The sequence below is a fragment of the Apteryx rowi genome, unplaced genomic scaffold (assembly GCF_003343035.1).
Source record: "Apteryx rowi isolate R43461 unplaced genomic scaffold, aptRow1 scaffold_481, whole genome shotgun sequence".
In the NCBI taxonomy this organism is placed as follows: Eukaryota; Metazoa; Chordata; class Aves; order Apterygiformes; family Apterygidae; genus Apteryx; species Apteryx rowi.
This window is the reverse complement of record NW_020450740.1, coordinates 130,958-251,779: the sequence shown is the minus strand read 5'-3', so window position 1 is coordinate 251,779 and position 120,822 is coordinate 130,958. Positions and strand designations below refer to the sequence as shown.

The 120,822-nt window shown below is 39.8% G+C and overlaps 3 protein-coding genes and 1 long non-coding RNA gene across 9 annotated transcripts; 3 read left to right on the top strand and 1 right to left on the bottom strand.

Annotated features, from left to right (window-relative positions):
* The first annotated feature begins 84 nt into the window (after positions 1 to 84).
* LOC112972298 lies at positions 85 to 2,747 on the top strand. The gene is made up of 2 exons (XR_003255631.1): positions 85 to 377; positions 2,538 to 2,747. It is a non-coding gene; the product is annotated as an uncharacterized LOC112972298 (long non-coding RNA).
* Positions 2,748 to 24,863: 22,116 nt separating this feature from the next.
* On the top strand, positions 24,864 to 80,517 carry TEC (tec protein tyrosine kinase). 4 transcript variants are annotated; one of them, XM_026078642.1, is made up of 19 exons: positions 24,864 to 25,866; positions 46,068 to 46,250; positions 63,865 to 63,966; positions 64,336 to 64,417; positions 65,526 to 65,654; positions 66,380 to 66,487; positions 66,700 to 66,740; positions 67,209 to 67,390; positions 68,354 to 68,419; positions 70,231 to 70,285; positions 70,450 to 70,529; positions 71,432 to 71,565; positions 73,216 to 73,290; positions 73,881 to 74,052; positions 74,216 to 74,432; positions 74,985 to 75,049; positions 76,197 to 76,315; positions 76,651 to 76,808; positions 79,386 to 80,517. In XM_026078642.1, exons 1-19 carry the CDS (start codon positions 25,855 to 25,857, stop codon positions 79,461 to 79,463), a joined length of 2,058 nt encoding a protein of 685 aa, XP_025934427.1. In that variant the 5' UTR covers positions 24,864 to 25,854; the 3' UTR covers positions 79,464 to 80,517. The 4 variants fall into 4 exon arrangements, with proteins under 4 accessions (XP_025934427.1, XP_025934428.1, XP_025934429.1 ...); XM_026078643.1 differs by lacking the exon at positions 24,864 to 25,866 and adding an exon at positions 26,256 to 26,376; XM_026078644.1 differs by lacking the exon at positions 24,864 to 25,866 and adding an exon at positions 26,532 to 26,781.
* A 331-nt stretch (positions 80,518 to 80,848) lies between these two features.
* TXK (TXK tyrosine kinase) lies at positions 80,849 to 103,092 on the top strand. 3 transcript variants are annotated; one of them, XM_026078646.1, is made up of 15 exons: positions 80,849 to 81,741; positions 88,289 to 88,346; positions 88,610 to 88,706; positions 89,594 to 89,805; positions 90,768 to 90,833; positions 91,553 to 91,607; positions 92,387 to 92,466; positions 93,179 to 93,306; positions 94,959 to 95,033; positions 96,016 to 96,187; positions 96,876 to 97,092; positions 98,078 to 98,142; positions 99,835 to 99,953; positions 100,632 to 100,789; positions 102,181 to 103,092. In XM_026078646.1, the coding sequence occupies exons 1-15, from the start codon at positions 81,726 to 81,728 to the stop codon at positions 102,247 to 102,249; spliced, it is 1,587 nt and encodes a 528-aa protein (XP_025934431.1). In that variant the 5' UTR covers positions 80,849 to 81,725; the 3' UTR covers positions 102,250 to 103,092. The 3 variants fall into 3 exon arrangements, with proteins under 3 accessions (XP_025934431.1, XP_025934433.1, XP_025934432.1); XM_026078647.1 differs by lacking the exon at positions 80,849 to 81,741 and having other exon boundaries at positions 88,332 to 88,346; positions 88,612 to 88,706; XM_026078648.1 differs by lacking the exons at positions 99,835 to 99,953; positions 100,632 to 100,789; positions 102,181 to 103,092 and adding an exon at positions 99,017 to 99,821.
* Positions 103,093 to 104,147: 1,055 nt separating this feature from the next.
* On the bottom strand, positions 104,148 to 116,243 carry NIPAL1 (NIPA like domain containing 1). The gene is made up of 5 exons (XM_026078636.1): positions 115,781 to 116,243; positions 114,756 to 114,812; positions 114,077 to 114,167; positions 112,121 to 112,281; positions 104,148 to 109,681 (listed from the first exon to the last, which is right to left on the bottom strand). Exons 1-5 carry the CDS (start codon positions 116,241 to 116,243, stop codon positions 109,050 to 109,052), a joined length of 1,404 nt encoding a protein of 467 aa, XP_025934421.1. The 3' UTR covers positions 104,148 to 109,049.
* Between the last annotated feature and the right edge of the window lie 4,579 nt (positions 116,244 to 120,822).

The window sequence follows — 120,822 nt, the reverse complement described above, 5'->3', positions numbered from 1 at the left end:
CGCTCCCCGGCGCGGGGACAACCGGCCGACGAGGTGGCCGCGGGGTTGGCGTCATGGGGCGGGGCGCCGCCAGCGAGGCAGCGCCCCGCGGCCGTTGGCGGCGGCCGTTGGCGGCGGCCGGCCTCGGGCCTCTCGGCTTCGTGGCCCCGCCGAAAGCCGGCCCTGGCGGCTCCTGCCCTGGGGCCCCTTCGCCTCCCGGCGCCGTGTCCGGCGCCCTCCGTCAGTGACTGCCTGCCAGCCAGCGTCACCCGCGAGGGAACGACTGGGCCGCTGCTGTGGCCTCCTGTCTCTCAGGGGCTACGAAGTCCCTTCTGGGAGTTCTGCGTGAAGCGCCGGAATAGCTGAATAAAGCGCTTAAATCCGCTAAAGGATACAAGGTGAGCCCCTAGCAAGGAGTGCCGCCTGTCCAGGGCCCTGGTGATAGACTCGAGCCCTGGCTGTGTGACACGCAGCTGAACCGTTCCCCGATACCACTTAAGCCTTTCATATTAGTGATATAAAAGGTGACCTGAAATTCCCACTTACAGTAATGCTCTTGTGCCTTTTGGTATAAGGGATTATTGGGGGTTGGGAGCTTGTTTCTCCTTTCACTAAACTCCTGTTCTCCAAACCATTTGCCTCCAAGCTTCAACTGCTGGAGTCACTGGGGTGCTCCAGCTCCCCTTCCATCTATCTGCACGTGAGACGTGGATGGGTGCTCAGTACCATCCCTACATGCATCTTTTCTCTTCCCAAGCTCCATCTACACAACAGCTTAATTCGGGGTCAGCACTTGCTGTGTAGAGGTAGGAACACCAGCTGGCAGGCTGAAGGAGGGGTGCAGTCTGCAGGGATGACATGACAGATGGGTAGTATTTTTCAGGCTCAGAGAGGGAAGCAAGGTTGAGGTGGTCAAATCTGGGGGATGCAGCTCACAGAAGGCTGTGCAGAGGGGGTGCAAGGCTTGGATTCAATCAGTGCAAGCTTCACGTATGGATTGTGTTAGGTGTGGTGCCTGGACTGCTGTGCTGTTGGGGCAGCCAGGCACAACTCTGCAGCAGCCTTACTGATATGGGGGCAGGAGTAGGGTCACTTCTTTGCCTTATGCAATACTTCCCTTTTATACCTTCAAAGATTACATTATCTCTTTAAACGTAGCATTGTTTCAAAGTTAGTGCTGGGGTGGTTATTCACTATTACTGTTAGATCCTTCCCAGAATCCTTCAATCCCTGAGTACAATTTATGTCATTGGTTCCTCAGAAGCAATATTACTTTGTATTTAACTGTATTAAGATCTATCTTATTTGGCTGGGATCTTCTAATCTAGCAATTCTAATTACTCTAATGGTAATCTGTCCTTATTATTTGCTAACAAAACAATCTTTATCAGCAGAAAACTTAACCAGAATTTGTATAATTGTCACATTTATATAACCATTAAATAGTTTTGGCCCGTGAGTTGAGACTTTTGAGTCTCTGCTAGATATAGCTATGCTCACTGATACCACATTAATAACATTAACAGCTACCCATGGAAGTTTGTAAATCCAGTTCATTCTCTGCTAATTCTGTATGATTTGGTACCAAGTCAAATGCCTTAAGGAAATCCAGATATATTCTATGAGCACAGTTACTTTATTAACAAAGCCTGCAGTCCTTTAAAAAGCAAGAAAAACAAAAATTTTTTTGACAATACAGCCTTTCTGTGAAATGTTGCTGACACTTCAGTGGTTAGTGGGTGTAATAGTAGACTTAAATCTATACAGGGAAGTTTATTCTAACTTAGCATATTTATAGAAGGAGCTTAGAGTAAAGCTTTCTTATTCTTCTTTAACCACTCTCAGTCCAAAGGTTGGTGGCATGATCAACCTTTAGTCACTTCCATTAATCATGCTTTTATAGTAGCAGTAGAAGTTGTTCAGCTGCTGTCCTGGAGCAACTGGGATGAGGGTGGGACTGGTCGCTGGGGCTTGGACGGGGACAAAGTGTGAAGAGGAGTTGTGAAGGAGAGCTCTGCTGGAGGGAGTAGGCAGGCAGCATGGAGAAGGACCAGAAGGAGCCCCTGGCTGCTGGGAGCTGCTGAGTCAAACTGCAGCAGTTCGTTGTGATTATGTCATGTTCAGGGGCCTCCTCTGTGAGGTAATGGCACGGCTGAAAGCCACGGAGCTGGGTGCTGCCTACATCCTGCTGCTTCTTTCCTTCTGTCTTCCTTCTCCCTCCCCTCAATCCCTTTTATGGTCTGCCTGTCGCCCAGGTTCGCCACCCTAACTTTCTCCGCTGCTGACTCCATTACTTTGCTGCCAGGAGCTCACTAGCAATTACTTCTCCCTACAAGATACACTGCACAAAGATGCATGGATGGGGGAGAGAAAAGTGAGGAAAAAAAAGTGTGAGAACTGCTGAATCCTCTGCTGTTTTTACAAAGAGTAAAGGCAAATGGGATGAACAAAGAAAAGTCACTGGTTAATAGTTACTATAGTCTGTGATTGAACAACAAGGACTGTAATCATGCTTTTTCATTCACTCTTTTGCTGAGAGTGCCCTTCTTGCTTTTCAGGAACTGAGAAAAGCAAGGCTTGGACCAGAAGTCTCCCATTAAATATCAGACAATAATGGCTTCTATAAGCATCTCAGTCATCAGATTCCAAGCTTGTGCTGGCCAGATGGGAAAGACCACACCCAGGCAGAGGCTCCTGAGTGATTATACACAAGTAGCTGTAATTGATAGTAATGCCACAAAAATGAAATCTTCCACGGTGTCACAAGAGCACGAGAAATTTGTTTGCATGTTAAAGTAGACCTTTTGCAGAGTTTCCGAACAATTTCAGTTTGAATCAGTGCTGTCTTTTTMACACATGCACAGAAGGAAGGGAGAAGCAGCATTTCTTCAGTAGTATTTTCTAGAGTCTCAGAAATTCTGAAAGCCCCTCAGTGCAAAAATAGCATGGCCAGGGTTCTGTGGTATTAAAATGGGCAATAGCAAAGCTGTGGAGCAGCAGTTCTCTGTGCCTGCATGGGTGCTTCTCTTTTCTGACTCAGTGCACACGATAACTCACGTGATAGGAGGAAATGAGGAGCACTCCCTCCAAAACAAAAGAAAGCTGGGCAAAGCTCCTGTGTCACTCCTGTAATTCAGCACATACCCCTCTAACAAGTGGTACTGGGAAAAAGGCCACCAGGAGCCGCATTCTGATGGCCTTTGGGCTCTTAGCCTGCACAGCTCTGTAGTTAGTGTTTTATGGCTGTTATTCAATGCATTGCTGGGTTTGTATCTGTTGAAACTGTTAGAATCTGACTCAGAAACCTTTATTTCAGTTGTCACCTGGGAGAACAAAAGGTTCCTCAGAGGAAGGGGTGCATGAAGATGGGCAGATGCATGGTGGGAAGTTAATATTTGTAGCAGTGTTTAACTTCAGGCTAGGAAAACTGGACAGTTTTACAGGCAGCTTTGTTTAGTCTCCTGGGGAAGATTGTTGCCTGCCAGACCTTTAAAAGGAGGTATTCAACAGGCCCACACATGTTCTTGTCAGGCTATGTTTGTTTAAACATTTGACAAAATAGAAATTGTCATTTGTCATTACAATATATCATATGCACAAATGTTGAATATGTAGTGAAATAAGTATATATCCCTTTCAAAATTAATTTCAAAACTGTTAAATTGGTTCAAATGAACGAATCAACGCTGTAGCTTTAATTTTTTATAAAAGATTTCTCTGAGTATATCTGACCTCATCAGTGGTGAGAAGACACATTTAGTCCATTAGGCTAGACCTAGGTTATTTGGAAACTCAAAATATACGGTCAGTGTCTTTGCACGTGTTTTCAGTAACTGTCTTTTAGAAACTGTTAAAGGCAGTGAGCTTTGTAAAGGCAACCATGGGCAAAATATACTCAAAAAGCTTTATAAATCTTTCTAGAAGTTGGATAAAGGCCTACTGTGTTTACTACTGACCCTATCATGTGAAAGAGACCCACATTCAATACACTGCTCTTCTTACCAAGTTACAATCTTGTCTGAAGGGCAGACAAGATTCTAACTGAGTTCTGCCATTGAAGTACACCTATCTTCGGTTTCTATCAAGTACAAAATACAGCTCTTCAACATGAATTAACATACCTCTTTTTTCTGCACAGAAAAAAAAGATGATAACAGTTTGACCACAACCGTGTTTAAATGTGTTCTTTGCGCTCCAGATCTGGAGCAAAAGCAATTTTAGGATACAGCACAAGCAGATTTCTAATGAGGCTGGTATTCATGGCATACCATGTGGCTAGAAAAACTGTGAATAAATATGTAGTTCAGCCTTTATAATTTGTATAGTTAATTTAGACTGATGACTCTTTTAAAAAAATGATTATCATCAGAGTTGAGTATGGTAATAAATCTTCCATATCACTGCAGACACCCCACATAAAGTCTGACTGTTCTCGCTAGGTTCATCATCATGGTATCTGAATACCTTCCACAGGTTTTAGAGATTTTGCTTCTTGAAGAATTTTTTTGCATAGCTGCATGTAAAATTCAGTAACAAATGCAAGTTCAATTTTGTCATGGGGTTAACTACCAGTATTTCATGTTTATCAATCATTTGGAAATATCCTAATTACTATTTAGAAATCTGCTGAGCTCAACATATTCAAAATGTGTGATCAGACTAAAGTGACTCAGAGCACTGGGAAAGAATTTTCTGTTGTCAAGAAGATTCAGGACTTATATTTGTTTACAGACTACAGTGATTTCATTTGCTTGAGTAATACTGAGTGAAACCTTATATGACGCCACCCATATGAAGCAATCTTCTGTTATACCACTCCTAAAAGTTTTTAAATATCCTGAGAACCCTCCTGCCACACCTTTATTAGCAAGCCAGCTCTGTTAGGAAAACTATTTCATTGTGCTCAAGAGATTCTTAAAACAGTTTTCCCTCTGTGCTTTTTAGCAGGAAAAATCGTGTTCAAAATGTAAAATAATTGGAAAGAGGGTAATTTTCAAACATGCTGAAAGTTTTAAATGCTACATTTACATATATACAGACAAAGCTAGTATGTTTTAAAAATCCTCTTGTTTGATTTTCATGAAAATTTGTAACTGCAGGGGGGAGAGACAGATAATACATAGCACAGACCAAACTTTGCAATTAAATTAGCTTCATGCTTGATTCATTCATCATTTGTATTTAACAAAGCTATGCTTCTGATTGAAAATAATATATTGATGCTGACAAAACTAATCAGGATTTACAGTCAAGAAGGGAAGATATTGTGTGACCAGTTTTATACATTGTTGTAATAATGAAAATACTTTATGCAAATAAAAGAATTACCACTAACATCCTGAGATATTACCCATGTACTTAAGCCTGGAGAGAAAAATATATTATTTGAGAAATGGTATTATACTACATTATAATGAAACTTCAACTTTTGCCTTCTTTTCCTGTTCTGAGAAATCATTTTGATAGTTTGCACAGTACAGAAGGAATCAGTCGCCATCTAGTGACAACACATTGTAACACTAGCTGAGTCAGAATCAGCAACCTAGTTTTCATAGTGGGACATTGGGAAGAAATGGACATGAATGCCAAACTTGCTTTCTTAGTCTTTGATTTTAAGTTTGCCTGTGAGATATTTCTGGCATAAAGTTAACCACTGGCTGATGCCAATTGCATTGTGCAAGATAATCATGTTCCTAAACCATGTATGTGCTTCCACTGTATACTAATGGTGTTGAGGCTGGCTGAACAGCTGCTTCCCAAGTTCTCCTCCACCACCTGTGATCCCAGCCTCGGAAATGTCCAGGTGCTTTCCTGCCACACGCTGGCAGCCTCATACATCCACAGGCAGGTCTGTTTGTTTAGGAGAGTCGCCTGTGAGCTGGCATTCCAACAGGGTGGGACTAAGAGACCTAGGGACATGAACACACTTTTCCTGCATAGTTTGTTCCCCACCAGAGTGAGAGAAACTGTCAGAGCAACAGCTCTAGCAGTCCGTAAGCGTTGTTCCTTTGTCCACTGGAGCAGCAGAGGGACATTTGCCAGCAGCTGATAAGCCATGCTGTTTGGTGCTCTTCTCTCAAAAGTCCTGTTTGGTCATAGTTTGCCAAGGGAGAACAGAGCTCACACAGAGCTACAATTTTTGGTTCTGAAATGCAAATGCTTGTGGGGGAACTAGCAGCAGTGTAGTCTTTCTCTAGAGATGACTCAGGACTGACTCACTTGCATTTTTCTCTCCACAGAGATAGCTGAAGGATAGAGAAGGACCACAGCCATCTCTGGACTGCTCAAGTTGGACCAGGATGGCTAGGAAGAGGATTCTGAGAAGATACCACAGCTGGTATAAAAATCCCAGAAGGTTCTTACACTGCAGGCCCTTGCTGTCTCAGAGGAACAAGACCTAAGCTAGTCACCACCATTTTAGTAGCCAGTTTGCTATGGCAGGGCCAGGTAAGCATCTTGTGCCTTTTTTATTTTGGCCACAGTGACTTATTTGGGGGAGAGAAGGGATCTGTGTAGGCCTTATTTTCTGTTACAACCAGGTTGACCAATGCATCGTTCTGTGGCTGGATTAGGCCTTAATCTTACAGTGTAACCAGTTGCAACTTGTTGATTCTCTTCAGCATCTGTGTTGTCATTTATCATAGAATCATGTCTTCTTTCTTCTTAATTCTTGTATGGTGATTTTTTTCTGTGTTGGATGAAGGCAGATTTTATCCTACAGTGGTAAAACAACAAATAACACATAGGAATGAGCAAAACATTCCTGCTTACATTATTGCTTTTTCTAGTGCTGTTCACTCCCCTGTTGCTCAGCTACACTAGCTGGTGCCCCACGGGGGAGTGGAGTTGGCCACTGCTGCTTCTGTCAACAAGGGTGAGCAAAAGGGAAAAGTCCTGCAGGGAGGAAAAGAGAAACTTCTAATTCATTTGTTTCCCAGAGCATGTTTCTCAGTGCATAATTAAGTGCATACCTTCTTGTTGAAGCCACAAGAAAAGCTGTCATTAGATTTCTCATTACAGGAATATTATGTTATTTGTGAATGAAAGGTGAATTAGGACAATATTGTTTGGAAACCACAACAAATTAAGAGAGCAGGCTGTGTAGGAGAGAGTTTGTAAGGATTTGCTAGATTGCAGGCACATGGCCCTCTCGTGGTGGCTCAGGAGAACAACACAAAAATCATCTGGTCTTGAAATTGCAGGTCAGACTTTCATTGTACATTAGTAAGGTTGATACACTGAGTGTCCCCTCCCCCCCCATCTGTAGTTGGACCTTGATGAATGATTTGATGTAAAAAATTCATTACATTTTTTTCTATTATATTGCTATGGAATTATTTGCTTTTCTTTCAATATTATCTTGACACTCACTGAACAGACTGGATGACTGAATTTTTTTATTTTCAGTAGTGACTACTGACTGCAACAGCCAGATGAGCCTCCAGATTATACAGTAAAAATAAGCTTATTTCTTTTCCTGTGTTTATACTTAAGATTACAGAAATTTTAAAAACTCTTAAGCATTAAGTAAAATGTGCTGTTTCATTGCCCATCCTCATACTTTGTATTTCCTCCTTTTCTGTAATTATTCCCTGTAGATGTTAAGATCTTTGGTCTAGGGAATCATTGCCCATTTATTTACTAAGTGCTTAGTTTGTTTCTGGTGCTGCACAAGTAAAAGTATTGTTCAAGGAGAAGCCAAGCTCTGCTGAAGAAAAGTGGTTAAAATATTAATTTTAAAATATTGGTACTTGTCACGAAAGGAGTGATGCACTTCACTCGTAAGAGGGAAGCAGCACTACGTTTATTGCAGTAAGACAGCAACTTAACAAAGCTCAATCGTGAAGAAGAACTATTTAATGAGGTTCGATTGGCAAGGTTCACTCAGTTATTTACTGCATGAAGGACAGGGTCAGATGCATGTGCAACAGAGACCCTCCTGTTGAGTCACAGGGTTCAGACTGGACCCCCTTGCTTTCTAAACTCCTTCGGAGAGGAGCCTAGGTGCAGCTGGATCCGATCCTAGTCTCAGACTTGGTCAAYGGTTTATGACTAAGGGATTATGTGCGCAATTAGTCAGAGATATAACTCAGCAAAGGTTCATGAAGTTCGCAAAAGTTCAGCATGCTATTAATCACTTACTGAGGATCTCTTGCAGGTAAGGAATCTCTCAACCTCGAGGAGTAACCTTGAGAGGCATCCCTGCTCAAGGGGAGATTCTGCAGTGCAGCCTGCTGCCATGCAGGAGAGCTCAAGGGGCCTCTGGGCTGCCCCCTATTTATGGGGGGGAGATGATYGACTCATAGTCATATTTGCATACTAGATGGGCCTTAGTTGGCGCATGCTCAACCAGCCTCTACATATGTGCTGTTTACAGGGAGGTCAGGTTGAGGGGGAGAGAGCACATCAGCGGGGGGGAAGGAGCACACTGTCACAGTGCTATTCAGTTGATTTGAATTATGAACACATACTGTGCTTGAATATTTGAGTGAGTTAATTGTGCAAGGCAATTGGAGTTTCTTTAAGCCAGTGCTGCAGAAATTGTCTGAAATATTCATCCCAAGCAAAGGGAAAATTTGTAGGAAATATCTTCATTCACAATTAACAGAGAAACCCTTAATATTATGTGTAAACAAAGTACCTACAGAGAATAGAAAAGGAGAAAATATTTTGACAGGCAGAAAGCATAGGGGAAAGGTGAAAATGTCAAAAGTGAAGCTGAGTTAGACCCTGCAAAGGAAATTCAAGCAAATAGTAAAAAGGTATGTTGGCCACATCCACACTAAGAAAGAAGTGGATACCTTATATAGTATAGAAGTGGTTGTGATTAAAGATAATCTAGATATCACCCCAAACTACCTCACTGAGTATTTGCTTCAGCTTCAGCAAAGATAATGATGTAGTACATGGAGGCAGAATCAAGATGATTAATGAGAATGAGTATGGAAACAGAATTTGGCACATGCAAGATGAAAGCAAAGTGAAAGAACTCAGCTCTCAAGTAAGAAGAATACTGAGAGATCCAGTAACTGAAATCATAAAGCCAGTGATAAGAGTTTTAATGCATTTATCAATTCAGATGGCATTGCCATATGACTAAAGAACAGAAAATGAAGTAGCTATCTTTAAGGAGAAAAGTGATCCACAAAGGTATATTAGCCTGATCTCAATTGCCTACAAGGATGCAGCATTTTTTTGGAAAGAAATAGAAGTTAGAGATATAAAAGTATATAAAAACAGAAGAAATATTTACCAAAGATAGATTGTGCCAAATGAACATGGTATTTTTCTTTGTTAAAATATGTGATTTTCTAGAGAAGAGAATTGCAGTAAAGCAGATCCATATGGATTTCAGTAAAGTGCTTGACATGTTGTTATATGGGAAATTATTAATTTGAAAAAAGTGCGATGATACAGGAAAAACATAGAAGAAACTAAAGAGCAACAGAAGTGGTTGTACTTACAGTAGAATGCTCAGGCTGCAGGAAATTAATTGTATGATTGTGGACTGCATTAGGGATTGACTGCATTTATCATTTTTATTAATGGTTATGTGCAAAAATACAAGTGATTAATGAAATACACTGATGACAAGGTATCTTTAATGCACTGTAGGGCTGGGCTGCCATAAAGCAAGAGCTCAATTAACAGAAGACTAAAGTAATAGACATAGGATGAAGATTAACAACACAAAGAGCAAAGGACTTAGAGACTAGCAAGAATTTCTTCAGTAAGTACAGGCCCATCAGCTGCTGACAAGAGATGAAGGGAAAGATCTAGCTGTTTTAGTCAATTGTCAATCACAGGATATCTAAGGACCGCTACTATATCATCATGAAAACAAAAATACTTCTGATGGGCTGTAGGTGAAATCTTTCAAGTAGGTTAAAGGGAAATATGCATGCAACTGTATAAGGCAGTGCTGAGACCTTATTTGGAGTACTGAGAACAACTCTGTCATGGTGAAGAAAGATTAATACACACTGGAAGAAGTTCAGAAAAGAGGATCTTTAAATGATCAAGGAGATATTAAGACCATGAGTATAGACCAGAAAGTTTCTTGCTTAGATCAATCAGATGTGGTTTCAGAGAATGTATCATAGCTCACTGTAAATGAGGGTAAAAATGAGGGAGGAAGAACTATGTAAGTTAAAGGAGACTGCCCCAAGGGCAAATGAGTATAAGCTAGCTACCACTAAATTTATGCTGATAATAGACTTGTGATGACCAGATAATCTAGCATTGTTCTTTTTGAGAGTAGTGGAGGCAAACAACTTAGCTATCTTTATTCTAGAGTTTGCTGCTTTTGTTAGTGGCCCTTTCTTGTGGGGTTGCCCATGATAACAGGGGTGGGAATCAGTGATCCAGGAAGTATTCTAGGTCTGTGTTCCATGTCCTTTTTCCTGGTTTGTCCCCATTGCAGCTGCAGTTCTATGCAGATTGAACATTTGTCTTTAAGAAGCAACACATTGATGTACATGCTTAACTTTAAGCACAAGTTGGGTCCCATCAAGTCTTCAGGTTTCATGAGAAAACTTGAACCATGAGAAAACAGGGGTGTATAATGGATCCCCTCATTTAAATGCAAGCAAGCCAACCCATACAAGGTTAATAGAAGAAAAACATTTTGCTGTAGTTTATAAACCAAATTTAACTCACTATAATCTAATCCATCAGTGCATAAAGATGAGCAATATAAATACTATAAATAATGAAAACCTGTCTTTATTTGACTCCCTATTAAGTCAGTAGGAGTTAAAAATATTTTGCTGAATCCAGCATCATGGTCCATCAGGTCCTTTTGTAATTCAGGTAAGCTGCAAACTTGGCATACCAGATTCACTGTTGGTTAAACAACGGAGTTGTTTTTGTTCATGCAAGTGGTGAGTATGGCCGTACCAGTAAATATAACATGTTCCAGATGTCCACTGACATKTATTTCACATCTATTAAAACACTTGCTGATAAATTCAGACATTATAGCATGGTAAGTAACATAGCAATAAAAGTATTCTACCTTGCTGCTAGGCAGAATATCATATATATAATCCTTTTAAACAATGAAATTTTTCTACCAAAATTAAAATCAAGAAATAATTCTGAACATGCAGTTGCCATCAAGCAAACATCCCTTTATTAAGTGATAATAACATGCTGGACACAACATGTACATTTTATTAGAAGCAGAAGGAACCTTCTGCAGAAATCCTYCTCTGTAAATATCCTTATCCCCTTGCAGTATTGTAGGGTTCTTTGTGCAAACACAGTTTAAATGATTTTATCATTCCCAGTGTGAAAGAATCTTTAGAGTGTGCCAGTGAACTGCATCCTTTTAAATGTCTGTTGCTTGGTGGAAAGGCTGAGTCACTAATTGTGAGGGATTTGTGGAGGATACAGTATTGAAATAAAAGAAGGGACAGATTCAGCCCAGGTGTAAGGTACTGCAGTCAGTGGTACTCCAGAGTTAAATAAGAACCAAGATAAAGATTCCTTCCAGAGACACCTTGGGTGGAAGCAATTGTGGTGATACTGTCTTCCCTCCATCGCAACCAAGGCCCTGTGCTGGGGCATGGTTAGATGCTAGTATCTGATGCAGTAAGACAAACTTTGTACTTCATTTATTAACTGGTCTAAGCCAGTCCCAGTGCTGTACAACTCTTTAAGTATGAAAAGTACTACATAAGGCCTAAGCTATATTCAGACCTCAAAAGATGTGCCAAAATGACAAAAGTCAACCCCTGGTGGAAAGTTCAGAGAKAGAAAATTCAAAGGCCTCTTATTTTTAACCAAGAATGTAGCAGTTTATCTTGATTTCCCAGCTCAAACAATGTGGCAGGCTTGCAAGAATGACATATTTTCTATGGACTCAGTTCCTACTATTGTTTACAAGCCAAATGTCAGGCTAGATAGTAATGGGTCAGCCCATTTGTAGTCATGGCACAGGCATCTATTACCAATGATATGTCTGTATATTAGAACAAAGAAACACATGAAGGCAAGGGACATGCAATCTTCTTCCTTTCTCATAAGCATTTTGGCAAGACAAGTTTGAGAAAAATGTTAGGGTTTTTCCAGACAGTTTTATTATTATTTTAGAAACGTCTGTTTTCTCATCACAATTAATTTTCCTAAGAGTCAAGAATCTGAGCTAGCTAAATAGATTGTTGATTCTGTTTTATTTCTTGTTCTCTGAAAATACTGGATTTATGACAGAATCATAGCACAGGGGGTACTAATTTGACAAGACAATAGGGTCATTGTCTGTTGTTAGTATTGTCACAGTTACGCAGTTTGAAGTGATGAGGCAAATTCTGTTTGTTTCGACTTGGCTCTTAATATGTATTTAACAAATTGTGTGTGTGTGTATCTCTATACCTATATATGCACACACACATCTGTTAAGCACTGTAGTTGCAGACTATGTCAGATCTGTTAAACCTGTTAGAAAGTTGGACTTTAAATAAAGAACATTTGCTAAGATCAGACTTAGCTGTGAATTAAAGGAGGTTACAAGGTAGCAGAAATGAAGCATGCAGTGGAAAGCCAGTTATGCACTCTTTATACCACCTGCAGGCTCCCTAGCTACCCCTATACCTCAACTTTAAGAGCTTTTCAGAACAGTGAAGTAGCAGATATAGAACTGTCTTCAGCAAGACTATAGCTATGGACACAACACTGCAAAGGATGCAACATTTATCCCCACTTAGTTTTGTCCACAGCAATGGAATTCATCGGGGATGAATTAGACAAAAATCTTACGTTTTCTATCCTCACTTTATAGCCATATTTAACTGGTAAATATTATTTGAAAAGAAAAGTAAACAGCAGTTAAATAAAATATTTTAATATGAACTTACTAATCCTTTAATAACAAAGACGATATTATTTCTTTCAACCCTTTTGAAAATATTTAAGATTAATGGCCGTCAGTGAAGAATGCGAAAAGGTTATTAGGATGAGTGCAAGATGTTCACTATAGAGTAAATTCAAGTAGGCAGTTATTACAGTGGATTTATTCTGAACTGTCATTACTGGGTGTCAAGGACTGGCCTGATAAGGGCAGAAATTAAGGTCATGTGGCAAAATGCTTGAAGTGAAGACTACTGTCATACTAGTGATTGTGTTCTTTGAAGTGGATTTACAAAGTCAACCAGATGCATGATGTATTTTATTCTCCAGCTTGCAACTGTGTTAGAGAATCCCAAATACAATGAAGATCCATAAACAGAGCCGGTCTGACCTGTTCTGTGAGTTTAAATTCATGACAATTTCACTAGGAAGGTATCTACAACAATGTCACCAAGATCAGAATCTGAACTTCTCTTGGGGCTTAGGGTTTTGGCTAGATAGCCTTCTAATTGAAGTGGCTCAGCTAATTCTTCTAAGTAAATCAGTGTAACGTTTATATAACACACCGATACCAAACTCTTGCAAATGGAAAAATATTTTTGCCTCCTGAGGAAGAAAAGTTATATTCATTTTAACATTTTTTGTTTTGTGTTGTGAGCCTATGCAGAGTTTCACATCAGACTATATGTACTAGCTAAAATTATACTTTGACCACCTACATTTCAATAGTAGATTCTAGCTAAACAAACCACATCCTGAAACAAAATCTCCTTTCAGCTTTTTTTGCTATAAATTTGGTGTAATTCCACCAAAGTCAGCTGTGAAATTCCAGTTTTGCTGAGCTCGGAATCTGTTCTCTGGAACATCCATATCTGTTTGTTAGATTTTGCCCTGTCAGCACATATCTAAAGACTAATTCATTAAACTTGCTTTTGAATACTAAGAGTTATCTCTTCAAAGAAGCCTACTGTGTTTCCTCAGCAGACATGTGGCCTCTAAACCACATGCAGTACTATGAAAGCATTTGAGACTGCACTGCAGTGTGACTTAGCCCAAATTCTTGCTAGAGGCTCCTGGTAACTGCATGCTGCAGACAAGTCCAAGACATGTCCAGAGATACACTCCACACAGCACCCATGCTGCTGTAACCTGCATCATGCAGCATAGCCAGCTGTTAAGCTAAGGCAGGGCAGTGGTTTGCAAACAGTTTTGATTTAAGGATCCTTACAGTATCTTCAGAGTAGCCTTAGAGAGAGGATCCTACTGAATTGAAGGACTGCCTTTTTTGGTTACCTCCTGTTTGTCCCCTGAGAAGTAGTTGCTCATTATCTATAGGCCCAGGAACCACAAGTTGAAAAACACCAGTGCAGAGCAACCCAACRCCATAGTAAACAGCCTTTCCTTTTTAGGTAGCTATTCCTTCTAGTGGCACTAGCAAGAAACTTTAATATGCTCCCCAATACTACTGTGCTGACTTTATATGTGGGTTAAATGTGCAAGTAAGTAAAGACTCTGCACATTCTCTTCCATTTTATGTACATGCTTGTTATTTCCTATTATTTGATTGGATTAGCATCTCAAGTCACCACTCAGATCAGACTGCACTGTACTGACCTGTTTTAATGACAAACTACCTAAGTTATGGCAAGTTGGACTACAGTGTTGTAAAGTAGCAGAGAGAAAGGGGAAAGGAAGATGTGGCAGATATGTGTGGTGACATGATTTACCAGTCTTTGTGGTCAAACAGGCCCACCACCTAAGTAAAGAAGTCTAGCAAAGCCTTGTGTAAGTTTATGGATCCAGTTTAACTCAAGTGCATGAACACAAATCCTGTAGCTTTAGGGAGACCTGTGTGTATGTATTTGAAGGTTAATGCAGTCCGATGTATATTTATTTTACCTTTTGATCCTTAAATCAATAATTAATGTTCCTTGCAGCAGAGTCTTGTCAATTTTACCTCTAATATATAAATAACACCTAAATGTTTTATAATGTATCTCCCCTGTTTCTTTTCCTGGATAGAGTTAGCATTCATTGCTTTATCACTCCTGGCTAGACTGTGGATATAAAAATCCCAAATTCTCAGGTGGCATAACTCTGCATGCCAAAGGAAAATCTGGCATCAATTAACAGTTAAAGCCAAAAGGCTAAAAAGTCATCATGGTAAAGAAGGAAGATGTCTGGAATCTGCAGAAAGGTTAATCCCAGCTAGATCAGCGAGAGTTACTGTCTCAATAGGTAATGGTGAGTGTCATGACACTGCCCTCCCCCTTCCCAACAGCCCAGTGGAGGCAGCCAGGACCTCTCACTCAGTGAAGCTGGCCATTTAGTCCAGAAAAAAAAGCCTTTAGAGGGGACTTCTCAGAGGAGAAGGTGATCAGAGAAGGCAGCAGGGAATGTCAGGAAGGGAAAGGACAAGTGATGTGTACAGATAATTGCTGCTGCAAAAGTCTAGATTATAATCATCGCTCTGACATAGAGGCCCTGTGTTATGCTGGGCAATTTTTACAACCAGAAATACTATCCTAAGCACTGGCTGAACTCCCAAATCACCTGCATTTGCAGTGTGCATCTAAAACTTCTCACTAATTTGACCATACTCTCTTGTTACAGTAACCTGTAAAAGCACCTCCTGTAGTAGTTTCAGGGCTCAGTTTCTCACCCTCCAGAATAACCTAAGACAGATCCTGCTAGTATATTTGTGGTTGATACTTTATGAGCATCCTCACAGGCAGGCTGGATGACCTGTACTTAGGAGCATCTTTCCTTGGTATGGTATTTGCCTGTAACAGTGATCTTGCCAGACACATCACATGGGTTATAGCACCAAGCACTGATGTCCCAGCCTGTTGCTAGGATGCTTTTGCTTCTTCACACATGGCCTGTCTCTTCAAAACCTGTGGTACGGACAGGATGCGACATCCTCTCATTTGCGGTGCTAAAACACAACCCCAGCACCTGGGTAGATAATCGAGTTGGTAACAGTGGGCTGACAGGTAGGAAGGAGGTGAAAGTTGCTAGGCATGGGGCCTCTGGACACTCCCCAAGGATGACTGAAGGACACAGGATTTCTTCTTATTCTGATTATGCCTTTTGCTAGTCTGTTGTTTGGCTATCCTATTTATGTTTAGTTATAGCCTGTGAAGATGGACAGTATTTAACTAGCAAATGGGCAAATATCCCATGAACTGGGCTAGATGTCCACATTTTTATTTATTCTACTCCTTCGGATGCATGTTAGTGGACAGGGATGCTCTTTGTTTCTTAGATGGTGGTGCCAGAACATGGCCTATGTTTACATTCTCTTTTTTTTCTGAGTTATCTCTCATGAGCCATTAAACAGAGAGACCTTAATCTGCAAGGATTCAGAAAGACTCCAGAATAAATAAGCAGTAGTGGCAGGGCAGCCTGTCTGTCCATGGTCAGGGACAGACCTATGTTTAATCTGATCTGGCCAGAGCAGGGAAGGGATGCATGCCTGAAGATACACTGAATACCATGTGCTCACCCCAGGAATAAGGGCTAATCAGACTACTAGTGTTTTCTCTTCCGTCTTTCTTTTTTTGAGTCTTCCAGTAGGGCATGCTGTCCCCAGACTACAGTTAAGTGAGGCCTCTCTTTTAGGGCTACCAGTCAGCAATCTTCCTATGCATTTGCTTGCTTGCTTGCCTTTTACAACATAGAAAAAATTCTGATGACAATAGGTACTTCTGTATGTATTTTAAATGTGTGATCTGTTCTCTGAAGTAAGAGCTCACAGGGCTCTCATGCAGAGTATTATCCAGCATATAGCCAACCATCATTGCTGTCCACCCTACAATGTGCTTGGAGAATCTGGTTTTTGAGTCAGTGGAAGAAGAATATCCAGACCTAAAGTTGAAAGCAAGTCTTCTCCCTACTATAACCAGTTGGCAATGTGTCCAAAAGATAGATTTTTTCCAGATAAGAATATGTTTTTAATAAAAGAGGGCAGGGAATGTCTTTGTGGTCTAGCCACTGTGGCCAGAATGCTGCCTGCTGTTCTGGCAGTAGCAGAAATATGCCATCTGCAAAGAATAAGCAGAGGAATAGGGGTTGTTCCACTGTTCAAAATAAAGTAGGTAAGAGTAGGTAAATCTAGCGTTCATTAGCAGAAAGTTGGTGTTGGCTTGTTCTTAGAGCTAGGTGGGAGATTTCCTGAACACATGGTCATCAGGCAGACATCTGGCATGTTTGCTGTTGCTGTGCACGTATCGCTTCATGACCACTGGTCCTCAGAGTATGATGGGATGATAACAATTGTAGTTATAACCTAACCATATATTGAAAACATCGGGTTCCCTCAACTCCCTCAAGAGGCAATTTAGTGCCTCTTAAATATCTCAGCTAAGTAGGCCACCTGGCATACATCCTTGTAGACCTTTTTGACGATCACAAGGATGGGACTTGACAATAACAAATTACGTTACCCCTTGTGTAACTGTCAGTTTTCAGTTTTCATTTCTGGACCATGCTGGGGGGCCAGACACTGGGGTTACTCCACAGTTGCTGTCAGCTCATGGCACAGAATCCCATATCCTGAAGCACAGCTACATTGGAGACTCATGCATGGACTCACTGAGACACAGCAGGCATGAGGTTTGTTCTTGGCACTGGTAAACACATCCTTCCCTGTACTGACATTAGTGGAAGATCCAGCTGCCTCTGTCTCACTCCCTATTTATCATTAATCTCCACATATTGCAGCAGTGAAGACTTCATGGAAACACAGAAGATTGCCCTTTATTTAGAACTGAGAAGTAGGTTGTGGGCTGTGCAAACTGCAGATTAGTTAGTGGTAGGGGCAGTGCTAAAAAGACCTTACTGAGTTACTGTGAGGGCTTGTGGTATAGGGAATAAACATTTCCCCATAACTCACAGGTCTGTTGTAAAAATACATTTATATCTGTGAAACATAAAATCCACCCAGCCCAGCATCCTGCCTATGGTGACCAAAGATGGATGCCCAGGGAAGAGTAAGAACAGGGCAAGTTTATATGATACCTTTGTACAAGTATTCCTTATGGCACTCTCTCAGGACACTTCCCAAATCTGAGGTGTTGTGTTTATCTAGTGATTCTCAATAGATCGCTGTTCCAAGTGTCTGTCCAGTCTCTTCTGAAACCCGTCTGATCTGCTCCATCCACAGCATCCTTTGAAAAACAAGGAGTTCAACACATCTGGCTGCTGCATGATGAACCACCTCTTTTCATTAGCTTTCATTCTAGCTCTTATTGGCTTCATTTGAGAACCTCTAGCTCTTGAATCAGAAGAGACAGTGAAAAGCAGATTCCTATTCACCCTTTTCATCCCATTCAAGATTTTGTAGACCTTTATCATACTCCTCTTAAGCTATCTCTTTAAAGGCTGGAGATGTTCCATTCCACTCATCTATAGTGATGAATACCACAGAAAATCCCATGAATATATTGAACGTGTCTTCAGAGTAAACTTTAAATAGTGCACAGGAGAACAAAGAATAGGGTCACATATGAGACGGCTAAGGGAAAACAACAACAAAAAACCCTGAAGAACTGATTTTCTGAATATCATCCATCCTGAATGTGGATGCAGATGAGTGGAGAAAGCAGCAGATGAGTAGAGAAAACAATATATGGTTGTTTAATTGAATATTGCATGATGGTGCACAGGTACAAGGATTCTGAAGTAAAATTAAAGAGATTTTGACATTTCTGACTTTGAAACTTTAGTACATATGGTTTTCTTGGGAGAAATGGGAGAAGGGATTTGGGAGGTAATAGCCTATTTTCTTCCTCTTTGTCAGGGCCCTGAGGGCACTGCCAGGCCTTACTGCCCAGGCGCAGGTGCCCGTTTCAGCCCAGCCTGAGGCCGTCAGTCTCTGTCCTGTGACACCACAGCGGTGCCCGGCTCCAGCCCTGCTACGACCAAGCCACTGCCCAGCCATGGGCCCCCAGGACCCTGACCTGCAGTTGACCACCTGGCCCAGCCTTGGCCAGTCCCCACAGCAGTGCCTGATGCCCAGGGCTGCGGCTGCCCCTGGCCATCCCCGGCTGCCCTGCTCCCTCATGGGGAGATGGGACGGGCTGTGGCTGCCAGGCCCTGCCCTGCTGCAAACTGGGAGTCCCTGCAGCCTCCAGGGAGCCTGTGGCGCCCTGACTGTCTTTCCATTAGCACTGGCTGATGCCAAGCACGCACTCAGTCTCTGCATAGCAGAAGCTCGGTGGATTCATTGTTCCCTCTATCTACATTGTGGCTGGATCGACCCACACTTGATATTTTTCCCCTCATTTAGCTAGGTAGAAAAGGAAGATTAAGATCTTTCTCTCTGTTTCTCAGATAGGAGCACATAGATACAAAACGACATGAAAGACTGGAAGGGAAATAGTTTTCATAAAATGCACAGTTAGACTGTGGAACAAATTGCCATGAGTATCAGCAAGTTTGGCAGGATTAAAAAGGAAGGTTGTTACATGGATAACAAGAATATCAAAAGTTCAAATAGTCTAAACTAAACATATTTTGCAAGGAATGTTAAAACTTATGCTTTAGAGTTTAAGGAACTGTCTCTCTGTTAAAGACTCCTTACCTGAGGACCTGTTTACGTCTTGTTTTTAGGTGTCAAGTGCTAGTCACTAGTGGAGACTCTTGGCCTGAGCCATTGTGGAAATTCTGAGGGACTTTTTATTGCTATTGGTTTTCTATTAGGAAGCTATAGAAGACACTACTACAATGGGTTGCAGTACAGAATTCCATGGGTGTGCTTAAACTGAAAGGCATATTAAAAAGAAGTTAATCTTATCTAGCTTCAAAAGTCTGCAGTGAAGATACAATGAATATCTGAGAAAGCTGTCTTGCCTTTAACAATTAGCTGAGAGAGAGACCTACCCACAGGCAATTCCTCTCATCCTACAATAAATACATTAGATGAAGTGGCTGTAAAAGTGCTGATTTCATTCTGTAAAAGGAGTCTAGATGATTGTCTCAGGTACAGACATCTCTATTAAATGTATAAAGTTAGGTAAAATTAATGTAGTTCCTCTAAACATATGAGTTAGCTGTAAACTAGTTAACTTTAGTATTATTAGCAGTGAAAGTTAGATAAAAGTTCATAAGGAAGAAAAGTCTATTTGCTTCCCTTTCAAGGTTTATTCACATGTTTATTCTCTCCCTCCTCTTCCTAGTATTCTTGTAGTATTTGTTTTGTCCAGCTATCCCATGCACGTACATATTGCAAGGTATCAATAATTACAAGTGCACAATTGTTGGATAACTCCTCCTTTCTTTTTTTGACACCTTTTAGTTAAGTCTCTGTTCCTCTTCTATTTTTTCCAAAATCTTAAAAGCCCTTTCCTCTCTCTTGTGTTTAAATGGTAGACTTTATACCATACTGGTCAAAATTTGATGCAGATCTTGTAGATGTGTATCTACAAGATGCATTCATCACTGTGAAGCAACTAGGGGATTATTCTGGCACATTCATTCCTATCTAGTTCCTTAAAAAACTTTTGCAATAAGTTCCACTGCAGTAATATTTGTGTTGGTCATGATATCTCTGTACAGACTTCTTCTGATACTCCTTCAGATACTTTCCTAAGCTGCTCTCTTCTGTGCCTATACCCCTGGGGTCTACTCTCTTTTGCTCTGTGCTGTCTGATAATGAGATGTCCCACCCCTTCTTTAGTTGCTTGTATACAATCAGGTTTGTTGCTGCACTCCTTGAAAGTTGTCATAGCTAGCATTTTGTTCTATCCCGATGTTAAGCCTTCTGGTCTCATGAGCTACTTGAGTCACGCCAAGATATTGGACCTCTGTTCTCTGGGGATACCTGAAGATCCAAGAAACTTTGGAGCCCAGATGTCAAAACACAGATTTTTGTTTAAACTCTGAGTTAAAACTTTCTTTTAGTTTTAAAGGTGTAGTATAGTGGTGCTTTAAAACTGAGGGCATGCAGCTGGCTTACAAAGAAGTAAGAGGCAAAACATGGACCTCTGGAGTTGGGCAGGATTTTGGCAGAGGATTATAGTATTGATCTACACATCATTGTGAACATGACTGATGTGCCCAATGTCACCAAGTATGGTGGGACCAAAAATCAAAGAGGTACTTGACAGGGCACTGGCATACTGGAGCTGATTATGAAGCCACCACAGAGGCAGATTTGAATACTTAGCACTCCCTGCCCCACTGACCTGCCTTTACTTCCATCAGCACTTCAGAATAGATGGCTAAGCTTAGTGATTTGTCTTTATTACATTTATTGAATGGCACGTAGTGATATATTCCTATATCATTTACTGTAAGACCTGCAGATGGGCATCTTCAGCAGATATGAACTTGCAGCTTTTCTGAGTTCTGCTCTCCAACCTTCAGTTAAAATCTCCCCAAACATGCTTAAAGTGGCTGTCAGCAATTCCATAACCTACCTTGCAAGCTGGCCTGCCAGACAGAGCCCTTGGCTCCTCTGCCTCCTGGTTTCCTTGTTCTTTTCCTGACTAGGGTTTATCCCAATACTATGCCTGTCGTATTCAGCTATTTTGCTGGTCTCTCCATCCATCTTCAAGACCTCCTCATATGCAATGCTGTGAATCCGTGTGACAACAATATTGCCCGTAAGAAAGTATACTTTATAATAGAACTGTATTATGCTCTGCTGTTTAGAATTACTTTCTATGATGAGGAATGACTTTCTGTGATGCAATGGAATGGAATTACTGCCTCCAAAGTCTCTCCAAACTGGGAAGAAGCTCTGGGGAAAGGATCTCAGTATAGGCAGAAAAATCAGCACATTTGCTGATATGGAAACCAGACAGTGAACAATAACAGTAATTTTTCTCTCCTTCGCAGGGTTCACTCTTGAGATGTTATGTCATCTCTGTCCACAGCAAGTAAGAGAAGAGGAATAAACAAAGGAAATGGTCACTGACTGACTTCACAGAAGCCTCTGAGAAATGAAGAAGGGCTGACTAAGGCAAAGAGGATTTGACAGGCACAAAAAAGAAAAAGAGGAGGAGCCTCTCTGTGACCAAGGGACTGGCAGAGATGCTTCTCTCTGAGCAGAAGGATTGCAAAGATGGGGCTTTCTGGACAGAAGAGCTAGCCAGACCACGCTGGGTCCAAGGACAGAACTGATATGGATCACAGGACGGTGAAGCATAATCAGATGAACAACTGTTGTTGGAAAGGATATTCTGTCAAATACCCCTTGGTCCTCTATACCACATGAACCTTAAATTTCATAAGCCTCAGTTCTTCCCAGTGGAGACTTCCTCCTAGAGAGGTGCAGTTTGGCACAAGAAGTCTTCACTGCTGTTCCTTCCTTTGCAGTAGAGCAGCAAAATGAATCACACTGAGAGCTGAGTGCTTTTTATCTGAAATGGACCATGGTCACTACACCATTTCAGTCCACAGGGTCCCCTGGGGTTTACCAAAGAAAAGGCTCAGAAACAAGTGCTCTGATCCTTTCAAACCAGAAGTGGGATTGGTGCTATGCCAATCCAGTCCACAGGATTCTGGAAATTTTACAAAGAGAAAAGATTGAAACAGTGAGTAACACCAAGCTCTTTTGGAACTAGAACTGACCAAAAACCCTGAAATGCCACCTCCTTTTCTCTTTCCCCTGCTACTGCACTGTTTGCATAACTTTTAAGTATGTGAAATTTTAGGGAAATGAAATCATTTCTGGTTCAGACTTTCTGTTTTTTCTGCAAAGCAGACTTTTTTTAAAACCAGAAGCCAGCACATTCCCCTAGATGGAAAGTTCAGCCCCCTCCTTGTTTTAAAATTTATACAAATATATAAAGCAAACATCATATTTGAAAGGTATCTTTATTCTTTAAATACATTAGACCAAGGCAGAGCCCTGGCAATGAGAACTTGTAGAAATTTATGAAGTGCAGAAAGAAAACAAAACACTCCTTACAAAATGAGAAAAAATGCTTATCTGACACTGCCACCCCCCATCACGTTGCCACTCATTTAACCCTGGGGCCGTTATCGTCTTATTAACGGCTGTGAAATTCAGGGTTGTCTCGTTATTAACATATGCCTTGAATTCCTCCGCTCTCCAGGTGGAGACACCAATTAAACATGTCCTGAAAGGGTCGCCCACCTTGCCCATAGACAGGCAGAACGATGTCTGGCCGGTCCTGTTCGCGATCGTAAGCCACATATTTTTCCTTGGATTGTTAAGTGTGTGTATTGCCGCGCTCAGGCTGCTCAAACTGATTATGCTGCCTATAAGAATGGCTAGGGCCGCCCTTCCACCAACCCCCCCAATACTCTTTTGTTCGTGCCCAGTCATGGCAGCACGATTAGAATCACAATCCCGTTCATTCCGGGTAAGGATGGTGCTTCAGAGGCGGGCACCGCGTACGCCCCCTCCTCATCCTCATTCCCCGGCGAGGGTGCCGCCGCTGGGGGCTCCTCATGCAGCGCCCTCCGTATCGCGGCGACTGTCTGTGCCTCCCCGTGCAGCTGCTCGATCATGAGCCGCACCTCTCGATACGTTTTGGCCAGGTGCCTGGCTTCCTTTCCCCCATTTTGGATAGATTCCCACAGTTCCTTTCCAACCTCCTTCCAGGCTTCCACACTGAAGACCTGGCTGGACTCCCGTAACAAACCGCGCCGCCTTCCCCACCACAGTAAGTCCACCAGCGCTTGGCGCTCCACTTTTCGCTCTGTTTTTGCCGCCACYTGTAACAGTTTCTCTATCGTGGCCTGTTCCACCGCTGATACAGCGTTCCCCATACCGCCCGCCGCCTCACAAGGGCGCCTGACTCACCCGTCAGATGGGATGCGTATACGACTTTTCCTTTTTTCTTCCCGTCTTTCTTYGGACGGCCAGGCTCRTTTTCTTCTCCYGGGGACGAGCCTGCCRGGCGGTTCCTACTCCYGTCACTCRGACTCTCTGCAAAGCTGGCTTCTCCTTTCTGGCATCACGTCGGGGTCACCAGATGTCGCGGTCGGCGGGAGTAGCGGGAAAGAATCGTACGCAGTCACAGAATGCAGATTCAATTCCAACTTTATTCAGCAATGTGCCCATCTTATATATGTTTGTGCAGTCATGGCATGCAGGCACGCRGCATCTTGGCCACTTTGATCGGTTAGCGCTACACTTTGATCGGTTAACGGTTAGCTGCTATGAAGCACGTGGCATTCGCTACACTTTGATCGGTGGCTCTTAAGGAGCAACCTTTATATTTCTTCATACAGATTGTTATTCTGAAGCACTGCAAGAGCCCCAACAAATGATAATGAAGGCATACCAACCACAAGAAACCAAAACTGCACAGCAGAAATCCAAATGCACAGTGCTGTCCTGCTCACCAGGCCAAAACAAGGCACACAAAATGATGCGCACTGCTTTTTCCCAAGCTTTCTTCAATGCATGTGCTCATTGGGCATTTAAGAGGGAGTTTCCCAAAGGCTGCTCAGAACATCCTCAGATTATCACACCTTTGCCTCCCAGCCTTTGCCAGGCTCTCTCCTTGCTCTCACAGCTGCTGTTCAGCCCAGAGCAGTTATGACTGAAGCAAGCACAGGTAATCAGAGCCTAGCCGTCAGTGAGCAACCAACCTGCCTCTTCAGCCCCTTGGAGACACATCCATGTCCTAAGAGCTAGTGTCCTCTTTTCCTTGCTTTGTCCCACCAAAAGCTTTATCAACCACTGTGGTAGAATGAGGTGGGAAGGAAGGGAGAGTGCATCTCCAGCACTAGCTGCAGCAGAGAAGCTAGCAAATCTGAGAATTGGAAAGCCTTATAAAACATGAAATGAAAACTTGTTAATTGTGATCTATACCTCCACTACAAATCTTCCATTAGCTGATCTGTCAACATCAAATTGGCTAACTCCAGGTCAGCAGTGATCGAGGAGGACAACTTCAACATGGCAAAGGACCACAGAAATTCTTTCTTCTGTCCTTATGCTGCCACTGCAGCCGAGGAGTAAAGTCCCAGAAATGATGTATTTGGTCCTGATCATATCCATTGTAGCATAATCCTTTTCCACTAGATGATACTTCTTTTTTGGAGCTCAGAAATGGCACTGTAGTGGGTAAAGCTACTCCAGCTCCCTCCTTAAGCAACTGTTCAGTCTTACTGTCCTTTCCTCCTGCCACAGCAGCACTCAGGGTGGGGGAAGCTATAGCTGCTGTTGCTCCAAAAATGCAGCTGAAGTTGCCAGTGGTAGTGCTCACTTTGCAAAACTGATGACATTGGTGGCAGCCGGTAAGGAGGTGTGCATGGGCACCTGAGTGTGTGCTACTATGAGCGTGCAGGGACCGCACGGAGGGTGGTGAGAGAGGACTGGTGAGATGGGGCCCCATGAGGTGGCTGCATGGCAACCATCATTTGCATGTAGCTGAGGTGCCCCATGGCTCCCTGGGCTCAGCAGCAGTGACAGGCATGGGAGACATGGCAATGCCAAATGCGCACTTCAGAGGAAATCCCCCAAGTGAAAACAAAGACTCTGCAAGTCATTTCCTCCAGGCTGAACAGAAAGACATCTGTGTTGATCCAGCTATTACATACTAGTCACAACAAAACAATTTGCTTCCAAGCAGCATAGGCCCCAAGTTCTCTTTCTGCTTGACTGATGCTTAAAAATATTTGAGATGTATTTTAACAGATCTTTACAAGCTCTTTTTTCCTTTGATGGGATTTTGCAGGCTGACAGTTTCTGCAAGTGAAATTGGGCTAAGATAAGGAGGTCTGGAAGGGGGCTGGGTGACATCTCACTATAGACCTTGAAGCTTGAATTGAACATCAGCTCCTGACTGGGATGAAAAGCTGCCTTCAGTTACGTCTTCCGTAAATGGGTGCCTGAACTCTGGGGGTGGCTGGATGTGACAGTTACACACAGTTAGTACCAAGGGAGGAATTGTAACCCCAGTGGCTGTCTACACTTGGGGCAGATTTGACCCACAGAAGCCAGGAGCCGTGACTGAACATACAACCCACTCGGTTCGGAGAGGAGCTGCACCCCACCACTTCCCCGGCCCCACCTGTGCCTGCTCTTTCTTCACTGCGATGTCGTTCAGAGTAAGCAGCACCTGAGCCAAAACACTTCTCACTTGCATTTTAATTCCAGATGGTGCGAGCAGCTGTGTGCACACAGATTTGGGGGAGAGTTTGCATCCTCCTCCGAGTTTTATAACTTGCAACCCCCACCTTTTTATTTTAATTGTCTTTACTAGCTGGAAACATGGCTGAAACGGGCCTTCTTGATGTGGGTCACCTTTTTTATTTTGATTTCTCGCTGCCTCGCACTTGCCGCAAGCCAAGAGGGCGATTAGGGCAACGCCGGCAGCAGCCGCGGCGCGCAGCCCCGCGGGGGGGGGGGGAGGCCGGGGACCGCCCCCGCGCAGCGCACACCGCCCCCAGCGCAGCGCAGCGGCAGCGCGGCTTCCTCCGCCGCCTTGCAGGGTGTTGCTCTCCGCGGCGGCGGGCGACTTCCCGGGAAGGGTGAGGGCGGCGGCTCCCGCTCCCCGCACCTGCCCCGGAGCCGCTGGGGCCCTTCCGCGGCGCCGCGCTGCGCTCGGCCGACTCCCGGTAAGGCAGCCGCGGGCCGCCGGTTCGCGCCCCGTCCCCCGGGGCGGGGAGAGGGTTTTCTGTGCTTCCCCGCGTGCCGGGCGGGAGCGGTTGCCGCCGGGGCGGCCGGCGCGGGCAGCCGAGTTCCTGCCCCTCGGAAGCGCCCGCTCCCGGTAGCGCGCCCGGGCGGCTCGCCCGCCTCGCACTCGCCGTGACCCCGCTGGGACGCCCGCTAGGCAGCTGACAGCGCGCTGTGCTGCAGCAGCCCTTCGCAATTTAGAGCGTGTACGATACAACAAGCATAAAACTATACCTTTCTCAAAACAAATAGCGTCCGAATGCAATATAGTTATGGAAATGGGAGGCTATAACAAAAGCCACGCTCTAAAGGTCTGCTTAAACTTACTACAATTTGTGTAATATAAGGTAATGTAATCTGGACTATCAAATCCATTTTAAAGCTAACATTTGCTTTGTATTTCTTTGTTTACATCACTTTCTGCTGCGGGTCTTTCCTTGTATCTGTGTAGCTGCTGTGCTAAGGTAGACTAGTCTGCCGTGTCTCAAGGCACCATGAGACTTGTATGAGTTCAGTAATCTTAGCAGTTCTCTTTACTTTCTGTCTTACAATGTGACTGTCCTTTCACTGTGGTTAATGCTCAAATTCAGCGTACTTGCAACCAGCACAATAGGTGATTGCATTCACGATTTTTTCTTAGTCCCTGCATCCCTCTAAGTTGGAACTGGTAACCATCTGAACCTTAAACTGAGCTTTTAGAGTAGACACAGCTGTGAATTTTCTGCTTGGAAAGATAAAGGTATACCTTACTTGAACAAAACAACCAAAAAGCTGACCGTAGCAGAAATGTGACTATAAATGTGTCTTGGGAGTACCTGCTTCTTGACCGTTTGTTTTTATTTTAGAGTAAATGTCGCAGGCACTTTATCTGCCTGTCTTACCTTTGACACAGCATGGCTACAGAGTCGAGTGCTGCTCTTTAACTTCTCTCAGAATTGTCGAGTGAGTGGAAGATGAGTTGTTAGTTATGGTTGGTATATAAAAAGTTTAGAGTATTTTTGGCCCAAAGAGGTCATGGGCCGTGTGAATAGACTCCCAGCTACATTTGAGTGAGTACTCAGAGTGATTTTGAGCGTGCCCTTTTTCTCAGCAYGCCAGCTGTGCTGCTCAGCTTGTGCAACCCTTTGCACCAAAGGGGGCTGTCCCCCTTCCCTGGACAGGAGTGCTGGTGCTTTCTTGTCTTGCATGGCTGCCCATCTCCTCCCTGCCTTTTCCTCACGAAGTCTCCCTTTCTTGCTTTCTCTTTGCTAGAGACTTTTCCATGTTTCACCTCCCACAAAGCTTTTCCCATTGAGCCGAGTGGTCTGCTGGAATGCGCAGAAGAGGACCCAACAGTGCGGTGTCCTCATTTTGTTTCATGGGTGCTGTCCTTGCAGGTGGGGAAGCGCCTTCCTGTGCAAGGTGCTGTAGCGGGCAGCACTGCAAAAGGCTGGGGAAGGGGAACTGGCCTGTGGAGCAGAAGTTGCAGGCCACCTCCTTTTGAAGCAGCATCCAAGTGATGGGGAGTAGTCAGTAGCCTGCTGTACCCAGCTTCAGGGCTTCATCGCTCTCTGCTGCTGTTTCTTTTAGTCTTTTGGTGATCGCAGTTTGTAGGGGGACTGTAGCAGGAGAGGCCATTTACTGTCAGGCTCCCCTATGATAGTCTTTCTTTTCATATTTTTTTCAGGTTTTATTTTCCATAATTTATTTTTTAAGAAATTAGGGCTTATGGTGAAATTACTACATTTGTAGGAAGGGATGCTTTACATGCTCTGCTAACTCTTAAAATGAATATTATGAATGCTTTGAACCAAATGATTTCTACATGAGTTTGCCTGCTGAAGTCACTAAAAACATAGCAATGCAGTTAGGTTTAGCACCTGGTTACTTCTGTCTGTGTCTCTTTTTTTTTTTTTTTCTTTGCACAGCTGTGAAAACCAAGGACGAAGGTTTGGAGTTCTCATAGTCAAATATAATTCTTCATATAGTGACTCTAGTTCTTATATGCTAGAGATGACTTTTATTAGCTCCTTGAGATGCATAGAAGGAGCACCCCTTGTTTTGAAAGTTAAAGTAAATTTAATGCTTTAAAACAGTTGATTAACCTAACTAAAATTATGTCCTTAGTTATCTGACGGACTTTAATTCTTAGCTGTGTGTTCAGTATTGTGAATTTGGCATTGTAATGTATCCAAAAACCTGGCTGACTGCCTACAGTGGCTAAAAATGGAGATAAAATAGAGCTGATAAAACAATATACAACTGATATTGTTTTATCTTTCCCTGAAACACATTGTATTCAGAAATGCTGTGATGCTGTGGTATCCTGTAATTAATGATAAAATAACTGGCATGTGGTTAACTTTACAAAACTGCTTGACAGCATCAAGAAAAATTTTTGTGCCCCCGCCATGTAGATGAAACCTCTTCTGGATTAGTTCTCTGTATATTGTGTTAGTTTATAAACTGAGTACACAAGAYAAGGTGCAGAATGGTCTAATTTTCATACAAATGTATATCAATATGTAAAATGTTTTCTGCTTATTAGATAATGTATCTCTGTGATTCCTACTGTCTACACAAAGATCATGGAAAAAATGTCTTTAACCTCCCTTAACCATTGACCTCTAACATGTTTTGCTTGTTTTGACTTTTTTCTGTAACCTATTGCATTCTCACTGCTGACGTTGGAACTGTGCTTTAAAAAAACACAAGTTTGTGTGTGCCAAAATATCAGTTATAATGGTCTACAATGGCTTTCCTGCAGAAATAGGATAAGAAAATAACAGTATTAAAATCAAACAAGATAGAAAGCAATACCCTGACAAAGCAGGGTAAAGACTGGTGTGGGAAAGAAGGCTGAAAGACAGCAATCATATGGTTTAGATTTGTGCTACAGGTATTTTTATTATGTTGATGCATATATTTGTAGCCAAGGTATTGGTAATTCTGCTCAAAGTGACAGCAGTGGTCAGTTATTGTACCATAAAAGCTGTGGAACAATAGTGTTTCTTTAGATGGCCTGCTGGTACCCGTAACTTCCTATGTTATGCAAAGCACAAGGGCCAAGACTGTCGTTCTGCTAATTTCAATGTGACAGACCTGCTTACTGCCATGGGATCAGCCTGATTTACCTTAACTCGCATAGCCAGGATGTAATTCTAGTGTTAAGCCTTATTTGTATCACTAATGTAACTTGGCACAACTCCCCAGGAACCAATGAAATTGCACCTGCTTTTAACAAATGCTCGGCCGGGTCTCAAGAAGTTTATTTTTGCTAATGAACAGAGGGTGTTATTTCTCAGGGCAAATCCCTGGTTTGCTATACTCTTCTCACACAGAGATAGCACCCTGCTCCTCTGGTTCTGGTCTGGTTTTCTAAGCGTATTTTGTGAAGGAAAACACAGTAGCAAAGAATGGTGYGTATAGGTGAGGGAAGCTGGCCACAGGTGGAGGGCACGTGCCCTGTCTGTCCTGCTTGGCGAAGCAGGAACCGGGGAGGGGTGACTTGTGACTGACCACTGCCCCGTGGTGATTACAGCTCTGGCAGCTCTCAGTCATCCTCTGCCTCAGGCTCAGCTGCACAGGCAGTGATTCAGAGTCAGGATACAGAAGCAGGAAAAATACCATGTGAGGTAAAACTTTGAAAAACAAATGGACTTTTTCATGGGGGGGGGGAAGAGGGTCGTCATAACAGATGCTTTGAGGGGAAAAAACGTGTTTTTACGGTTTCTTAGAAGTGGAGGTATGATGGAATATGACAGAGAGGTCAGTTCCTTGCAAACACAGTAAAGTGACTGCTGTGTTCAGATAGGATCATGAAATCTCTCAGAGTAACAAAGTCTCCTGGGAATAGGTCTGTCCCTTATGGACAGGGTTTGCCTTCCTTAGCAAGAATGACATTGCCTAACAGAAGTATTTTGTTTCAACAATACCCTACATTTAAGATTAAAAACACATTGCTGAAAAGACTCTTATTTGGATGAATGTTGTGTATTCGGGAGGCTCAGTGAAGCCCGCATCTACCTCAGCTTGTCCAGCCTCGATAACTGTGGGTGGGAGAGCTGGGGTTCTGAGCCTGCCCCAGAGAGCCAAGCTGCTGTGACAGCCCAGGGGAGCGTGGGCCTGGCTGGCTGCTGAGGTAGGAGAGTTGCTCCCTGTCCATTGAGGGCAGCCGCAGGAGGCAACTCTTGGTGCTTGGCAGGAAGTGTTTTGGGCTGTTTGAGGCTGCATTTGCAGTCACAGCCCCTGTTCCAAGGAAAAGCAGCAGGCTGCCAGCTGGGCTGCACAGTTTCAATTCTTAAGGTGAAAAATTCTATGCAATATTAAACAAACACAGGAAAAAAAGTTGCAGGGTACTGGTGGGTATGTGGAGGCTGGAGTTAATACTTTCTTGGCACTTCCACTTTTCCTCATTCATATTTCTGTTATCAGCGAGCTGTATGAATGGGTATCACTTTGCTACATTATGGTATAACTCAATGTATGCTCAACTAGGTCATAGAATAGTTTCCTGTCAGGAGGGGTTTTGCTCAACTCTGTGCCTATTATGACATGTGATCTGACTAAATCATAAAAACACTTTAGATCTAGGTCTTATTTGCACTTGAATATAGGGCAGAAGAGAAACTGGCTTTGAGTGCTGCAGGAAGTGGGGCTCTTCCTCATGACCCGTGGTCCAGGCAGAACACACAGGGACTCAGTGCTGCTGGGAAATGTGCTGCTCCCTTCCAGATTGGAGTGGGATCAATACCCGACCATTTATATTTACTAAAAAAAAGAGAACTTTTTTTCCCTTCTCCCAGGTAACCACATAACTAACTGGAGATTGTTATGAGATCCAAATGATAACTGGCCCTTCAGTTTTAGCTGAATGTAATATTCTTTTTAACTCTAGACAGTCTTGTGCTAAAATCTTTTCATCAGCTTCTCTGTACTAATCTAAAAGGTAGATGAGATAACTAGAATACAAGTTCGTAATGTGTTCAGGGTTGCCACTTGACCTGTGAATTATAGGATGCCCTGTATTACAGGAACAAGCTCCATATCCTGACAGAAAGGTAGTTGTTGTATCTTTCCAATAATTACTAGAATCTCTCTATCTGAAGTTGCAGATCAGTCATTCCCAGTCCTACAGTGGGAGAATAAGAGAGAGGGTCTGTCCTATGTCACGTTGTGTGACCCCATACAGGGGACATGCTCTTAACATACAGAACTGAGCTGAATGGACTATTTTCTGTCGCGTACAGACACTTTAAAACCAGTAATCTTAAATAAACTTTTGGGATCTTTTGGAAGTCAAATTGCTATCTAGGCATACTTGGCAAGGGTGATTAAAAGAACGTTTTCAGAATGGAAAAATCCAGCACTTGAGTATTAAGAGGTTTCCAGTTTCAAAATTGCCTGTGCAACTTCAATTCAACTTGCTTATGCATAAAGTATAACAAAATGCTGCTTAGTTATGTCATCAAACACTTTTTTCTTTGCCCATCAGACCTCTGTTTCATTCAGAGCACTGCTCTCCTGGACTGTGTCAGTTTGCTCCTCACCAGGACCCTGTATGTGGACCTCCAATGAGCAGCTCTAGAGCCTGGTGCCAGCCTTACAGTTTAGGTGACCTCCCGTTCATCCTCACTTGCACTTGAATGAGGCAGGTGCAGTTCCTTGGTGGAGGGTGGCATATTGACAATTCCCGCGTGTCAAATGCACTGTGACTTGTGAGGGTCTGTTTTATCCAAATGGAGTCTTCACAGAAATAAATAGTGAAACACTGTGTAGTGTAAAAGAGCAGAGAGATCCCAGAGGCTTATGGTTCTGGGTGAAGAGTCACAAACAGCTCTGTCTTGCCATCAGAGCAGTTCTCTCTTGCTGTCAGAGTTCTCTCTCAAAGCATGAAGGAGATTACAGCTGCCCGATTACAAAATAAAGTAATAGGCAAGCAGCAAATTTCCCTCAGTTCTGTTCAGTTACTTCTCTGGATCTGTTGAACCGAAACTAACTCTGAAAGGCAGTCTGAAGCAGGTAGTCCCCATGAAAAACTTAGCCATAAAGAACTACAAACCTCATCTTATCTTTACCCCTTGTAATTTTGACCATGATGGGCCTGAATTGTGGTAGCCTTACTTGTGGTGATGCCCTTACTGTAGTATCCTTATGCATTACCATAAATAGTCACAGTAGATTAAATGGAGTAAGACTCTATCGAGCTTTGCTGAAGGTATCATGCTGTGTCTGAAAGAGAAGTTAAGCTAGGTACAGTCCTGTAAGACGCTGAATGCCTTGTGATGCCTGATGAGCACTCTCATTCCCTATTTAGCTCCCAAAAGTTGAAATGCCCTGGCCCCTGAGAACAGGTGCCAAGGGGAGTGGAAGTAAAAAGCTGCTCTGCTAGAGACGCTTGTATGTTGCAGGAGTGAGAGTTTGAGTGAGGAAAGGGAAATCACAAGATGTCAACACTACCTCAGTTGTGCTTATCTTCTCCTTAAGAGAGAAATTCTTTCCCTGAATTAATATGTCAACTCTTACACCAGTTAAACTGAAGTCCTTTGGTGTTCATTGTTGCTTATGCTACATTGTATGTGAAGAAGAAATTCTTCAAGGTCACAGCCTGGATTTTCAGTCCTGAATCTGGAGATTTTATTGGTAAAAGGCTGAAATGCAAGTAAAAGTTTAACAATTTAACAGAACTCTACAGATAATTTTAGGGTAGAACTCTGTGGGATCTGCCTCAATACCTTCAAGAAAATAGGTCTCGCTCTTCCAAGTATTTCTCCAGGAAGGGTGGGTTTTACTTTTCTTCTTTAGTTTCTAATCCTTATCAGCACATGCACATAGCTCAAATACAGTGTAAAGCAGAAACTGAAAGGCTTTGCTAACTGATTAAAGATAATGAAAGTTACTGTAAGGATAATTTTTTAAGTCCTTAAAATAGTGTGTCAAGTAAGCATGTGCAAAGCACAACAACGTGAAATTCGGCCTAGTAGCATTACTTCTACAATCTTGAGTGTAATCAAGTTGCAGTGCTAGTAGTGTGGGCCTCGATGTCCCATTTCAGGGAAGAGAGGGTGTGGCATCGTGGTGAGAGAATTTTGAATTTCGTTTATATGACATTTTCCTTGTAATCCATCCAACATAACAGGGTAAGAGAGGCTGGAATCAGAAGATAAGAATGCTGACCTTACTAGCATTACTTTTCTGGCATGTTTAGCAAAAATCGCACAGTTTGGAAATCCATGAGTTGCCAGCTGTGGGAACAGTAGTGCAAGATCTCAGCTGACATGTAAATAGTCATTCGTTTAGTGTCCAATCTTTTGTACTGGTTTTGTATAGCAGAGAAGACCTATCCTGATGAAAATGATGAAGGGGAAACTTGACGAACAGGAACTTGCAGTATTTCCTGTCCCCCCACTTGTTCGGTTTTTATCTCGCACACAGATGACAGTTTTGCGCTATAACTTAAGACATATCACCAATGTCTGTATGAGAGAAGTTTTGGGGCTAGTCAACTACTCAGTAGGTGCAAAAAAACCCACCAGTTTGTGTTGCATTACAGTACTACTTCAAGTTAATAAAGACTTTTAAGGGAAGTAGACCTGCTAGCCAACATGGACTCCAACACGTGAGTTCACGCCAGTAGCTCTTCTGCTGAGTTAACTTCAGAGTTTTGTCTTCAGCTGAATTTCCCCTGTTTGTTGAAGCAGTTCTTACTATTGTAGCTTCTGTATAGTCTAGTGGGAATTTGTTTTTGTCTTTAAGCTATTCCTGTGTATGTTCATTTTTCCATATTAATAACCCTATTAATGTATTTAAACATAGTATAATGTTTCTAGTATATCGTTTCAATTGAACAGTCATTATAGTGAAGTATGTTATGTAAATTTCTAGTATCTGTTTCTAGCATCTTAACACATAGCAGACTGTTACCTCAGTAATGTCTTTTTTATGTTGAATTTTATTAAAAATATAATGCTGGTATAGAGACTTTGGAATTACTCCAGGTGGAATGCACAGGGTGTGTAGGAGCCATGCTTAATTGCTTGTTGATAAACCTGTTTGAATCTTGTATTAGACAACCTACCTATTCAGTGCAGTGCATAGATTTCAGCATTACAGCTTGCTGTTAAGATGTGCTTCATAGGATATTTAAAAAACAAATAAAAAGAAGATACTTAAAGTTTCTTCCCTTTTTAGAGAGAGAATGGTGGGTTTTGTGACTACACCATGGCTGTTAATGACTATTGTTACTGGGTAGGCATGAATTTGGCTCACACTTAATCTACATGAACAACTTAGAATGGTGGATACTTGGTAAAAGATATAAAGAAGATCATAATTTTAGCAATATGGAGTGTAGATTCTGGTCTTCAACAACCCAGGAAAAATGAACATCACGCCCTGGAGCTGGTTCAGGGCCTTCTTTCATATTAAAGCAAATTTAACTGAACCAGAAGAGAAGAACAATATGGTAATCATCGCTTCCCTCTAACCCAGTGCTTATCTGGAGGTGGACTTCTCTTTTACAAACCACATGCCTAACAGTTCTCCAAAATTTCCTAAAAATCCAAACAGTTGTTTGAAAACTTGCCCTGGCTTAAGGACTTCCTTGCGGCTCTTCCCAGATGAGCCATATACTTACTTTTACGATCATGTGGTCCTTTATCTGGGAAATAGTAAATTTATTACAGATGAGTCTGAGTCTGTTTTCCCGTAAGATCCAGCTGTCATTATGCATTGAGACTAAACGATGGGCGCATAGCTGATATTCTGTAGCACTCAAGCTGTCTTTTATGTTGCATGTGCTACAAGCTTTTACCCATTTTTGTAAATACAGTTTCTATATAACTGTAAGGGGGGGAGAGTATCTTACTTAAGGAGCATTGCAGAAATAAAAGGATTTACTACCAAATTATGAGACACTTTCATCTAGCTAAAGAAAATCAGATGATTCAAATGATAGAAATAATTTTAAGACATACAGATAAAGAGTTATAGCTTGCTATCGATTTGGGAAAGAGTGATACCTCTCCTGAGTAGTAAAAAGTTCCTTTACATTTCTGGTATATAAAATACAAGTGCAAAAAGAGAGCAATAGTTTGCTTCTGTGGCAATAAAGCAGCAAGCATTAGTTGATGTGCCCTAAAACCAAATGCTGTTTTGATTCAATGAAAGAAAATCTTTAATTTTATTTGGAGCGAAAGTTTCTGAAACTCATTTCATATGACTTGAACTGCTGGCTGGCCATGGTGTAAAGATGAATTGCTACCTTTTTGACTACAGCCAGATCTGTTATATCTGGGTCTAACGTGGCTCCGATGAACTACGTAATCAAAGCTTCTATAACTAAAGGCAGGCCTTGAAGGTGGATTTCAAAACCTGTGCATCCTTATCACTGGATTTGCTACAGGCATTTGAGGAAATTATAGGTGCTCCAGACCCAATGTGCTTCCCCTTATGTGTGACTAGATATCAGATCATTTGAGGGTAGCCTGGGAAAGAGAGTGGTAGAGAAGAAATAATAGTTGATGCCCACTTCCACTTAACATGCACACAGACCACTTCTGTGTACTCCTCATGAGAAATATAGTTTATAAAGCTTTTATCAGACTTGGAGCCAGTCCCGTTCATGGCAGTTACTGAAAACTGTACATCAGCCTAAGTATGAATGACTCAAAGATGTTCATCCTTAGGCTTGTCTGCGTTTCTCAAGGGAGTGCAGATCAGAGAAGTTAGCAACAACCTTACTAGGATCAAAAGCAGGCGCAGCATTATCTGCACCTGAATGGATAACTCCAGAGAAGTAGGGGTTAGTAGTGCAGGTGTAGGATAGTGTTGACTTTTTTTTTTCCTTTTTCTTTTCTGCTGTCCAGAGGAAGACCAGGATTTTTACAGCTTCAGCTGTACCTTGTAGATGTGCTAGTGGCTCTTTGCCACAGCAGTCCTTCGTTGTAGAGAACAGGCAGGCTCTTCAAAGTATTTCAGGTTTGCTTATTGCTGGCAAAGTATATTCAAGACAGGAATGTTTTCTTGAGCTACTAATTTAGTTTTCTTGGTAGCTTTTAAGATGATCAGAAATGGTGATTCTGAAGATTCAGTATTGTTTTAACCTGTTGAAACATTATTGCAGATTAGTTCTGGCTCCAGAATTGGTCAGTTTTGGACCAGAGGAGAAATGGAGCCAGAAATTGGTTTAATAAGTGGCTCTCTTTACATTCCTCTGTGCTGAGATGGTGCAATCCAATGGTACAAAATGAGACTGTGATCCTGTTAAAAATTAGTGCAAATTCAGATGCACTCTACTACTCAGTTACTTGGCAGTACTGGCAGAACAGAAAGAATTAACAACATCATCTGAAAACAAACAGTTGTTTAGGGAAAAAAGTTCATCATAGCGTCTGGAAGGAGGAACTACTTAGGAAATGTTAGACATTCCCTGTATCAAGCAAATTGCAAATATTACAGTATATTAGACCATGTTAAGTGTCTCAAGCTTTTTTTTAATATTTATTTGTGGTCTGTCACATGATCACCTGATATTCTGTAATATTTGTAAAACAAATACAGATTGTGAAGAAACTGAATTAAAATGACTCCTTAACTGTAATTTAAAAAGATGAAGACAGCCTCAGGCACATTGAGGGTCCCGGTGTCCCCCCCCTCCGCAGATTTGACTTGCTTTTCTTAGATTTGCAGTTTTATGTACAATAGCAATTAACCTGCTACTTAAGGGTGAGCTTTGGGATTCCCAAACACAATTAGGTTCAACCTCTGGTTTAGCAGAACACTTGTTTTTTCATCCTTCTTAATCACCAGATTTCCTCCTTCTAGAAGGAGGAAAAGCTTTTCCCAAAGCATAACCCTTTTCCTTTGCCAATCTCATCTTTGCCTGTTTCTTTAGCAAGCTGCTTAGTTATTGTTCCTCCTCCCTCCTTATCGCAGGAGGCTTTTAGGAGACRGGCGGAGGCAGCAGTTGTGTTTTGCCAGATGTACAGCCAGAGCTGCACAGCCAATGGCAGGCTGCCAGAGTAGCCAGTATCTGTGTAGAAGTAAAGTTAATACTGCTCCTCCAAATCAATGCCAAGCTGGTTTTTTGTTTGTTTGTTTTTTCCCTTTAACCTGGCATGAAAATACTTGTCAGAACAAAAAGGACATGCTCTCCCTTTGTAGGTACATTTAAAAAAAAAAAAAATGCAAAAAAGACCAATGTACTGCAGACCGTGACCTTTCCCTTCTAGTCATGCTTTTTCTTCTCTTAGGTCTGTCAGCTGAGGGCCAGTTCCATTTGTGCAAGCATACCAAACTAATATTCGTTACTTGACTTCTTTGCCCTGTACACATGAAAAGGCAAATCTTTTTGGTGCCTGCCTTATCTGGCTACCTGCAGCTGAACTGCTAACCCCATCCTGAAGTCCTGCTGATGGCACCACAGCTGCTAAGAGCTGTTACGTGTCAACAGAAAATTAAGTTTACCATTTGTGCTGCACTTCATACATGGTATTTAGAAATAGAACTGAGCAACAAAGTTTTCACCTGGGAAGATCTACTGTATCTTCAAGGGTTGAATATTAAACATTGGTACATAAAGGTAGGACTCGGGCTTGGATTTGGTCCTTCTCTGAACATACTGGATTAGGCATCATGGAAATGGCAACGTGTGCCACACCAGGCAGTTGTGTAGTTGGCTACAGCATCCTCAGTCCACTGTTTCAATTCATTGCTGTCATAGCATTGCTTCCCTCATTTAAAATTGGAAATCTACCTCCAAAAAGAAATCTTTTAAAAGAAAGGGAACTTGTTTTTTACTGCCTCCTCCAATTTATCTTTGCCTGGATCAAATGTGTGATAATCAAAATGTTGCTAATTTTCTAACATGTGATTTTGCTGGCTGTTGCAGGAGCTTTTGTCAGAAGACCCAATTGGGGATAAATTTATGTTTTTTGACAGGGTTAGTCTATTTGTGCTCTGAAGCAACCAAATATGAAAGGCTGTGATCTGAAAGCCGTGCGAATGCAGTAACTATGGCCAAGCCTGAGTCAGCAAACCCTGCTGCCAGGCAGGGTATCCTCTGCAGTCTAACACAAACTAGGGCTTCTGCTCAGCCCAAGACCACACGGATTCCCACGAGAGGTTGTCGTCTCTGAGAAGACACAAGTTTGGTTTTCATCTGTGGGAGGCGTGTAATTATAGTGCATTCCCTCAAAAGCTTGTCATGATCTATAACAAAAATAAGGTGGTAATTTTGGAAGCTAGAAGGAAACTTAACAATAGTAGCTAATAGTATTAGCTACTGCTATTAGTAGCTAATAATAGCATTATTATGGAAATAGTAGTAACCATTAACTTCTGTTTGCAGGTTGAGCAGACAGTGACACAGAGCCACCTTATGTATATGGTTAGAGTAATCCAATTTTCTCAAGTGTAAAAAGACCAGGAATGGCAGAGTATTTGAGACTATTACTGTTAGATATTTGCTAGATATGGCTTTGTGTACATCTTTAACTACCTTTCCTATGAATATGGTGACTTACAACTACCCTGTGTATCTGTGTATGTACATAGGTGCACACACTGCTTCCCCSCTCCCCAATCAAGCCACCAGCTTTTCCTGTCATATTATTATTACTTTGTGTGATGAAAGGGGCTGGATGAATTGATGGGTTAAACTTTAATCAGCTGTATAGCTGATTACAATTTTTGCTGCTCTTCAGCAAGCATTGAAAGAGTGGCAAAAACACAGGCTTGGAGAGGTTACAGCCTTCTCAAAGTCACTTGGCATGCAATAAGTAAGGTAGGGGAACAAGTTCATATTCAAAAAGACCTGGAACTCTTAGGTAGTGGGTTTTGCTCATCTTTAGTTCAGAAATGAAACTGGCTTTGTTTCTAGTCTTTGATTAAATCGCAAGACAAACTTGATACCTTCTGATTAATGAGACAGATATGGTAAGTTGGGGATGGAGTATAATGCAAAAGCTGAATACCTGTTCTATAGTTAATACTATTTTTTGAGGCAGTGACACATTCAAAGGCTTTTTATCTTTAAAAAGAACAGATGATTGAGCATGCAAAAGGTTAGTAGGCTGAGAAAACCTTTGGATTTTGCTTCTTAGACAGATGTTTCAGAAGCCTTCCCCCCCCCCCCCTTTTCCTGCATCCCAAACTACTAAGTTTGAGCTCTATTTTCTTCTAGCAAAGAACTTTACAAATGCAAAAGAGGTTTCGATCAGAATAAGCTGTAGGCAAAATAGTCAGTGTAAGTTTACAGATATTGCAGAACTTTTAGTTGGAGCAATAGCAAAAACTACAAATGTTTCGCTCTAGAGGAGTGAGTAAAAACACAATAAATTACGAGAACAGTGAAAACTGCTCAGTGAATCCTTTGTGTGGTATCCTGTAGTGCTGCTAACTCAAAACTAGTAGTAGGTAATTTAAACTTAGGTTTACATAGGCTTTTTTTTTTTATTTGCTACATCATAGCTCTTAAGAATGTAATTGTTGAGCACAAGTTCCTTTCCCAAACAGCTTACTCATGAGTAAATTGAAGAAGGTGCTCTATAAAGCTGCAAAAAGATGCTTAGTTATGGGAATGTGCTATTTATAGGAGGCCATGATCACAAGCAATAGCTGGATTTACAGATGATTTGGAGATTTGTACGCTTCATTCTCCTAAATGCAATCTTATCATTGTAAGGGGAAAGAAACCCTTTTGCTGCTCTTACCAGTTTCCATAAGTTGCTGTGTGTGCTTTGGATCTATTTCTCTTTTTCAGTAGTGGCTCAGAAAACAGCGAATTGGGGTCGAGTTTGCTGTGCTGAACCACCTTGGTGCCAGCTGAGCCCATTTAAGAGGCACTGTCTCTTTTCCAGCATTGTTTTGATCGTTTACCTACCCTCAGCTACCAAAATCTCTCTGGCGCTGGATAAGGACTTGAGCAATTTCATGCCATTTGTCTACTATGTAGGACAGTTACTCCCAAATTTACACTGGAGTACCAAATGGACTGTAGTGAAAGATAAAAGCGCATATCTTTGTTTATCTACCCGTGTGTATCAATATTGGCAAGTGCGACTGACATCTTGCATTAAATTTCTACTTTAAATTATAATACTGAAAGGAAACAAATGCTGTTATTTTATAAAATGTAGTAACCCTGTTCCCAAGGAATTTCAGAAAACCTGTGCTGCTTGCAGTGCAGTACTCTTCCCGTGTGTGTACGGGAGTAGCTTTCAGCTGGACAAAGGGTATTTTACAGCATGGTGTGCTTATCTTGGGGGATCTCAAGTCAAAGAGCTGTCACTGAGTTACCCCCTTAACCTGTTTACTTTTAACTTAAATATAGTGCATGCAAATACTTATAAATAACTGTGCCATGAGACAATAAAATTAAATTAGCTAATTGATACTTCGGCAGACTCTTAAACAGAGATTAAAGGCTCTGCAAACTTTTGGGTATAATTTTGAAATTTGTTTGAAAATTAGCCCCCAAATTGTATTTCTGACTGTTTAAAAAAAATAGTCTACAGTTAGTAGAAGTGGTTTCTGAGGGTCTGCTGTTAAGAGACAAGAAAAAAAGTGAATCCAAATGTGTTTGACTTCTTTTTCTGGCATATGATATAATGCAGATAGCATTATAATATTTTTCCCCAAATTTCTATTTTAGTTATGTGACAGATGATGTTAAAGTATATTTTTCTGTATTTCTACTTATATGAAATCTACCATTTGAAAAGAGGTTAATAATGGTTATCTCTTATTTGTTGGAGTTTGAATCCACAACATTAGATGTGGGGCAAAAAGACTTTCCTACCACTTGAAACACAAGGACAGTATCTGCAATCCTTACTTACATTGAATAGTAATTACTCAAACAAGCCTGTGCTGGATATTCATGTAAATAACTATTTGCATTCAGGTAACTTGGTCTGTAGTTTCATGATAAAGCAATTCTGGCTTCAGCAGAAAAAACAGGGCAAGGAGTTCTCCTTTTCTTCTTCCTTCTGCCCTGGTTCTGCTCTTCACCCAGAACTGCAGTGTGCTGCCTGTTGAGTGTTGCCGCTGTGGCTGTTTGCAGGGACACATTATGAACTCAGTCACTGAATTGGTCTGAATTGATTTAAAAAAAAAAAAAACTGCCAAAAAAGAATTATTCTGGAACAGTTACAGACTGGAATCAGAATTACAAGGTACCACCTCTATGTGCTTAGAACTGATGGTTTGATTTTTTTCTTTTTTTTCCCCTCCCGACTGAAGTACTGAATATTACATTTTAATTGATGTATTAGACTAGGTGATATGTTTTCARTATTAAATTGACAGTGCTGGAATTACTACCAGTAATTGATGAGCCCAAAATCTGAAAAAACAATTGTGCAGAATATGTGAAAGAAGCATGAAACCCAAGTCAGAAGCTGAAGTTGCCTAATACAGCGGTTCTCTGCAAGACTGATCATCTTTTGGATGGCAGCATATCATCTTAGCAGTAGGACTTTGTGGGAGAACCCAAATCACTAGGTGAATGTTACCATTAAGGAGGGAGTTGAAACTCGGAAAACAGAGTTCCAGCTTGATTTTTTTGTTTGTTTTTCAAACTCATACTGTTACAAAGACAAATATTTTCTATTGTCATTTGTTTTCTGACTGTCATGATAAGTATGTTTTCAGAATGCCTTTATTTTTCTGAATGACTCCATTGCTTGTGTGATGCAAAGATTTGTGCCAGAAAGAGTGACAAATACTACATTTGGACCAGCGAAGCTCTAGCCAGATCAGGATAGACTTTCATCTATTTGTTGAATTGTTTGACTGTTACATGTGCTTACCAACAATGACTAATTGTTTTAATAAGCAAACACAATCCAAGGCTTGTGAGTGGGAACCAGGAGATATATGGGTAATGTTGCAACTGCTCGGGTTACTTAATTAATTTAATAAATTAACCTGACTTAAGTCTCAGTTTCCCCAGTGAGAAATGGGAAGGGTGGTGTATGTTTTTTATAAGAAGCTCTGAGATTTGCAAGTAAAAACTTACTTTGTACATCTTGCCCAATATTGACTTAACGAATTTAAGAGCTATCTTAACCACTTTTTTGTTTTGAGGAAAACATGTTGTGATTCTGTGGCCATGCTGTTGAATATTTGTAGAACATGAAGGCTGATTAGTGGATGTTGATGCAGACTTCTGTTGCCTAAAGTAACCTTTGGTGTGTGGTTTTTTTTTTTTTTCTTCCCCCCCAAATGCTGAGCATCTGTAACGCTTCCTTATTTCAGTCATAGTTATGAGTACTTAGCATCTCTGAAGATTAGATCATATTTGTTATCATGGAGCTAAGATTCACACAGGGCAATACCTGAGGTATTGTGAAAAGTTTAGGGTGGCACCATGAAACTCCCGCAGCTGTTTAGAACAGGATGAATAACCTGTCATACAAACAGCTTTATGCCCTGAAAAATGGCTTGGGAATAATGGAATATTTAGAAAATATTGCAGGAAAGTGCTAAAAACTGCGCTGAAGAAAAAGAACTAACATACGAGTTCTCTAAGAAGTAAGTGTGACTGTTAGCAGTTCTTTTCAAGGAACTATAGAAGCTTGGAAAGGAAACTTTCAGAGTAGCAGCTGAGGGTTTGCTTGTACTGACTGCTATTTATGGAAGTAGAAAGGTGGCTAAAGCCACTAGTTGGGAGGAGAGGAGAAAGGGGGGAAACGGACTTCTGTAACCAAATACAGATTCAAAGACTGATCTTCTGACCTGGGAAACTGGTTCTGATCTGCAGAGGTCTGCATATAGGTGACAATTCAATGTAAATAAATACCCATAGCAATCAGGTACAGACACTGATCAATTTTATTGTCAATGTGTTGATTTCTTAAAACTGATTTTTGTCAAAAGGATTTGGTTTGCTTCTTGTATAATATTAATTTGACTGAAGAGGGTTGGCAGGAAAATATTTTAGCATTATCAATTCACAGTTTCTAGGACAAATAATAATCACATTTTTTTCATAAGCTACCAATGGAAGTCTTGTGCTGTAGAGAACACAAGGACCGTTTTGAGTGGTAAAGCCTGCAATGGGAGCCCCTATAGTTTGGCATGCCTTAAGCTGGTCTGAAAATTAATACTGACTTTTAATTATTTAAATAATGTTATCCAATTACCTCTAAGATTGCCAATTTATTTGTAGAAGGAAAATAACACTGAATTTGGCAGCTTGAGTAATAAAGAATGCACTCAGGAGAATTATTAATTAAGAAAGCTCTGTCATCTTCCCAGGAATGCAGTGTGACAGATCACCATCAAAATACGTATGTGTACATGCATCGGATTGTAAGTGGGGAAGAAAAAAAAAGATCGTTCATAATAATCACCATTTCCAATTTCATTATAGTCTTTTACATATGATTTCTAAACTGTTCTTTTTTTGTAGTTCCATGTAAAGCACAGACTAATCTTTAGCATGCACACTGATGTAGCATACCTTAAAAAGAAGGGGGTGTTTCTAGAAGTGAACAAACAAATCCAGCTGGGTGAAGTGGTAGGAATATGGGATATAAGAGATTAATTGGCCAAGGCAGTGATTGAAACTCAGGGTCAGGATTCGACTGGAAGATGAAGGGTGTCATTTCATATCCTGTCACAAGAAATAATGAAGTGGTTGGGCCTAAAGCAAAAGGGGAGGAACTAAAGCAATTGCATCTGTATTTCACTTTATTTAAACTTTACCTTTGCAAGGCAATATTGTGAGGAGGCCTGGGGCTTTTAAACCTTTTCTGTACAATACTGTCAAATGTATTATTTTGTCCATGCTAGAGTTGTGTTGTCCACAGAGATAAGTGTACATGCATTGCCCAAGAGAATTTTGAAATAACTCCATGCAGTAAATAGCGTAAATCAAATCATCAATCAATCAGCAGCATAAATCTCTTGTGAGAACTGAAAAAACTTTTTTTAGGTCAGAAAAAACTTTTTATAGGTCAGAGGGAAGTTTCCTATTGATACAGAGACCTGCAGCATTTACTTAGGGCTTTGATTTGAGTCAGCCCTCCTTCTTCCCCCTGCTTTGGAAGATTCATAGTCGCTGATGCACCTGAGGATGGGCTCTTCCTCCTTGGAGATGCCTTCCCCCACAGCCATGGGCTGGCACCACAGCTGCAGCCAAAACAGGGGTCCCTGTGCCGGGTGCACGCTGTGCGGGAGCTGCATCTTGCTTCAGAGCTCGCGTGGGGGCCACAGCACGAGCCCCTGCCACTGGCAGGTCTGGCACAAAACCAGGAGAGCAAGAGGTAACAAACACCAGGTTTCTGGAAGGGCTTTTCTGCAGCTTCTGCCGCACCTCTCCTTCCTGCCTCTGTGCCACCTCGTGCATTACACCTGCACAGATGACTGTCTGCACTGGCTGATGAAATGTTATTTTTGGTTGGATCCATTCCCTAGTCCACTTCGGTGCACAGCTGCAGAAACATTTGCACCAACACAATACAGGGTGGTGCAGAGTAGCAGGAATGAGCAGACAAGGGAGGAGGTCAGCTGCGCTTAAGTTGGCAGCATTGCCAAAAAATTGCGTGCTGTTTTCTGTCTTGCAAGGCACTGGAGCCAGATTTGCAAACAAAGTAGCTGTGGGTGCATTTGTTTTGATGGACCCCTAAGCCCTTCCTACAGGTATCAGTTATTGTGCAAACTTTAAAGCAGCCTGACCTTACTGCCCAACGAGAGCTGTCAAAAGTAAGTGATGTAGCTTTCTGGTGGTCAATATGAAGCCTTTTTAAATAGAACGTGGAAGGCACGTATTTAGCACTTCCAGAAAAAAGGGCTTCTTTAATTCTTGCTTCTCAAATAGATATCTGCCTAAATCACCTTTTGCTTCTGAAAATTTTCATTAGTGTAATTGGGGTGAATTTTCAAAATGACTTCTACCAATCCCTGTTCAATTCTGTATATCAAAGTTCTGCAAATAACACTTACATATGCACAGACCTTAGCAATTAAAATCTTGTTGCTTCCAAATATTTTAAGTGTCACCTTTCTATCCCTTTCCCTTACTGCCTATCCCCCAGATCTATAGTTAGATGTCGTACTGAGGTTTCTCTCTTAATCTGGGACTCCACGTGCCAAATGCAGGCTGTGCTCTGCCTGCCCACACAGGCTGGCCCATGGGGTCTGGAAGTGAAATAAAAATTATGGCATTGAACCATCAGTACATGGCAAGGGACAGAGTTTCACCCAGAATTTCTAGGACAGAAATTGGCAGAGTCAAGTTTTAGAATAATTTTTGTTTTACAAAATGTTGTGTTATAATAGGTGATGTAGTGGAAATCTGTTTGCCTTTGGGGTGAAGAGTAGTTGTACACTACTATTTTCATGTAGTATGTCCCAGACTACTCATCCATGTTGCCCGTGATGTAGGATGCAACGTCCTTTCACACTGGTCAGGTACAGCTTCGGGCTTCCTGGGAATGTGTCAGTGCAGCCCTCAGTTGAGCAATGCCTGAGCTTTCTTGTCTAATAATTAACTCTTGTAAACTTCCAAGTGCTTAGGATGAGCTCCAGCTTTCTGTATTTTCAGGTAGCTTCATTTACCAGCAAAGGTCTCTCTACTACAGAAATCTCCAGATCTGTGATCCTCTTAAAAAAATACAACAATGATTTATTTCTCTCATCTTCACAGGAGCTGATATTCAATGGCTGGAAACAGAGGTGCCAAGAGGCTGAGATGAATATGACTACTATCCTACAAGAGATTTTGATTAAAAGATCACAGCAGAAGAAGAGGACTTCTCCCTTAAACTACAAAGAGAGGCTTTTTGTACTTACAAAGTCCATGCTAACATATTATGAAGGTCGAGCAGAGGTAGGAAATACAGATTTATGCTATGCTGTCTTTATTCCTTCTTGCTTTGCTATGCTATTAGCTTTTTTGTGACAGTATATCATACCTGTCAGGAACTGATAGAGGGGCAGTGAACATGAGTGGCAATGAACATGACTTGCCATTTCCCTTTTCTCTTATTTATAATGCAGATTTTCATAGGTGCAGGTAACTTACATATCTGGTAGTCAAAGTAAACTAGTTGTGATCAGGGCAGTAGTATAGCCAGGATGCCAGGAATAAGATAAAACAGCTTTTATAGCTGGTCATCAGTGCTGATTTCTTTCTCTCCCCTCTTCTATAATTTTATTCTTGAGCATTTCTGGCTGAAGGGCCTTGGCATAATTTTACTGCTGGTATATATCAAGGCTTTGTCAATCACTTCTAATAATTAATTCCTAACTGATTTTGGCATCATTCTTTCTGAAGTTTTAAACTAATGTGGCTTTTTGCAGCCTTTTGAATGCTGTGCTAGAAAGGCTTTGGCAAGAAGTTTACACATTCCCCTTCTAACTGGACTCCCTTTAGTGCCACTGTAGGTTCTCACAGGGTATCTCAGGTAGGGTCTGTCCTCATGAAAGAGTTTGCTACCAAATACCAAAGTTCCAGCAATCTCCCATCAGTGCATAAGCTTCTTTTCTGCAAGTTCCGTGGGAATTTCAAAACGGGCTTGCTGACTTTGCTAGAGGTAAAGCTTAGGAGTGGGTTTTGCGGCGTGGAGAGGGAAGGAGTTGGCCAGCCCCACATAAAATGTGGTAGTGAGAATGCTAACTCACGGGTTGATAGGTCTCTGGTGTCTGCCTTTATTAGCATGTGGGGAAAATAAGGGAAGACACTTTTCTCAGACTTCACTGCAAAGGCTGCTCATGTTACTGTATTGCAAAAGGCAGTGGCTTCCTCCTGCAGACATCCTAGCACTGTGCACAAGGGCATGCAGCAGCAACATGCCACGTGTTTAGGTGTGGCCTTCAAGCTTGACCAGGTGCAATAGTGGCTGCAGCCTTCCCAGCAGAAGGGTGGGACCTCACTGCAGAAGCTGGGGCAGAGTGCAGCCAGCCTGTGTTTCAGCAGGACCTCTGCTGAGGTTGCTACTGCAAACAGTAAAAGATCAATGCTATCACAAGGTGACAAAAAGGTAGAAAATCCTACAGTTATAATTGATTTTGTCAGTGTTCACTGTAAAGGTCATTACTTTCACACCTGGAATGTAATTGGCTTTTAAATTAAAGAAGTTAAATATAAAGAGAAACAGCATTTGATAGGAACAGTTCATTGCAGACCAATTTCTGCTTTTATTTGCACTAGAATGAACCATTTTGATTGAAATGAAGCTCAGTGATTTTTCTTTGACAGCACTAACAGCCCATTATTGTTCCTCCTTTCTGTGTAAATTAAGTTACACCAGGAATCAATAGTGTAAATTAGGCAAATCTGTAGACCAGCATTTTTCAAATGAGCACCAGACTCAATTTCATCAAGATCACCTGCCCCTGAAGTGCTCCATCATATCCTCAGATTTTCCACTTAACTGAGCCTGCTTTCCAGATTTATTGCAATGATAAAGGACATTAAAATGGCAGCAATAGGTAGTGGAGAACTCTCTGCTCTGGAAAGCCATTCAACAAATAAAAATTAATGGAGGCCACTCTGCAACCTGTTGTCACATGTCTTAGCTCTGGTGAAAGAAGGAGGTATAGAAGAGCTAAGGCTTGCTAAGTGTGTTTCTCTGCCAGAGTGAAGCATATTACAGAGCTTGCACTTGCAGCAGAATTGAGCGTGAGCTTGCTCACCATGCTCCAAGACCACAGCAGATTATCATAGTCACCATTCTCTGAATGTAGCTTGGACACAGTTGAGGATTAAGAATGAGATGTGTATTTTTACTGACTTTGGTGTTTGAATATCTACTTGGTTTGAGGCGCAGGTAGTATGCGCTCTTGTTCTTGCGCTCTCTCTCAAGGGGGCAAGAAGCCTTCTCAAACTTCTTATGAGCTTATCTTGTGTTAGCTTAACAGGTTTTGCAGGTCTAGTCGGTGTCCTTTAAGAAGTTACCATCACCTTTTTCCTGCAGCTTAATACCCCTTCAGCTAAAATACCCTTCCAGGAGATTGAATGATGGATCCATCTGAGAGAAGGTTTAAACTATCAATTTTGTTTGTACTGAAATGGAGTAGGATTGCTGACTGAGTGCCCTCAGCTGTGGAGGTACTAACTTAAAACTTTCCAGCTTGAGAGCAGGACTGTTGGGATAAAACTATACATTACACCTATATCAGCCCAGTAATTTGCTGCTGAAAGAGATAGGTCCATCTCTGCCCCATTCTAGCCTTGCAGTGCTGCCTTCCCTCCCCCCACCCCCCCCAAGCTAGCCTGGTACTTTTTTGGACTCCACAGTKGTCTGAATTAACCTACTAATCAGCAGAAAACTTTTTGTTTTGTTTTGTATGTTTTTCCCCTCTGGATTAGCATTCTGCTGGGATGGCAAGCTGAATTAGCTCTGTTCAGGATCCAACAAGCACCAGAGGTGGTGCCAGGTGGTGGAGGAGGACAGGAGGCCTCCAACTGTTGACATCAGCAACTTGTTAAGACTGGCTCAGCTGTTAACATGTAGCTTTACAACCAGTGCCTCAAGACCTCTCCATTTTCACTGGTCCTTGCACTTTAGAGTCTTTTAAATGTTAATCAGTTTGCCATTTATTTGATTAAGAATATTGTCTGAAAATAATGAGCTCTAATTTTACAGAGAAGCACTGTGAATATCTCATTTCAGCAATACTTGGGCTCTACATTTAAAAAAAAAAAAAGCAAACTTACTGGTGACTTAAGTTCTCTGTCACATAGTGGTAGTTATTTCTTTGTGTCACTGTGCAACTGAAACAAAAAAATTTAGGTCTTTTATTAGTGTTTTTTTTTTCCTCAGTGATGGTGGTTGTAAATCTTTATTTACAGTAAGGCACTTTTATATTCTGGCTGAAGTACTTTTTGCAATATAAAGTCATTACAGCATAACATAATTCTGGTGCCTCTGAATACTTGGATATTTATTGCTGAAATCTAACATGACTGCGGTATACTGATTGAATTCGAAGATAAATCAGTCTGTACCTATTCTTTATCTGTTGTAATTTCAGGGTTGATAATGTTGACAGTTTAGATTGGTGAGATTGACCTGGGATTTCCAAACTAAGAGGATCCCACAGTCACATTTTAGTCATGTAACTACAGTGGCAGCAGTCTGGCGAGAGTGGCTGAATTCTGCTCCTCTAGGCAAATATGATTCCCAATGTGGTCATTGGCCAAACTGAAGTTGTCGTCTTTTTTTTTTTTTAATTATTAACTTCTATCGGAACTTGACAGAGAAGTAACTTATCAAAGAGTTCAAGAAGAGCCCAGGATCTGTGTTCACATGAATAATCACACCAATTTATTTTAATAAGATTAAACTAAATCTTGTTAACCAGATTAGTCACTGCTCATAAAAAGTGTGGGCAGCTCAGCACTGTAAATAAGGCAACAGAATTAGGTACTTGGTGTGTCTGGTGACAGAAGTGGAACATTTATAACAAAAAAAAAAAAAGGCAGTCAACCATGGAAAATGTTGTTCTTGTAGATGCTTCTGAGTGTTCTGACTGGCTGTATGCTGTGCAGTTGGGGTTGGGGGGAGTTCAGCCGGTTTATTTGACCAGAAAATGCATAGGATATAAGAAAAACCTGTTCTTTACTTTTTCTGTCTTATTGCATGACAACGTGCCATATAGCTACTTGAGCAATAAGCAATTATCTAATAAACATGACTGTTAGCAGCAGGGTAAAATCTTGTTTAAACATGTTCATGACCTATTAAATTTTTCTTTATATGTACTTTCAAGCAGCTCAGGCACTCCATCTCTTTTGCAAGATGGTACGAAATGCCTATGATGAAACTAGAACTGCACAACAGTCATGAAAGGGAGAAATGTAGCTTCTGCACTTAGAAATACTGTTGGAACATTAGTCATACTTTCTTGGTATGACCTCAGAATCAGGAAAGAGGCAGGATTTCAAGATTGGTTTCAAAGCATGGAAACCTGCGGAGGGAGAATCCTGTTTAAGGTCACCTGTGTAAAGCTCTACAATTACAAGTAATGCCATGAAAAACTTATTGTGTATAGAAGCCAATAGGACCTTTTACAGCTTAATTTCTTCAGGGCATTACATTTTTTAGTAAGGTACAAAAAATGGGAGATGTATCATCTTAAAGTTGGTGGAAAGAGGTGGACATTATAAAACTTCAAATTAAAGATACACCAGGAACTGACTTCCCTTACATATCATGGAGATGAATTTAATACAATATCAGAAAAGAAGAATATTCTGTTTAAATTGCAGATGGCTTCTATTTGGGGCTTTTTGGCATAAATTCTGTGAATTAGGAAGTGTAAATGTTGGGGAAATACCACTTTTGTGTTACGGAATTGTGCTAACAAGAATCACAAGCATATAAATGGCTGAGTTAGCATTATGCTTCATGAAGCCATTAAGATTTATCGGCTGGCATTGTTGGAAAGAATATTTTCTGTTCCCCCCTCCTTTTTTATTTACATTGCAGAAATGACTAATGAGATCTGAATGTGATTGATTCCATTTGTAATGAAGACAAAAATTCATCACTATCTGAATTGGCTTCCAAGTGCAAGCTACTGATCACAACTACATAAAAATAGGGAAGAAGTAAAACATCTTCCTTTTGAGTGTTAAGGATGTAATCTAAAAACTCTTATGCTACAGTAAGACTTAAGATATGTACAATGTTCTCAGATTGTCACTGTAGACTTATCACGCCAGTTTTAAATTTACATAGATGGTGGTAGCTACATCAATTTTGGGAGTGAGAAGCAATAGGCAGAATGCTGTAGAAATGTGAAGATGGCTTGGGTGTTGAGATGGAGGAAGTAGGTTAGCTAGCCACACTAAGAATACGTGGGCAATAAAACCTGTGGAGCTAAAATGCCTACCCTGGCTGTAGGCAGGTCGTCTTGCTAGTTTCTCGATCGCCTTTGCTGATCTTGCTCCATTCCTCTGTGACATATTAGCTCTGTCTCTATTTTACCAGGGCTGACTGGTCTTAAAAAAAAAAAAAAAAAAAAAAAAAAAAAAAAAAGGGGGGGGGGGGGGGGAGAAGTAAAAGTTGAAAAAAAAAAAAAAAAAAAAAAAAAAAAAAAAAAAAAAAAAAAAAAAAAAAAAAAAAAAAAAAGATTGAAGGCTGGGGCACTTCTGGAAAGATGAATCTGTCTTGTTTTAGGTAGCCCAAATTAAATTAGTGTTCAGGTTGCTGTCATTACTTTGTGGTAAATTCAGCTCTGGCAAATGAAGGAACTCTGCTTCAGTGGAGCTGCACCTTCATGTATTCAGGCTAAATTGGGCATTTTTCCATTGTCAGACCTTATTTCATATGGAGTGCAGCCTTCCCTGCATAAACAGGCTTTCCCTGTTGAGAATTCCTGCATTATGCTGTATGATAACAGCTGACAACACTGATTGCAGTGTAACTTCCGCAGATAATCTGATTATATAGAAAAGCCATGTAGCGTTCTAGTGAGGAAACAAGGATAAGTGTGATACTTCTAATGTGAAATATTTTGTTAGGAAGTATCTTCTGGATTTTCTGTGTGTGTGATTTGAAAGCTCAGTATACTACTTCAGGTATACTTCTGTTCATTTTGTTAAACTATTTTCTTTTTAAAAAATCAAAAGATTAATTTTGTATGAAATTAATAAGCAGTTAAATGTCAAAGCCAAATATTTAATGCATCATTAAAATAAATATCAGGGKTTTTTTTGTATTTTTGATAAACAAATTAAAACCTTAGTTAATATGACTTTCTTCAAATAGATCATTTCATCTTTACGGGAGTGCAGGTTTGAAATCCAAGGAGACATCTGTGGAAATAACTTGGCATATACATGGACCTCGATACATTTGGCTGTTTTTGTCAACAATGGCCTCATATTTTGTATATTCAATTTAAAGTGGTCTGGAGTTTATTTTCAAAGGTGCAGTACATCCATACTTCAGCTGACTATGTTTGGAAAAACCAAACTCGAGTGTTTATCTAGGAGTCCACCTTAACATCAAATTTGGAAAACTTCTGTAAATATCAGCTAAGCAGTTTTAACTGGAAAAGAAACTCTGTTTTACAGCTCTACCAGTATCTCTGATGGCTGGTGTCTGCTGGTGCAAAGTGGTAGCGTGTTCTCCTTCGCAGGGTGTCTTAGCTGCTGTTGAAACTGTCTTTATTCCTCAAGTTAGCCAAGGCCACCAAGACAGACTGCAGAGAAATACCAGTCAAGCTACCATGGCCGCTGGAGCACTGCATACACACTTGGTTTATCCTGTTCTTCCTTGTGTCGCAATAAGTCATCCTATTGTATGTTCTTTCTCAGTGAATTTTCAGAAGACTTATCTGAATTTATCCTTGTTTGAGCAAGGTGAACTGTATGAAGACATTAGGGAAATCTGATGGCCCCGACTGGAGTTGGCTTATTTCTTTGTTACAGAATGGTCGTGATGGCAGGTAATATGTATTTCTTGCGAACTTTAATTAGGTTCTGCTGACAGATAGCTAACTTGAATTCAAAGTGCCACCGGACTTGCGGTTTCTGCTTTATACAGCACTTTAGTTAAGGGAAATTCTTTGAGGTGAAGGCAAGACACTAGTTAACACAAGTGTTAAAGCAGTTGTCCCTGGAGCAGTCGAAAGGAGCTGGTTTGAGCAAGTGAGACAGCTTGCTAGTTTGGTTTGAAAAATTTCGTGTTAGACACTTCTCATGAGTGCAGTGCTTCCAGAAAGCTGATGCAGATCCAAACATAATTTTTTAAACTGTAATTAATGTGCTGATTAATATCTTCACATCTATTGGAGTTGTTGAGTGTTCCCTTTCACTGTGGTATTTTTGTCTATCTTGGCTTCCTTTGCAGTGATACTCTTATCAACTGTGTGCTGCTCTGTGCGGTTTAGTTACTGTCCTCCCACACATAAAGCAGCATGCTCCCGTTAACCTTTTCAGCCCTCATCGACTTACGCTGGCCTTGAGTATGCTTATGAACATGAAATTACTTAAACTTCTTTGTTTACTTGCGTTTGCTGTGTGGATTACAATTTACAGTGATAAAGGATTTTGTGTTTTCCAAAGGTGTGGACCAAACCCTGGTCCCCCTGGCAGGGCCAGCTTATCCTGTGTATATTTGAGCAAATTGGGGGTCTGTCACATTAAAGTGCAGGCAAAACGTGGGGAGTTTGTGCCAGCCTGTTAGTTCTGGAGGGGCTTCTCCAACCTCTCTAGAGAGGGCACCAGGGTGGACACAGCACTTACCTATCTATGGCCGTGTGGAAACCATTTGTTCCTGCAGAGAAGGCAATGAATAGCCCCAGAGGGAAAAGATGAAGAGCCTTACTTAGAAGGATGTTGCTATGGTGTCAAGTAGAAGAAGATTTTCTAATGAACTGACCATATCTTCCCTGACAGTAGTGGAATCCGAAGGTATTTGCTATGAGGATCAGACTCACATGAAGACAGTCCTGTGTAAATGGATGAATTTGTGACTAACCAAAACAGACCAGGATTTAGATGAAAAAATGAAGAGTGGAGAAGTTAAACGTTCTTGCGCATCCCTAATCTTGAAAGTATCTTCCTAAGGAAAAAAATTGTCTTCTGAAAGAGTTTTATTTGGCTCTTTCAATTTGAATAGAGAAGAGACAAAAGCTACTGAAATGACCATAGTGATATTTTAAGGAAGGAAAAATAACTTTAAAAGCTCTGGGGCCCGTTCTAAAACTGCAGGTTTCGGGGTAAAACTATGTAGCTGCATTGCAACAGTAGTCTTGTGCAAACACTTCCTTTGGAGCATAACAACATGATGCAGAGTTCCATAATCCTATACTAATTACTTTCTTACAGTTCCCCCCCCCCCCAACAGAATGTCAATATGTATCTGTTCTACTGTTGCTTATTCCTATGGTGCTTATCCTTTATTATTTTTAACTTAATTAGTCTGATTCAATACAGTTTCCTTAGTCATTGCATAGGTGATTTAATTCTCTGTATAAACTCAATGCATTTTTAAATGCTCAAAGCATTATTAAAACGCTTCTGATGACCTTGGTGACTTACACTGGTTACTTTTCTACCGTAACATGAATAGCTTCAGAAATGAGTGGATTGGCAGAGCTTTTTTTTTTTTTTTTTTCCCCCTCCTCTCCCCTCTGTTCCAAGTCATATATGGGTGATAATGATGGAACTTTCTTATACTACTTGAAAGTTTGCACAATAACTTCATAGGGAGGCCTGGAAGAGGACTGAGTTTGCCATTTTTCTTCTAGGCAGCAGAAGCAGCTATACCCTTTCCAGGTGAATGATGTAGAGATCCTTAGCTGTACTCACTTTGACATGCCTTCGCAACTGCCTCAGGCTGTGGCTTTAGGACAGTTCGGCTCTTATAGTGTATCGTGCTGTTTAGCAATTTTTAGTGCGGTTAAACGAGAGGTTTTTTTCCCCAGCATTGTCAGAAAGAGACTAAATGAAAATTCTTAAAGTGCAGAAAGGGTAGATTGTTTAAAAAAAAAAAAGTTTATATAAGATGTAATGGCTAACTTCTAACAGTGGTTTGCAGCTTAAATTATGTTGCTGAGTAAGTACCAGATTTACAAGTAGGTAAATGATAATGATGTGTTTACAAGTTATCCCACCTAAAACAATACTTGTCATGTCCATCTGTATAGACAATATTGTGGTTGTATCTCTTATGAAAAGTTAGTGAGTGAATATTCGTGACAATATAAAAGGCTTTTCAAACCTCTTCCCGAGAAGGTCTGTATTGAAATGATACTTGGAATATGAGTAGCCACCCTTTCTTATTTTGTTTGTATAATACTTCTGTAATTGCTTCTACAGATTAGCAGTATTAGGAAAACAGTTGTAACTACCACAGATTGGTTACCTATCCTCTGTCATGGTATTCTGGGGAAGAGGAGGATTGCAGCTAGTATGCATAACAGTCATTGTTCAAAGCAAATACAATAAGCCAGTTTTATTTTGGGAAATGAGGTAGATGAAACAGTAGGAATTAATTATCCAAAATACAGCTGCACATAAAGCTGGTCAGAATTGTGAGCTATCTAGGTGCATAAAAGAGAAGATGGTGTTCTGCAGCAAAAGCAGCAGAAGCCTCACAGGAGAAGCAAGAGAGTCTGGGAAGAAAAATTTGAGTGAGAGAGAGTTTGGATAGAATGAGAGCTTGACAGATTGAACAGTGGAGCTGTGTCCATTCTGGGTTATGAGGTGTGGTTGTGTGTGTGGTGGGTTTTTTGTTTGTTTGGTTTTTTTTTTTTTTTTTTTGTTTTAGCTTCAGGGAAATAAGTGGTGTTGTTGTTAGAAAATAAATAAATATTTGTGCCAATAAGCAGGAAGACCTTGTTAATAAGCAAGAAATCCTTGACTGCAGTATTTATTATGATCCAAAAGTTCCAGAAGATCCCAAAAAACACAAGATAGGAGTGAGCAATGGGCAGAGCTGGGGAAATGTTAAGGAGGCACAATTGAAAGTGGTTCGAATCAAAGAAATAAAGCTATTCATATGAATTAAGGCAACATAGCAGAGGCATGGGAGTGCTTACTTGAAAACATCAAGTCATAAAGAAACTTAGGTTGTAAAAAAACAAGTTGGCTATGTTGCAATAATTGATTCCCTCTTCTTTGCAACGCCTACCAAAAGAGAAGACTAATATGCATAAAATGAGGATCTAGAATAATTATTTTTTCAGAAGTATTTGGAGGTTTATAAGATGGAACAAGCTGGACTTAAAGTTGAAAAGAGTAGGTTGCAGCTGTTGAGATGCTGACAAGGCACAGGTGAGGATATTTACCTTATGACTAGACAAGAGTGAATGAATCTTAAAGGTGCTGTGAAGGATGAGGAAGATGAATAAAATTCTGGAAGGCTAGAGAAAGGCTTCCCTTTAGAAAGAGTACACAGGAGAAGCTGAAAAACTGTCAGTTACGAAGTTAACTTCGATTTCCAGAAAAGTGCCAGAACAAGCAGACTTCTGAAAGTACCTAGAAGATAACAAAATTGCACATTAGCAAACAAAGGTTTGACAAGAACCCCCAAAACCTTAAAACTAATCTAATTCCCTTTGCTACTGGGTGACAGGCCACTTGGGTAGCAGAAAAGATGCAGATATGCTATGTTTTCATCCCAGTAGGGGCCTCTCATGAAACTTTCAGATATCAGCATTAGAAATGACCTGTACAGACCTCTAAGTTTGATTCAGAACTTACTGGAAAGTGATATTCAGTAGGTACTAGTGGCTTGTGTTCAGATTAAAAGACTACTGAATGGAGCAACCCATCCTATGTCAAATATGCTGTTTTTACTAGTGATTTTGTTGATGAAATAGAAAAATTTCTTATTGAATTCTCAGAGGGGTCAAAACTGCAAGGAGCACAAGCATTTTTGGAAAACAAGATTTAGAAATCAAAGTAACTGGAATAAGGTGTGGGTTGTAGGTTTTTGGGTTTTGTTCTTTTTTTCTTCAGTATGAAAAAGTGCAAAAGCTGTAAGCCTCGACACAAATACAGAAATGTTCAAATATGGGATGGGAATAACTTTCTAAGTATCAGACTGTCCCCAGCAGGATCTGGGCATCATAGTGAATCAGGAGCTGGTGGATAATGTAGTGGATCATAAGCTGGTTATGTGTCGATGATAAACTGTTGCTGTGAAAAAGGCAAGTGTTATATTAGGATGAATAAACAGGACTGAAGTAATTCTTGTGCCTTAATAATAAGGTATCAGCTGCAGCACTGCATCTGGTTTGGGGCAATAAGTTTCAAAGAAGATGTGGACCTGCTTGAGAGACTTGGGACAGGAACAGCAAGAAGGATTAGGTTCCCAAAAGCCTGAACTATGATGAAAGATTGATGGACTAGCAAGTGTTTAAAGCAGGGAAAATGAGCTGGTGGTAGGATAAGAATCTTCAAATGCAAAAAAACTTGCAGCTCTGTAGCTGTGGACTGTCCATCATCTGAAGCTTTAAAGAGAGTAGGTAGAACTGGTCTTGCTTGGGGCAGTGGATAGACTAGATGACCTTTGAGGGCCCTTTGCTGGGGCTCCAGTCACTAGTCTGTGATGACTGTGGATGTGGGCTCTCCTTCACTGAAGTTCGAGTCCAGCATTCAGCCCTAAGGCTGTTAAAGGGGTGCCCGGATGAAAGGCATCATTCGGCTTAGGATCAGAATGACAGCCGTGTTGTCCGAGAGAGGAAAGACAGGGAAGAAATGTTACAGCTGGGCTAGGCTGGGCTCTGGCCTCTGTCAGGACTTCAAAGAAAACAAGAGAAGGTTCCTGAGAAAAAACTTGAAGTAACATGCTAATATGTCAAAAGCTGAAAAGGTATGCATCGAGAGTATAGGTAATTTAGGGCACAGTATGGATGTAGGCCTGGCTGATTTGTTTCTTTTACGCTTACTTATATTGCTGCCTTATATGATTACAGCAATATAACAAGACACTTACAGTTGAATGACTACCTCTCAATTGCAGGAAGAGAATAAGTTACAGATAATGTGCTGTAATGATGGTTAGGAAGTTGCATCAGTACCACTGAGAACTTCTTTGGGGTTTTTTTGGTCTCTCCAGTGCTGGTGACTGGCCTCTGCTGAGCAGCCAGGGCAAGGTAATGGATTCTCAGTTCCATATTTGGCAGAGCAAGTTTTAAGACGTTTTCCTTCTTAAGTTTCTTTCCATTTTGTCTCATGAAATTCTTCCCAAGAATTAGAGGTCAGATCAGATCAGAATAATAATCACCTCTCACTTTTTGTATGTTACTTCTAGACATTTCAGAAAGGTAAATAGAAATACTTGGCACTTGCTTTTCTTATAATAATAATTATAAAATTACTTGGAAGGAGGCAGGGCATTTCTTGACATATCTGAGACACTGAAAAAACAAGGCAATGGAAAATGARGCCAACTAACAGGCTAGCTACGGTAATGAGGCTGCTTGGTGAAAATGCCTCTCAAGAGGGAACTGCAGTGGTATGCAGTGCTTATCCCACTTATCTAAAAACAAACAAACAAAAAAACCCCAAACACCCATCATTTGAATTTGGAGCAGGTTCTACCAAAGATACTTCAGTGGATACTTAGTTTACCCAGGATTCTCTGATGTTTTGGAAAGTTGTAGAGCAGCTCCATAAAAGGAGATGTAATTGATGCTCAGACCTGTGTATGTTTTTGGGAACATAAATTCCATGGGTCATATGCTGATGATCTCAGGGTTTCCTCCATGGGAATAAGCATGGGAGAAAGAAATGCGCAGTACGAATGAGAGAGACAGGGAGAGACAGACAGACCACAAATGAGAGAAGAAGCAACTATTTCTTGATGACAGGACTGGACTGATGTGTTTAAGATTTTTCCAGCTGGAAAGTCTTTTGTACTGTTTAACCCCCCACACCCCACTTTTCTGGAGGTAAACAGTATGATATCTTTGTAAACAATGAGGAAATACACTGAAGAACTGTTTTCTCTTATAGTGGGAAAATGGCTTCCTAAGAAGTTGCAATGCTACTATATTGAGCAGAGGACTAATTCCAAGTGTATAAAAGCTGAGCTGTTTGATTATATACTTCTTATCTAACATTCCTATATTCCTCATCTTCCTGGATTCTAAGATTATTATTTTTTAGGACAGGAGTTGTGTAATCATATGTATTTATACCATATCTGCCAGTGTAGTTCCAGTGTCATAACTTCTGGTTATTTCTGCCTTATATATTAAATAATAGAAGTATTTGTTCTTTTACATTGCATGGAAACAGAATCGTTCATCTTCACGGTGAACAAGGAGCAAGGCTTCTGAAACTGTAAATCAAGTTTTGTGAAGCATAGGAAAATATGAAGTACGTATGGCATTTTGCATTTTGAGAAGCTTTTAATAGTAGTTCTGTATAGTCACTTCCCTTTTGGTAAGTTATTTTCAGCAGGCAGATGCGTTTTTAAAAAAAGCATTTTGAAACGTTTAAAACTAGAATGTTTTAAAAAATGTTTTGAAAACACTGAAGCTCATAATTGTATCTAATTGTTATCCTTCCTGAGATATAGCAATTATATCTTTTTTATTGTTCTAACCATTTTTCTGCTATAGGCTTCCCTGTAGATGTGTGCATCCCTCTTCACAAAAGGGGTGGACTAGGTCCTGTGGGTTCACCAGCCTGTGGAGTTTCCCCAATCCTCTGTGAATACTTGCACCTGGCTCAGAGTATGTGCATGGATGTGCTGGTGAAGTGCTCCTGTTTCAACAGTGATTCCAAACTTTCTCTCCTATGTTAGCTGTCTTCCACCTCCAGAAACAACCATGGAAGATGCTGATCTGCAGCCTTTGGTTTGACATTGCATAACTAGCCTTTGTACTAATTTAGTTTTTTCATCTCTTTGTAGTAGAGGTTACTTGTTGGAAAGAAAGTTTGTGGGTGGATTTCTCATGGCGAGTTCATGCCTATAGCTCTACTTCCACATTAGTTCCGGGCTTGAGCTCTTGCTTGATCCTGTACTTCGTGACTGCCGTTATGTCTGCACTGCTCGTATGCTAGCCTGCATCTAGAGCAAGCCCTCTGGCATGCGGAATAAGTGCAACACAGTGATGATGTATAAATAAAGGGAAACTGTTTTGAGTAGGAAGAGGAGAGGAATTGCAGTAATCTTTTTTTTTTTTAATATTTTTCTTAAGTCATTCTTCCCTGCTCCTGTGCACCCTGGTTTAATAGTGAGAAATGCTGAGCTGAAACACAGCTGCAAACCTGACAATGGCTGCTGGCCATTAATAGCTACTGTTTCTGATGCAATCTGAAACATGTCTGGGTGGAACATTTGTATTTAATTTCGCACATTCAAGTTTTTCTTTTAATCTTTGAAATACTCAGAAATAGAAAAATCTTTAATTACTAGGCTTAATTTGCTGGAATTGTAGTGCTTGTTGTAAGGCAGGTCAAATTAACTTTGGATTGTTTTAATCTGACACCTCATAGTGATGCAAACTGAATCACCTTCAATTACAAGAGGATAAAAAGGGATGACCTAGGAAATGGGTTGCTAGAATGACACGATGTTTATCAGGAGTTTTCCTCTATTTTTCTCCCAAAATAATCGTTGGTTTTCTTGTTGGATTCCTCTTTTTTGTCTTCCTTGCACATGTGTAGTCCTTCTGAACTCTCACTGAATGCTAGAATTGGCATGAAAATCTGGGAGTCTTGGAGGAGAAGGGATTTCAGAGAAGGTAATAAAGGAGATGATATAACCTGTTCCTCTAAAGAATTTCTGTGATTCCACGTTGGGAAAAAAAAAACCAAAACAAAAATACGTTATCTTCTCTCTGTCTCACAACCCCTGTTGACCAGCAATCCAGGCAATATGCGAGTACCCCACTGGATGCAGGAAGTCGGGTAGATGTTGTTATGGAAGTGACAAGCATTTCTTCAAAAGGAGACATTCTTGGTGTGCAGGAAAGTATCTGGAGAAAGATTTTTCAGTTTGTGTGGAGTGTTGGATTCCAAGGTTACACACACAGTGCAAATTACTTATTTCTTGGCACAGCATGGTATTTTAGAATGTCTCTCTTTTTTTATTGCTATTTTAAACAGCTCTTGGGGAGGGAGTCTTTTTTGGGACAGGGGGAGAGTGAGTGTTTTGTGTTATATAGTAGTTACAGCTTACTCTGGACTGCCATTTTTCTGGAAGCTGACCATGATGTGCACAGATTTCATGCATGTTTTCTCTGCCTGTTTTCTTCATAACAATATAAATAAGAGTACTTAAGGTGTTTTAAATGCTGACAAAGCTTCTGCATTTTTCATGGGTAATAACTTTTAGGTTACTACAGGTGGTAGAGTAGTGATACAGCTATATCTGAAGTTGCTCTGCTCTTCATTTTGTAAGACAGTATTTTCAGTTGTTTATGATTGTGCCCGACTTCTACTATTTGGGCTGAAATTTCCATCTTCAGGAGAGAGGAGAGCAAGTGAGTAGGGATGGGAGTATCTCAAATAATTCAATAACTACTAGTTATTTCCACGCTTTCTGAACAGTGTCCATCTTTTGTAAGCTGTGCTCTGGGCTGCATGAGTTGGATGTGCTTGGCATTTGTAAATTTTTGACCTTGATTAATTCCGGACCAGCTGCAAGCTGCTGCCGCGCTGTTGTTGTTGTTCCAGATTCCAATGGAAACTTACTTTTCTACTGGAGACTTGGTTCTCCCAAAAGTGAGAAGTGGTCCTAGATGCTCTTCATGGATTCATCTTTTAGTTCTGATTAAAAAGTGGATCACTTATGTGTTTCCCTTTGCCATACAATTCAGGGCATTCTTTGTTTCTGTGCTGAGTTTTTTTTGTTTGGTTGGTTTTTGTTACCGTCTCCTGCTTGAGTTAAATGATTTAAATCAGCTACTTCAGAAAGAGCCACTTTCTAAAGGTCTGCTTTTCTGCTGACTTCCTTGTTGTTTTTACCTGTTGCTTGTACAGCTTACAGCAATACAGATTAAAGCTTTGTTCCCACTTCCTCCAGCTACCTGCTGTTCTTCCAGAGTTTCATCTCCAGAGTGTTGAACTGCACTATTTTCATGCATTTTTACTTTGGGCAGCATCTGGTACGCATTGTTGATCAGCCTCTGTTTAACAGTGATCCAGCTTCTTTAATGTCCTAATTTCAACTGTCTGAAAATTACTATTGTAAGCTCTTGCATGTCACTACGTAAAACCGTGAATTGTGTATTCRGTGCAGGGGTTGAATAGTTCACAATAAATAACTACTGGAGCCACCTTCTTAACAAGAATAAAAAATAAATTCAAAAGCCATTTATGGAGGAGGCATGACAATGTAAAAAGTTTTGTATAGATTCCTATAACAGAAGGCTGTGAATTGCTTCTACGCTGAGCAACTGAATGTGGTTTGTGCCGGGCTGTTCTCCACATCCTACAGGACAGATGGTTAGCACAAGTGCAGTAGTTCAGCCATGTCCATAGGCTTCAGTGACTGCGCTTCACAAATGCAGCAGTCCTATTTCTAGATCCAAACTAGACGGCGTGCTGGCAGCTCATGTGTCTGTCTGTACACTGTACTTCTTGCTATGTTGCCTTAGCCTGAGTGCCTTTGCACATATGGAGCCGTATCATGTGCATGCAGAGGAGAAATTAAAGGATGCCCCAACGTCTTTAAACCTGCATTTCTGAACTTTTGCATGCCTGGCTTTATAACCTTAATGGGTTTTAAGATGGAATTTGCCTTTATTGTTGTAGCACCCAGAGGTGCTAATCTCTGTAGAAAGCACTAGCAGTATTATATATTAAACTCTTTCCAGCTTTAAAATCTTTATAAATAGCAATTTAGGCAAGCCAGACTTTCTCAGATGCCTCATCAATTGCATTTGGGATGCTAGTGTCCTGAGGAAGGACTGGAAGTTGTACAGGCTTCAGACTATGGTGTGTTATCTGGTGGCTTTCCAGCAAATTATTGTGTAAGAATTGCAGAAAGGGTTAGAGAAAGGATGACAGCTGGAGGATAGCAGTGGGCACAAAAATGTTAATGTGAGCACTGTAAGAAGTGACAGGAATTGTGGCAGTTATAGCAAATGGCCTTAGGAGAAGCCTTAGAGCAGGTGTGTTTCAGAGGATCTTTCCCAGCCAGGGGAGGTTCCACGGAGGATATCTACCATGGCTATTTTCTGTCGCGGGTTCATCAAGTAGAAGCCAAGAGCTCTTCATTCAGTCCCACCTTTGCTGGGAACTTCTTGCTGCTATCCAGGTGCTGAAATTCAGAGTGAATTATTTTTAAATCAAGAAGTGGGTCCCAAGCTGCTGTATCATGTGATGGGGGAGAAAAGGACCTGAGCCCAGGCCTGGTGTTTTGATGAAGCCTGGGACCAGGGTCTGTACTTGCAATCTTGGCTGCTTCAGGGCTTCTGCCAGCCTTGGCTTAAATGAGTTGTTCCAGCCCAGGGACAGGCTTTACCCCCGTCTCCTGTTTCCTACCACAGCATGAACTTGCGTTGCCTGTGCAGGATCACAGTTCCTCTGAAAAGCTGGGGAACCACTGTGATAGCCACAAAATGGTGGGAGCACTTCAGCAGCAAAGCAGGAGAGGAGATTAGGTGATATATCAGCACCTGTTCCACTTAATGTTTTTAGTCATAGTTTAAAATCAGTGATAAGAGAGACTTGTTTCATCTGCGTTCAAGCTGTTTTTCTTAAAGAAAAATTGATTTTTGTTAGTTGGTATATAAGGATAAAAGTAATGATTACAACTGGTTGCAAACTTTATATTCAAAGGGGTTCTACTTTTTACTAAGCAGTTAGGCATGACTCTGTGCACTTTCACCGGTGTAGATCTTCATACCTTTTCTCCCTCATCTTTCATATCTGAAATGACTCTGCAGTTAAAGCAACATCAGTATCAGAGATGGAAAAGAAAGCATTAAGGCTCTGCAAAAAGAGAGAATTAGAAAAGTGCCCTTAGATGAACCTGTCTTCACTTGCATTTTACATGGTGTTTTGCTTTTTTTTATAGAAAAAGCACAAAAAAGGATGTGTTGACATTTCAAGGATCAAATGTGTAGAAGTTGTTAAAAACGACGGCATTATTCCCTGTCAAAATAAATACCCATTTCAGGTATGTTCCATTGGTTTATATCTTCAGCAGAGCCAAGCCATTGATGTGCAACTCGCTTCAAATAACTTTCGCTTTTGCATACTGAGGCCGTTCTGGCTCTCCCTGGGGCTGTGGTGGAGGTGGCTCAGGACCAGTGACCAAAACCTTTCTTATCCTACTTGAAAGCACCATATATGAATATTAAAATCTAAATTTTTTTTCCAGTTTATGCGTTGTGTCTTACATTTCTTATGTTGTTGAAGACCACAATTTTGCCAAGTTTAAAAATCGTTTGCCTTATTCTGTTTACTCTGTTTCCTGAGAAGTAAGTAAATGAATGTTACCATGTGAGTGTCTTTTTGGATTATTTATTTATTTGTTTGTTTTCAGGTTGTGTATGATGCTAATACGCTTTATATTTTTGCACCAAGTGCACAAAGCCGGGATCAGTGGGTGAGGAATCTGAAAGAAGGTAATAAAAATTGCTGACACTTAGTATCTGACATATTTAGACACATTTTCTTGAGCTAGAAAAATATAATGTTAAAACTTTTGTTTCATTTTTCTACTGATTTTATTTTTACTGGATTGGATCATCCTTTCCTTGCATAGTGTGTGATAACAGGCAATGGAAATATCAAACACCTAGATGGATTTCACTCAATTTGTGCAGTCTAGCTAAAATCAGAATTTGACCCTATGCTGTTGCACAATATGTTAATCATTAAAAATTTTATCCACAGCAGTTAATGGCATCACTCATTTACAGATAACTTAGTTTTGTTTGAATGTAGCTAGACAATGTATGGGCCTGATGATCCCCTTGCCTGCTGTCACTTTACATCAGGGTATCTCCACTGAGATACAATTCTGATTTATGCTATCATAGGGAGTAAAGGTCCTGCATGTTTAGCAGCAGCTTTTTTTCCAAGAGCTTTCTGCCACCATCAGATGTTCCCATTAATCACAAGTGTGCTTTCAAGTAATAAGAAACAGTTCCTGGACTGGGGACTGCAGGTCAGGGCACAACCTCTGAAGCTCAGTAGGCTAGAGGATGGGAGCTGAGAGCCTTTTAAACCAAACATAGACCTTGTGCCACGGCATAGTGATAAATGTTAGCCAGCTTTCCCTCCAGAATACTATTGTAGGGGAAATTATGAGTCATTTGCAGTGGTAATAAAAACAACAGAGGCAGACAGAGCCCCCAGGGCCCTCGCAGCTGCCTGACTGTGCTGCAGGGTGCAGGTGGGTGCCTGGCCCGCGGGGTGCCCCTGTGTGGCCTTCCCTGCTCTCCTGACTGTGGCGAGCACCTACTTGCTGCTCTGGCCAGCTCAGGCAGGGGGAGAGACCTCTTTCTACTGGAAAATGTGATGCATTATCCTAAAAATATTATCTGTTATCGTTGTATGGCTTCCACATAAACATGTAAGAAATTCCTTAAGAGTAGCAATACTATAGTAAGGACAATAAGAAGTCAAGATTATTTCCCATGTTAAAAATATTTATTAACAAATTCAGTGCCACTCCTGCAGATTTTTTTTTTTTTGTATCTCACAATATATACTGCTTACTTCTTTTAGAAATAAAAAACAACAGTGATATAATGGTGAAATATCATCCTAAATTCTGGACGGAGGGAATTTATCAGTGCTGCAGACAGACAGAAAAGTTAGCACCTGGCTGTGAAAAATACAATCTTTTTGAAAACAGTAAGTTCATATGTTTTCATATGTAATTGTTTTGGCTTGGTTTTCCACTTTTTTTATATGACTGTGTCATTGCACCTGAGTGCTGCAGACATTAGGGAAATATATAGAGCAGGGTGAATCGTTGATGTTGTGTCTAAAGTAAATCCAAGTGTGTTATAAAAATATTTAAAAGCCAGTTGACTATCCTTCCAAAAAGTATTCAGAGAAATTTGAAAGGAAACATTTTGAGGTTGCTTAATTTATTTTTCATTTGTTCTGTTGTTTTCCCCATCTGTTTTTTGTTTGTTTTTTTAAACAAAGTGTTTCCCTTAGATTGAGGTAAACCCTCATGGTGATTCAACTACAAATTTTTGCCAGACCTGCAGTTTTAATAAATAAATTATAAATATAATAAATATAATATAATATATAACTTAACCTAAATTAAAATATTCCAGTACAAATAAAGCTCAAGCTTCTAATTGGCAAAAAAAACAACATGGAAAAAAATCACTATTGGACTTGAGAGAAGTAATAAAAAAAAAAAAAAAGTACATATAACTTCTTTGCCTTACTTAGCGAGGCAAGTGTCCCGGGGAAGCACTATATTTTGTTGAAACAACAGATGTTAGTAGAAATGGACATTTAGATTTTTCATGGCTACTATTTCTAACTGCTTCTACTGCTTCTAAATCTTTATTCCTCATTAAGGAGCAGGACATAGCATGGTTTTATATTCCATTTAGAGTTCCTTCCAGGCACTCTACAGGACTGCCCTTCCTGGACCTGCTGGCTAGTTCGGGAATTTCTGCACAGCACACTCAGGTGTGGCAAAGACATCTCCAAATCCCATGGTGAATATAGCCTGTTGTCCAACTTAGTATGTTTTTGCAGAATGCTTAAATGATGTTTTCTTAATACTTAATCAGAACTGTCTTTGTTTTCTGACTTAGCCTTCAGAATAACTTTCTGAGATGTTGAAATCTTATCTAAATTCAAAAACTTTTTTTTTTTAACTTATCTATAAGTTAGTAGATACAAATCCTTTTCTGTGCTCTGTTTCTAGGTATAAGGAAAGCACCCGCTCCAATGCCGGAAAAAAATAGGGTAGGTAGAGTCTTTAAAATATTGAATAGATAATTGCTGTTTCTTGAGGTAGCGTTTAGATTTATTGTGACTCTTTTTCTTATCTTACAGCAGAGGTCTATTTCTGTAAGCATCATTAGGTGTTAAGCTTTATCTGAAGTCCACAGTTGAAAAAATTCCAATACTGCAAATTGGACTGGACTTATTAGTTGTATCTGTGCTGCCAGTGGGATGTGGCATCGGAAAGCAGACATTGTTTGGGACCAGACCACAGCTCGTGGGCTGTTGCGATGGCTGGCCTTCATGGCCCTGGCTCCTCTCCCACCACTGTGCTGCTGATGGGGAGGCAGGGCAACCTGAGCTCCCTCCTGGGGCTACCATAACTAGTCCAGCTTTTGCCTTCAGGATGCTCAACTGCTTTGCACTGGTGTAATAATAAGGGTAGAATTACAAGCAAATGGAATAATAATAGTTTTGTGTTGCTTTCAGCGAAGGCCTCCACCACCTGTTCCCCCAGCTGAAGAAAATGACAGTGAAGAGGAAGAAATAGTGGTAGCAATGTATGACTTTCAGCCTACAGAACATCATGATTTAAGATTAGAGAAAGGTGAAGAGTATACGATAATTGAAAAAAATGATATTCACTGGTGGAAGGCAAGAGATAAATACGGGTAAACGTCGGTTCCTTGTTTTTGGCATTCATTTTAAAGTTGGATAAGGTTATTTCCACGTCGTAGTAGTTTATATTGATTGTGTCAACAACTAACTCTGTTAGATCTCATTTGGGGCCCCAGTGCTGAAATCTGATCCATATCTTTGTGCCCAAATAGAGTCCCATTTGAAAAAATGAGGTTCTCAATAAATTGCAGAGTCTGCATGCATAGACTGTTGCAGAATTAGAAGCTTTTACAGTTATATTTCCTGTCAGACCTTATGGTTTCCTAATTAAAATGTCAGCCAGCCTGCAAAACCTAGCTAGACTGGTAAAATACTCCTGCTTCCCTGGGGAATGGCTCATTAGGGAGCAATATGGTTAACATTCAGATCAGTAGGCTCTGACTTTCAGGCATGAACGATCATTATCTTGTTTAATAGCTGGATCATTAGGGGTAATCTCTGAATGAGAGCGAGACTGCTGAAGAATCAGTGAGGTGCCTTAATGGCTGCCACTTCACCAACTGCAATGCCCAGCTTTTACATTCTCTGAATTAGAACTTCTCCCTAATATTTATAAGTGAGAGTTTCTATACTTCACTATTTATTAGGTCAATGTTGCAAAATGTTAGGGGTAGTTTTCAGTCATTACACATAGCAGGGCTGCTGTGGCAGTCTCAAAACATGCTCCTGGAGATTGGCTGGTTCATTCAAGTGCAGAAGTGACAGCAAAGCAGAGAGTTGCTTGTTTTGACCCTTCTGCTGGTTTTCTTGRACACTTCTGCTGACTGTTTTAACTTCTTTAGGTGCAATAAAAGTTACTTGAGGAAAATGGCTTTCTAGGTAATGAGTAGTAGAGTGGGTCTGCAATAAACCAATGACTGCTAGTGACCTCTGGTAATTAACAGCATAAAAGATTGTTTTCTAGGCATGCAATTTTGTATCTTTTTATTCAGATTTTGTATTATATATTCTTCTAGAAATCAAGGATATATTCCAAGCAACTATGTAACAGGAAAGAAGTCTAACAACCTTGATCAATATGAGTAAGTGAATCTTTAAATTAAAATGTGGAAGAACAAAATAAATGCTATGCTTTAAGAATTGCAAAATATTTTTAAAGGTTTAAAAGCAGTTATTCACACATTATAACATTGGTCTTGGAGATTAAAGTTAAATATTTGAAATATGCACGTTTTTGTTCTGATTCTCCATGCTGATTTTGAGGTTTAATTTAGAATGAAATGAGATGGTAATCAGGCATGTAGTTTTTAGGCTATTATTAACAGCAAAAGAAATGAATACCCTCATTATACTCTGCAATAGACTATGGGAAACATTAAAGTGGCACAGCTATCCGAAGTGTGTGGCAGTAACATAGTAGAAAAGAAAACATCAAGAATTGCACAAAATAAACATAACAGATCAGAGATTTTGGAGGGCAGGTTTAATTTTCAACCAAATATATCAGTCAGTGCATTTTAAGTCTCAGTATATGCATGCAGTTCATCAACTAACAATAGAAAGTTTATTTTTATTCTTTTTTTAATTGCCACAACCAACTGATGTTTGATTATGGAATACTTGGTTAAGAACATCAAAATGAAATGTAACACTCCATTCTCCAAGCCTGTTTTTGATACTCAAATTTCAGTGTAACTTGAACTGTTGCGCCTGATGTGTATGGACACTTATGACTTACTTCCTGAGTCTTAGATAAAATGGAGCTGTAAGGAAAGAATATTTAAAACAGTTTATGAAACCCCATTAATAGTTCTAAAACTCTACTCTGTCATGTATGGCTCCTACTTCTGTGTTTTGGCAGAAGATAGAATTTCTTCTGGGATTTTGCCTTCAGCTTTTTTAGAGGATATTGTTTGTTCTTGTTACTCCCTCATCTTTGAGACTTTTGTTACAAGCCCTGTCCTGCTCTGGGCTGTGCTGTGAAACTGGTAGAAAAGGAAGGAAGGAGCTGGGCTGCCTTATCTGGTCCGGCCACTTTGTGCCTTGCCACCTTGGTGACGTCATTCTGAGTCACTGAAGAGTCTAGGGAGGATTACTCCAAGTTGTCTATAAACTGCAGGAAACCACTAACTCTGGAAGAGCAGAACTTGTGCAGAGGCTTCTATATCACTTCCCTAGGCTTTTACCATTCTATCGGCATAGCTCAAAACTATTGCACCACACCATTTGCTAGCTCTGTGGGGTTTTTTTATTGTGTTTTATTTATTTATTTTTATTCATTGCAGCTGGCAAAAATTTCAGTGAATTCTCTGGCTGCTTTAACCTGGCTGTGCAGCACAGAGCTCAGGGCTATGCAACTGTGACATTTAGTTCACTTTTAAACTGCTCTTTGTTAGGTCATTCTTCCCTTGAAAGGCAAAACTAGTCACAAAGTTATTGAATTAAACACAAGTCTATCAATCGGCTCAACAGGTAATTTGGCTGGTGTATAGGTGGCTACTTCAGAATTTACTTGAGATTGCCAGTCTGCCTTCAGGCTGCCATTCAGAGAAACAACTGCTATCAGCATGCTCATATTTTTGAGAAGCATTTTTCTTGAAAAATGAGTTATTTCACCTGTATTTTGTTGGCTTCTGTGGGATCTCACTGGATTTATTTCAGAGCRTTTTTATGGGTAAGCTGTGCAACATAATAGAGACTGATTTTTTTATTTTTTTATTTTATTTTTTTATTTTTGGTAAATTGACCTTTGGTCAATTCAGTTCACTTCTTGACCTTCAGCATCATAAAATTATTGAATCTGCAACTTTATAATACTTTGCTTTAAGCATTTTACATAAAGAAATCAAATACCTTGGAGAATTTTTGATCACATAGTGATGTTGTATTGCAGATGGTACAGCAGAAATCTGAACAGAAGCAAGGCAGAACAACTCCTTAGAAATGAGGTGAGTTCTGTACTGTTGTATTAGCAACCATAGGATTTAGTTAAAGTAGCTTCTTTTATTAGAATTAGTTTCATTTTAGCACATGCAAATCACAGCTTAATTAGAAAAAACATACAGCTTAAAGCTGTTTGTGGCATGAAACTGTTGTTGTGCTTGCATTTTAGGACAAAGAAGGTGGTTTTGTGGTGAGAGACTCAAGTCAGCCAGGCCTGTATACAGTTTCCCTTTATACAAAATTTGGAGGGTAAGTGTTTTGTGGCTACTCTGTACATCTTACGTTGTTTGAATTGATTTGCATACATATTTGAACTCATAGGCTTGGGGAAAGCCTGAGAGAGAATTCAACAAAGAAATGAATACTGCTATTTGAAAAACAAACAGAAAAAAACAGGCGACTAAAATTTAAAATTAGCTTCTAGACTCCAGGGTTAGGCCACAGTTGCTTTAATCTAACATAAATGTAAACTGCCACCAGAAGAAGAAACCTCACTTTCCCATGCCATTCATTCTTTTCCCTCATGCCAGCCTAAATGTTTGTGTGGGTGTGTGGTGAGCTGGATCAGGGAACTGATCTGGCTGAAAATTAACCTTTTATTGGTTAATCTTCAACTTGACCAGGTTATTGAAATGAATGTGAGTAGCAAATGCTCAGTGTCTCTGAAATTCGAGCTCCTGCTGAAGTGTGTAATGCAGGGCACCTGTGCAGACTGTGTGTGCGCCCGCCCTGGGGCGATGGAGATGTGCGCTGCATCCAAACACTCCCTGGGAAAGGCTAGCATCTCCCAGGCTTCAAAAGCAGGTGGGAAATGCCGTGCACCCCTTCGCCGGGGTTGCGTCTGAGCCCTGTGACACTGGGCAAATGGAGCCCCTCTGCTGTTGCCCCTAGTGCTGGTGACCAGGTGCCAACTTTTCAACTCTGAGAGTGGAGGAGTAACATACTACTTCCAGCTATGGTGGGAGGATATGTGGGATGGACCTATTTGCTCTCCCCTACATTTGTGCAGTTCTTCAGATATGAAAGTTACTTAGTACGTTTTGTATGTTGCCTCTGTATTAAACAGTGTTCTTTTTCAAGTCAATATATATATTTTCTTATATTCACAAGAAATGGCATTGTATTTTTATTTTTACTTTTTTTTTCTTTAGAGAAGGTTCATCAGGAATAAGACACTACCATATAAAAGAAACAGTGACATCACCAAAACAGTTCTACCTCGCAGAAAAACATCTTTTTAACTCCATTCCAGAAATAATTGAGTATCATAAACATAATGCAGCAGGTAAAAGAATCTGACTTTCTTGTCAGTTAGGGAGGATTTGAAAAGGTGTATTAGGGTTTTGGTGACGGTTTTTAGGTTTGTATAGGTTCTTCTTGCTTTGAAAATAAATTTTTGTATATATTTAGTATAATACTATATATACATTTACTATATTACTATATATTCATTCCCTATATATACATGCATACATGTGCACACACACATATGTATATATTTACTATTCCTGTTATTAGCATAGTCTAGTGGATGTACATGAGCAACAGGGGGCATCTGAAGCCTCTGGCTTTATGAAGACAGATGTTTTTTTCTTTTTTTCAGCGTTCTCTATTACATTTTATATATCACTCAGCTGACGTTCCTATTTATTTGCTGCATAGTGGGCTAGATCCTTTCTCCTGGCCAAGAGACAAGCCTAGAGCAATCCAGGGTGAAGCTGCTAAGGTGTGGCAAAAACTTTTGACAGTCTTGGTGCCTCTTGGTACATGCTGATCCCCAGTATAACAAAAGAATAGCTGTATCAGGTCAGGAAAAAGAAACATTCGCTTAGCTCAGCATCCTGTCTCCAATAACAGCCTATAACCCACAGCAGATGCATAGGGATGGTACTTCCCCGGAGTACTCTCCAAACCCTAGTTTATTTTATGTGTGGCTCCACCATTCAAAATAATCTAGCCTGCATGTAAGAAGCAGATAAGGAGAACAGTAATATATTGTTCAGGAAATCCCTGAAGATGTGTCTTTGTAAAGCTTAGATGCTTTAGATCTTTCACTGACAGCTGATGCTGGTGTCTGCCCACTGTATGATAAGATGGGGAGAGTTTAGGAATCCTCTTGACATTGAGGTTATGTTCCCTAGGCTTTATAGCCAGAATCCACTTACCATTAAGCATAGCAGAATCTGGTTCAAGGCACAGATACTAATATACTATTCTTTTTCAAATTCTGTGCTTAAATTTCCGTCATGAGATATATTTTCAAGATGCTTATATTAAATTCAGATGACCAGGCATCTCCTGATGATATTCTGGGACAGGTTTATTTTATCGGTTGTGTAGCTGTTTCTCTTTCTGAAAAATCTGCTTTGAAACATAAGTATTAAAATTAGTTATAATAAATGAGAAGCAGTATTGTTTTTAATAGCTTCATTCTTTTTACTGTACATCTTAATCAAGTTCTGACAAGATTTTAGGAGATTATTGAACTAGTGCGCAGCACTTACTTTTGTATATGTAAAATCCCCTTGTGAAACTGGTGCAATTTATACATACAAATCAAAAATGATCAGCAGTAACAGTTTGAATATACATTTTAAACAATCTTTCTAATCTGATTTATGAAAGGTGCAGTCTCTGCTCAGCAATTATTTTGATGCAAGCATAACTGTCATGCACAAATATGTATACATATATCTATATCCACCTCTCATCAGTAAAGGTGATGCAGCAATTTAGGCCCAACAGGTAGCTCCTGTGTACCTCTTGTAAGCATTTTGAATAGTCAAAACGATGCAATAGCAGAAAAAAGTCAAAGCTAAATATGTCCCTGTAAGATTATTGTTAGTCAGTTTGCAGTGAACAAGTGGCTGATTTGCTGCTTAGCACCCTTTCAGAAGTAAACTATGTCCCTTGATGAATTATCTTTGAAATTCAGGTCTTGTTACCAGGCTGCGCTACCCAGTGACCCCGAAGAAGATGACAGCACCGACAACTGCAGGGTTCAGCTATGGTAATTGCGTGTTTTTATGTTAATCTATGAATAATTTCTCTAATAATTTTGTATATGTGAATTGTTGCAATATTTTCTAAAAATTTTTTCTAAAAATTCTGTGGACACCATGAGCTCTGTGTGATTACTGAGCTGCACCTTTGCTCTTTCATAAGCTGTCACACTTCTTAAAACTTGGCCCTTTGATCTTTGTCTGTGGGTTGATTACTCTCTTAATTCAGAATAATCCGTTTTAAGCACGGCACATCAGATGGCGTGAATAGCTTCTATCCATTGGCACTATTTTATTTAATAGCAGCCTGTTGAATCAAGTCTGATAATACCAGTATGTAAATACTGGCCTCAGAAAATTTGATTTTTGCCTTTTATGTTGGTCAGCAGCTGCTTATAGGTTGTGTCTACCTAACAACTTGTGTTTGTTTTTTAAGATACAGAAGTGCTATGTTTTCAAATTAATTCTGAGGAGCTTTCTCCCTAAGTTCTGTAACTTGCTAATAGTCTGGCGTTTCCCTGTCCTCCTTCCTATTACTGTCAACTCACTATGTTCTCTAATATAACAGTCATTGGTTTTTGTTTGGTTGGTTTTATAGAGAAATGGGAAATTAATCCATCAGAGCTAACCTTCATGAGAGAATTGGGGAGCGGTCTCTTTGGAGTAGTGCGTCTTGGGAAATGGAGGGCGCAGTATAAAGTAGCCATCAAAGCAATTCGGGAAGGTGCAATGTATGAAGAGGATTTCATTGAAGAAGCTAAAGTGATGATGTGAGTTGCCGCACAGTGGCACTTCTGTTGCCAGTTCTAGGCTTCTGATGYAGTATACTGGTCAGAGACCTCAGGCAGATGGTATTTTTACAGCTTCATGGGGTTGGAGAGCTAGCACTGGGTGGAGGAAGTAATAGTAACTACATGATTTCAATCATTCCAGGAAATTAACACATCCTAAATTAGTTCAGCTGTACGGTGTGTGCACACAGCAGAGACCTATTTACATAGTGACAGAATTCATGGAGCATGGCTGCCTGCTGAACTACCTGAGGCAAAAACGCGGACTGTTGAGCAAAGACATCCTGCTGACTATGTGCCAAGATGTGTGCGAAGGAATGGAGTACCTGGAGAGGAACAGCTTTATCCATAGAGACCTGGTAACATCCCATTATGCAATATACACTTTTTAAAACTTGTATTTTTAAACATATCTATTCCTTGTTGAAACCACCCATTTGTAAATAACAGCTTTTATTTTTGCAGAGAATTAAGTTCTGTACGTCAGCTCTTTAGGCTCCAAGCAAGACTCTAAAGTTGCCCTGTACAGAGAAAGTTCAGACGTTTATCTCTCCCTACAAAACGGAGTAAAATCTTTCCAAAACGTTTATAAAGAATTAATAGCTGTTTCTGCTAAAATAACATATCTTTAGGATGTATTGGTGCCATTTCACCATTCATTAATCCTCTGAGATAATTTTTCCTGCCTTTTTTTCATTTTTATTTTTACAAAATGTTTCACTTGTTATAATAATATCATTAAGAGCAAATGTATGTGTACTCTTTATGCTGGATTTTAATGAGAATACCTCACTGAATTTGGTAAATCAGTTAACTTTCGAAGCAATGAGAACAAAGTTCTCACTGGACAGTTGCGAATTGTTTGAAAGAGACTGCAAATTTTAATCCAAATCTAACTGTTCCTTTTGTAGGCCGCCAGAAACTGCTTAGTGAATGATTCAGGAGTGGTCAAAGTGTCTGATTTTGGCATGACAAGGTATGGCTACAAACATACGAGTATACGAACATACTTGCAGTGAATTTTCCAAAAATTCACTGCAATCCCTTGCACTTACCTGTAAGACAACAAATGTCTGGCAGAATTACAGGCAAAAATGATGTTTTTGACCTCTCCAAGGAATTCTGCCTTGCTTGATTTCCCCCCGCCCCAGTTGCCTTTAAATATTACTCATTCTGTGGTCATGTATCTATTTCCTTATTCTTTTTGAGTCTAGAAAAGCAAAACAAGGTAGTTCATTCCATAAAGAGTTAGGCGTGTCTGGCTCTTACCGTGAGAGGCCTGGCTTTAAGTCGATTCCATGGTCTGATTTGGTCTTCTATTACAAACTTGCTGTAAATTCTGTAGTGACTTCATAAATTTTAATTTCCTGGTGATGCAGGAGGCCTGTTAGAATCTGTCTGTTGGATAGTAGAGCTTGCATTAAAGAGACAGCAATTGTCAGTGTGTTTTGGCAAATAAATGTTGCAAAGAGGCTGCTCAGTCAGACAGGGATCCTCTCTGAGTAGATGTTTCAGAGCTGCATTTCATTAGCCAAAGCACTGTGAGGTGCTGAGAACCAGAGAGGCTTCAGTTTGCTGCCTGTGTTGGCCCGGGTGGGGGGGGGTGCGGGCGAGGCTGGGGCTAGGGAGGGAGCGCATGTAAGAAAGGGAAAAAAAGCACCTGGGCTTCGACAGTGCTGTTGTTGGCTGTGCCAGCCTTCTCTGCCACTGAACCTGCGTGTGCCCTGAAGCCTGAATTCGGCCTGACGGATGAGAAGTAGAGCAAGAAATTGACACTTTTGCATCATTTTTTCTAGAAACAGAAATAGAAATTGAATAAATGTTAAATGTAATTAAATTTAAAATTTAATTACATTTTAAGTTTAGTATAAATAGAAATTTAACTTGTATGTGGCCTAGACCTGTGTTGTTTAGCTAATAATCACAAGAGAAGGCTCTGAGTTAATAAGAAAAACTAACTGGCTCTTAACTGAAACTTTAGTACTACTTTGAGATTTTTATTATGTGGTACTAACAATCATGACCACTAGGTGGCAATATGAGCTTCTAATATTCAAATCTAAATTAAAATATAATCTGCCAGTTTAGAGGCTGACTGAAGGATTTTGGTTTTTATTTTTTAGGTATGTCCTTGATGATCAATACACAAGCTCTTCAGGGGCTAAGTTTCCTGTGAAGTGGTGTCCACCAGAAGTTTTTAATTATAGCCGATTCAGCAGCAAATCGGATGTCTGGTCATTTGGTAAGACACTGAAATACACCGTTATTTTTTTTTTAGTTTATCAACAAGCAGATAAACTCCAGTTTTCAAGACTTCAGGCTTCTAAGAAGCAGCTCAGTGAAAGCATTTGTCATAGTTTTATGCTTGCATAAAGTTCCACAGGGATAATGAAAACTTTTTTTTTTAAACTCATGCTAGTAGAGTAAGATTTCTTCAGACATGTTTGAATGCTTTCTAGAATATAGATCTCAAAGAAACTCCTTCCCTGTCAGAAAATTTGTGCCTAGATCTTGAAGTGCATGTTTATTTTAGAAATATTTTTGCTTATTTTCTTAATGTTTATTTTCATTTTTTAGGTGTTTTAATGTGGGAAGTATTTACAGAAGGAAAAATGCCCTTTGAAAAAAGCTCCAACTATGAAGTGGTAACTATGGTTAGCCAAGGACATCGTTTGTATCGGCCCAAATTAGCCTGTAAGCTGGTATATGATGTCATGATGATGTGCTGGCAGGAGGTATACATTTTTTCTTATTTTTTGCCTTTCAATTGACAAAAGGTCAATCTAGCAAGAGCAATTAATCTCCACTGCAGTATTCTGACTATGTCTTAGTCAGGCCCTGCGGTATCTATGTACCCCTGCTTCCTGAGGGAACATTCATAATTGGAGTTATTGGCTCCTGGAACAAAAATGGCCAGGATATCTTCCACTTAAGGCTGTTCAAGAAAGAGATAAAAAGGAGTACAAGGAAAAGAATAGGGCTCCTGATCCACTACTGATCGTGCATAAAAGATGGGACACAATAGATGAGAAGTAGGCCAGAGCTGAATGTTCGTAGCCACTCACAGATGATAGAAAAAGTGTAAACTTGCTGCATAAAAAGAACCAACTGAATGATGTATTGTTCTCTAGTCAGGTCAGTGGGAGAATGAGTTTAGTTTAGTCACTAATGTCTATCCCTCTCTGTTCTTTCCCTTTAAGAAAGTGGAGAGTATAAGAGTAGTCAAATAAATATGATTTTAACGTAACTGAGGTAACCAGTCATAGGTTTTGCACACAAAACTAGATGCAGACAAAGAAGTAAAAAGGCTTAATGTCCCATAAGGTTTAATAAGGACAGTGGGACAGCTAAGGACCACACCCCCGTGACAAGGGTCGCCATATTTCCAAAAACAAAGTTTTGAGACATTAGGGAAGGAGGAATTGGAGAGGGGGAAACACTGCCTGTCCCATTCCTTCCCCTGAACTGGGGTCCCAGGTACAGAGAGAAGGCCCCTGCTTCCCTCGGGGACTTCCAAATTCCTCATGTCTGCCTGGATGAGCTCCGCAGGATGGAGGAAGGGCAGGAAAAAGCAGGGCGCCAGTGGCCCTGTTATGACACAGAGGGCTTTGAAGGAGTTACCTTGAGTGGTGGATGCAGCAGCACCACTTCAGTGCAGTGATCTGCCCAGGATGACTCTAAAGTAAAGCTAATGAACTTAGACAGAGCTCTGCTTTAACAAGGTTAATGTTGCTGTCCATAGCATGAATTGGACAGATTAGGCTGCAGTTGAACCTAAACACAAATCCGAAGATTTACAAAGAAAGATTAAAAATACACTGTACTACTAATCCTCCTGATCCAGAAAGATATCAACTGTTCAGCTTTCAAAAAGGTAAGAGGTAAAGGGGCAGCAAAAACAAATTTAATACTTTAAGTATTAACTAAATTAGTATGAAACTTTTTTTGCAGTATTAAAGCAAAAAATCTATAAAAATGTAGATGCATTTAATTATGCCTCTAATTTTGGATAAAGCAATCAAGGAAACCAGGAACTTGAAAGAGCCAAGTGATTTATTTCTAGTTGGTCTTTGCCCCAGAGATGCTTGGGAAAGACTGCTCTTTCCCAGAATAAAGATGACATACTGTCTGACACTTGTCTTAGTGGGGAAGTTGCTAGAACAAAGAGGAATTAGTCATCAAACCAACCGGTGAATTCTAAAGCTTACGACATGCTGGTTTATGAAGCAAAGAATATATTTAAAACAACAACTGTCCTGGAGGGCTGCAGAATGACAAACGTGTCTATAGGTTAAAAAGGCTGTTCACAGGAACCAAGAAATTTCAGGTCATTAAATTTTGTTTGTATTAGGTAACCTGCTTAGAATGGGCATTAAAATGGAATAATAAATCGCCTCAAAGATCATAAGTTATTTGTTAAGATTCTTTGAATATTGATATTCATTTATAGAATTTATGTGAGCATTAATGAATTGACTAAAAGTTCATTGATTTCATCAGGGATTATTAATTATCTAAAGAGTCATCATGCATGAGAAAATCTTTGTGAATCTCAAACAGGACACACGGTAGCAACAAATGTTCAATCTGTCATAAAATATGATTAATCATAGGTGCCTCAGACATTGTTTAATAAATTTATTAATAACTTGAAAAGGGAAATGAATACTGAAGCATCAAAATTTAGCAGACATTACAAATTTAATTAGGTTGTTAAATGGAGGAAAAGTGCAAGTTACGCAGACATTCAAAAGATGATAAATTAACTATCAACAAGGTCAGTAAAGAGACTACGTCAATATATTGCCATAATTAAATGAAGCAAACAGGATGTTACGACACAGACAGAACTGTTTGGAAAAAAGAGCAATAGAATAATGCTGTTACATAAATCTGTGTAGCTGTCTCATTTCTCAGTCCAAAAAATAAGCATTGAAATAAGAGACTTCAGAGAAGGACACTCAAAATGCTTAGGAGCATGAACAATTTGCATGAAGAAAGATTGCAACAATTTATTAGGGGTGGGAGAATAGGGAGAAAAATGGAAAAGAACAGCAGTATGCAAAGTAATGAATTATATGAAGACTGTAGTCCAGCAACACCTCTTCACAGCTTGTCAAAACAAAAAATAAGGTGAAACTTACTGCAATTAAGAGATGTGTTCAAAACCAGCACAAGGAAATTTTTTTTCACATCACATTTAATGAGATGGTAAATGTGTTGCCACAGAATGATATCAAGACCAAGAATTTATCAAAATTGATGTAACTTTAGTACATGCTGATCACAACAGTGCATGCTTTTGTTTTTAGAAACCAGAGGCACGCCCTACTTTTGAAGACTTGCTTCACACAATCATTGACATTGCAGAGGGTGAAGATGCTTTCTGAAGAAAAACAGCAGCAGCCCAAGTACAGGAAAGAATCCACATTGGAGAGATGTAGCCTCATTTCTGTTTTAAAGGCTTGGTCCTGTAAGCTGCTGGATGTTGCTAAGGAGTGTGGAGAGCCTGTAACGTTTGCTGCACTTCAACCCGGGGAGTTGTATATGATGCTGGGAAATGTGCGCAATATCTTCAGCAATACTAGTAGGCCCTATATTTTCTCTGAAGTCAGCATCGCATAATGGACAAACTGAGCTCTCTGTGGAGAAAGAGAGAGAATGTGACCAAAGCCCAAGAGCTTAATTTGCATTTACTGGGTCATATTTATGTATATACAGTCCATGTTTCTGAGTTTCTCTTTACTCAGGCAGTAGAAATGGTAGTAGTAGTGATTTGCATGCTTTAAAATTGAAGGTATCTATTAATAGCTAGTTACTGACATTGAAGTGTTTCCAGAGATTCTCCAGAAACATTATTTTTCTCAGTTGATGGTTGTTCTATGACACATCAAGAACACAAAACATGCCTCTTTCCTTTGCACCTAGTGAGTTGCCAACAATGCAGTCATTGGTTTGGTATAACACTCAAAAGCTTTGCCTAAGAACCAAGCTGTGATTATGTCGAGACCTTCTAGGGCCTCTCATCAACCAAAGACCTTCCAAGATTAGTCTTAATGTTACTTACGAAAAATAAATCCAAGATTCAGCCCAACTGGCTGTCAGTGTACTGTAGTACCCTGTTTTTGATTAATTATAAAATAATTTATATGCTGTATGTATTGTAAATATATAAATTCTATACATTTATTTATATAAAGTGTGTTGTCTTGAAATTTTCAAGCATGAGTTTGTTCTACCCTAACTTACATACGCAGCTCAATATATGAGACTGTAAATGAAAGAAATTACACCCTCATATTATTAAAGAACTCCTTTTCCTTTGTCGTCTGTATGTACAACGATCTAACCTTTCCATTCTTAACAGAAAATGTCATATCGTATGTTGTGTGTAAATAAACAATGTTAACTGTTGTTTGGAACAGAGTAAAGGGTTGCAAACAATTTATTGACAGACAGTGCTTTATCAGCCAAACTCATTGTTCATATGAGTCTATTATGATAATCTGTGTATATATGTCTGTACATTTATATACTCTAAGTATATATATTATAGTATAAATATATTTATGTGAGTTTGGCCATGATCAGATGTTCACTGCAGAAATGGCTGAACTACCTTTTAGAGGTTACTTCTCCTTTCCCTTCTGCTAGAGATTAAAGTCTCCACAGCCTTGCTAAAGTCTGTTTAAATTAACCTAACTGTACTTACAGATGTGAGGAGTACGTGCACTCCGGTTTTGCTGTATTCACCTCCTGACTGGGGGGGGGGGGGTGGTGTTATCTACTACTTCTGCCCCTTATTGCCCTGTGTGATGGAGACTGGATTGCCTATTTGCAAAAAGAGTTTTCATGCAGAGAAGCATATGGTCAAGTCTATTTCAAATCATGTTATTAAAGCAGACTGTAGTTAGCTTAATGCAGTCCATCATTGCTCCATTTTGGTATTTCTGTAATCAGTTTTGGAGATGCTTAGGTCCCCCCGCTGCTTTGTCTAAGTCCTTCCATTCAAAGGGAAGAAAGCCTCTTGTCTGAAGAATGCTTTTCAGGTACTCAGAGGCACCTAGCTTATGGATTAATGCATTTTTTAAAATACATCTAGCCCCAGATGGTAAATTTTGCACAGGATTGCAGCATCTCTGCAGTCAGCTATTTTACTGACTCTGAATATCCTCAAAGACCATTTGAAATATCACACCATCATTTCTTCTGGATGAACTCAGTCTTCCTTAAGCAACTTCATTCCTTCTTCCCCTTTCTGTCATAACTGAGTTTTTTTAAATGTCAGGATCAAAACTTAATCTGAATCGAACCAAATTTGGGGGTATATATCTGCTGTGTTTTTTTTTTTTTTTTTAATTTCCCCTGTTTTTTAATCAATACTTAGCCATCCTGATTTTCGTTTAGTAATTTGGCAGTAAAACATACATTTGATACTAGAAAGCAGACAGACTGACTTTTTTTTTTTTTTTACAGAGATGAGTATCTAGTCTTTCTTTTTTTTTTTTAAAGGAAAGTAGGCGGGGTTGAGCTGTATTTGTGTTATACCATGCTTCATATCAGAGCTAAGAGCTGAGCTAGGGGTGTTTATACTAGCACAACTGACGAAGAAAGGATTGCATTTCCATTTGAATGTAAGCAGACAACCAGATATGATTCTCTCTACCTGTAAGTAGACTGAGTCGCATATTTGGATCTTGAAGTTTTATTTTGTGCAGTAGTAGTGTAGTTAGCAAATGACCTACTTAAAATTGCCATAAGAGTACCAAACAGTATTCTCCTGCGTAACTTAGATGATCTGTGTTCAGACTGCTCATCTTGACTTTCAAAATTACTGATCAGATGCAAGTCTATGATATGACTGATTACAGACAGATATTGAGATGTTTCCAAATACTGTCCTTAAAAGCATGTACAGCATAGACATGAATAAAAAGCTTAGTAGAATTAGAGCCAACTTTCCAACAGTGCACAATTAACTCACAGGAAAATACAGAATGCCTGAACTTGCACATGTGAAAAGCTGAAAGTTTGTCTTTTAAAGTGTTTTAGAAGGAAACTATACTATTGATTTCTAGTAGATCATTGATCTTCTGGTACTGCTAAAAATTGACAGACCTACCTGTTCAGGAAGCATATTGTGTTATAGTGAAGATTTGTTTTTGATGCGTAAAGCTAAGTTTGAGTATTTCTCAATGTGCCATTGTATATAGTTAACCTATCTGCCCTGCAAGAGCAAGAACTTTGTGCAGGACATGACACAAGAACTCAAGTCTTAGGGKTTTTTTTTAGCCCAATCCTATCAAAATTAGCAATGGTTTGGGAAACAGTGAATCAGAAAGAGAAACTCAAACCAAGAAACTTGTAAAGTAGTAAAATTATAAAAAGTCGCTTCTAACTAAACTTGTTGCTTTTATCTAACCCTTTGGTACTGCTTCCCAAATACTGGCAAACAAAGCGAGTTATAATTGGAAATAGGACATGGCCATATATACAAGTATATCAATCCAAAGCGTGCTGCTAGGTTTTGGGTGTTGTGGAACTTTATCATTTTAAATTGCAGTAGAGCTACTGATAGCAATGGAGCAGCTCAAAGGACTTCCAAGTTTTCACTGTGCCGTTTCTGTTTTCCTGGGACTTTCAGGTTCTCAAGCACGCAGCTGTTCCTTCTCACTACAGACCAATCTTTTTCTTTCTCTAGCATCCCATCTACTTTCTGTTGTGCACAGACAGAACTGTTAACAGGCCTCTATCTCGGTTGGTTGTTAAAAAGTTAGCTGCAAATTTTTAAGAGGTATTTGTAAGGCTGGCTTCAGTATCAGTTTCTGTAATTTCCACTACTTCCACATGCTTCTCATGCCACGGTATCTTTTCTCTCTTTCCAAAACTGTGCATGCTAAGAAGTCTGGGTTTGGGCATCATGATCCTATAGGTTAATCTGACTCTGTACTAGAGTTGGGATTCATATTTGTTAATCAGTCATCAGAGAGATAATATGTTACTGTTTTAAAAACAAGTATTTCCCTCCTTATAAAGCCATTTCTGGAAAAGAAAAGACATAAGCAATGAAATGGGCTGCATTTTGTTTTCTGAATTCTCTGTCTGCATTACTTGAACTTTGAGCTCACAGCCTTTCATCAGGTATTGGAGAAATGAGATTCTCCATGCCATTAAAGAAGGAAGTCTTGGTAAACTTTAGATTCAATGGCCTAAATTCTCCTCTTGATTGATTTTAACTTAGATTCTAAGCTAACAAATTTAATTTTTTCATGATGACTTATATCTGCTGAGGATTAAGGCTAAACGTGTTTTGGTAGCTTATGTTTTGACAGAACTCAGGGAAATGTGGGTTGACAAGCCTAGTGGGGCTGTGGATTGTGGAGAAACCTTCCTGCCTGTGGATTTAAAATAAGCATGATTTAACCAATTTTTCTGGAAGTTGTGGGAAAATTTTTGGTTATGTAGGAAGCAGAGAAGCAGGACCTGAAAAGAGTGGAGGGTCCATAACTGCTTTATTTTAAGAGACTTCTAAAAAATAATTTACTGTTAAAAATTATTGAATATTTCTTTCTGTTAACCTCTGTTTCTTTCCAATGTCCTGTCCAAACATTGTCTGTCATTCATAATATGTTAAATCCGATTGGTCTCTGTTCTCTTCAAAAACTGGAATCCAAAACACGATCCAAAATCTGATTTCCTTACAGAAGCACAACTCTCACTGATATCAACAATGATTAGTTTTTAAGTGATGAACCCTTCAGATAATGTGAGTAGCTGAGGTAGGGACCAGGGGGGTCAGGGCTTACATTTATGACTCTCTAACTGTCTTTGACAWATTACAGTGTTTTGCTAAAGAAAAGGTGCTTGATCCAAAATTGAAGGAAATCAGAATATTTCCAATGGTTTCAGTGATTTGAATTAGGGCATAGTACAAAGGAAAATCAAGAAGGAATATTTAAAACTGTGTTAATTATATTTATTTTCCATTTCTTATTCTTTACATTTTAAAGATAATAAATTTCTCACATTAAAATGCAGTTTGTTTTTTTCATTTTGAATATAAGAAAATAAATAAATAAAGCAGGCAAGATCGGTTATAGGAGCGTGTGTATAACTATGAGAAGCGTCAGTCAGGAAATGCAGACTTCCTGTAGCACTTCAGTCAGCATTGCTATGGCACCTGGCAGCAGCCCTAGATGTAAAGRTCTTCCTGTGTTGCTAGCAGAAGATTGAGATGTAAGCTAGGCTAGTCAAATTATTCATTCAGTGCATCAAAGCCTTTTACATTTGCAGTGTTGGCCAGGTTTTTCTACACAGCATCACGGAGCAGCTTTGGGCCTTTCTCTAGTGAGCCTGATTTTAACCAAAGGAAGAAAAAAATGGTGAGATGCATTGTGCAAGAAGCACAATACCACTACCGATGACTGACTGGGGGGAGATGTAAAATGTGCAGATCAATACATTGGTCTTTGCTTGAGATGCTGAAATTCCAGTCCATCAGGTCAACGTTTCTTGGTTTAAAAACCACCCATAATTCAGTATAACTGAAGCAAGACCTAGTCCAAGGCCTGTGATTCTAAGCCCCGTGGAACTGAAGGCCTCTCTGTATATGTTCCTTGATACTGTTTCCCGGTAGACCTGATGATTTTGCAAACAGAAGTTAACAACTTGCAATGCATTAATTTCTTCTATTAATTTCTACTGAATTAATTCTACAAGTGCTACAGGAGTAATGCATAGCCAAAAGAATTTTGGAAGCCATGTTGCAGAAAACAGAGGCAGTCATATGTATAGGAAGGTTGATTTTCAAAGAGCTGGCAATGCCCTTCATTCAGGATGATGGATATCTGCTGGATTGATAGGCCTTGACTGGATGCATAAAATACTCAGTAGGAAGAAGCAGGAGAAGCAAACCTGGCAGAACTATCTTACTCCTTAGGCCCCAAGAATTCACTGCAGAATGGGCTTATCTGAGCCTTGGTCTAACCTGAGCCTTCACCTTTAGCCTGCCAAGCTGTTATATTTTGTGATCTTTAGTTGGTTAGACACTCTAACCTTGGAAGAATCACTGGCCAAATAAAAGCATGAGTCCCATGAAGCATCTGGCTTTAATCTAAATACTAAATAATTAATATTAGATATGCTTGAGATGTTTTTAAAGTCATTGCATACATTCATTTATTGCTAATTGCTTTTAGCATAGCAAAGGACATTCAAATATGAAAAGCAACCACTAGCAGAACAAGCCTGAAAGTCACTGACAGCAAAAGGAATTCCTGAGCTTACAGTCTAAATTTATTCAAATCACTGGGCTCATAAAGAAAAGCAAGACAGACTTCTATGTCCGTAACATCAGTCTGAATGTAGGACTCCTTGCTTTCACAGTAATAGCCAAATCTTTAAAATCTTATTAGAACATCATTCTTACATAACATTGAAACTCCGCAGTGCTTGGGCTAAATATTTCCAGTGAGTGTTCTCATAAGGAGAGCAAGTTATCTAAGGAAGAATAACATATTTACCTGGACCAGATGGTATAATCAGAAGGAACAGACAAGCTTTCACATGTCAGGTTCCTTTTGGCACATTGCTAAATACTGATTAAACTTCAAGGCACTGGCTGAAGTGATAGAAACCCAGGAATTTTTTCAGCCACATTGTTCGCTTGTCATGGAGTACAGAAGCCATTGTAAAAGCCATTATGAAACCTAACATAATCTAGGTCAGGGGAAAAACACAGTTCCTTCTTAAAATATTTGGGAAATTTTGGTAAACAGCATGTAATTATTCATGCTGAAATTTAAATGACACTTTTTTTTTACTGAAATTGTAATAGCAATTTTCCTTGAAGGACAGTTCTTGCAAGACAACAATGTCATGCAATACACTTCCAGGGCACTAATTCAATACCATGTTAGAGGCACTTGTTTCTTGGCATCCTGACTTCACTTTGCTCTGGGATTTCTCTTTTTCTTAAGAAGTGGAAAAGCAATGGTAGTAAAACAGAAATATTTCCCACCCAACTTTAAAAAAAACATTATTCATTCCAAGTTTGTTCTCATCTAGGATATGAATTAACTAGACCCTATAGTCAACCAATGCTAGAGACTGTGTTCAGGCAAAGTTCAGCTGCTATGGTTTTTAACAATCAAGGGACAGTTTAATGGACCCTGGAAAATTATGCAGCAAATAAATTACATTGCCCATATCTTCTGCTCTGGTTTCTTTAAAGAAAATTGTCAGTGTCAGCTGACTTGGGTATTTGTAATCCCCATGCTTTGCATAGCCGTCAGTGGAAAATTTTATCAAGCAGTTGATGCTGTCTTCTGATTAATACAGGCTTGCCAGCTTCCCACACGATAGGCTCTTCACAGGATGCAACGGTCTAAGGGAAATTGCCCCATGACTTTCATGGTAAATACTCAAACCAAAACATGTATGAGACAGGTCTCTTCCTCTTCCGACCCAGAACTAATTCGATCTTATCTTTCTGATGTTTGACATTCTCTCCTCCTCCTTTTATTAGGGCAAGATTTTCTACATGCTGTGTACATTTATAGAGAAAATAATCCTATTTTCATCAGTGTAAGTAAGGATACTTAGTGTTTTGAGTGCTAGCATGCTTAGTCTCAACACACTTTGCTGAAGCATTGGTAAAAGGCATTGGTAAAAAGTATTATAGGCCACTAGCTAGACCATTCTGTTTATCATACCAGACTGGATTAGATCATTAAGATAAATAAGCCAAAAAATGCCATGAGGGAAAACAAATAAACTGGAAGATACCGATCAGACTGTACAAAGACGTATCAAGTGAACAATAAAGCAGCAAAATACTGAGACTTCAGGAAGGTTATTTCAAGTAAATGTCTGAGGCCTCTTCCAGTGCTACAGCCTCAGGGGTGGACTCACTGGTGTGGGATTTGAAGACTATTTTCTACCAGTGCAGCCAAACATGACAGAAGCCTTTTCTCTGTACGCCTAGCTCTCGTACTTACTAAGAGAGCCTAAATCAGCCATAGCCGCCTCTTGGAGATGTGGGCCCCAGGCGGCAGGCTGGGGATGCAGGCCGGCCTGCCCTGGGGCTGGGGGTGATGGGTACGTGCAAGACGAGGACGGGGCTCGTGCCTGGAGGAGGCACCTCCGGAAGCCTCCTGACCCTGGGGCTGCTGCCTTCCCACCCGCTCCTGCACCGTGTGTCTGCCGCAAGCCCGCTCAAGGGCTAAGCCTGCAGAGACTTTGCTCTTTCGAGGAGTCTCCTGCCAGCCTCATGGCTGCTCGGCTCACGGGGAGGTGGGGAAGAGCTGCGCAGATGCAAAGGGGATGGGGTCACAGCCACAGCTGCCGGACAAAACCCTGGTGGCGTGGCACAGGCAGGAGGGGAGGTCACAGATGGCAGGACCAGAGTGACTGCAAACCATTCAGTTACTCTGTTCAAATCTTCTCCTCAATATCATCTGACATGCTTAAAACCAACTGAAATAATATCATAGCTTTCCTGCTACTCATGCAATATATACTGGATTGACTCATGAACATGTATATATAGCTGATGTATTGTTCTCAAGCTTGTCAGCCACTTGCTACGTGAGTGAAAAGCCCATCTTCTGTTATTTTAAGCCTGCACTAATGAAGGCATTATATTAGTGGTTTAAACAAAAGCAGGAAAATCAGTATTAACTCAAAGAATTGAATGTATTGTGTTTCCTTTAATAAATCTTAAAATAAGAAAAAAACTTGTCTTATAAGTGTGGCTTTGTGTTTGGCTTAAGTGATCTAAAAATCCTGTCATTGCTGAAGGGGACAGTTCTCCACCTCCTGTCCCTGATCACCTTCCCCTTGGTTGCATTGGTTAGAGCATACATGGCTGTGTGATCAGTCAGATCAGTACTGATCTGGCTGACAACTCATTCTTTCTTTTTGCCTTTTTCTTTTTTTTTTTTTTTGCTGATTTTGTGAGCTGATTTAATTCATCACATGGCCTTATAATTATTGAAGCCATTGTAAGGGACACAGTGGGAACGTGTAGCTGGAGTGGGAGGGAAGCTCTGCTCTCTTACACAGATGCAAACTCAGCTTTAATGATTTACCAACTATTTCACAGCAGGACAGAGCTAATAATACTGCTAAGCACATATCCTAGCCCTTAATTTTGTTAATTTTGTAAATGAATAAACAAGAACACTGCAAATATAGAAAATATTCCTGTTCACAGATCACACCATCCAGTCTGTTTTCTGCTGCTGCTGCTGCTGCTGCACAGTGCATAAAAGGTATGTGAAATGCATAAGCTTTTCAGCAATTAAGACAATCAAAATATTTGTACATAAAAGACTTTTAAAAACCCATTTTCAGTAGAACTGCTAATTATGCAGAAGTTTAAAATAAGCTCTACCCTGTATACCCCAACATGAATGAAGACATATATATACATTGCATACATATATACGTATGCATACACATCTACATGTGAGCATTTTTAATGAATATTTATATCTACATATTCATTCAAATACTTCATGTTCTTCAAAATTAGAGCAATGAGAATGAACCTGGACCCGGATACTGGCCTGGTGACACAGTGCTCAGCCTCACAGAAAGAAGTCTCCTACACATCTACTCAGAAGTACAGGGTAAGTAATGTTTTGGTAGGTGAAAAAAAAAAAAAAGGAGTGAGGTGATGTGCCATACAGTGGCCCACTACCAGAACAAGTACAGGAGTAAATAACCCCTGAGCATGTATTCCTGAAGTTGCTTAAAAAAAAATGCAAAGTAAAGGTGTTCTAAGATCTACATTGAGTGTGCAAACAGGGTCACGGTGACGTTTCTGAGGCTGGCTGACTTGACCAGGAGGCTTGTTGTCACTGGTCAGGGTGTTTCCCCTTCCCTCTCCCACATTGTGGGTGTCCAAGCGAGGGAGGTGAGAAGGGTGCAGCTGCTCTTTTTCTGGCAGAAGCAAGCTAGCCTCACTCAGCTGRCATGTGAAACCTCCCCCTCAGTCTTACTAGATCTAAATAGAATTAATCTGAGTTTCCAAAGCATAGCTGAGTGCAAACCCAGAACCTAAGCTGTTGCAAAAGGAAATGATTATGTTTCTGCTGATTTGCTACAAATGTCTGCAGAGCCCTTCATATCCATGTCAATTCTTCAGATAAATGGCCAAATTCCCAGCCACTGATTTCAATGGTACTCTGCTAATTTACACCAGCTGGGGAGTTATCCCAGCATTCATATCGTGCAGAAGTCACTGAAAGCATGGGGATTAGGGTAAATGGATGTTTTGTCTATTATTTGTTGTGCTTTTCATTGTAATTTTGGCTTTGACACCAAGGCACTTGAATGTAGGTCTCGCTGTTTGTAAGAGACTGAGTGATAGCACTATACAGTGTGAAATAATGATCAGGATTTATTCCTTTTAGTAACCAAGAAAATGTAATGATAATGTTAATAATAGGTGAATTAAATAAGAAACAGCAGGAAAAAGAGATCAATTATGAAAGATACTTTTTTCTTTCACTAGCGTAAGATGCAGTTGGTTCAACAGTTTAAGAAGAAGCCATTACCTCCTCTACCCCCCGAGGCCTTGGAAGACTACACACAAAAGATCAAAGTTATTGCACTCTATGACTTTTTTGCTAGAGGACCCTCTGATTTAACACTCAAGGAATCAGAAGAATACATTATCCTTGAAAAGTATGACCCCCACTGGTGGAAGGCAAGAGATCAGTATGGGTAAGAGAGGGGGATCTATTTTTATCTATCTATCTTCCTACACAGAAAAACAAACAAACAAACCTAAAACGAACTTCTCTAAAAGCAAACAGATAGAACAAGAGATGTGTGACATTTTGGAGAGAGATTTTAAACTGTTTTAAGTTCTAGATTTAGTAAGTTCCTTACTAAAAAAAAATAGCAATGATGTGACTCACTGGGCACTGAGACATGCAAAAATTCAGCTTTCCATACTTCAAGTGCTTTACAATACAGTCTAGATGTTTAAGGAGTTCATAAAAGCCATAGAAATTAGTAAGATATTGGGCTGAAACAAAATCCCTGATCCAAAAATTCCTGGACTTTTTAGAAAGTCTAGATCATAATTTCATTTAGGATCCTTTCTGCTTTTCTGTTTGTTCCTTTGCATTTCCTTCAGTTCATCCGATACCCTGATTTTGGGAGTGGTTATATGATATATAACAACTGTTTTATTTTTACTCAAATCACTCCTTTAAATATTTATAAATGCTTTTTCTCCACTCATATTTGCAGTGAGAGTCCACTAGATTATTATYTTGTATACACATGCATGCACATATTTTATATATCTTCATATATCTTCATCTTCATATATATCTTCATGTCTTTCTATATCTTCATATAAAAGCTTTGTATAGGTCCAACATCAGAACTGAAGAGCATGGCTTCTGATTGAGAAAAAGCATAATTTTTTCTTAACTTTCTTTTGGCTTTAATTGAAAATTCTCATTAACATGCTGCTCTAAGCACTCTGCAAATACTTCCCCCAGTTGACTTTTTCAATTCAGTAGTTATCCACAGCTGTGGGGCAGATACATTGTCCCAGGATGAAGGGACTTGGACTTCTATTCAATCCGTACATTGGGATCCTGTATCTAAAGATATAGCCAATAGTCTAAAAAGCCCTATTAATATTTTACCTCAATATGTATTTGTTTCAGGAATGAAGGTCTAATTCCCAGCAACTATGTAACTGAGAACAAGCAAAACAATTTAGAAACCTACGAGTAAGTACACTTGAAAATGATTATTGTGCTTTCTTTTCTCAAAATGGAGTGGCACGTTTTAGAGCTTGATCCTTTCATCTTTATTAGATATAAACGGGTGTTTTTCTTTACTGGAGAGCTTACCAGAAGCTCTCATTTTTTTGTGAGAAAACATTACTCTCAGAATCAAGTTGGTTAATTCATTCTGAACTATTTGCTCTGGGTGTATAACAAACATTGAATACCATAACAATTCATTTGCATGAATCAGAATGTCAGAATCCAGATGTTTCCTATCTGCGTGGGCTCACTACACGATGTTTCTATATTCTAAGCTCTTCCTGTTGTGAACATATTATTAACTGACTAGAAGCTAATTCTGGCTAGTTTGCTGGAGAGAAGAATAAAATTCTCCAAAATTCTAGTGAAGAGAGGCCTGAAACAATGAGTGTGACTGTAAACTTCTTCACAGTTTGGCATAACTGTATCCTGGGTTTTGTTTTGTTTGAGCTCATATTTAATCACAATCAATGGGGAAAATAGTTGTCATAATTAGAATAAAGTCTAATAAAGTCATTTAAAATTAAGAGATTATTATATGCAATGATAGCTCTATTCAGCTTTTGAACTAGGAATAGTGCAACTAATAAGAGAGATTACTTCTGCTAAACAGAGCAAATGTGTTAATTTTTTTTTTAAGACTATCTGGAATTAAAGCATTGAATGTCTCTTTGTTGCAGGTGGTACTGCAAAAACATAAGCAGGAGCCAGGCAGAACTTTTATTACGGCAGAAGGTAACTCAGGCAGCTTATAAATACAGCTAACAATTTCTGGAAAGATCTATCAGTAGAGGCATCAAGAACATTTCAACAGTCAAATCCAAATCTGTTCGGCATGTAGTAAGAGAGATTGCTTTAAAATAAAGTGGCAGCTTTCTGGGGTGAGCGTTCAGTGTAGACTATCTAGACTTCCTAGAATTTTAAGTTGCAGTCCCAGCAAATTCTACTCAGATCTTCAATACGAGATTAATTGAATTTTATGCAGTTTAATGTGCTTATCTTTTATCTGAAACATTGAAGACTGGAATCTCTGTAATAAGTAAGGTAGTAAAGTGGCAGAGTTAATAACCCTCCATCCCCCATCTTCTTTATGTATAGGGCAAATAGTCCATATACTATTCTACCCTGTATCTGTTACTAAATTTTCTAACTCGGTTAACACTCATTAAGCCTTTCTGTGTTCTAATTCTCCTCTACTAATTTTAATAACAACTAAGACTTTAACATACAACAAATAACTTCAGTTAATATAGTGACAAAAATTTCTACATTTCTTACTGCTATGTAATAATGTTCTGTGCCTCACATGTAAATATGTAGAGGTCCTCCTCAACAAGGACAATGGCTTTCCCTGGGATTTTATTAGTTTTATGAACCATTTCAGAAGATAACTTGCTGCTGCTTCATTTTATTAGGCATTCCACAGCACCTGCTAATCAGATACAAGTCCTATCACAAGGGAGTTTGCTTCAAGCTCAAAAGCCATAAATAACTCTACATGGATTTCTTTTCAGTCCAAAGAAGGCGCATTTGTGGTCAGAGATTCAAGCCAACAGGGACTTCTCACGCTGTCCGTGTATTCGCGGTCTAAAGGGTGAGTAGGCATTGCTCTGAACAGTTATGGTTTGAATCAAAACGTGAAGGAAGACCTTCCCTAAAACTCCCCAGGATGGGATGCGGCAAGCCAACACTTCCTGTATGCGACTGGCCTTCAAAAAAACACCTCCAGGCTGCAATGTAACCCTCATTACTTCTTTCTGAGCCTCCAAAAAAGCAGGGGTGGACAGGCAGCAAAATGAGCAGAAAGCACTAAAGACATAATGTGGAGGAATATAGAAAAGTAAACAGATAAAATAAAAGCGCCAATGAAGAGCCTTTGGAGAACCAGAATGGAAAATTTAATCTTGGACTATATGTGAATAAGTTTTTAACTCTTTGGAGGAAATTCAGGTGGTGAAGAGCATGTTAATTTTAAAAGCTTAGATTCAAATAAATGCTGATTTGGGAGGGATGTCTGTTAAGTGCTACAGCTATTTCTTGTGCATGCAGTGATGCAAAAACAAATACTTGCACAATAAAAAAGATGGTGCAGTATCTCCCAAAGCTGGGATAGAGATCTAGTTAAGGACTTTTTTTTTTTTTTTTCTTAAACAGTGTATCAACTACACCAAGTCATTTAAAGTAGGGAACTCTATCTCAAGTTTTTAGACTTTTCTGTACATTATCTCCAAGTAAAATTTAATCAGATTTACAGTATAAACCACTATAAATTTTTATCCTAAGTGATAATCTTTTGTTGATTTCAGAAGTCATAGCGGAGACATTCGACATTACCAAATTAAGAAAAACCACCTGGAACAATATTATGTAGCAGAAAAATATCTCTTTTCATCTATTCCTGAACTCGTCCAGTATCATCAACAGAATGCTGCAGGTAACACATGCAAGCTGGTAAGGTTTTACTACTGAAGATCATCAGGACTTTGAGAGATCATAAACAACCCTTTTTGTATTCCTTTCCTTATAAAAAGAGGCACAAGTTTTCACATTTGCTGACAAGTTCAAATATGCAGTGATCCTTTCTGCCAAAGCAGTAGCTGCAGTGTGCGTATACCATGCAGGAAGTGAAACTGCCAAGCTAGTACACATGAATGAAATGAATTTTACAAAATTAGAAGCCTCGTGTGTTCACCTGCTCTTCATGCTGTTGGTTCATGCTTGACTGAATGTGACATATTCAATTTGATTAGAATTCTTTGCTTGTCTAAAATACAGTAACTCGCATGCATGCAATTTAAGAAAAACAGGAAATATTCTATGCATCAGCAGATAGCATTTTACTGATTTTGCCAAAACCCAAAACAGTCAAAAGGCAGAATTGGGGACCACAAGGACTCTCTGATACTGATTTAGAGCCTGCCAGAGTTAACCACCTCTAGCTGTTTGCTGATGTCAGCCTTTAATAGTTTCTAGCATTAAAAAAAGCCCTTTGTCCTGGCTCTGCCTATCATTTTAATACAGTGTAAAATGTTTCTACCTTGAAAGAGTGGAGATGGGAAAACACGCAGAGAGCCCCTCACACTGGTGAGGAAGGAAGATACAGRAATGTATAGAGCCTTTTGCCCAAGAGAGGAGGATTGTAGGAAATCCATGAAACAGAAAAGGATCTGAAAGTAATGACGGGAAGAATGGACGGATGGATGCAAGGAGCCCTTGACGAGCACAGTGAGCCAGCTTTAAAAAAAAGGAAAGCGTACAGCTTCTTTGTGTTTGTAGAAAAGGAACATAAGGGCAGGTTGCAACAAGATAAACTTTCAGGTGTAGTAGGAAAGTAGAAAAGAATGTTTTCACTGGTACAGTTGGCTCATGAACTCAAAGGGAAAGAATGCCAGACAAAAACATTTCTTGTGATGGGAAGCAATCCTGAGAAATCCTGCTGAAGGAGAAAGCCTAGGTGGGTGATATCTTGTGTAGCAGTATTTAAGATTACCAACGTACTAGGAACAAGCAAGAGTATCACTTTTGGTTGTATGAAAGTATAAATACTTTTGTAGTGGGCTAAAGTTCATAGTAGAATAAAAATGCATTTACAAAGGTGTAAAATGCTATGAAAATGTTAATATACTTATTTAATTAAGCAACAATTTTGGATAACATTTATTTGAGGTAGGAAGTGTCTTATCATGTGTATTTGTACAATGACTGACTAGATCTCAGCTGGTATCCCAAGGTGCTACTGTCATACATCTATTAATAATATTTAAAAAGAAATAAAAACAATTATGTGACACTTTGAAAACAGTACTTGTCTTTCTAAACAGTAACTCATCTGCCAGACTGAAAAGAGGCTGTCTTCTCATTCCCTGTATTCAGGGCCCTACTGAACATAGTCTTCCTCCATTTCTTCTCACTATAATGTTATATCTGAACAAGCTGTAAAAAAAAAAAAAAAAAAAAAAAGAACTTCAAGCAGTAGGAAATGTAAATCGCATTCCAAAATATTTTTTGTTTGAGAACAGATACTATATAGCATAATTTAAAATGGGGTAATTGGTCAACAGAATATTATTGCTTTGTTTCCTACAGGGCTTATCACTCGTCTCCGGCATCCAGTTGGCTCAATGGGATGTTCTTCACCAGCAACAGCAGGGTTTAGTTATGGTAAATTTTGAATAATGTTTTGGCGAATAGTTAGGTATCTGTCTAGCCAAAAATTTGTATCGCACTCATCAGGTTAATTATTCTATTATATCAATGAAATTTTCCAGTAACGACAAACACATAAACAGTTGCATATTCACTGGAAATAAACACTGATTTCCTAGTAAGGTGTCAGAACCAAAGAGAACATCTGGCTGGATTAATTCAGTTTAGCAATGTTGTGCTTCTTTTATAACCACTAGAGCATTTCTGAGTTATGTGGAATTTTGTAAGCAGACCTAAGACTCAAATACGCATTTAATGGCCTATCAAAGGAAATTTGAATCTATTTAAATGCCTAGGAAATTTCAATTTATATTATTTATGAGGAAGATTTTCTTTGTCAATTCTGCAAGTTTTAGAAATAAGAATAAAATCTTATACAGTATTAGAAAACAAACAATAAATGCTGGTTTTGTGCATATACAGCAGGAAGTTAAAATAATCTGGCTGATGCATATATATAACAAAACAGGAATCTCCAAAATCACATATTATCCTGTGAATGTTCCTGTGAATATCAAGGCCTAATGTGTCTGGAGGGCAGAACTATTTTGATTGATATGAAGGCAGCCAGTAACTATTTCTGAAGCTAAACTATCAGTCTGGAAGTGGTTCAGAGTTAAAAACATCAAATATGATAATGCCAAAGAAGTTCTCATATGTAATTGAAACTGAACATTTGCCTTATCTTCAAGCTGCAGAAGTTCCTACATTAAGCAGTTTAAACAGTGTTCACATTCGACAAGCTATAAAATAACCTTCATATATAAACATATATGAGTGTGTGGAAATTTTCAGATATTCCAAACCTATATTATAGTTGATGAACAGTTGTGATGTTTTGCTGTGTGCGTTAGCAGCAAGGAGCACAGCCTCTCTCCTGGAGCACGGTTAAGGAAAGCTGGCCCGACTGCTGTAACATGTTGGGTTCTTTTTATAGAGGAGTGGGAATTAAACCCATCTGAGCTGACGTTCATGAAAGAGCTTGGGCGCGGGCAGTTTGGAGTCGTTCAGCTGGGTAAATGGAAAGCAACCATCAAGGTTGCCATCAAAACAATCCATGAAGGTGCAATGTCTGAAGATGATTTCATTGAGGAGGCCAAAGTAATGATGTAAGTACAAAAGCTGTACAATAAATATAGATTACACTGAGATGACCAAGAAACAAATATAATCTGATTTTGTTTAACCCAACCAACCAAAGAACATTGTGAGAATTGTTAATGCACTTGATGTGCAATATAGAAAAGTTGATTTTTATGGTCTAAGTCAGACTGCTCCAGATGCTCGATACACTCATTGCCAGACTTTTTTTTTTTTAATGGGTACCACCTTGAACTGCGAAGCTGGGGGGGGGGGGGTATGTGTGCTGAGAACTGTTCTTACAACCATTGTTTCATCTGTAATTCAGTGTCTCTGGGACCACTGGCAGATCTTAAACTTACCTACATCTTCTGAGAAATTATATTACCATTTCTCCTAATTTCCCAAATTACATGGCAAGGAAGTATGCAGACCAAGTCTTGCACCAGCTCATGTCCCCTGCCTGAAAGCCAGGCCTTTCCATTTCAGATCGCCAAGCCAAGGTTTTCGGTCAGTGCCTGTATATATTTAACTGACAAACTATTATGGAATGATTTCAGAGTGAACTTCTTGGAGGAAACTGTATACAGAAATGTGTTAGTAGGACAACTCTGAGGGCAGCTGCAATCGAATAAAACTTATCAAGTATTGAGAATGAAAAGTCTAATTACTTGCCAGCAGAAACGATAGCCTGACAGACATGGACATTTTTGACAGGCACCTATCCCACCCAAAGCTGGTCCAGCTTTACGGGGTGTGCACACACCACAGGCCTCTCTATGTTGTGACCGAATTCATGGAAAATGGCTGCCTCCTCAACTACCTTCGGCAAAGACGAGGGAAACTCAGCAGAGATGTCCTGCTAGGCATGTGCCAGGATGTGTGCGAAGGGATGCAATATCTAGAAAAAAACAGATTTATTCACCGTGATTTAGTAAGTATGATAGGTTTTCTGTAAATAATGACAATAAGGGACTCACCACTGCATTTTGTGGGACACTAATGTATTCTGTAAGACTTGAGCGTTGCTGGATCTAATAAGCCAACAGTGTTTTCCTGATGAATGCAGCACTCTGGCTGGAAAGCAAGACTCTTCTGCTGTTCTTTCGTGTACAGGCAGCTGGAAAACTACGTGATAACTGAGTGAAGTCAGAGCAAGTCAGGAGGTTAGCATGGAAAGACAGCCTCACAATACAGGATTATCATGCAGTGATCACAGTACAACCATAATCTCAGCACTAAAAAAGGGCAGCAACAGTGAAGAATTTTATGTAACAAAAATCTCTCTCTTCCCTCTTTTCTTCTGCTCTCTGCTGCCTTGCCTTGAGGCTGGGATATACGGATTGCTTTTCTCCCCTACCCCTCATACACAGGGGACTATGGGAGGCAGGGGCAGGTTGGGGGGGGGGGTTCTTTACTTTCTGCTTTTTCTCCAACACTCCTATCTGGATGCAGAGCAGAAATCTTCCTGCTCTGCCCTCCCTGGCTGCTTGAAGAAATGGAAAGTCTTGGAAGCTTCCAAGGAGTTCCTGATTTCTGTCATGAACAGTTTCTAAACACATTTTTAAAAATTCATACTGAGTATCCTAATGCTAGCATTCAGGAATATGTCTGCTTAGATAACTGAACTCTGCATCCTAAAATTTTCCTTTACTATGAAGGAATATGTGAAAATATTTTAGCTTATACTTCAAGTATTCAGTCTGATATATGCTATGTATATGTAATTACACAGTGGTGAAATATTTTCATTGACTTGAAGCCAAAACTTCACATWTTTTCTTATATTTTTGAGCAAGTCATTCATCCCCTTTTAGAATATAAACTGTATGTATGAGCTGAAAAAAATAAATGTTTGTTGTATTTTTCTTAAAATGCTTTAGCACAGATTTCAGATATGTTTCTCTCATTTTGCCTAGGCTGCAAGAAACTGTTTAATCAATGCTAAACACGTTGTTAAAGTATCTGACTTCGGGATGGCAAGGTATGAAGCCACTTATGCGACTTTATTGAGTGCTCTATTTTCAGTGACAAGGCCTTGAATTAACGACATTGCTTGCTTTGCTGATTTGGAGAATCCCATTGCACTCAATTTATGAACGTTCATTGAAATGATGGCATTGATATTTAACTGTTGCACCATGGCTAGCTGTCAGGTCACTCTCTGGCTGCTGGTGAGCATAAGAAAGACAGATAAACTAAGTGGTAGAAATCAAAAGTGTTCTTTTGACATAGAAAGGCTCAGAGTGTGATGGGCTGCCAGAAGCTTAGAGAAAGTGTTTCCCGCAAGTTTTCTGAGCAGCGGGGAGGGCAGACAGGCCCTCGCAGCCGGCGCAGGTGTCGGCGCTGACCTTTAAGGAGCGCTGCGGGGGGTACCGCGGGGGCAGGAAGCCGGCCTGCGCTTCTCGAGCAAGGAAGTGGTTTTTCTGCTTAATGCGCAGACCAGCCAAACATGGAGAAACGCCTTATATTTCTAACCCGCTAGCAGTTTGTGACTAAATATTTATTTTTAAAAGGCTGTCCTATACCATGACAGTGCTTGCTGGTTGCATTGCTCCCTGAAAGGGGAAGGTTGGCATCAGGAGGCTGAACTCATCCAGATTCACCAAAAAACATAGTGAGAAAAAAAAGTTGTCAGGGTCCAGCCTGAGAAAAATGTCCCTGCATGGCTCACTGTGGCCAAGCAGTGGCTATGGGGGCCTGGCACTAGGTGGGTGCTGGAGGGACACCCCCCCCCAGGAGCCCACCGAGAGGCCGCGGCACCACCCTCTAATCCTTCGGAGTGCCTGAAACTGCCGCGACCGGCTCTTTTGCACTTAGGCTAACCTGTCCTCTTTCTGTGCCTGCACCAAACCAAGAAAGGGACCCGAAGCGGCAATTTCTCGCCACGTGACCTCATTACGCGCTCTAGAAGGAGTACATGCAGCCTGCCTTCCCTGAGAACACGTCTGCTGTAGTGAATAGCTGTTGACTGCTCATAAAGGTTAATACTGGGCAAATGTGCACAACACTTGTATGGATGCAGGGGTCAGTCTGCTAGCCTTTAAAAATGGTGCCTTAGTACTTCAAAAGCGTACGTCAGCCATAGCTTCATCTTATCTGGGAGACGTTCCCGTGGCTCCTATCAGCTTGGGCAAAGAAAATTGCCCTTTCAGTGCACTGGCCAGGGCTGTTGCCTTACGTGCGACAAAAATGTCCTTGTGGGCCTCTTCGGTAACAGTGCGCCACGAGTCGCATCTGTGAAGCTGTGCAGCRGATTTCACCGAGCAGTTACGGAAGCACAGCCTTCCGCCGGCAGCTTTCAGGTGGAACAAGTGTTTGAAAGGTCGTCTCTTTTTAAATGACAATAATTATTTATTGCTGCTGGCTTTCTTGCCCACAGTGCAGTGACCTTTCCTATCAAAGTATACTCAGGAGATGATAGTAATAACTATCCTGTGACTCTAAAAGATGGCATTAAAATATTTTATTGTAACATATGTCTCTAATTGCATGGCATAGAGGGTGCCCAAATGTGTTTATTTTATATCAAATATGTGATGCAATTTCTTTGTGTTTCTATATTGACACAGTTCTGTGGAATTATAAATTGCCTGTAGCAATGTAACCAAAATGGCTTGCTCTTTAACTATCACTAAAATACATGCCATTTCCTGATTTTTTTTTTTTTTTTTAGGTATGTCATTGATGATGAATATATCAGCTCTTCAGGTGCCAAGTTTCCAATCAAATGGTCATCTCCTGAAGTCTTTCATTTCAAAAAATACAGCAGCAAATCAGATGTCTGGTCATTTGGTGAGTTGATTAGTTTAATGTGCAACATACTGCGTTTCTCTAAAACGTCTGATAAGATTTAGAAAAGTGCACTGTTCTACTGATATTACCTATCTTTAGCTCTAGTCCTCCCCATTTTTTAAATCTCGCCTACATTGGAAGAGTATGTTTCTGAACAGAAAGGCTCTGTGCTCTTTTGGGAGTTCGAGGACCTGCTCTGCACATCCAGATCCTATATCCTACTTCTCCTACAGGGTAGAAATTTCATGATTCCTGACAATTTTTTTCTAGACAATTTAACAGACACGATCTTGTGTGTCACTTTATATATGGTCCAAAAAAATCTCCAGTTCCTCTACTAATCATGAAAATACTCATCCATCCAACCCCTAGTTGTCAAAAAATTAAATTTTGACTGAAATATGCATTCTCTGTATGTCACCATTAGCCAAATGCATATTCATTTCAATCAGTTTCATAGACCACCTTCTTAGCTGACTTAAATGGGAGGAGAATTGTATCAGCTGAGAATTTTGCTGATTGATTTTCTCATTTCATTCAGCTCAGGTTGCCCATATTTTCATGCCTTATTCAACATACAAAAAAGCAAGGAGTGTTTTTTGTGCTTCTAATACTGTCAAATAACTTGTATTCCTTTTTTTTATTATTTTTATTCCAAATGTTTTGGTTCATTTCTAGGTGTACTGATGTGGGAAGTTTTCACAGAAGGTAAAATGCCTTTTGAAAGTAAGTCAAATTCTGAAGTTGTCCGTGAGATTTCTGAGGGTAACCGACTTTATCGACCATATCTGGCATCACACACTGTGTACAAAGTCATGTACAGCTGCTGGCACGAGGTTTGTTGCTCTTATTGTCTTGTGATACTACTTTACTGTATTCTTCATTTGTAATGTGAATCTAAAGGCAGCCCTCAAAAATGAGGCATTAAATACTTATTTCATACCTTTGATATCATCCTCAGTAGCTCTCACTGTGCTTTTCACAAATTATGGCTAAGCTTACAAGCCTCTGTTTCTTTTGGTTGTTACATCCAGCAAACATAAGGCACATCATCAATACAATAGGTCTACATCATTCTTGGTTTTGAATATTCCACTATTGTCTCACTTCTCAGCTGCATCAATTGTAATACTTTTTTCACACCTCCATGTCATACATAGCTTTCTCTAACTCTGCTCTGAATGATGATCTTTTAACATATTCCTGCACAAAGTGGGTCTGCCTACAAAGTGCAGATTTTACAGCACCTTCTTTGGACGTGTACATCACTATAGCTGTAGTAATGCAGCAGACAGTTTGCTTCCTTCTCTCTCAGGTTGCCCCCTTTCGCTCCCTCCACTCTGATTTAGTACTTGACTTCATGTTCTTTACTCATTTCTCCAGCAACTATTTCTTTCTACACTGGTAGAAAAACATGGATTTCATCGGCCTCTCCATCTGAGTAATCTCTTAAGGTTCCTCCTATAGTGTCTACAGGAAGTAAATCTTTAATTTCAGATAAAAAGTACTTTCAGAAGAACTTTGTGTAATGCTTTCATTTAAATAAGCAGGCATACACTGAATGTTGCAGCAGGATCTTATTGCTACCTTTGTGTCCTTTATCCCATGTCTCCTTTCTAGCCCATATCTTAAAACTAATACGGAACTTTTAGACCTTTAATAAAGCTAGCATAAGAGACTGGAATCTGAACTGCATAGCTTGCTTGCTTACTGCAACCAGCCAGTGGGATGCCAGGCCGGCAGAGAGAGAGAGAGAGCGGGCAAGAAATCATCATTTCTGTTCTGACATCAACCAACGTTTTGTTCCATATTGCAAGACATGAAATAACACCGCAGGGGAGATACTTTCTCAGCAGCCCGAGAAATGTCCCTGAGTATCATGGCTTCCTGAGACAGCATTTTCCAGCGACCCACTGCAGCTGGAGAAACCCTATGGAAATTCTGGTCCAGAAACGAGATAAATGTTCTTTAAAGAAATTTTAGAAACACTTTGAAAAGTGGCTATGCTCACAGTTTTAGGAAGTGGTCTATTGACTTTCTGACACATTTACTTGAAGAAAACATGATTTTTCTTAAATGATAAGCTCAGTCTTTTTTTCCTCCTATATTAATAAAATCAAATGTAATTTTAAGTGGTAGTTTATATCTGTGTGTAACCATCTTCTGAAGTCTGGTACCATAATTGATCAACTGCTAATATATATTTATCCTCTGCTTTGCTTTTCAGAAACCTGAAGGACGTCCTACTTTTGCAGAGTTACTAGAGACCCTAACAAATATAACAGAGATGGGATAATCAGAGGTTTTACACAATTTTTTTTACTGAAAGGTTAGCATTAAGTCTCTCAGTAATGTAGTTGATACAAAAAGCTCAGTCTTTTACAGCCTTCTCTACTTAAATCACAGTAACTGCATCCTACATATTGAAGCAGCTGTTCAGGCTTGGCCTAATTTTAGTCATTTGAGTACATACCTCAGAAGACTGTTTTTGGACTATAAAGCTGTCTGTTTTCAAGTTCAGGGAGAAAAGTCTCCTGTCTGAAAAGAAGTAACCAAGCTTACTCACCACATAGGCCTTTTCATTTATTTTTTTCATCAGAGCTACAGTAATTCCTGTAACAATATTAATAAGAAATTATTTGTTACTTAATATGGCTCATGGACTGGGGAATACAGATGGGTGAGAGCCAAAATGATGCAAGAACCTCTGATAAAGCTCTAAATAGGTCAAGTTTAAAGCTGAGACCTTTTGCACTGCGAGGCAGGCGGCACTGAAGCAAAGCACCAGTATTTCAGCAGCAGTGGCAGTGAGCGGACTGACCAACCACTGGAGCAACACCCCACGTTTGCCCTTGACAAACACTTGCCTCGGTGCTTCCCTGCAAGCGCCCAGGATGTCTGCTGGATGAGCTGAAGCTGGAACCTGACAGTAAAATGAAGTGAATTAGTCTAGCTCAAATAGGCTCTGTAACACCCGATGTGGACAATGCATGTAACCCAGACTTACGTTATTATTCACATTTCATTTTTAATCTTAATTTTGATCAATACAAATAYATTACAGAAAAGAAAAGGCACATGAAGTTAGCTACTATTTAATATAAGAGTTAGGCCACTACCAATAAATAGTTTCTTAATATGTGATTGCATTGTGACTTATTTATGAACACATGCATATTTGATTTTATAGCACTTTTTAGACAAAATACTTAAAGCTATCTGAAGAATGAACAAATTCTGTATAACTTAATTTTACTTTCTTTCCCATTTCCAAACTTAAAAAATAACTGCAACAATAAAATGAAATATCTGAATCTTCACAGATTTTGAATTTCCAGGAGACAACAGCATCTCTAGGTCGAATTCACTCTAGGTATTAATAACTCACATTTTGATAGTTGTTATCCCTCAGGAAAGGAAGCTCTTATTTATATCATTTACATTTTTGGGAGTACTTTCAAACACAGTTTTAAGGCATTTCTGCTTCAAGTGAAACATGATATCCTTATCCTTTTTTGTAATCTGCTAAAAGAATTTTCACTAACCAATAGCACTGTTTACTTTTATAATTGACTTATTCACTTAGGAGCATTCAGTTCCGTATTAGACCTATGACTGAATACAGATTTATACAACACTGTGCTGTGCATTGCGCTCACCACAACTTTATGCCTAGGTCACAGACATACAATGCTTTTTAGCAGGTGATGCTCTACAAATGCCAAATTCAACCTACATCTGCAATGTAAAAGTACACAGAGACTTTGAATAGCATATGAAGAATCTCTTTTAATAGCTCTTGTAAAACTGGTTTTGCTACCTTTATTACCGCAAGTTAATATATAGCTAGCAGATTCTATACTACTGTGCAATAGGAGGTAGGTTTACGTGTGCAAAGCACCCTGCTCATGCTTGTTGGGGAGCGAGCACACATGCACCCTTGGAACACGCTGGTCTAACGCGCTGAGCAAATAACGGGTGCTACTGGTCCCTCAGCTTCTGAGTAAAATCTTATTAACACATATACACAGATACGTTTAACAGCTGATATTAAATGCCTGACTGGAAATAAATTAAAATGCACTATAACATGCTTCACAGTCATGGAAATCAGTGCTTAATCAGCAGCAAGAAAGGCCTAGCAGGACAAAGGTCAGGTCTGTTAAGCGTATTTACTTATTAGAAGAGCTGCACCCGTAAATAAAGATCAACAACTACACCTCAGTCCTCATGGTTCCTGTGGGCTTAGCTCAGATGCCAACCATATTCAAAAAGGCAAAATTGAAGCACCTGTACAGGTGAACAATGAATGCCACCCTGGCCCATGTCACTGGCAGAGGGGCATGTGTGGGCATACCGGGGTCTGTTGGCTGCTATTATTATTATTTTTTTAAACCTTTGTATGTTTGCATGAGACAGTCATAAGGCTGCATGAGCCCTCAGCACTTGTGAAAATCCAGCTGATGTTCAAACATCAGAAAACAGACTTGCAGCAAGGCAGCATCAGGGCTGGGGAAAGAAGCCAGAATTCCCTGTTTCTGTGCACAAGCCACTTTGGATGCATCTCTTTTCTATCAAAAGCTAAATCACTGAAAAACTGGTGTTTATTTTCAGATGGCAAAATGATTTGTGTCCTCAAAAGCATTCCGGACAAATAATGCAGATCTGCGTAGTACAGACCTGCGTGTACAAGTTTGGTGACTGGTGTCCACTTGTTTTTCAGACCAACATTTTTTTTCCCTCTCTAAACAATTACCTTTCACAATGGAGAAATACCCGCAGATTTACCTTCATATATGACAAGCATACGCATCAGACAGTCTCACTTCCACGAAGCCTCCTAATCTAGCTGTAAACCTCTGCTCCTCTTTAAAAACTGCAAGGAGGGATTCTGCTCTGGGAAGCCTGGAAACCACTCTGCTAAAGAGGGTTTCCAAATACACTTGTCAGTTTTGTTTTGCTGAAATTTAAACAGTAACCAAATGCTAGCCATGAGTGTGTAACTCCAGAAATACCTGCAGGTCACAACTGTGGTAAGTAAGGAGGTTTATGTTTTGAATGAGTACTCTTGGGGAAGAAATCACCTTTATAGAGCACGGCTGTTTTAGGCTCGGCTAGGAAGGCAGATAAAGGAAGATGGTAAAAAAAAGTATCAATGGAAACTTATAACCTAGGTACTTCCTTCCAAATTCCCTACAGATTATTTAACCTATCCAAGTCTCCTTGACCTACCTACACTTAATCAGCACAGCTACATAATGAATTTAATTGCCCATTTGCCCTGAGGTACTGCAGTAACGAATAGCTGCCAAGATTGTTTTGTATCAGCGTTTAAAAGCCACAATTTGGTTAGCAATGTATTGCCCCTGAGGTTTTCTTTGCTCTAGTTCTTAACCATTCCCCCTGCCTTCCATAACGCTTCAAATAAATAACTTTAAATAGTATCCTTCATATCGCTACCTGGAAAACCTGAACGTTCACTGAAATACTTTCCACTGACAATGGGCATTAAAAAGAGGTCACTAATACATTGGCTTTGGTGTTTCTAACCTCTTATTTTTGTCCCTCAACATCCACGTCTTCCACCTGCTAGTTTAACCATCAGTATTAACTGTTCCTTGGTGAGGCTTTCCACAGAGCACCTGGGTAAAAGTACCACATCCTGGCAAATCCGGGTAGCCCTCTACGAGAACCCCAAACCTCTCAATCTCCCCATACTCTTCCCCCCAATTCCATTACAGACTCTTTAGCTAAATGTGAAGCTACAGTAGTTCCCCACTTGGCTTTTTCAGGGGAGTAGAACATTTTTCTTTCCAATCACAAGAACTATTAAAAGAAGGTCATGACCAGGTCAGATAACCTTGCAGTTCACATGTATCAGCCAGACAGTCATCTTCATCTAGAATGACAAACATGTGTATATAGGACCAGCTACTAAAACCAAGATTATTCACTTTTGATCCATCAGATAGCATTTAAATGCTTACCAGAAACATGACTTTTATTGTTTTTCCTCCCTCTTAAAAAAAAAAATTTAGTACTCAATCCATGAATACTTTATTACAAGATAAATATTAGTGTAATTTCATTAAAAAGTTAAAATTACCCCAAATTAGTAAATATAAAGGTTTTCAAAAATAACATCTCTTATGGCAAATGTTACTGTATACAAAAACAAACAAACAAACAAAACCCCCAATATTTTATTGCTTAACATTATGCACATCATGAAAATAAGCTTCAACTTTGGTTTTCTGACACTCACAAGAAAATAACATTACTTTCCTTGTAGATATTAAGTTATTTTATATAAAAGTAGCTATGCAGGTCCAGTAGGAAATACAAAATTCTTGGTTGGTATAAGTTAACTGATTGTCAGGAGTACATATGGAAAAAGCCCATGTCCCTATCAAAAAAGCAGTACCACATACCTATAAAAAAGCCAACGCATATCCACACAAGAATTGGACTGGTTCCTCTTTCATACCAATAACCCATTCAGTCACACAATACTGACAACTACATAAGCAAATAGAGGGGCCACCAGCTATGAAAAATGATTTCCCTTTTTCTTTTTAGGGTCAATCAATATTGTCTTCTTCAGTTACTCTATAAATTATATGAGTAATTCACACTGCAAAAGCAATGCAAGTTTTGTAAACTATAGAGTTACTCTAAAGTAAACTCCATTTTTAGTCATTTTACTATCAGCCTTTAATTCTAGAGTGTTTGTATTTTGGATTTGACCAATAAAACTGAAGTAATTTTTTATATTACCTATGAAGTTATGACACCATAATTTATATTTTTGCTTGTCCTCCAGTTTCTGGAAAGTTTTTAGCACTTGCATTTCATAGCAAAGAATTGCCATCTATCTCACCACTTGGAAAGCTGAAAAAGATTCTACAGCTGAATACATTACACTGTCATCATGTTTACAAGGCAAGCACATTTTTTGTGAAAATGTCTGCTTTTGTTGTGATAACATTGCTGCCGCTTGCTGCACTGTCAAATGTGCTTCTCAAATTCAGTAATCACAGGTGATACCCTGAACACCTATAGCCTCATGAGATCTTGGCTTCTCTTTATGTTGGCAAGATTACCTGTGTATCTTGTATAACGGGCAAGAGCCGCACACACTCTTCTCTGTCACATTTTTCAGATACCCTTCTCCTAGGAAAATAAGAGTTTGTGTGTTTGTGCATGGGTAAACACGTCCTTGTAATTTAGAAGTGATTTCAAGTTAGTATCCTGAGTGTTACTGTCTAGTTTTCAGTAGCTTCTAAAACATCATTAAAATAGGGGAAATATAAGTAACAAGAGAAAGGTTTCATGGACATCTTTCAAAAATTAAATACATGACATTAGCATCAATATTAGACTTTGCACAACATGAACATGAAATAACCATAGCAATCATTTTGTTCTTGCAAGGTAATTATGAGCTTTCATTTAGTAGAACAATTCTGCATCCACCTAAAGCGCCCACTTTTACTACCCTCTTTGCAAGTTAGGGAATGTACAGCCTTTGTTATAAGGAGGTTTCATTTTGCATATATACCTCAGCTGATCAAAGTTCATTTTTGATCAATCCAGCCTTCTTGCTTACATGCTGGAATCCTCTGACAAAGCTTCTGAACTCGCATTTAAAAACCCAAGATGTGGAAATACTACTTTTCTGATGAGCTATTTGTGACCCATGCATCTGACTGCCGAAGCAACCTTCTTGCTCATAAAGTGGAAATAAAGGGGATGGTGATGAGCAAAACACAGATGGTGCAAGGTTTTATGAGATAAAGATCAGTGACCACAACTGAGGAATAAACAGTTGTATAAATCTTCAAGGAATATAGTAGATTAAGAGATAAAATGCCTAATAGAGGCAAATACTCATTTTCAGAAAAGAAGGAAAGGCCAAAGAAAAACACGTATTGTAATGTTTTGAAGTTTCTCAAACATTGTTTACAGCCCTTCCTTTACCTAGTATTTTTAGAAATAGAGTACTGTTTGGAAGTGAATTCTGCCTTCATAACAAAATATAAAGTAACAGGACTGTTTTGCTATCAAGAAACACTGGTCCCCTCCTGGAAGAACAGAAAAATTTTAAAGCTTAACTGGGTTCTGATGTATAGATGGCAATATTAGGAGGAAGTACTGAAATAAATGAATTCCCTTCTTTTGCCTCAGAGTAATATAAAGTGAAGAGAGTGGAAATTATTAATTGCAAATATTGGTTCACTGACTTTGAATAAATTATTCTTTCATCTTAAGGTTTTTGTTTGTTTGTTTTTTGAAGTGAACAGCAACTGTTTTCAGGCCTATAAACAGCTGTGGTTTTTTTTTTTCTTTTTTTAATTAATTGTAATTTGGCCATGGTTTTGAAGTAAAAGGGTACAGGTGCATTCAGAGATTTGAAGACTGAAGGATTCCTAAGGTAAAAAAAGCTAGAACTTTGCTATTGAAAAAAAGGTTTGAAGGAGACCAGTTACTGAGAACCACATTTCATAACTTTTTTGTGCAACACCCATGCAGGGTTCGTTGGCACTCAAAAATAAAAAGCAAACAAACAAACAAACAACTTACATAACACTTGATCTAAAAGGATTAGACAGAATCTTCTTCATATTATATCTCCAGTGAATACCCTTCAGGTAGAATATCTACAAGTTTGTTTGGCAATCAATTATAAATATGTAAAGAAACCTGAAATATCAAGGCCATTACTAAGATAATAGCAGACTGCTTGTTACTTTAGCAAGGACATTATCTTTCATCATGATGGAAAAATTGCACTTTGTAAATATAGCTTAGAGAGCTTTTAAATTTTTTTAAAATAAAATCCTCCAACAGATGATGTTACATATAGAATTTGGACAAACCTATTTATTGGCTGATGTATAATCCCCATCATGTTTCTGTCTCTCATGTTAATCATTGAACCTTTCCATTCATTCCTACCAACAGCTGGCTACTTTTCCAAGCACAGAGAGGAGTATCCCACACTTAACTCACTTCATAGGTGGTCTTCTAGAGGACTGCGGAAAGGAAAAGTGTTCTGATAGACACAGGTGGGCTGAGTCTGCAATTCCTGGTACTTCACTGAAGAACAGCTGCTTGAGAGCTTCCTTGACTGAATAAAATGTTGTCCTCCTCCTGTGCCAAAGCTGGGCTTTCCATGTTCTCCAGCAAGGTATGACAGGAGTCGCATTCATGACATGGCAATGAAGATTCTTTTACAGCTGTGGATATCAACTGATTCCAGGTGATATTAGCATTTTTGAAAGCGTGCAAGAGAAAAATGCCTATGATGATAGTGCAGAACCCACTCAGGGTGCCAATGATGTCCCCCAGGTCCATGCTGTTCCACTCCTTGAACAGGATGATGGAGCACGTTACCACTGTAGTGGTGAAGCACACGTAATAAATAGGTGTCACTAGAGACGTATTAAACACGTCCAGTGCTTTGTTGAGATAGTTGATCTGAGTGCTGACTGAGAGCACTAAGATTCCCACCAAAACATAAACCAATGGATGTCGATAAACTGGCTTCCCCTCCAGCATTTGTTTAATGGCAATGCCCAGGCCTTTGACAGATGAGACAGAGAAGGCACCAATGAATGAACAAATTAAAATGTAGATCAATATATTTGTCTGACCTCTCCTTGGAGCCACAATAAAAATCAGCATGAGGGCAACGGCTGTTATGACAACAGCAAATGCGACAAACACTGTGTGAAAGAGGAAAAGGAAGAAAAGAAGAGTAATAAACATGAGATAATATCAAACTATGTTCAAGTATAGGATAAAAATTACTCTATTTCTCTAACACTTCCCTATGAGCTGTAGCACAAGTTCATTGCAACTCTACCCATTTAACACTTTCAGTGAAATTAATCCAAAATATATTTTGTATTTAGAATGTTTATGACAACTATACTTTTTTTGGACTATTAGTACTGATTCACCAGAAAAATAATAAGAGAAAATATTTTGAGAGACTGATGAAGTGACAATGGTCTCTTCAATCTCCAGAGAGAAGTTGTTTCTTTTCTTTAAAGAGTGGCTCTCTTCTGCTTGAAAGAGGAAGTACAGAGCCTTTGAGAGAAGCATGTGAACACACACCGTAACAATACATAAAAAAAATTATACAGCTATGGACTCAACAACCAAAAGGTTCCAAGAGATTAGCCTAGCTGAAAGAAGATCCTCATTTTTGTCCTAAGCTGCACTTCTCCATGTGAAATTCCTCCCTTTCTCAAATATGCTTTTGTTTTTGATACRTACCCTATGACTCTCAACCCGGAGAGATTTGTTTGATTTAATATGAACACCCACTTGCTCAGAACAAGGCTGTAAGCAGAACTCGGAGCTAGACAGCAATTCAAATGGAGTAAGTTAAGGAATGGCTAAAGGTGAAGGTAACCGAAAGCTGTTATCTGTTTAAAGAGGAGATAACTTGGGTTATGAAGCTTTTCATCCCCTCACAGGGTTGAAAGGGCAGGAAGAAGTAGTACATCCTCTCTTAGCCAAATAACCTGCAAGAAGCCATATAAGAGGTACTGCTCTTAAGTCTGCATCCTTGGGAAACATGTTAAAGTATGCGTGGGGAAGTTCTGTTTTCATATTGATTTTAGGGGATTGTGGGCTCTTGGCAGAATCAGCCCAAGAAAGCTCTGCAGCTGGGACCTTCCTGTTTGGGATCCTGCTAAGCTCTCAGAGCTGTTCCTGAGGGACCCAGATGTTCTGAGCTGGAACTTCTATAGTGTTTATGCTTTTATTAGCCAGTATTTGCAGGCATAAACTGCAAGCTCAAAGTCTGTGAAAATAGTTAACTAATTTCCAGCCTCCCCACACATCATAAGTAAGTTATTATTACAGGTGGAGAAGGAAATCTGAAGTAATTCACTCTCTGATTGAAGTCAGAAGTACAAAAGATTACTGTACTTCCTACTTCCAGTTCCTATCCTTACATATCTAGCATATGCAGGCCCCTGCTCTTCTCCATTCTGATCCTTGGTTGTCACAAATGCTAGGCATATGACAAAGCACATGGCAAAAAAAAAAAAAGAAAAAAAAAAAAAAGCTTGTCTAGATGCATTCAGGGATGAACCTTCCCTCAAAGGTCCATATACTATGCACAAACATAATATTCTAGGGTAACGTTTATTTTATACTAAATATCTAGTTAAGTGTATTTTGAATATCTAGATAAAACTTTGCAAGAGATTGCTGGTAGATGTACATGTGTTATGTGGCATGCTAATCTTTAAATTATATTACACAATATCCAGCAGGTTGCATGCCATGCATTGGAAAATATCAGACTGTAACTATAAGTATATATATATTAAAGTTTCATTCCTGTATTTGCCGATATTTGTTACAGAAGAAACAGGTTACTTTCAGTGCAGTTCTTCAAGGATCGGCAACAAACACTGAGATCACATTATGACATCGTGTTTTGTTGGGCCATTGTAAATATTAACTATGTGATCTATCCAGGGCCCTGTAAAAGCACGGGTTACAAACAACTTAACAAATAAAGGCATCTCTAATTCTGCAAATTCCAAAAACATTTGTACATTGAAGGAGATGGACTTTGGCAGTTTCTACAGTCACAATCATGCAACCTACAACAAAGTAAGGATCAGCCATCACTCGTACCGTGAGGTGCCCCACACCAGTTCTGCCCAGTCCCTGCCTTCACACGCAGGCTTGCTGCCTTCCCTGGCAAAGCAACTTATAAGAACTTTTAGACACCACATTCCAGTTTCCTTCACCTAACAACACTGGCCATCTGCCGTAACTCTTGCTAATGCAGTATTACCGGTAAGTGCAGAGAATGAAGATAGACATATACATAACACACACATATTAAAAAACAAAAAACCAAATACACATAAAATCAGGTTCCTATTTGTTTAGAGATTCTTAATACCTATACATAAAAGTCTGCTTGCATTCATATCCAGAACATGAATATAGTAAACAAGGCAGTAACAGAAATACTAAGCTCCATTTCTTATCAGAAGAAACCTTAATTTAGTGGCAATCACATAAAATTCAGTCCAATTCACTCACTCATCAACAGATGCAGTGAAGTAAGAACACACAGAAGTCTGTCACATAGCATTTTGCATGAAATATTGCAGGTTAAATCTACAGACCTGGATCTTGCAGCTTTATTTCCATCTCATCTAATGAGGTGACCTCCTCCTCCTCGGGGGCATGAATAACCATGACTGTAGACCCCAGAATGCTCAGCACACAGCCCAGCTTTCCGTGAATATTCAGCTTCTCATTTAAAAAGTAAGAGGACAATATAGCACTGTTGGGCAAAATACAAATAGAAGGTTCAGCTCCACCAGCAGCATGAGACGTTCCAAATGTGCCTACATAACATGACAACAATTCAAAACCTCTTTTGAACTTGGATATATGAGAAACCAGCCTGAAATAATCAAACTATTCTACTGTCCTGAACTTTTAAGGAGCTTTGTAAGAAGATCAGCATGGGGTTTTAGCAACCCTAATCCTTCCCCCTCTGGGTGGTAAAGGTTCAGAATTGCTCGAGAAATTTCTCCTTATTGATCGACCCTGGGTAAGAGGTATGCATTACTCACACACCGGTAAGTTGACCACAGGAGCTGCTAATTTTGTTGGAAAATGGCTTAAACCATTTCACTTGGCATTAGAACAAATGCAAGGAAGTTTAGGAAATTGTTCCTTAACCCCTTCCTGGAGTTCTTGCAGCCGGATGGCATTTCTGCCTGACTTGCCAGGACTCCACCTGAAAACACAGTGGAGGCTCTTCTTGCTCTTTGAGGAGCTGGCCCTGGGCTCTCCAGGAGCTTCGAGATGCAGCCCGAGGATAACRTGGCCCAAACAGGGCGGCCTCACGGTGCAGCTTGCTAGCCAGCTGCTGCACAGCTTCAGGCACAGGAACAGCCTAAACTGCAGGTGGAAATTCACAAAAACAAATTCACAAATATTTTTTCAACCCATYGATCAAATTACAGCTCGGTTTTGCAGAATGGCAAAGATCTCACTGATATTAAGTTCTCACGAGTTCTCATTTTCATGAAAATTGGAAGGTTGCTACCCACATCAAAGGGGAGGCAGTTAAAACTCGGCCTGTTTTGAGAAGCAGCAGCCAGTGAGCCAGTTAGCGTGAAGCTACCTACTCACCAATCACAGCACATCTGCAGGTGACCGAGTTACGCTGGTTTTATTTTCAAAAAAATTTGTATTTAATTTTTTTTTTTTTAAACTACAAGCACCCTAAAAAAAAAATTACTGCCTAAGTTAGTATATTACACGAAGCATGGTGTTTAAAACTAAGTCCTTAAAAATAATATCTTTACAATTAAATTACAATAATTCAATGTTGCTAATAATTTATTTTCCAGAAAGTTAGTTGCTAGTGTAATCCAAGTCTTCTCTGCTTCTGTGTCAACATTATTCATGTATTTGCTCAAGTATTTGGAAACTATTTATTTCTTCATACATTGGAGATAATGAGTGTTTGAAGGGTGTTCATATTTCAAAAGAACCACAAATTTTAACTGTGGATATTAAAATGCTAAAATTTTCTTTGCCTTCTTTCCTGAAGGACTTGGAAAAGAAAAAACAAAACCAAAAGGAAATCACAAATGCATATTAAATGTGCCTTAATATGAAGTTACACTCATATAAAAAAAGAAATGTTTTTGAAAATATTTTAATGAGGCTATATATATATTCTTTTAAGTTTTGTTACAACTAAAGAAAGAGATATGACCTTTTAGGAAGCTTCAGTTCTCCACATGCTCTAGAATGGGATCAGTTGCAACCTTCTACCACTATGCAGCAGCAGTGCATCTAGTATATGCTGGTAAGAAATAGCTTATAATAGATGTGGAATGTTGTTGGGAAAGCAGATGTTAGTCTCTGGAACAACACTTTTCATTCCCTCTACCCAGGATATTCAGCAAAGGGATCTTTCCACTAAAGAGCAAAAATCTTTTTTTGTCTGGACTTGCTCTTCATTTTTACTAAAATTCTTTACTTTCAGTCAAAGACATCTTTTTTCCTCAGACAGTGAATGATTCATTTTAAAAAGTTTGCTTCCAATTTGTACTAACCTTATGAGAACACTCAGCGCACCCAAAGGAGTAACTAAGGTTGCAGGCGCAAAGGCATAGGCAGCAAAGTTGGCAGCTTCTCCTAATCCCACTGTAGAAGAAAAAACATTTGGACTGAGGTTGGGTTGAGGGGAGGGAAGGTAAAAGGAATACTATTATAAGTATTTTGTATGATAGATATGACAGCAATAATAAAACAGGTTCAATAGCAAATATAAAACAAATCTTTTTTCTCCACTAAATATGCACACTTTACTTTCAGAAGTATCTGCATTACTCCTTCTGGATATAATAAAACTAAAGACAGAAGAAAGTTAAATACTTTTCCCCTTAGTATTGTATATTACAGTGTAACTACAATGATAATGCCAAGACAATCGGTCATAGAACAACTCTGCAATGGCAACACCTTTGTGGAAGGAATGGCGAGAACGGGAGCAGGACAGGGCTTCAGCTCCGCTGCTTTTGACTGGATATTAAAAAGGTATTAGTCTACAGAGAGCTCTGAAGGACAAACAAAATACTTGAGACATGGGATATCAGAATGGCTTTTGATATAAAGGTAATCACAAAGAAATTCCTTTTAGGTGAGAGGAATGAAAAAATAGGGAATGAATCTATTTAAAACAGTGTTTTAGGTAGCATTTACATATAGCGTGAATGGAAGGAGGTGACTTACTTGACAGTAGTCCAGCCCACCAAAGCCATTCCTTCAAATAAGAATATCCACCCTGTCCTGAAAGGGGAAAATAAAATCTCGTCTTAGAAGAAAAAGATCACTTTATAATAATAAACAATATTACAGCTTCACATTTTCATTAAAATCATATGAAGTATTGAAATAGCATATTACCTGGACGTGACATGAAGAGTATTTTGCTTGGTTTTGACTGATATTTTTATTAACCACCCTACTTGCTTTGTGACTCTACTTATGGAAAATGATATTTGACTAAATACACATGGAGGAAAAGTTCTAAGCAAAAGCGAAATGTCGGTGAAGACTGCTGATGAGGTTAGAAAATACTCTGAAATGCTTTCCAAGGTCAAATCCAATATATTCATATACAGCTGCATTTGGACTCTGCTTATAATTTAAAGAAAAAAAAAATGCCACTTTGCCCATGGATTTTTCTGACACAAAGTGGAAGTAAGTTGTACATTCAGCATCTCTTTTTTTTCCTCCAAATATCCAAATTCTCTGGAACAGTAGATTTTGCAATAAATACAATAACAACAAGGAAAAACTGCTAATGCTATATATTTAAATACCATACAAAAGGAAGTATGAGATTAGTCTAAGGAAATTTTTAAAAACTCTCCACATTTTTCTAGCTGTGCATCTCAGAGTAATAGTTGGACTAACTGTGGAAAAATTTAAAGTATTTTTTGCATAGCTCATTGCACTTTTTAAAGAAAGAACTAGACTAGTTACTGTCTCAAGCCTTTCCATCTCAAATGAAGTGGGTAAAGAAGGGCAGGGGAAAAAAAGAGAAGGGCTTTTCGAAGGATGAGACAAAGGAAGAACTTTATTTGGTATCTAACTACTGTTGGGGAAGAAATACTACCAACCGGCTATATTTAATACCCACTGCTGCCCCCATATCCCTAAGAATTTAGGAAACTCAGTCCTTGTAACCACGTGCAGGAACATAATACTATATTTCTATCTCCTGCTGGAGCGAGCTGGACAACACTGCTTACCCGCTCTGGTGACTCCTTTGGTGGCCAGTCTCAACAGGCCCTTCTTCTTCAGGATGAAGCTGGCACCAATAAAGATACTGGAACCTATTGCCAAAGCCAAGCCGATGTAGAGCCAACATCTGCTGCCAGCAGGTGTGGAAACGCTCTGGCTTGTTTCGTTGAAGGTCTTGTCCACAGAGGCGAGGAGAGAAGAGCGGGTTGCGGACACGTTGATGATCTGGCACCACGCCTGGTAAGAGTCATGGCAAGCAAAGGGGAGCACAGCACCTGGGAGGAGGAAAGGGGAAGGGAAAGGACGGGTCATGCACGAACCAGGTGCAGCTCCAAAGGAGTCCCATCTGAGCGCCGCGTACTCCTTTCCAGAGCACTCCGCCACTTCAGACAGTGCAAATAACCCTAACAGTGCTGACACAAAATCCATGTAACACACACAGTCCTGGTCAGTCCCAGCGTGATCAGCCATCCCTGTAAGACACGGGCGCATACCTTATCTTTTGTACTACATTGGCTCAGTCAAGCCATTAGGGCAATACTGAAGAATGAAAATAATATTTTATTGTTGCAATGTAAAATTCCACCTGAAATCTTAAAAGCTAACCTGAAAGCTCAAAAAGAAAGTGTTCTTCGGTGTTGTGCAAAGACCACATCCCCAAAACACAAACATACACCCATTTGTATACAGAATAAACCTCCTACTACTCCAGGCTTCTGTTTTTACATTTGTAACAGGGATCTGGGAATGACAGAAAAAGAGTAAAAAAAAAAACCTATACAGCTAGCAAACTCTCACTGCATATGGGCACTAATACATTTTATTAAAAAGTTTAGTACCACCATGTAAGACAGATCTTCTTTAACCAGTAGTGAAATTTTCAGGTGGAGGCCTCATTACAACTCACAAGAACTTTCACTTAATGCCAACAACCTGTAAATGGAGGAGGACCCCATTGGCACAGGACCATCCTCCTGGCTATCCCTGCAACGCAGCTGCAGAGCACGGTGATGCTGAGCTAACATGGAAGCTACAGCTTTTCAGTCGACCAAACCTTATCAGCATCAGTACCGTGGCAGCCTGTAGAAAGGACACTATTGCAATTAGCCTGGACATAGTTTTTAAAGGAAGAAGAGGTATTGCATTTCTGAGAACAAAACGCATAGTTATTTTGCGTGGGAAAGAGCAGGGAGAGACAGCAATGCTGCAACAGGGCTTCCAGTAGTTAATGCAGGAAGTTTCATAGTTTCTCAAGCTAGACTGGCAGCACTCAGACAGCACGGATCATGGAATCCATGCTGGAACAGCTTTCTAGAACAGTCTTTTTGGAAAGAAAGGATTTATTGCCAAGATGCATTAAAACATGAAAGAACTGATGCAGAAGTACAAAAGTGCTGTCCCTAGTGATTCATGTAAAGGACTCAATGCAACACAATTTTGTTTTCCATGTTTCCTCTGTAATTAAAATGACACATGAAGGATTCATCCTGCTATGTTGCATCATCTGTAATACGCTGGCTTCTTCCCTCCCCTCCCCTCTGCCCCAACTGAAAAAAAACATTTAGAGACTGGGTAGAAAAGAATGTGCCTCTGAGTCTGTTCATATCCAAGCTATGGAAATATCAATGTTCTATCAGAAGTACTTTACTACACAGTTAACAATAAGCAACCTTGGATTCCCCTAATGCTGTTTAGGAGGAATATTTGAATAYATAGGAAGTACTAAAAATGGTTTGAACTTTGACAGCATATCTTCATTTGCAGCTGCCAAAGCTGATGTTAACACTGGGAGGTGCCATCATTTGCAAATAAAGAACTAAAGAATAGTTACTTTCAGTTGTCCTGTCCACGTATGGTACAACAAAGGTACTACAGTTAGTTATTTTATTTTCCGGTTGTGCAATCACATTTCCTTGTTTGACAAGAGAGTTTCAGTGTAACAGGACTTGTTTTGTATTGCTAAGCCTGACTTTGTAAAAAGGGTTCTACAAGATGGTTCTCTCTACATCTTGCAGCTGAAAATTATAATCTTAAAAGTACTTTACAACTGCATGAAATTACTTTTGCATAGTATGTAGGATAGCATTTTGCCATCTTACCACTTCTAGAAGCTGCAGCTGGATAATGTAAAAATAAAGAGATTTGCATTTATCACTGAAAGTATTTTAAAATCCTGAAGAATTTCCACAATCTTAGAAAAAGAAAGTTTTGCATATACTTAAGTTATTAAAGGCTACTTTGCAAAAGAAAATTAAGGAGAAATCAGTTAAGCATAAAAGTCTCTCTTAGCTAACACACATCAGGGCAAGGCAAAAGAATGGCGACGTTGCCACTGAATGAAATCCCTTCGCTCTTAGTCCTTGATTGTGTATTTGGATACAGAATATAAGGGCAATTCAGCTGCTTCCTCTGTAAAAAAAGATAATGCTGGCTTTTCAGGAAGTCTCAGGYCATCATACTGAGAAGTTCAGTCCGTATTAGATAAGACAGACCTGTGAACCAAGACATTTGATAAAGCACCCTCATACATGCTTGCGTGAATCCTCTGAAATTCTCCGCTCAGATGCTCCCCTCCTTCCGCTCTTGCTTTGAAGGTTACCAGCAGACTTGTCCCCAGTTTGTCCCCTCACATTCCCCTCCTACTCTTTGGCTTCAGCAAGCCCTGCTGCTGCTATCAGTGCTCCTTTCATGTTTTTTTCCCCATTTCCTGTGGGTTTTTTTAAGCCTCAAATGCAGAATTATCCAATCTGTTTTGTCACAGAGTGAACCGAATATGCTTGAAGAGCAACTGCTCTGCAGAAAATACTTGTAAATGAACATGCGTAATAAACATACTGCTACTGTCCTTCATGTTGTACATAAGATTTTCTTCATTTTTCTATTTTCAACTATATAATTTTAAGTATACTAAGACAGCTAGTATAGGAGCACTAATTAGGTATTAGAAACAAGAATTTTTACCTCCAGTTTGAATTTCTTCAGCATCAGGAAAAAAACTAATGAAGGGTGATGTTTGCCATATTTTGCCAGATAGGTTTTTCCAGACAAATGTTCACAGATGTGTTGTTCATTGCAAGCAGAGCAAACCCAGCACAACCTGATATGTTGCATGTCCACCGCACATGGACAGATCACCTCTGGAGTGTGTGCGCTATAGACACATTCAAGATTTCTTAAGTGTCCTGCAGTATGGTCAGAGCTACTTCTGCTGCATGTCCAGAAATCCCAAACAAGTGTTGGAATTTCTCAGCCTCCATCTGGTAAAAAGGACCATATCCAAGAAAATCTGCATATATGGCTAGCAGGTCTAATCCATTCTCCATGGTTTCTGCAAGACACCCTCCAAGAAAGGAGGGCTTCCACAGATAGGTAGTATTTTAACAACCTGCAACCTAACACAGCTTTAGTTATGCTGCTTAGAGGTGGCTTGAGCAAAACAAAAGCTGCAAAGAAAATCAGCTAGCATTAAGAAAAATAATAATAAGAGAGAGAGGGCAAGCATGCACTAGTGTATTGCTCAACTTTGTATAATGGTGCTAAACAGGACTGGCAAAGACTGCAACATCACTCAGTGACTGCAAGCCTTATGTGAAAGGCAGCAACAGTTCTAATTAAAATAAATCCAGACAAAAACTCTTGACAAGTACAGTCTTTCAGCCACTTGAGATTGAAAAGGCAGCTTTCTATCAGTGTGTTGGGTTACTATGGTGCAGAAAAGTAACTTTCTTCTCATCCCCTTTTCTGAATGGTAACCTGTCATTTAGCTGTAGATGAATTGCAGGCTTATTGTCTTCCAAATAATGACATTACTGTTAGTTTTTCAACCAATTCTTTAGTTAAGCCAGCAAGTACAGCACAGTAGGATCACACATGAATAAAAGCGTTTCTCCTAGTGACTGCCACAGGATACGTTCCTTCCCTTTCTGAATGGCAAGCTTTGCTCACTTCCAGTCACAAAGGGACACTGGATCTTTAGTACGTCCTGTCTGCCAGCTGTGAAGAGGCATGTTGAACAGCTGGGATCTTGGATTGCTATGCTCAAGAGATTATCTAGTTTTAAAAAAATTGTATCATTTGTTCACTTGCAAGTAAAGAGATGTCACTCCATATATCAAAGAGTTGTGAAAAGGAGGCTAGTAGAGGAATTACTGTTACTTTATTACCCACTGCAAATAGTCTCAAGATCACGGTTGGAAGGACTGAGGAAGGTGACAAATATGAGAGGAAGCTGGGCTTGCATAGCACCCAGTTTCTGTAGCAAAGCTAGTTTCAACTCCCCAGGTTGAAATGTCAACAAATCCAAACGCAAACCTGTCACCGGAGCCCCTCCTTGCGGAAACAGATACTTCGAGCGCTGACTCAAGGCTGATAGCAACACCTTTAAAGACATTCTGAGTTAAGGCTGCCACGGTTTAACTTCGAAAGGGGTTTCACGATTAAGATAGCTCTGAGAAAATCTTCTCAAACACCTAAATATTATCTACTAACAAGTGTTGCAGACAGTCAAGTAGCTCATCTAGCCTTCTGCTATTTGCTCTTTAGAGCAAATTTCACAATCTGCAGCGCTGCGAAAGCTCAGGACTAACATATCCTGCGGTTCTTTAGTGAGAGCCTCCTTAGTGTTCATCCGGAGACTGAGCATATTGGTCTAAAAATCATCTGGAAAACAACTTGTTTTGATGACAGACATCGTTTTTGACCGTTTCCATTGTGCTCACGAGTCAGCCCACCCTGGCGGGCACTGCGCCTCTATCAAAAAGCCAAAAGCCAGTCTTCGTCGCCAGCCAGACACAAACCCGCTTTTGCCAAGCAAAGACTGCCAGGGGCGAAAGCATAAAAAGCAAGTGACCGCTCCCCGGCACACCAACGTTTACCAAAATGCAAAAATAGAAAGAAGAAATCCTGAGGAGAGCGCTTTACCTAGCAGCCCCGCGCCTCTAGGGTAAAAACACTTTTTCCCCCTTTTCAGACGGCAGGGTCGCAGCGCACGCGGAAGCACCGCGGAGAGCCGAGCCAGGGCAGCAGAGCCGCGGCAGCCCCAGCTCCGGCA

Coding starts and splice junctions, on each gene's coding strand:
- NIPAL1 (XM_026078636.1), bottom strand. CDS start 116,243: ATGGCTGATCACGCTGGGACTGACCAGGACTGTGTGTGTTACATGGAT. Junction 114,813..115,780: donor CAAAGGAGTCACCAGAGCGG/GTAAGCAGTGTT, acceptor TTCCCCTTTCAG/GACAGGGTGGATATTCTTAT. Junction 112,282..114,076: donor GCGCTGAGTGTTCTCATAAG/GTTAGTACAAAT, acceptor TTTGCCCAACAG/TGCTATATTGTCCTCTTACT.
- TXK (XM_026078646.1), top strand. Junction 88,347..88,609: donor TGCTGCACAGTGCATAAAAG/GTATGTGAAATG, acceptor CTTCAAAATTAG/AGCAATGAGAATGAACCTGG. Junction 98,143..99,834: donor TCTGACTTCGGGATGGCAAG/GTATGAAGCCAC, acceptor TTTTTTTTTTAG/GTATGTCATTGATGATGAAT.
- TEC (XM_026078642.1), top strand. Junction 46,251..63,864: donor ATTATGAAGGTCGAGCAGAG/GTAGGAAATACA, acceptor TTTTTTTTATAG/AAAAAGCACAAAAAAGGATG. Junction 74,433..74,984: donor GCTTTATCCATAGAGACCTG/GTAACATCCCAT, acceptor TTCCTTTTGTAG/GCCGCCAGAAACTGCTTAGT.